Genomic DNA, 111,744 nt, shown 5'->3' with positions numbered 1-111,744 from the left:
CCCAGAATGTGGTGATGGCTACCAACTTGGAAGACTTTAAGAGGGGAGTGGACATGTTCATGGAGGAGAGGGCTATCCATGGCTACTAGTCAAAATGGCTACTAGTCAGGATGCATACCTATTATCTCCATGATCAGAGGAGCATGCCTATTATCTGAGGTGCTGTGGAACACAGGCAGGATGCTGCTGCTGCTGTCGTCTTGTTTGTGGGCTTCCTAGAGGCACCTGGTTGGCCACTGTGTCAACAGACTGTTGGACTTGATGGGCCTTGGTCTGATCGAGCATGGCTTATGTTCTTTAAAACTGTACAAAGTGTATAAGTCTTGGGTGTACCCTGAGTAGGCATTGCCTTTCAGGTTGCCCAAAAAGATTGCCCTTGTATAATATTGTATACAATTAATTACCATCATTCTGTAGTTCTTAGCTTTTTTGACCCACAATATGGCGAATGCAACACTTTGAAGTAAATAAAGTTAAAAGAAAGGGGAAAGGAAGAATGTTGCCTTTGGGAAGCCAGATCCTTTTTTTGCTGTATCATTTCTTTATGTTCTTAGGTTTTCTGAAGCAACTCATCTGAAAAGTACTACCAAGTTGACTTAATTGAGTCATCACATGAAACTATGGCTTATGCTAACTATAATTTAGAAACCAAACCAGGGTTTGAACTATGAAACAAGCAAACCTTAGCTTAGAGCTACTTGTCTGTTTTCATTTTTCAGTTGCTTCAGCCATCCTCTCTTGGGAACTGGAGTAAGTAATGGCTGTAACTGTGGTTAGTCAGTTGTAACTTAACGCTAAACCATAGTTAGCCCAAGCCATGGTTTGCAAACCCTTTCAAAACTGTAGTTTCTGGTTTTGGTTTGCTGCCCAGTTGCAAATTGGTATATCAGTTCAGACTCTGTAACCATATTTTGAAGTGAAGCTTATTCAGACATGATGTACAGAGCTTAACAAATTCACATATTCCTGCACAGCTAGATCTTAAGTCCTCCCATTGATGCGTTTCCAGTTGTCCTGCAGGGGTATAAGGTCTTCTTCAGTTCTTGGTTTTTCTAGAACAATGTAGTGTACTCATATGGTAGAGGCAGGAACCTTTTCTAATTAAAGCAACTGTATTTCCAGTGAGTCAGGTGTTTTCCCTTAATTTTACAATCTATAAGTGTACTTATTCTTACACTAATGCTTAGTTGCTTAGCAGATCTTTGGTGGCTCAGAATAGTGACTCTGGGATGAAAAGGGATAAAACTTGAAGATAAAGTACATCTGTACAAGAAAGTGTAGTTGATCTTTGAAAGCATATGTTAAAACAGAAGCTGGAGAGGCTGTAGCTGGTACCATAAGAGAGGAATTTGAAGTAAAATTAGTAGGCTGAAATATCTTGATGTCTGTTCTCAATTTCAGAGTGCATATTATGGCTGCAAGGCGAAAGAGTGATGCTCCTGTTTGAAATGTTCGTGCTTGTTTGCGGTTGTGACACCGGGGAAATTAATATTTCATTAAGTCTTAAATCTATTACCCTTTTTTCACTGTAATTAGTCAGTACATTACATCTCATAGTTAGCTTCTGAATTTTGAGAACTGTGAGCTGGGTGAGAGAGAATCGTAGAATCATAGAGTTGGAAGGGACCACCAGGGTCATCTAGTCCAAGCCCCTGCACAATGCAGGAACTCACAACTACCTCCCCCCCACACACCCCCAGTGACCCCTAGGCCATGCCCAGAAGATGCCCAAGATGCCCTACCTCTCATGATCTGCCTAAGGTCATAGAATCAGCATTGCTGACAGATGGCCATCTAACCTCTTATAAACCTCCAGGGAAGGAGCGCTCACCACCTCCCGAGGAAGCCTGTTCCACTCGTGCTAAATCTTGTGCTGAATTTTCTGTGGAACATGTCGTTCATAAGACCTGCTGCCATAACATTGCTAGTCAGCCTCTGAACATTTTCCATTGGTAGCTGTAACATCAATAGTTGGGAAAATCCAAGGCCTTTAAAAAAAATCATGATAAGGCTTAAAACATTTTATGTCCAACATATGCTAGCTTTTCTAATACAGCACTTAACATTGACATCTGAGAATCTGGGTGTAGCTGCCTCCTTTTCCTGTGGCTGAATTTCCTGTATTATTGACTTGGTCACAATGTATAGAAATACCAGCTAATTCTGATGGGTTCAGACTGATTTTCGTGTTTATTTACTAAAGCTTTCCCCCCTAGATGTGTCAAGTGTAGGACACAGTTGCTTAGTTTCTTCTGCTTGTTGCAGTTAATGATAATTACTGTGGAAATGTTGAGCTTTGGCCTTAATAAGTTGCTCTCCTGATAAAGTCATAATTCCAAAGGGATAGCTGTGTTTGTTGCAGTAAAAACAAACGAGTCTTGTGCAAAAATGAATATAATTTCAGCATAAACTGCAGATCCCACTTCAACAGATGCATAAAGTGTATAACCATCTTTCAGAAAACATAAAGATGGGCATGTAGTGGAACTAGGCAATGGCAGGATTCTCTGCTAGAACTCCCCCCACGCCTCTGTTTATAACTCCAGTTATAAAGGCGTCTGAAAAATGATTATACGCTTCATTTCTCTGAAATGGGGTCTGACTCATGAAAGCATATGCTGCAATAAAATCTAGTTAGTCTTCAAGGTTTCACAAGACTCCTGCTTCCCCCCCCCCCTTACCAGAGTGGTAGGGAAGGAAACCAATTCACATACCTGCTGTCTGTTGAAATGGTTGTTACAAGAAAAGCAGACTGAAGTTTAATGCATCGCGGCTTGACAGAAAATGCTATTGTGACATGGTTTTTAAAAGCATATGGAAGAGGCATGCGAATAGCATTCGCAGAGCAAAGAGGCGCCAGTGAATAGAATGAAGCAGATCTACCAGCATTATTAACCTTGTTGCTCTGATAAGGAAAGTAGGTCATTGGAAAAGGCCAGAAATTCAGAAAACACATTTTATCAGCATACCTGTCTCCTGCTTTGAATGCCGGCCTTGATTTTATTCCCCTGGCAGAATTACTGGGATGGGGTGTGTGTGTAAACTGGATTATCCCCCCCCCCCCGTGTGTCTCTTTGCCACGGCAGATGGGGTCACAGTTGTAGACCCGAGGCCTCTTCTGCTGCTCAGGCACTAGCGAGCAATTGAGTTCCTTGGGAACACGTCAGGAACACTTTCTCTTAAACGTCCTTTGCTTCTGAAAATCAGCCTCCTAGGCTTGAATGTGTTGAGCTGGTTGCATAAGGGGTTTCCTCCTTCATTCATTTTTCGAAAGGATTCAGAATCCTCTTGAGTTTTTGCCGTCCTTGGTAAAAATGTTTTTGCATCACAGCACATTCTTTCCGTCTACAAAGCGGCCAAACAAAGCCGTGCTGCTTCTCTTGAATACAATGAAGGTAAGATATGGTTAGTGATGTGGAATTTATTTACACTCTGCTCCTTGTATATCTTTATACTCTGCTGTTCTCCTCATTGGGTTCCAGAGTGGCTTGCATCATTCTCACCTCTTCTGTTTTATCATCACACTAATAACAACCCTATGGTAATTAGGCTTAGAGACCAGCTGGCCCACATGCACCCAGGAAGCTTCCCTGGCAGAATAAGGATTTGAACCTGGGTCTCCCAGATCCTAGTCCATGAGTCTCACCACTGTCCCATGCTAGCCTGAAAAATGAGAGGGAAATAACTTCCTCCCTCTCCTCCCCCCCCCATTTTTCCAGCGGGAAATTTTGGAGAGACTTATGAAAGACTGCTTTGGAATGAATTAAATGTTTTTTAGACCAGGGTTTAATCACTCAAAAGATGTAGCATAAAACAGTTTTATGCAAGGTGTTTACAGCATTAGATAATTATGTGTGTTTCATAATGCCCTATTAAAGAATTAAGTGTTATAAAGTTTAATTTTATATCCAAATATGCATGTAGTCCTATTCTGTCTGTATGAGTCTGTTTCTGTCCAAATAATATACTGTTTTTCACTATAAAATTTGTTCTCTGATTTTAACTTTCCCCCCCTACTTCTCAGTTGGCAAAAATTAATATACATGTGCTAAAGCAGCAGAGGATGCAGCAGTTTGATATCTTCATTCAGGCATTGGATACTTTCATAGATTTGGTTGCAGAAAACTAAGGCATTTATACTTTTAAATTCTGAGTCAAAAGTGGAACACTTTATGCTGTTAAAGTAGTAAACTAAGATTAGGTTTGGGAGGAAAGTAAATTGGGAGGAAAGTATATTTCAATTTCCCACCCAAATGTCTCTGTGTCGTCCCCCACCCCATGGATTCAGTGTTTCTAGAAATTTTACATCTCTAGATCTGTCATCTTCTGTTTACTTATTGCTTGCATAAGTTGTTTGTGTAGACTCTGGATTGCAAACCTTGTGGATTTCTGTTATTGTTGAGGAACTGAACTCCAAGTGTATTTTCCCACATTTGGGGCCAAAGACTTCTGAAGAAATATGGTAGCTATTTATAGTTATGCTTTTACTGTACCAATTAAACAATTTGTTTCTGAAGAGAGATTATTTTTCCTGGTTAATTGTTGTTGCCTTTGGGCAAACAAGAAAGTTGGTTTAAGCCAGGTGCCTTCTCTTCTCTTAGTAGTCAATGTAAAGCAATTGAATCATGATGAAATTATATCAAGCCCTATTTAGAGCATGTGGCTGATCCAAAATGCAGAAATGGGGGAGTCTGCCAAGAAAACAAAGTTCAATTGTAAATGTTGATTGGAAATTCTGCCTCACTGTTAAAGTGTAGGATGTTATCTAAGCCACTTTGCATGCATGTGTTGGAATTCAGTTTAATTTGCATTTCTGATCAGTGTAATCTTAGTAGAAAAGGGCAAGAGTCCAGTAGCACCTTAAAGACTAACAAAAATATTTAAGGTGCTACTGGACTCTTGCCCTTTTCTACTACTGCAGACAGACTAACACGGCTACCCACAGTGTAATCTTAGTAACTTCAATAACATCTTGTTTACATACGTTCAATATAAGACTTGTTCCAGACATTGATTGGGGGTTCAAGCTACCCTTTTAATAAAGTGATAAACTTTGAAGACTACACTCAACTTTGTTAATTCTTTCACTTTTAAGAATGGATCATGGAAGATTGAACACTAGGCAATATGAATGAGATCTCCCATGCCTAACAGATTTATGTTAGTAAATGTTGACGGTTGCATATATTCATTCTTAAGCTTGTTCAACGGCTCTTCATGTAAAATAAATTCAGAATTCAAAGTGCAAAGGCGTTCCTTGGTCTCTGGACTGTGATAACAAGGCATACCATCCCTGTTGAATGATCACATATGCTTGCAAGCTACAAGATTCAGCAAAACCGTTACATTCTTGTACTAAAATAGTAACTCGTCTGCACATTGGAGCTTGTGATACTTTTGCCAGTCTGGTTGGTGGCATTTGTGCTAGTTGGCCTTTGGATCTTGAATTTCAAGAGCAGTAGGAAGTAGCGTTTTATCCACAAACACAAGTTGGGGGTTGGATTTTGTTCTGTTGCACACTTATGTAATCTTTCCTCTGTGAGTCTGTGTTGCTCAATCCATAACTGGCTGCAGTGTGGCTTAATCTAGCAGTTTCCATCTTCCTACCTTCCTCAAGCCTTTTCCATACCAACTTGTTCACCAAAGAACCCCTGCATGCATGCCTAGGATTGCGAGGCATGTTCTCGGATGCTCACCCCCTTCATGTTCTGGGCAGGTTTTTACCTGCATCGGTTGGGAGTGCACCCTAGAACATACCTGACACTCCATGAGGTTGCACGTTGTGAAAGCAGTGTAGTGGTGAGGGGGCCAAACTAGAACTGGGGAGATCAGGCTTCAAACCCCACTCATTCGTAGAGTGCAGAAGGCCCCAGCTTCCGTCCTTGGTGTGTCAAGTAAAAAAAAAAAGATGGTAGGTGATGTGAAAGACCTCTGCCTGAGACCCTGGAGCACACTGCTAGTCCGAGTGGGCAATGCTGACCTTGATAGAAGATCTCATGAGATCATTTTTGAGCCATTTCAGCCTAAGCCACCTCACAGGATTGGTTGTGAACAGAGGAAGAGACCAGTGGTCCATCTAGCCCAGCATCCTATCTCACACAGTGGCCAGCCAGTTCCTCTGGAGGTCCAACGACAGGGCACAGAGGCTAAGCAGGGCCAGCCCCTGATGTTCCCTCCTGGCCGTGGCATTCAGATGTTTACTGCCTCTGAATGTGGGAGTTTTTTTTAGTCACCGTGGCTAGTAGCCACTGATAGACCTATCCATAGATTATCTGAAATTGTAATTATCTTTGCAGTTTTCTCCCTAGAACAGTAGCATGCAGGAAGGGAAGGCAACTATTCACACTGGCAGGATGTCAAGTGGGTTTGTGTAATTTGGACTGTGCAGAAAATTACTTGGCGCAAATGTAGTTTCTAAAGTATTTTGAAAGTTTGGTCCTCTGTCAGGATCTCACCTACATGAGCTACACAGGAGTCTTGCTCTTGCAGAAGCTTTTCCTGTGAGTGTTCCCTAGCAGGATGTGTTTAAACAATCCCTACAAACAGGAAAATGGGCCAACTCTGAATACTTTTTTAGTTGCACAAGGTAAAATAGCAGTTGAGACACTGACTGTACTTACTTAGACATTCTTGGGAGATTTTCAGTTCTGGATTTTCAAAGTTTGTTTTAAACATTGTTGCAAACAGTTGTGGTATAATCTGGTTCAGTGCAGGCTTTCCTCCCAGCCGTGCATAGGTAGCTAGTGCTAATCATAGTTTGTTTTCCATTTCAGAGGTTGTAACAAACTATGGTAACATCTGGAAATGACCGGGGAGGGAGTCCACGTGAGAGAGAGAAGTGAGTGCTTGAGTGTGTGGCACGTTCTCAGTCATCTGTGTGTGATGACTTAACCAGGCCTTTGCTTGCAAAGTTAAAACGATAGGTTGGCGGCAGTGGCCGGTTTTGACAGTTGGGAATGTTGTCACACATGAAACTTAAGAGGGCTGTTGCTTCACTCAGATTCTTTCCCGTGAATGCTAAGCCTACATTGCCCGGAAAGCTGATTGTCTTGGTATTTAATGCAGGCACTCTCAGAATAAAGAAAGGTGATGACGGACCCCAAAACTGAGTCCCAGGGATTGCATTCTCTGCCCCATGAGTGCATAGAGGGACCAGTTTCTAGCGTGAGTTCCTGTATCCTTCAGTATTCTTCAGCACTGTGGTGTTACTGATTTCCACCACAAGAGATGGTGTACAACATCAGTTTGGACCCAAGACAGTGTTTTCAATCATGATCTCCTACGTAGACTTTTTGGTGGTTTCCCCTTTTTCACCAGTGAAAAACTGGTTGGATTTAACCCATCCTCTATTATCAAAATAACAACATGGAACAACATGTGGGGCAGAAAAAATTATAAAATGGAAATGTTCCTGAGCTAGCATGGTGTAGTGGTTAAGAGTGGTGGACTCTAATCTGGAGAACTGGGTTTGATTCCCTACTCCTCCACATGAGTGGCGGACTCTAATCTGGTAAATCGGGTTGGTTTTCCCACTCTTACACACAAAGCCTGCTGGGTGACTTTGGGCTAGTCACAGTTCTCTGGACTCTCTCAGCCCCACTGACCTCACAGGGTGTCCTTTTGTGGGGAGAGGAAGGGGATTGTAAGCCGATTTGATTCTCCTTAAAAGGTAGAGGAAGTTGGCATATAAAAACCAACTCTTCTTATTTTTTTTCCTGTGTAAAATGGTTCTGTTTCTAAAAGTGCATTCATAAAACTAATAAGAATTGGTGGACGGAGGTCAACAACTAAAGGCACTAGGCTATCTCTGAAAGCAGACTGAAAAGGATCCCAGAGCATGTTAATTATCCAAAAAGACCTGGAGCTGGTCTGCTACTGCTCTCTCTGTCTCTTTTCCCAGGAAGGGCAGATTAGAGACTGGGCAATAATAGGCCACATCATGTGTGTGTAGGGACAGATAATTGCCTCTTTGAGTGGCCAAGAAAAGGTGCCTTGAGTTAGTGACTAAGCATGTTTGCCATGCTTCATCAGATCATGCTCTCTTTAGGGGATTGGAGAGCTTTTTGGAAATTTTTCCATTGCATATGTCCCCAGAAAATACACGTCATTGAGAAATACTCTGCAGGTCTGTGTTATCCCATGTGCAGAGGGCTGAGTCTGTTCCAGCAAGATCACAGCTTTCCTATCAAGTATCTGTTGGCCTTGCTAATTTTATGGTGTGTGCCCAGGACTTAGTGACTACACACTCTGACCTTCCTTTGTTTCATTTTGAGATGTTTAACAGTAACTGCACCCTGACCTGGATGGCCCAGGCTAGCCTGATCTCGTCAGATCTCAGAAGCTAATCAGGGTCAGCCCTGGTTAGTATTTGGATGGGAGACCACCAAGGAAGTCCAGGGTTGCTGCGCAGAGGAAGGCACTGGCAAACCACCTCTGTTAGTCTCTTGCCTTGAAAACCCCATAAGGGGTCGCCATAAGTCGGCTGCAACTTGACGGCACTTTATACACACAACAGTAACTGCAGGTCTGTTTGGAATCGCTTGTGAAGGTAGGTACGTGCCACTTGTGACTCAGCCCCCACAGAGTCCACCAGCCATACCTGGTGCCCTATCAGGAACTTGACAGTGGAAAAGGGCAAGAGTCCAGTAGCACCTTAAAGACTAACAGAAGATATCTGAAGAAGTGAGGTGTGACTCACGTAAGCTCATACCCTGCCAGAAATTTTGTTAGTCTTTAAGGATTTACTGGACTCTTGCTCTTCTCTACTGCTACAGACAAACACGGCTACCCATTAGAACTTGACAGTAGCCCCTGTTCGTGCCACTGCAGGAGGGTTAGTGAAGCCCTGGTGGACCATTAAATGTGGCTGGTGGGGCAGTGTCAGAGATGTGCAGACCTCATTCTTCTGCTTGAGGGATAATTTTGTATGCATTTCCAGTTGCTGCTTTCCACAGTATTTCATGAAATAATATACTAATGGGGACCTTCATATCTTTGGGACCACAGCTCCTGGTATACCCCTGAAGATCTTTACAATTATCTGACTATAATCTACTGGTGGTTCCCGGCCCTAAGAGTGTGTGGCTGTCCTCAACGAGAGCCAGGGCCTTCTTGGCCCTGGCACCGGCCTGGTGGAATGCTTTGTCTAGTGACATCAGGTCCCTGCAGGACCTTAAAGAGTTCTGCAGGGCCTGCAAGACAGAGCTATTCCGCCAGGCCTGTGGTTGAGGGCAGCCGTGAGTATCACCTTTGCTGGCCTCCTTATCCCCCCTCCTTTCCATCTTATTTTTACGTTAACCGAGGGGGCAACCTGCCGCTTGTCTCAGGCAACATGAGTGAACTTAAGCGCCATCTGGAGTTTCTGGTGTTTCTGAGGTTTTAATCGGGGTTTTACTGTTTAAAATTTAGAATGTATGATTAATTTTATTATTGATTACTTATGATGTTTTTTAAATTACCCTCTCTGAGCCTGGCTACAGCCGGGGAGGGGGGCTACAATTCAAATCAATCAATAAATAACTGTATGCTTTGGTAGAACAACTTAAAAATAGACTAGACGAAGTACAAACCGAGGGCACTTTAGCATTAACAAGCTGCAGCGAGACTTCAAGGAAGCTTGTTATTTGCAAAAATTCCAATATTACTTGGATATGTCAGAGTATTTTTTTGATCCCTGTTATCTCTGATGCAGCCATTCCCTTCGGTTTCCTTCTGTTCCAGCAGATTGCTTATCTTGATAACAGTGAGCAAAACTCAGTGAAAGAGCCTGTAGCGCTCAGGAGTCAGCTGCCCCTCTTTCATGATGGCGGGGATGTCATGCAGCATGAAAGCCTAATTAGGTTAGGAAATCGTCTTCAGAGCTTTAAAGGGAGGCAGCGCGACCTCCTCTTTCACTTTCAGGCACAAGGTAACCCTTGTTCAATTTTTCATATGATTGCTTTGTTGGACACATTTCAGGGGATCCATCATTCCTGCTTTTCATAACCAGAGCCTGCATGTTTCTTCTGTCTGCTTTCTACTTCTCCACACCTCTTTTGTTTTGAAGGGGAGCCAAATCAAAATGGCCGTGATCCAAGCCCAGGAATTGCTCCTTTGGTTATGGAAACGCAAACTTGGAGAGGGCGCTGTGTATGCATGTGGTCGCCTTTCACGGGTTCTGTTGAAACTGCCACATGACAAGGGAGCCTAGAAGGCATGAATAAAAAGCCAACGTAGGGCCTAACCACGCGTTAGAAAGTGGTTGCGGCCATCCTGGTTCTGGTGACCGGATGTGCCATTTCAGTTCACAGAAATGACAAGAGAAGGTTTAAGGTCCCTCTTCATGGTCCTGCATTTTGATTCAGCTGAGCTAGGGACTACAGGCAGGAGTGAGTTTAAACTTTGCCTTTCCTAAACTTTGCCTTTCTTAAAACGCTGGGAAGCCTAACTAAACTGAGAATTTAATTGAGGTTTGCTGGGAGAGGGTTGTGATTGTTGTGCCAGTGGGTGATTAAAGGTTGATTGCTGCCTGAAAGCTTGTTACCTTGTTAAGTGGGGTTGTTGTGATTGGAGCTTGTGTGTGAGAGGTGGGGACTGTGAGCATTTAAATTTCAAGGCTCCTGCTCGAAGGGCTCTTGCCCTGTGGCTCTTAGCCTGTGGATCGTGACTGGGGATCTGTAGGGTGAGCATAAAATCTTGTTATCTTGGCAGAGTAATTCTTTCCAACCAGTTGGAGTACTGAGCAACTTGAATATCTATGTGAATTAGCAGCAGATAGCTGCAGGGCAAGGAACTTCGGCACTCAGTTCTTATTTGGTACAGGAAGAGTGCAAGAGAATAAAGGGCAGGTTTACAACACCAAAGTATAATATAATAATTAATTAATTAATAAAATACCAGTTATGAAGGTAGAAAGCCAGCAGGGGTTGGGGGGCTATCCTGTGTGCTGCATGGAGTGTCACGTGTATGATTATCTGCCTGCTGGACAGAAGTCATGGGTGTGTGCTCGGTGCAGGGAGCTCCTGGCTCTCAGGAAGTGAGTTCACTTCCTTGAAGCCAAAATAGCTCAACTGGATGAGCTGAGGCAGGCAGAGAGAGAGGTGACTAAGGACTCCGGGGATGAAATAGTCACATCCAGTCCCAAGGTGACGGCAACCTGCCAGTCACGGATGATGGAGCCCTTGGGGAAGGAGGCCATCTCACTGAAGTGAGAGGATGTGGTACCTTAGAAGGGACCTCTTCCTTGGTGGATGAACAGATATCCTCTCGTACCGAGAATATGCCTCAGAGGGGAGAGGGGCTTCTTGTAGTGGGGGATTCAATCCTTAGGAATGTAGATAGCTGGGTTTCTGGCTGGCGCATGGACTGCATGGTGACTTGCCTGCCTGGTGCGAAGGTTGCGGACATTACCCGTCATATAGGTAGTCTGTTAGAGAGTGCTGGGGAGGAGCCAGTGGTTGTGATGCATGTTGGCACCAACGATATGGGGAAATGTAGTCCAGAGGTCTTGGAATCCAAATTTAGATTGCTATGCAGGAGACTAAAAGCCAGGTCCTCCAAGGTAGCTTTCTCAGAAATGCTACCTGTTCCACGTGCAGGACCAGCTAGGCAGGCACAGTTGGTGAGTCTCAATGCGTGATTGAGACGGTGGTGCAGGGAAGAGGGCTTTAGATTTGTAAGGAACTGGGCAACATTTTGGGACAAGCCGGGCCTATACAAAAGGGATGGGCTCCACTTGAACCAGGATGGAACCAGACTGCTGGCGCATAATATAAAAAAGGTGGCAGAGCAGCTTTTAAACTGAACCTGGGGGGAAAGCCGACAGGAGCTGAGAAGCATCCGGTTCGGGCAAACTCAGTGCACACTGTCAAAGGGAAAATTGCTTCAGATTGCCCACATAGGAATTACTTAGACATGAAAGGGAATGGAAAAAAAAGATGGATAGCCACTTAAAGAGGCCCAAAGGCACATGCCAGGCAAGTCGAAAGAGAGAAATAGTGTGGAGGTGTTTCTATGCTAATGCTAGAAGCCTCCAAGCAAAAATGGGGGAATTAGAGTGCATGGTTTTAAGAGAAAACAATGATATAGTGAGCATTACAGAAACCTGGTGGAGGGGAGAGAACCAGTGGGATACAGTCATCCCTGTTTACAAACTGTACAGAAATGACAGGGAAGGGCGTATTGGAGGGGGTGTTGCTATGTATATCAAGGAAGGCATAGTGTCTAATAAGCTAGAGACCATAAAAAGGGCAGACTCGTTCACAGAATCCTTATGGGTGACAATTCCGGGCTCCAAAGGAGATTTAGTACTGGGGACATTCTGTCGCCCCCCTGATCAAATGGCTCAGGGTGATCTTGAGATGGAGAATGAAATTAGGGAAGCATGTAAAGGTAATGAAGTAGTAATAATGGGAGACTTCAGCTTCCCTCATATTGATTGGATAAATGTATGCTCCAGTCAAGCCAAAGAGATAAAATTTTTAGACATCCTAAATGACTGCCCTCGAACAGTTGGTTGTAGACCCAACCAGAGGGGAGGCGATCCTGGATTTAATACTCTGTGGTGCTGCCAGTGACTTAGTGCGGGATGTGGATGTAGTTGAGCCAGTTGGCAATAGTGATCACAATGGCATCAAATATAATTTATATGTAAGTGGGAAAGTGACTGGGAAATCTCACACAATTACCTTTGACTTTAAAAGAGGGAACTTCTCTAAAATGAGAAAAAAGGTAAAGAGGAAGTAAGGAACAGTTAGGAGGGTTAAATCTCTTGAAAAGGCTTGGGGGTTACTCAAGTCCACATTACTAGAGGCTCAGCTAGCTTGTATACCACAGGTCAGGAAAGATAATAATGAGTCCAAGAGGTCACTATCATGGCTAACAGGTAAGGTGAAGGAAGCAATTAGAGAGAAAAAGTCTTCCTTCAGAGACTGGAAGGTTTGCCCAAACGAGGCGAACAGAAGCAAACACAAACTTGCACAAAGGGAATGCAAGCAGATAATTAGAGATGCAAAAAAAGATTTTGAGGGGCATATTGCGAAACACATAAAAACAAACAATAAGAAATTATTTAAGTATATTAGAAGTAGGAAACCAGCTAGGGAAGCGGTTGGACCATTGGATGACAATGGGAGTAAAGGAACTCTTAAGGGAGGATAAAGCGATGGCTGAAAAACTAAATGAATTCTTCTCATATGTCTTCACTGTTGAAGATACAGGGCAGATTTCTTCTCCTGAACAGAGATTTTGGAGAGGGGAAAATGAGGAACTGAGGCAAATAGTGGTAACAAGGCAGGAAGTCCTAGAACGTCTAGACAAACTGCAAACTAACAAGTCACAGGGACCAGACGGTATTCATCCTTCAATAGTTCTTCAATAATTCAAATGGGAAATTGCTGAACTTCTAACAAAAATATGTAATATGTCCCTTCGATCAGCCTCTGTACCAGAGGACTGGAGAATGGCCAATGTAACACCCATTTATAAAAAAGGTTCTAGGGGGGACCCAGGAAATTACAGGCCAGTTAACTTAACATCTGTACCCGGTAAATTGGTTGAAAGCATTATTAAAGATAGAATTGTCAAGCATATAGAAGGGCAAGGTCTGCTGGGAAAAACCCAACATGGCTTCTGTAAGGGTAGGTCCTGTCTCACTAACCTATTAGAGTTTTTTGAAAGCGTCAATAAGCATGTGGACAGGAATGAGCCTGTGGATATTGTGTATTTGGATTTCCAAAAAGCTTTTGACAAAGTCCCCCACCAAAGACTGCTAAGCAAACTTCATAGTCACAGGATAAGAGGACAAGTCCTCTTATGGATTGAGAGCTGGCTGAAAAATAGGAAGCAGAGAGTAGGAATCAATGGTCAGTTCTCACGATGGCAGGATGTGAGCAGTGGGGTGCCTCAGGGATCTGTGTTGGTGCTTTTCAACCTGTTCATCAATGACCTGGAATTGGGGTTAAACAGTGAAGTAGCCAAGTTTGCAGATGACACCAAATTATTTAGGGTGGTTAAAACAAAATCGGACTGTGAAGAGCTCCAGAAGGATATCTACATACTGGAAGAATGGGCATTAAAATGGCAAATGAGATTCAGTGTGAGTAAGTGTAGATGCATATTGGGGCAAAAAATCCCAACTTCACATATACTCTGATGGGATCTGTGCTGGCAGCTACAGACCAAGAAAGGGATCTTGGGGTGGTAGTGGATAGCTCAGTGAAGATGTCAACCCAGTGTGCGGCTGCTGTGAAAAAGGAAAAATCCATGCTGGCCATAATTAGACGAGGAATAGAGAATAAAACTGCTGATATCATACTGCCCTTGTACAAATCTATGGTGAGACCACACTTGGAATACTGTGTACAGTTCTGGTCACCACACCTAAAAAAGGATATTACAGAGCTTGAGAAGGTGCAGAAATGAGCAACCAAAATGATTAGGGGACTAGAGCAACTGTCCTATGGGGAGCGGTTAAGACGCTTAGGGCTGTTTAGCTTGGAAAGGTGGGTGAGGGGAGACTTGATAGAGGTCTATAAAATTACTCATGGTTTGGAGAGAGTGGACAGGGAGACGTTTTTCTCCCTCTCCCATAATACTAGAACACGGGGTCATCTGTTGAAGCTGGAGGGTGAGAGATTCAAAACAGATAAAAGGAAGTATTTTTTCACACAACACATAGTTAAATTGTGGAACTCCCTGCCCCAGAATGTGGTGATGGTTTCCAGCTTAGAGGGCTTTAAGAGGGGAGTGGACATATTCATGGAGGAAAGGGGTATTCATGGCTGTTAGTTAGAATGGATACTAGTCGTGCTGCATACTTATTCTCTCTAGTATCAGAGGAGCATGCCTATTATTTTGGGTGTGGTGGAACACAGGCAGGACAGTGCTGCTGCAGTCGTCTTGTTTGTGGCTTCCTAGAGGCACCTGGTTGGCCACTGTGTGAGCAGACTGCTGGACTTGATGGGCCTTGGTCTGATCCAGCAGGGCCTTTCTTATGTTCTTATGATTCAAATTGGGTGGATGTGCGTTGGATGTGATGACTTTGTAATGTGTAGTTGGGCCCTCTGGTTGGAACGTTACAAGTAATCTGTTTCAGGTGAGTAGCCGTTTTAGCTTGTACTAGTAGAACAGAATTCTACTCCAGTAGAACAAAACTTTCCAGGGTGTAAGCTATCGTGAGTCAAAGCTCCCTTTGTCAGATACCGCTGTTAATCTTTATGTTTACTAGTATGTTTCCAGGTCCAGTTCAAAGTACTGGCATTGACCTGTGCGTGCCTGAATGGCCTGGGTCTTGGATGGATCAGAGTCCATTTGTTCCAGTATGAAACCTCGTATTGTTTAAGTTCAGTTTGGGGGAGTCCTGTTTCTGGTAACAACTCATCCAGAGACCAGAAGTGACGAGAAGCAGGACCTTCTCAGTAGCTGCCCCACAGCTCTGGGATGGCCTTCCACTGGCTCCTAGCATGTCTCCATCTATGCAGGAGTTCTATAGAATGGTTGAAAGTGTGTTGTTTCAGGGGCTTTTGGAAATCAGCAGTTTTTAAAATCTATTATTGTTTGGTCTATTCTTCCCCATGTGTTCTAGATTTTAATGTATTTGATACTCTTAATGTTAAAAATCGTGATGTTATTATATGCTGGTTTGAAAAATTATCTTTGGAAAGCAGGATATAAATGTTATAAATAAATGAGACATTTCTTCTCTATAAGGAATTATACTTTTTTATAGCTGTCTTGCTGCAAAAAGCCTTTTCACTTTAGAAAATTCCTTGGAGAAATGTGGGGGCTTTTTGGGGGGGATCAAGGGATTATTTGAATTATTGAAAGTGTACACCTAAAAATGCAGTGTATGGACTCATGCAGGTATACTTGTCTGGGTTTGGTTAATATAATGTGTGAAAGTGTCCTGGAGAGGAGGTGATGCCTTCTAAGAAGATGACAGCTCTTAAACCTGTCGCTTGTTAAGGTATTAATAATCCGCACCAGGCAGTAAGAACATCAAGCCAAGAGTTTGTTCTCTCTTCATTGCTGAGACTTTTCCCTCTCTCTCCCCGTACCTTCTTTCCATAATTAATGTAGCTAAAGTTTCTAAGTGACGTTTAGAAGTTGCTAGCGTAGGACTTGATTGTGGACACGCTCATTGTCAAACATCAGATTTATATAGCTTTTGGCAAATATTGTGGGATGAAATCTTGCCAGTGGATGTTCTTGCAAAACAGTGATGAAAATCTACCAGTGCAAGTACAGGTCCTGCCTTGCCTTCGCTATCACAGTGACAAAACAAATATATAAGTGACTCACCTCAGACAAATGAGTTGGAAATAGAAGGGTGTTGCTGCAGAGAACAGTATCTGTCAAGTGGGTGTGTTATGGAGTGGGAGGTAGTTGAGGAAGTGCTTTACTGTGCAGGGCTGCAGGCGCGTAGAATAGTGCTGTTTTCATCAGTTTCTCACCTTCATCATCCCTTTATTTGGAGAGCATGGGCTTGCATTCCTATTTGGATGTATGTTGGCTTTAAGATGAGAAACATGTATTCCAAAATGTTTGTTAAATGTTGAAAAAGGCTTGGAGGAGAAGTAAGTGAAATGCTTTGTGAGGGACGCTATCTAGGAATATGTCTGTAAGAGAGTCCCAAGCAATTGCTTCTGGGTAAACTGAGGAGGCCTGAAAGCATGTGAGCCTCCATCCAAGACAATGGGACAGTTTCAGACAAGCAGAAGGGGGCACGAGGTATGTTCATGCATCACAATAAACTGCAGTTTGTTTAACTTGTACTTTGGACACCGGCATCTAATAGATACCAGTCTGTTAGATGTAAGGAGCAAATACTGGTCTGTGCATAAATCTGACTTGTTTGCCTCTTGCCTTCTCTTCCAAATCCTATTGGGATGACACCTTCCCTATGGTGTCAATTCTGTGACCGGGTGGTTGGGAAGGGCAGTGGAGTTTGATTGAACCACTATTTGTAAGCCAGTATTTTTTGTGACACCTGCAGGCAGATATAAAGCAGACATAAAGCTAGATTCCAGTCCAGTAGCACCTTAGAAAACAAGATTTTTTGGGGTAGAAACTTTCAAGAGTCAAAGCTCCCTTTGTCAGATTTCTGACAAAGGGAGCTTTGACTCTGAAAAGCTCCTACTCCAAACAATCTTGTTGGTCTCTAAGTGCTGCTGGTCTCAAATCTAGCTGCTCTACTGCAGGCCAAGGTAACTACCCTCTGAAACTATCTGGACATACATTATCTACTGATACTGGTTGGATATTGCTGCCACGCCTCCCTGGCGTCACCGTCACCCTCGGGGTCTCTGCCCTGGAGGAAGGTCTGACCGGAGGAGCCTCCTCGGCCTCAGACCAGTCCGAGGGGGAATCGGAGCTTGCCTCCCCCTCGGATGCAGCCAGGTTGTTATGAGTCAGCTCAACCTCTACAACCTAGTGCTGCCACTCCTCCCCGGCCGAGGCTCCTCTCTGGCCTTATATCCCCTCCAGGCCAGAGAGGTCCCTCCCCCAGGCCCGCCCCGGAAATCCCAAACAAGGGCAGAGGGCGTGTCACATGGATGCCTACGAGGCTGCCATCCGGCCCGCTCTCTCTTGCCCCACCCGCGCCCGCCCGAAGCTCAGCTGTTGAGCGGGGCAGAGTGCAGGGGCGCGCGCCGTCTCTGCCGTGGCCGGCGCTGCGGTTTGGCGATCGCCGGCATCGTCTCCTGGGGGTCCTGGGGAAGGAGAAAGGGATGAGACGCCGCCGCCATGTTTGTCCTCGGCGGGGCTGGCTACCCCGCAGCCGTCCTCCCCTCTTCCAGCGGTGAGTGGCGACCTCCCTTCAGGGTCCGGTGGGGGCTGGGTATGGCCCGGGCGACTCCGGGAGGGGCTCGTCCCGGGACAATTAGTTTAACTCTTATGACTTAGCCCAAAGAATTCAGGGGATCATGCTGAGAATTCTCTGTTAGAGATCCATGATCCCCCTGCTCAAAGAGCTACAGTTCCCAAGGTGAGAGGAATGGAAAATCAGTTTGGATGGGGTCTAGGTATGCACTTCTGCCCTAAGAAGGGATACCATATTCCTCAAGCATGCCCAGGAGATGCACTTTATTTTTGCCAAACTGCAAAATATTTCTGATGCAAAATGATAAATAAGCTTTGGGCTGGATCCACCCAGTTTTTTCACTCAATCTTGGTCAATTCCCCATCTTATTACAGCTCCTGTTCCACGTGGCTTATGTCCATGAGGGTCCTGTGTCCCAAACATAGACTTCTTTGATGGTCAAAGAAGACTCCTTCCTGGGTTTTTTCATACCAGTGGAAAAGCTGGTTAGATCCAACCTTTTGTACTTCCACAGAGAATTGCTATAGTGCAATAAAACCGTTGCTGCAAATGCCCCGGACTAGAGTCAGATAGCCTTATCGTGTCCATAGGACAGGGTTATAGCAGATTTTGGATGCTTTCGTCTGTTGACGAGATTTGGATCAAAGATATTAGATAAAGTACTGCTTTGGAGTCTGGCCTCTACAGAATTGGCCACTATATTTTTATTATACTACCAAGAACCTTGGGATTTTTCTGGAAGCTGGCAAAGCTATAAAGCATTTTATTTCTAAATTATAAATAGCAGGCACTGAAGATAATCTTTTTGTCATGCAGCATTTCATGTGTCTCTCATAATCCACTAATAAATGATTAGTTGATTGGCATTATTTTTTGTTTGATCTATACAGATGTAGAGGTTAATTTCTTAGCTGACAGACTACAAAGCAAAGTACCTGACAGATTACCTTGATTGTGTACCTGCTCAGGGATGCGGTGGAGGTTGAATGTGCTATCTGTCGGTCAAACGGTTTTCTCTAATACTTTTCTGGAGGCCAGTTTGTATATAATGCCACATCCCAAAGACTTGGGTGTGAGATGTCCTAGCATTTGATTTGTTTTGAGAATCATCATTTCTGCTCAAAGCGTTGTTCCAATCACCATGCTTAACAACACTTTTTTTGCTTTTGCTCAGAATTTCCTGAAATCCTAGTAGATAGTGGAAGGATGTCTAGTGGATAAGGCAGGGGTGTCAAACCTTTACTCTGCTCTGGTTAGACCTCACCTAGAGTATTGTGTTCAGTTTTGGGCACCACAATGTAAGAAAGATGTACACAAGCTGGAACATGTCCAGAGGAGGGCAACAAAGATGGTGAGGGGTCTGGAGACCAAGTCCTATGAGGAAAGGTTGAAGGAGCTGGGTATGATTAGCCTGAAGAGAAGACCGAGAGGGGATATGATAACCATCTTCAAGGACTTGAAGGACTGTCGTATAGAGGAGGGTGCCGAGTTGTTTTCTGTTGCCCCAGAAGGTCAGACCAGAACCAACGGGTTGAAATTAAATCCAAAGAGTTTCCGTCTAGACATTAGGAAGAATTTTCTAACAGAGCGGTTCCTCAGTGGAACATGCTTCCTTGGGAGGTGGTAAGTGCTCCTTCCCTGGAGGTTTTTAAGCATAGATGGCCATCTGTCAGCAATGCTGATTCTATGACCTTAGGCAGTTCATGAGAGGGAGGGCATCTTGGCCATCTTCTGGGCATGGAGTAGGGGTCACTGGGGTGTGTGGGGGAGGTAGTTGTGAATTTCCTGCATTGTGCAGGGGGTTGGACTAGATGACCCTGGTGGTCCCTTCCAATTCTATGATTCTATAAGGCCCATGCGCCAGATCTGGCCCCTTGAGAGCTCTTATCTGCCCCCCACCCCCCCGAGCCAACCGAGGCAGCCACCCCTCCCATTCATGGTCTGGGCTGGCGAGGCATGGCCCGGCCCTACCAAGTGACACTTATGTCATATCCAATCCTTGTAACAAATGAGTTTGACACCCCTGGGTTAAAATATTTATTGTTGGTGTTTAGCAGTGTTCCCGACTTCTAGCTTTTTGCCTTTTGCAGAAGTGGATTGGGTTCCCTTTTTTTGTGCACAGATATTACCGTAGTCATTTCCTTATTCTCATTTTGGGCACAGCGAGAAAATTTTAGCATTTCATGCTTCTACAGTACTAATCCAGATCTTGCAAGTTACCCAAGATGGAAAAGAGTCATGATTCTGTGATGTTATAAATGAATTGGTTTTTCAAATCCAGCCTGCAAGTAACAACCTGCTTATTCCAAAGGGCCTGCCTTGTTTCATTCTAAAAATTTACTCTGCTTGATTACACCAAATTTGGGCTCTCAAAGCAGATTTCGGTAAATAGTTCAAACAAAATGCTGTGTGTTATTAAAATGAATGCTACAGGCTTTTAAAACAAAACTAAAAGTTGGTAGTAAGTTTAGAGGAATGGATTGTGGGCTAAATTTGTTACCACCGTTGTTCCTATTGCGAAGGGCCCAGAATGAAACGTTTGGAAGCATATTGATTAAAACATCTTTCCTCCTGGCCAGGCTGCAAAGGAGGGATTTTCCAGGTTTTGTAAGTAGAAAAACAATAGTATGCTGTTTTTGAATTTCCTATCCTCTTCTTTCCACAGAAACAATGAGACGAGTGGTACGACAGAGCAAGTTTCGGCATGTGTTTGGGCAGGCGGTGAAAAACGACCAGTGTTACGATGACATTAGAGTTTCCCGTGTTACCTGGGATAGTTCTTTTTGTGCCGTTAATCCCAGATTTGTTGCGATAATAATAGAGGCTAGCGGCGGTGGTGCATTCCTGGTTCTGCCTTTGCACAAGGTAAGTGCATTTTTTAAAGTTGTCAGCTCTGTCCTGTACCTTTATCCTGCACAATTATTACAGTGTGGTTTATTTCCTTCAGAATTAAAACAAACAAAAAACTCAGCAAATAAAAGCCTGGGTTGTATTTGCTTAGCTGAATTGAATTCTGCTGCTGTTGGCATTACATTTATTAGATCGTCTATCTAATGTCATTATGGCTGCTGACGAGAGGAAAATAATAAGTCCCTGAAATCATAATATGTTTTCTAGGACAACATAAAGTAAAAGGCACTGACTTCTTCTAGATTTGAGTCCCTTCTTCAGATAGGGAGCTTTGACTCTTGAAAGCTTAATCTCCGAAAACGTTGTTGGTCTCTAAAGTGCTACTGGATTCCAATCTAGCTCTTCTGTTGCAGACCAACAGGGCTACCCTCTGAAATGGACTTCCTCTAGTTACTACAGTAGCTGAATGTAGTCAACTGTATTGGTTTTAAAAGTTCAGTACTCTTTTTCTGTCATTTTTATTCTTAGCGCCATAGATGCATTAGCTGTGCTTTGTCTTTGTTGGTGTGATATTCCATCCTGTGTTTTATTATTTGTACAATACAACAAGTGTACCCAGTATTTTAGAGAGTACAAAAATGGTCAGGCCCCTGCCCCCAAGGAAGTTAAAGTTTAAAATATCCAACAAACAAGCTATTAAATTTAGGGTGGATTTGTCTGCTTTGTTCTCTGATATCTGGCCCTCCTTTTTGAAAAAAGCAACAACTGGTAGGCGCTGTGGCATTGAACGTTTATTAATGTGTGAAGCTGCCGTATGAACACATGAACACATTTGAAGCTGCCTTCTACTGAATCAGACCCTTGGTCCATCAAAGTCAGTACTGTCTACTCAGACCAGCAGCAGCTCTCCAGGGTCTCAGGCAGAAGTCTTTCACACCACCTACCAGCCTAGTCCCTTTAACTGGAGATGCTGGGGATTGAACCTGGGACCTTCTGCATGCCAAGCACATGCTCTGCCACTGAGCTATGGCCCTGATTCATCTAGTTCAGTGTTGCCTTCTGTGAGTGGCAGCGGCTTTCTTGGGTCTCAGGCAGAGAAGCATCTTTCCCAATATTTGATATTCTTCAGTTACTTGAGGCACAGAGGATTTTACTGGGGACCTTTTGTGTGCAAAGCAGAAGCGAACCCTACCACAAAAACAGCAGCATGGCCAACAATGGCCCTTGTTAAGAAGCATATTGAGCGTGTGATAGAATGTTGGTGAGGATGGGGCTAGGGCAATTAATGATTCCAATATGAGGGCACCGCACAAGAATTTCAAAATTCCGAGCAACTGCTGTCATAATGAGGGTATGAAGCAATTTTGCAAACTCTCGTTTAGAGAGAACCTGGTTTGAATCTATGGAACTGTCTTATACTCGGACCTTTGGTTTATTATTATAATGACAATTTTTCTGTTGTCTCATTATTGATGGTGGTAGAAAGTACAGTCAAGTCTCAGTGACTTAAGGCTATCCTGTAGGGCTTTTAAGACAAGAGTTATTCAGAGATGGTTTGCATGACCTGTCTCTGCGTAGCAACCTTGGACTTCCTTGGAGGTCTCCAGTTCAAATACTAGGTAGGGTTAATCCTGCTTAGCTTCCGAGATTTGAAGAGATTGGGCCATCCAGGTCAGGGTAAACCAAATGGTGGCGGAAAGTGTGTCAAGTTGCAGCCAATTTACAGCAACCCCGTTTGGACTAGGATTTTCAAGTCAAGAGACGTTCAGAGGTGGTTTGCCATCGCGTGCCTCTGCATAGCAACCCTGGACTTGGAGGTCTCCCATCCATGTACTAACCAGGGCTGACCCTGCTGAGTTTCTGCGGTCTGATGAGATTGGGCTAGTGAGAGCCATCCAGATCAGGATCTTCTTGTGATTATGATGGTGTATTTTGTATTTAATTTACGTGACCATTTTTCTCATTGGCATTTTGAACGTCAGATAAGCAGACTGCAAACCTTTAAAATAAGTAAAATGTAAGAATTCTCAAAAGGTATCCCTCCAGGTGCCTTGTGTTAAATAAATGATGCTAGGACAGCGAGGCATTTTTTGCAACTGTGAGATAAAGAGTCTTACAAACCAGAAACGGTTTGTTCTTTTCGACAGCCCCACATGTCTCTGTAATGAGTCATAGAATAATCTTTCTTCCTTTATTGCAGCTATTCCCATCTCCTCTAATGCAAACTAACATGGAAGCTAGAGGAGAGTTCTTTATACAAATAAGTGTGGAAGGAGTAGGTGAGGCAATGCCTGAACGGCCATCTAATGCAGTGTGAGACCTCGTTGCTCACCTGTGATCAGCAGAGCAGACCAAAGAATTTCTACATAGCTCTAGATGTGCTGAGTTTGCCAGTTCAGACACCCCCTGCGTGGCTGGCTCATTTCCTTCCATGTGGGTGCTCTTAAATCGTAGTGTTTTATGTGGACGCCCAGCCGTCTTTGCCAGGACTCTCCTCTTGCTACAGTTGGCTGCTGCCACCCCCAGCAGATGCCCTGGATTTCAGGGGCTCTGCGTTGCAGTGAGCTGTCAAGGCCAAATAAGCAAACCAGATTTTAGGGAGCAGCGCTGCAGAGCACCTGTTCAGAAACCGGAGGACACTGTGAAGGCCGCCATAATGTCTTTCATGCTGAGCCAGAGGGGGTGGTGGTAACGGGCCAAGAGGCTTCAGGTGCCATAGCAACAGACTGCCAGTATCCTGCCCTTGTACCGCAAGCTGAACGGCTCATTCAGCGTTATCCCGCGCACACCCCCCCAGTGCTTTTATCATATCCTTGTGGGTGAAGCAGTAACAATGAGCACAGCCCTGGCAGAGAAGCCAACACAATATACCTGGATTGGGGTGGGGCTCTTTTGGATTATGTTTTGTGGTTTTGGTTGTGCTGGGACGATGCCCTGGCAAAGCATAGTCCGTTTCCTGTTCCCCACATCCTAATAAAAAAACACACACCCAAATAAATGGGCTGGTTATTCTTTGCATTTGTGTTTTTTTTTTTCTTCCCATCCTTCCCCCACCCCCCTGCCTCCCCGGCTGCTGCATTTCACTGTGTCTCACGGCAGCCGTTCCTGCAGGGCTCTGACAGTGGTTTTTACCATATATGGCCATCACAGCGCTTTGGGTCGGGGATACGTCCTGCATAATTTCCACCCTTTGCTTTGATTGGCCACTTTGAGCCTGGAGAACGGTGGGATAGGAGCTCCGCAGTAAAAAAAGAGAGAAGCCCCTCCGAGTCAAGTGGCAAGGATGATTAACTCTTAGCTGCCCGGATTTCCCCCCCCCCCCACGTCACGTGCCAGCTGAATTACCTGGCAGACTTGATTTGTGTCCGTGTGGGAGGTTTAAATAATGCTTACGTTATCTGTGGAGCCCTTCCATGTGAAACCCTTGGCAGCTGTGGCTGTAAAAGGCTATGTATGGAATTAAAAACAGTGGGGAAAAATCAGTGCCATTCAAGCATCTGTGCTTGATTCTTTGCTTCGTACCCTTAACAGGAAGGGAGGGTTGTGCAGAATGAATGCTGAGGATGACAGCAGGCAGAGCATGGGCTGTTGAACCCAGTAAATCGCTTGGTATTTTTGTTTTGTTGTATCCAGCACTGTCCAGAAGTCCCCAGCTTCAGCCCCTTTAAAGCGAAATGGGGATTTTGAGTAAATAAGCACTTGAAGGTAAAGTCCAGGATTGCAGAAGTGCTGAGCAGGTCAGCCAGGTTCCAGAGCCCACTGGAAACAATACCTTTGTGGAGTCCTGTGGTGGCGGTGGAAAGTGTGGTGAAGTCGCAGCTGACTTATGGTGACTCTGCAGGGTTTTCAAGAGCTGTTCAAGGGTGGTTTGCCATGGCCTGCATCTTCGTAGCAACCCCAGCCTTCCTTGGTGGTGTCCCATCCAAGTACTAATCAGGGCAGACCCTGCTTGGCTTCCAAGAGCTGACGAGATGAGGCTAGCCTGGGCCCTCCCTCCCATGCCTGCAATGTCAGTAAAAAAGTCACAGTAAAGGGGGCTGCAGGTGCCTGGAGTCTTCCCTACTTTCCTTATGCTCCACTTTTAGCCCAGCAGAGAGTGTGGTGGCCGTGCTGCTGACATCGGGCATGCGCTGGCAGGGACTGTGTTTTCCATAGAGTGGAGGTTCTTCAGATTGATGTACCTGAATGCTAACTAGGGTTGCCAGATCCCTCTTCACCACCAGCGGGAGGTTTTTTGGGCGGAGCCTGAGGAGGACGGGGTTTGGGGAGGGGAGGGAATTCAATGCCATAGAGTCCAATTGCCAAAGCGGCCATTTTCTCCAGGTGGTCTCTATCAGCTGGAGATCTCCAGCTACTACCTGGAGGTTGGCAACCCTAATGCTAACTGTAATCTGTTGTGGTCAAGATACAGGGGTCTTTGGGCAGGGTGGTGGTGGAAGAGGAGAAAGTTGCTGTGGAAGGTAACTGGGCATATTTTATTTACCTTATTCATTTACTTTATAGCCTGCCTTTGTCACGGAGACTCAGGATGGGTGACAAGGAGTAAAAATTATGTAATCAAACAGCGTGAGAGATCTAATAAGCAATGCAGTAGGAGTAGGATTGCAGAAATGAGAAACATCACAAAAATATCAGATATAATATGTCAAGTGATGCAGAAAATGGAATTACAAAAGTAGGAAAAAAGCAATAAGAGCAAAACAATATATATAACAGATAGATTTTACCCTTACTTTGCCACACAAAACATTTGAGAGGAAGAGAGATCCTTCACTGCCCAAATCCCCCCCCCCCATTCTTAAGGCAACGTTTGTCCTTTCAAAGGGATTTTTAAAAATTCTCTGGGTGAGTTTTCTTAAACGCTGGGTTTTAATTTATAACTTTTAAGGCTGTTTTTTAATTCTGTTATTTTGTAAGCCATCCCAGGTATTTTCCCTTGGAGAGGCGGCATAAAAATTCCCTCAATAAATAAATGCAGAGCATGCTTTGACTTTTACACTTTTGACTGGACACTTTCCCTGTGAAATTTATTAATAACTTTTTAGGCATGTTTACCCTGCCTTACCATACTTCAGGGATCTACAAGATCACATAAAAATTATAAAGCAACAAACAGCAGTATTATATTGAAGGAGACAGCAACAGCCAGACTGACAAAATGCAATATTATAAAAATGAACAACAGTGAAAATCATCAGTAGAAATCAACCTTCAGAGACTAAAATTAAAATAGTTTTTAACTGATGGGGAAACACAGGTAGGAAAAGAGGCAAGAAAGACTTTCCATCCTTCTGCTGTAACTCTTGCGGAGGTCTTACCTCTCTTGTAGAAGTGTGTGAAGGTTTTTAATAGCGTGTTAATTTTAACTATGTATGCCGCTTTACAATTTCCCTGTGTTCCACTTTGTAAGTCACCTTTAGCAGGTTCTCTGGAGAGGCAGCGAATATCTATTCTAAATAAATAAATAGAGGCACATCGAGGAAGGCCCTGATGTTACTGGGGACACCAGGCATTTAGGACTTTAAAGAGCAAAACCAGCATTTTTAGTTGCACCTTGAAACTACGGTAACTGGTAACCAATGAAGATGAAACAAGACAGGTTTTTGATCCCTACCAATTGCCAGGATAATGTTACTCCCATCAGTCACATTCTGGACCACTTGCAGTTTCTAAACGCTCTTCAGAGGGAGCCCAGTGTAAATTCCTTACGGTAGACAATTTTGGATACCCCTAAGGCATGTGTAACCGGGACCAGTTCCTTTCTGCCTTGGAGCTGGAGCACCAGCCAGAGGTGGCTTGGTTTCTCTTGCGCTGTGGTCTCTTGTGGGCCCATTCACAAAAAGGTCCAGCCAGCATTTTCTCCGGAAATGTGCACAAGCTATTATACGTGACAGAAACCAGAAGCCCTCAACCAGGAGCTCCTCTTTCCCACCTGTGAAGCGTGCTTTTTGCACAGTCTGTGACTTAGGCTGTAAAGTGATACGGTGCTATGACTTGCTGTTCTTCTATGAGAAGCCACCATACGTCGGGGAATTTCTCTGCGGCTGCATTTGTAGACAGTGTGAAACCTCAGCCCCTTTCCCCATCCATCTTCGCAGCACCTGATTCCTTCAGTCTGATCCTTTTTTTGAACTTTCTGCACACATGTGCCGTATCACAAGCTGTGACTACAATCCCTTGATGCTCTTCCAGTGGTTTAGGTGGTTGTGCTAACTGAAGTGCTTGACTAACTTTTCTGATGCCGAGGGACTGTCAACACTTCCACTGTAAACCTTGCCTATGAAAATGTTGGCTTTAGCTCGAAGGTTGGGAGTAAAAAAAAATCCTAATTTTGGGGAGGTGTACTGTTTGTTTTTCTGGGAAGAGTCCTGAATTTGAAACTGCTTCTTTCATTGGCTCTTTGCAGAGCCTCCACCAACTTCAGAAAATATCAGCCACATATGTTATGCTGCTATTGAGAGCAGTATGGAAGTAACTGGAAGTAGTGTGTTACTTCTGAATGTTAAAATCTGTAGGGAGTTAGTCCAGAGGAAGTGTTTCTGCCAGTTTACGTATACTGGCATGGAGGGAAGCTGACCCTTGAGCCAATAAATGGGCAAGTTACCGGCCTGCAGTTACTGCCAAAACATTACACTTCTTTGGTTCTCGTAGGTTATCCAGGCTGTGTAACCGTGGTCTTGGTACCAAGACCACGGTTACACAGCCCGGATAACCTACGAGAACCAATGAACTCTGACCGTGAAAGCCTTCAACAATATTACACTTCTTGTTTGTCTGTCTCTTTGTTCTTGAGGAATTTGGTGTGGTGAAACTCTGAAAATCTAGGCTTGACATTTGTGAGCTGATCAATTTTGTGATACTAAGTTTGTTGTACAGAAATGATTAGCCCCTGATACTTGTTCCTGACCTCTCCAAATTCACTACAGAGGCTAGATGGCCATCTGTCAGCAATGCTGATTCTATGACCGTAGGCAGATCATGAGAGGGAGGGCATCTTGGCCATCTTCTGGGCATGGGGTGGGGGGTCACTGAGGATGTGCGGGGGAGAGGTAGTTGTGAATTTCCTGCATTGTGCAGGGGGTTGGACTAGATGACCCTGGTGGTCCCTTCCAACTCTATGATTCTATGATTTCAGGCAGAAATGTTGCCTGAATTAGCATGTTGTTTAAAATATTTAAAATATTTTCTTGCATACGCACAGCTTATGTTAAGTCATGCAGTGAAGATCCTTGTGCAGTGGTGGCAGCTACTGCCAAAGAATATGCACAGTTAATCAATTTCCAGCAGTCAGTTAGAAATCCTGTGTGCAAAAGCCCTACCTGGCCCCACCCACTTTCTAAAAACAGTTGGTGGGTGCCAGGAAATGTGTTGGTAGGTGCCATGGCCCCAACAGGCACCATGTTGGAGACCCGTGGTGTGTACTGCGTACCATAGCACAAGGACTGCTAGAAACTGGTTTTCTAGTTACTCTCTGAACTTAGAAGATTTTTTAAAATTGAGGTAACTTTATTAGAAAAACATGTACATTCACCTGTTTTAAAACAACAAGCGAGGTGGTCCTCTGCATTTTGGAAAATTGTCGTTGTCCCCCCCCCCGATATAGTAGTCGCAATAAACTGCTTCCCTCCCGCTGAAATGCAGCAGCTGTGCCAAGTTCCAGATTTTGCTCTGGCAAGCAGTTGGCAGCTTGTTTTTGCTCTGTGTGAATCTGACTCTGACAGCTAATTTTGCGGTGGATTTCTGTGCATTACCATAGACTTTCCAGGGCTGATATTCCATGGAAACTGCTGTAGTCACAAAGCCTTTTGTGCTTGTACCCGGCACTTATCTCTGCTCAGCTTTAAGCCGACGGCGCTAAGCAATGAAGTCATCCAGATGCTTCATTTCTGGTCTCCCAGTGGGATGAGATTCAGCCCTCATTACTGCTCACGAGCGACTGTCCTGGGGACACTTCTCCAGCCTTCCAGAGATCTCTGAATCAGAATGTTAAATGACGTGAGGCCTGGTGAACAAAGCACTTGCTTGTACGTGGCAAGCCGGGGGTCCTGTCCTGTGCAAACCCTGCTGAAGTGCAAAAGCCCAGCCGTGGTGTCTTGCATTCCTCTTCTTTGTTCCAAGAGGGCTTGCGCAAAAGGTAGGGTTGCCAACTCTGACTAGAAAAATTCCTGGAGATTGGGGGGGGGTGCCTGAGGAGGTCTGGGCTTGGCTAGGGCAGAGAGCTCAGTGTGGTGGGCATGCCGTAGGGCCTTCCAGAGCTGCCATTTCCTCCAGGGGAACTGATCTCTGTAGTGCGGACATCAGTTATAATTCCAGGAGAACTCCGGGCTCCATCTTAAGGTTGGTTACTCCACAGAAGAGGCATTGGTATTGAGAAATGGGAATGAATGGCAACTGCGCATTTCATTCCCTTTTGCCAATTTTTCACTTTAGGCTCTATGACCTTTATGTTTTTAGGTGCGATGCTGCCTTTGAGAAATTACATTTCCTTGCAAAAACGTTCGCACAACTGCAGCCGATGCACTTGACAACACATGTGTACACACATGACATCGCCTACTGCTTGGTTCTTTTAACTGGAGATGCCAAGGATTGAACCTGGGACCTTCTGCATGCCAAGCAGAGGCTCTTCCACTGAGCCACAGCCGCTCCTTGAGGGTTGCTAAGTAGTTCTTAAGCAAAAATTGTTTGCCAAATAACCTCCTTTCCCAGCAGTCGTCTGGCTCCAGTGGTCCTTGGCACTGTGCAGAATGGAGTGACGTCCTGCTCCACAGAGGCTGTTTCTCCCCCCTGACTCCAGTGCTTCCCGCCCCCCATACGTTATCACAGGCACTCATATAAAGACACCCACTTTGCACTTGCACACAGCTGCCTTCCCCTCCCAAATTTCTCTCTCTTCTCCCCCCCCCACCATTTGCCCATGAGCATCCTTAGCCTGCCAAATTAATTTGCCTCTTGCTAATGCCTGTTCACATTCCAGCTCGTTGCTTCGATAAAACTTGAATACTCTGCTGCGTCTGACATTACCGATGCTTTGCTTTTGTGACTTCTTGGTAAAATACAATTTAAAACTAGATGTTTTAGATGTCTTTTAGTGACAGCAGTGTTACTATGATAAATTCCCATTTGGGGAATGGCCCTGTTTACTTATCTTAACAAGGGTTAGTCATGGAGAGCCTGGCTGACTTGCCGGATGACTAATGGCCATTTGTCATGGTCTGGATCGACAGTGCGCTCCTCACTTAAGCCCCAGCGCCTGGGGTATGAGCCATCTGGTGTTGGTAGATGTGGATGCGCTATAGATACAGCACTTCGTGTTAAGTGATAAGCAGTAGCTGGGTTTTGAAACTTGGGACTGGGGAACCATCAGGCCCTAGAGAAGAGACAGTGCCTGTCTGGAAGAGAAAAGCTTAGTTTGCATTTCAAACCCACTCTCTGTGATCCAGTTTCCTTCCTCAGCATATGCATAGCAAATGTGCCAGTTGATGCTACTTCCTTATTTTCAACAGTAAGGATACCCCCCCAAACCCCTCCCCACAGGAAACAGCTTTCTGCACTGAATTATCTAAATTATTTTCTGAGGTCAGCTGCCTCTTCCTAGTAGAGATGGTTATTTTTTTGACCTGGTTTTTTTCCAGCCTGTTTGGTCAGAACTGTTATGTACAATGTTTTGGTCTCTCTGATTTTATTAAGTGCCTTTATTTGGTAAATTTTATCTGCAATAACTTAAAAAAAAGACATTCACATTTAAAATTTACCTACCTGGGCTAAAGTTTTGTGAATGTACCATAAATCTCCACCCTATTGATTGTGGCTGCTTCTCATCTACAGATGGATTTTTAACAATGAAATTGTTTGCTGTCTCATGGCCACACCAAGTTCATTGGTATTTTTTATTGTAGATCATGTTGTGAAAAAAGGTCCCTGGATTTCGTCTAACCTTCAGAGTTTGAGCCATGCCTGTCTTTGCTAGGATAGTTAACCACAGGTTAATAGATCACAATGGGTAGCCGTGTCAGTCTGTCATTAGCAGTAGAAAAGAGTAGGAGTCCAGGAGCACCTTAATGACTAACAAAATTTCTGGCAGGATATGAGCTTTCGTGAGCCACAGCTCACACCAGAAATTTTGTTAGTCATTAAGGTGCTACTGGACTCCTACTCTTCAACCACAGATTAAGGCAGTGGTTCCCAGTGTCCTGCCCGAGGGAGCCGTGGATTCCTGGCACCCGCTTGCTTCTTCTTGGAAGTCTGTCTTCTCCAAAGCCAAAGAGCCAGACCAAGCTTTTCTCCCTCTCATTGGGGCAGGGGTTGCTTCAGAAAAGCCCAGCACAGTTGACTTTGGGCCTCCAGGGAGGACCTATCTGGAAACAGCCGACCCCGTTGCAGGGAGAGCTCTTGGCATGGAACCTTCTAACACTCTGTGATTACCCTCACCCTCCATGATGACCGTTTTGTTACGGTGATCACTCCCAGTTCTCAGAATTCCACCCCTGCCTGCAAGCTCACCAAGGTTGGGGGCTCCTGGGTTAAAGGTTGTGTTAAACACCGTGTTTGGTACATTTAGTAGAAGCTCTTGTGGCAGCGATCTCTGGGAAATTCCTGGAAATTTGAGGGGAGGGACCACAGCAGGTTATAATGCCAGAGTCCACCAAAGCACCCATTTCCTCCAGGAGAACTGATCTGGGGATCAGTTGTAATTCTGGGGGATCCCCAGGTCCCACAGGGAGGTTGGCAACCACAAGTTCTACAGATGTGCTTTGACTTAGATGTTTTATTGACATTCATATGAATTGCTGTAAGAAGCTTAATCTGCTTTTAGGCACAACATCATGTGTGGAATCTATTCTACATGTTAACATTTTGATGAGATGTGTATATTGCACTATGAGCTTGAACTTCCATTAGCCTGCTTTTGCCAAGACTGCAGTGACTAGCAGCAAAGCCAAGAGGAGACCGTGGAGTTCCTCATTTCCCCAGCCAGTATGACTTTGATTGTGTGTTTGGCCACCTGGTGTTGTCCTGCACTTGAAGCAAGAGGTCTGGCAGAAAGGAGTGGCTTGCGGTATTGGTTCGCATGGCCTCAAAAGCAGGTTGAACTGAGGGTGTGACTGTGCTTCATTGCATATTCGTTGTATGCATATTTATTTATTTATGCGATTTTTAGCCCTCCCTCCCTGGCCCGAAGCCAGGCGCAGAGTGGGTAACGTCATATAAAATAGATCAATATAGTCAATAGTAAAATTAACCCCAGAAGCCTAAATTTAGTGGTGTAGTGGTTAAGAGTGGTGGTTTGGTGCGGTAGACTCTAATCTGGAGAACCGGGTTTGATTCCCCACCCCTCCACATGAGCGACGGAGGCTAATCTGGCGAGCTAGGTTGGTTTCCCCACTCCTACACATGAAGCCAGCTGGGTGACCTTGGGCTAGTCACACACTCTCAGCCTCACCTACCTCACAGGGTGTCTGTGGGAGGGGAAGGGAAGGTGATTGTTAGCTAGTTTGATTCTTTCTTAAGTGGTAAAGAAAGTTGGTGTATAAAAGCCAACTCTTCTTCTAAAACCCCAATTAAAACTTAAAAACTACAGATGGCACCTAAATACCACTCATGTTGCCGGAGACAGGTGGCAGGTTACCCCTCAGTTAACATAAAATAATATAAAAGGAGGGGAATAGGGAGGCCAGCAAGATGACATTTGACATTTGTGGCCGTCCTCAACCATAGGCCTGGTGGAATAGCTCTGTCTTGCAGGGCCTGTGGAACTGTTTGAGGTCCCACAGGGCCCTGATGTCACCAGACAGAGCATTCCTCCAGGCTGGCACCAGGGCCTGGTATCGAGGACAGCCGCACACTCTTAGGGCCAGGGACCACCAGTAGATTATAATCAGATTTATTATTATCAGTTGTATTCCTGAACACCTGTAGCTGCCTTATCAGGCCATTGGTCCATCTGGCCTGGTATCATCTGCTCTGACTGGCAGCAGCTTTCCAATGTCTCATGCAGAGGCCTTTCCCAGCCTGCTGACTGGAGATGCTGTTGGCGATTAACCTTAGAAACTTCCTGCAAAGCATGCCCTGTTCCACCAGGCCAGCGTGGTATAGTGGTAGAGAAAGTCGGCATATAAAAACCAACTCTTCTTCCTCCTCTTCCTCCTATAAATTCATTACAGGATGACATTTTGCCTTTGTGAGGAGGGAGTGCTCAGTAGCTAACTCCTATCCCACGCTCTTACCACTCCTATCTTTCTGTCCTGATCAGGTTGTGCATGTTTTTATCTGAAGTCAGCGATCAAAGATAAGGGCTCGGGAAGAGGCACTGCCAGGCTGTGGATCGAGCAGGAAAAACTCCATTTTGTTCTTGATGGTATTTATGAAGCTTGTAGTAATGGAAATGGAGTGGGCTGTCTCCTGGGAGCACCCCAGACTGGCAGACAAATAAGTGCAGGGCCCTTTCGGTTACATTTGACTCTACCTCACTAGCCTTTTGTCAGTGTAGAAAGAAAGATAACTGAGAGGGGGATAATTGCAGGCTCATGTCTCAGCAAATGAATTGCCATTTTAGTGAAATAAAAACAGAACATTTCACTCAATTTGCACAATGCGCGGAGCTTGATTTAATACTCGGAGGTTTGTTTGCAAACTTGGTGACCGGCCTTTATCTTGATCCTACAGATGGGAGAAATTTGCCAGTTTAATATGTATGTACCAGCTAATTTTGTTCTCCTGATTGACACATCTTGATTCACCCAGTGTTGGTTCTCTGCATTCAGCTGTCCTATTTGGTTTCATCTGTTAGAGTATTTCTTTTAAGCTTTTCTTAAAACTAACCAGGTGTGTCCATTTATTTATTGGATTTTTTCATGACCACCTCATCCCATTCATCGGCAGCTCTTTAGATCTGAGCTTTAGATATGGTGATCTTATTTATTTTTCGCCTCAGATGTGCTTCCTTTTGGAGGATGCTTTCATTTTGAGTCTGGCTTTTGTAAATGCAGACTTTCCCCTCCTTGGTGAAGGTGTATTGCTCTCATATGCCAGTAATGGGCAAAATAATTGAAGCCCTGTTCCTCAAGGGCTGATCCACAGTATCCTCTCAGACCACTGTGCCTTTTCAGCCTGCCCCATGGATAGTATATACTCTGCCTTTCAATTAAAATATTCAAGGTAACTTTCCCAAAGTTGCTCGAGAACCAGAATACAAAAGAAAATCACACACAACAAAAAAGCAGCTGTTGTGTAAGAATAAAACAAAATTGATAATCGTAGCAGCTGGTCAAATTAAGGGAATCAAGATACCCTGACAGCTCTTTGGTTTGATGCACAGCAGAGATGGAGCTAGGCAGGCCTCCTGTGGATGGGATTTCTACAAGTTTGGGGCATCAGTGCTAAGCACTGAAGCCATCTGTCCCAAGTAGCTACCCAGGATGTTTCAGGTGATGGAAACACATGGAGCAGGTCCTTTGAAGAGAATCTTAACAGATGGGTAGATCCATATTAGTATGTTATATGGATACCTTCTGATACCTCTGATACCTTCATCTGCTCTTAAGGCAAAAGCTAGTACCATGGTTTGCAAAATATGTGATACTATAGTGAGGTAAAAGCAGTATGTTTGTTATCTTGACATTCAGGCAGTTGATTGTTTTTGGCACAGATTTATTTAGATCCTGAAGCCTGTAGGGGTTTAAGAGTGCCTGGATATTATGGTCTGTCAGCCCTTTGATCTTCTATAGTGAGAAGTCCTGGAGTTTAAAATGCCTCCATATACCCCATCCTGTCCCCAAAGCTTTGGGCCTACATGTGTACAGCTGAATATAAGTGTGTGTGTGCTGACAACCACATGGGTTAGCTCTCAGGAAAGAAAGGTCTAAGGTCAGTTGTCTGCAAGAACTAATAGCTATAGTTGTTTCTAAAACCTCTTGTGCAATGAACTTTGAATTGGAAAAAAGTAACCTAGGGATTGTTAGTGTGTGTGTAAAGTGCCGTCCCAGCAACCCCTTATAGGGTTTTCAAGGCAAGAGACTAACAGAGGTGGTTTGCCATTGCCTGCCTCTGCATAGCAACACTGGTATTCCTTAGTGATCCCCTATCCAAATCCTAACCAGGGCTGGCCCTACTTAGCAGCCAAGATCTGATGAGATCGGGTTAGCCCGGGCCATCCCAGTCATACAATGTGTAGTCATAGAATGTGTGATCAGTCCCAGGTTCAGGAAATATCAGGAGCAAATAGTGACTTTATAAATCAAGCCACGTAGTATGCCAGAAGAAGATGGCCATACAGCAAACGAGAAATCAAGACTGCCTTTGCCAGGTGGGGAGGAGGGATGAGTTAAAGATATTTCTAGCAGCACACCTGCATAGGCTTCTAAAAATTATGACACACAGAGTGAAAGGCTGTGCAAGGGAATTGGCTAAAGCCCAGAAGAGTTCCTTCCATTTATGGTTGCGAGTTACCAGCTGGATGAGCAAACGTTTCATAGTGATGTGAATTTGCCAAACATCTTTGCCTGTAAAAGCCTTTGCAGGAGAAAATCGCAGTTAAGATGATTTCTGATGTGAGATGTATAAATGTGACCCCTAAAGCTTTCATCTTGTGTGTGTAATATTTGAGTGCGTACCTTTCTTTGTCCTGTAGATTACAGTGCTCTCTTCTCTCTGTCCAGACAGGTAGAATTGACAAATCCTACCCCACAGTATGTGGCCACACGGGACCAGTGCTTGACATAGATTGGTGTCCTCACAATGACCAAGTCATTGCCAGTGGCTCGGAAGACTGCACTGTTATGGTAAGTTGATGAAATAAGAGTTACAGAAAGTTGGCTTCTTTTCATCTGTAGAAATAATTTTATGGGCATCTCGTGATTTTTTTAAACCTTGAAAATAACCGCACAGTGAATTAGCTACTGGGGTTTTATTTTTTTGGCAGAAAACAGAGAAAAGTGGCTCTAGAACGTTTCCCTCTTAGGACCTTGTCACCTGCGCAGGAGTAAAACATGTCCACAAAGTACAGCCACTTACCACTTTCATTTCACTTATCCTGGGGTGAAGGTACAGTGCTACATTCCTTTCCCTTGATGTTAGTTGAGCTGAAGAGTAGCCTTGGAATCAATCCGCTCTTGAGAGTGGAAATCTAGCATGTGGGGGTTGCTTCACCCTTTCCCTTTCTGCTATTGGCTCACAGGTACCCTCCCTGAGCTGCCTTGGATGAGTTAAAGCAGGGGAGGGTCAGCAGCCCATCCTCCCCACCACTCTGGATCGCCTCCTCTCTTGATGGGGTGGGACCCAGGCGGCTGCATGCGGCATCATTTGCCTACTCCATATTCCTCCATTTGCTGAGGGGACCCTGAGCAGAGCATTGTGGGGGTGGGGATGCCTACCTCAGTGAGGTCATGTGTTTAGGGAGTGCTTTTAAAATATGTCCCTGGCAGCACTGCTTTTTGTAGGAGATTTCCCTCTCTCGTTCTACACATTTTTTGTCTCGCTCTTACATGAGGCTCACCGTCAAAGCTTTTCCAACCAGGTCTCACCAACTTAGTGTTAGCAGCACAGTAGCCATCAGACCCTCCATTCACTAGGTTTTGCTGCTTGGGGGTGATTATTTCTTTGGCTCGCCAGCAGTTTTAAATAATTAATTTTAGCTAGATTTTTTTTTTTTTGCCATGACCTGGATGGCCCAGGCTGGCCTGTTCTCGTCAGATCTCAGTTGCTAATCAAAGACGGCCCTCCTTAATATTTGGATGGGAGACCACCAAGGAAGTCCAGGGGCGCTACGCAGAGGAAGGCAATTGCAAACCACCTCTGAACATCTCTTGCCTTGAAAACCCTGCAGGGTCACCATAAGTTGGCTGTGACTTGACGGCACTTTACGCACAGTGATTTTTATTATTTTTATTGTGTTTTGTTATTATTTATATTGTAAACTGCTTTGAGTTTCCTTGAGAAAGGTTGCTAATAAATGTTTTAAATAAATTCTAAACAAACAAACAATATACTTTTAAGTAGAGGAGACTTGAAAGGTCTATTTAAAAAGAAAGAAAGAAATACACATTGATTTTTTTGGGGGGCGGGGAGGCTAAGGTGAGCAATAGTCCTACCCTGTTGGCTTTTTCTCGCTTAACTTCCAGAGAGGTTTGCAGTAAAATATTGCTCTGCAGCTGCATGATGTTTCCTCATAGTCTGATGCTCACTTTGAAGAGTGATTTTTCTCATGCCAAACAATACGGAACTGCTTAGATGTGGATTCTTCAGAAACCTTTGAATGACAGTAATGGTCTGCAGGTTTTCTACTCGGCTGGAGAATGCTGGATCATATAATGGTTTTGTGGAGGGTGCCATCTGGGTCTTCTCACATGGGGAGAATCAGTTGCAGCTGGAGCCAGCCTCCCTTTTCAAGAAGGTGAAGTGCCACCTTGCGTGGACATCCAGGGTCTGCAAAGTTGGCATTGGCAGACATTTCAGGGAAAACTTTGGGCTAGTTGGCTGCTAAACAAGCCTGTGAGATTACCAGACACATTGTGCTGATAAGCTGTTGTTGGTACGAATTAGTAAAGCCAACCACAAGCTTCATCTTGGTGCACGGATGTTGTGGCTGTTGCTGGGTCTGGTATCTAAGACCCAGTAGGAATGGAAAATGGAACCTCCCCCCCAACACTCCACTTCTTGAGACAGGAAGCTTTTCCATTATGACCAAGTGCCAGTAACGTGGTGTATCCCCAAGCCGGTTAACTCATTGGAAGGCCTGGAACAAAATATAGCTCACTGTTTGAAATAATGCGAAATCCAGGAAAAGAGTTGAAGGAAGCAGAGGCAGCCGAGGGGAAAAACTTATCCATGGCTGAATACAAGGCAGGATCCAGCCAGGCTCAGCCTCCATTCCGTGCAGTACTGAGCATGTTTCCCTCGTCAGTGAGTTGGCCACAACCTGTTCCAGTACAACTGGAATTGAGAGCCGGCCTTCCAGACCAGAGGATGTGTCTTCACTTTGGCCGTAGAACTTTGCAGAAATTACCAGAAAGAATGTTCCTTTCCATTTGACTGTCTTTGCCAATACAAACTCTTCGCTTGCTGGCTGTCCCTCCATATGCTGCTTCATCCCCTTCCTTGCAGACACTGATGAAACATTCATGCTGATTTAATGCATATCTAGACAAAGACCAGAGCTCTGCTGCCTTGGAGTTATTTTTCTCTGTTATCTTGCTATGTGTCCTGTACGTAAGGAAGCATTTAACAGGCCAACGCACACAGCTACGTCCTGTGCTCCACAGCTCACTTCCTGTCTGATTTCATCCCCTGCACACACAAAAAGTGGTGCACCACCCTGTTCAGGAATGAATGGGCCAGTTCAGTGAGGAGCAAGCTGACCTTTTTTTTCTGTTTTGCTCTGCTAATGAGATTAGCGCTTCTGTTTCAGCTGCAAAGGATTACGCTGAGCGGGCATCACTCCGAAATGATGCCCTTCCCCACCTCCTAAAAGTGCTGCTACCTCTGTTCAGCCCGTGGTTCTCTCTCTGCAGACTGGCTTTCTCTACTGGCTTCAGATGTTGGGTCATGCGTCTGTTATCTCGGGGGCAGGCCTTCGCCCCGGAGCCTCATGACACATTCTTCACTCAGTGTGGGAATAAGTAGTTGCTTGAATTTCAGTTGCTTGAATTTCAGTTGTTTCCACTTGAAGAGGAAACGTTCTTGGAAATGTTCACCAAATACAAGTGGATTCTACCCTTGTACTTCCTGGCTTGCCATAGCTGGCTGGGGTAAAAGCTTTCAGGGGTCAAAGCTTTAGTATCTAACAAAGGGGGCTTTTACTCTGGAAAGCTTAGACCCCAACATCTTGTTGGTCTCTAAGGTGCTCCTGGACTCCAATCTAGCTCCCCACTATCCTTGGTTGAATAGCTGGATTAGCAGCTGGAAGCACCACACAACAGCGTTTCTGCTTCTCCCTGTTGGGTAGATCCCAGTAGGGGAGTGGGGAGGCCATGGCTCAGTGGTAGAGCATCTACTTGGCATGCAGAAGGTCCCAGGTTCAATCCCCGGCATCTCCAGTTAAAGAGACCAGGTAGCAGGTGATGTGGAGAACCTCCCTCTGAGACCCTAGAGAGCCACTGCCAGTCTCAGTAGACAATGGACGAATTGTCTGATCCAGTATAAGGCAGCTTCATATGTTTATATGTTCACACTAACTGGCCTGTACTATTGTTTTTCTCTTCTTTTGTGCCATGGTGTTCCTCAGCTCTTCTAGGTTGGAATTTTTAAATTGGTCTGGTAAGATTTATTGATGGCTGTGCTTGATTAAAACATTTAAAACCTGTCTTGAGGGTCTGTTGGGGCTATGCGATAGGGTATATTTGTTTTTAAAATGAACAATATTGGTGTTAAAACCTCAAAGGCCATTAGGAATGTCTGTTGCATTATGAGACGTGTGAGTTAGTACATGGATAAGGTTCATAGCACACATACTGGGAGCAAAAGTATGCACAGATCTTCACACGTCTTGCAGTGTTTGTTCTTTTTGGTCTTCAACTCACTAGTCATCAGAACGCCAAGTCCGTTCCTGAAACGCCTCTGATTTCCCCCCTTCTAATATACAAATCCAATGCCTCTGTGACTGACATAATGCCTTTTTTACTAAGCGATAGGGACCCCAAGGCTACATTGTCAGTGGCAAGATTTGTTTCAATCCTTATATCCCTCCAACACTAGATATATGCTGCTCAAGATCAATTGATCAAGGAGCTTCTAAGGGATAAAAAAAAGGAAAGGAAACGCCTCTGAATTCCCCACGCCACGGCCTTCCAGAATGTATCCACTAGAGCCGTTGGTACTGGTGATGGGTGGTCTGTGTCACCATGCAGCCTGTGGATGTGGGGGGTGTGCAAGTACGAGTGGGGAAAGCTGGTCTGCCTGGCCGTCTTTTCAGACACCAAAGATGGACGGTTTTGAATTGAAGCCTGTGGCCCTGTTCCCTGCTACTCATGGCCTGGAGCAAACGAGCATACCCTGGGATAGGGCAGCTGCCGGGTCCCAGGACTTCTGCTGCTGACCCCCATCCCCATATACCTCCCCTGCCACCTGCCTGTACCAGTGCTCCCAACTGCCCAGAGTCACTGAGGAAGGGCATGTGGGTGGTGCGCGGCAACGGCACTCCTTGTGGCAATGGCAGCAGCAGCACTCCCAGGGGCATGCACTGGCCAATGCAGTCAGGAAAAGGGTATGCAGGTGTTGCAGGGAACTAAGCATGGGCAGTAGGAGGCTTGGAAGCAGGAGAGGATGTGTGGGCAAGTGGGGGTGGCATGTGGGGGGCAGAAAGGGAGTGAGGGTTCCTTGTGGTAGCAGATGGGGGCCTCTGGGCACCGTCTGCCCAAGGACCCCCAAAACCTGGAATCGACCCTGGACCAAGACTTTCCAAGGGAATAAAGATGGATCATACTCTCGAGCAGAGGATTTGCAGTGTCTCTCGTCCTGACCCCTGGAGACCCCCATGCTGTCTTCTCTTTGACTCAGTATGAAAAGATTATCAGCGCTGTTGTGCTGTCTGATCTCTGGTCCCTCATGACCCTGCCGCCTTGCATTGAAATGTATACGACCCTGTGTGTAACCTCCTTCCCCTATTACCTGGGGAAAACGCTTCCTGTGAAGCATGTGCATGCGCTCCCCCCCTCCCCCCTTTCTAATCCACTTAAATGTCTCTACTCCTGTGTTAAATCCTTGGACTTTCTCTCTCCCCTTCTGTTGTATTTAAATGAAAGGCTATTCAGGATAGCTAGTCTAATGTACAAGATAACTTGGTTTAAATCTGAAGGGTCTCCTGGCTCTAAACCTTTGTGGGTGCCTGCATTTCAGTAGCTGGCTTCTTTTCTTTTTACATTGTCCTGACCTTCAGAAGCAAGAAAAAAGGGGGGGGGGTCTGCACCAAAACAAAATGAAGGAAAAAAAAACAATTGGTGCAATAGACTGATATTTTAATAAATTCTGTAACACCGATACGTTTCACACAAACTTCCTCAGGGGGAACTTTTCCCACTTGAGAGTCCCATGTGAGCAATCGAGTGCGAAGGGGTTACAGAATGTATTGAAAGATAATTCCCTTGCACCAATAACTGTTTTTTTCTGGCCTCCAGAAGGCCAGAGACAGGGCCGCACACAGCCGGGGGGTGGTGGGGCTATGGCCCATTGGGAGAGCACCTGCTGTGCATGCAGGAGGTCCGACAGCTTCAGTCCCAGGCAGCAAAAGAGCTGCGGAGAGACCTCGGATGCCAGTCAGCGTAGACAGTCCTGACCTCAGTGGCTTGTAAATATTACCATTTCACTTTGCCCAGGGAATTATGCTGTGACATTAGAGAATGGGTTGGACATATGAAGCTCCCTTGTACCGAATCAGGCCGTTGGGTTCATCAAGGTTAGTATTGTCTGCTCAGACTGGCATCGGCTCTCCAGGCTCTCAGATGGAGGTCTTTCCTATCCCCTTCAACCTGACCCTTTAATTGGAGGTGCCAGGGATTGAACTTGGGATCTCCAGCATGCCAAGCTGATGCTCTGCCTTTTCTGTTGCATGGAATCGTAGAATCATGGAGTTGGAGGGGACCACCAGGGTCATCTAGTCCAACCCCCTGCACAATGCAGGAAATTCACCACTACCTCCCCACCACACACACCCCGTGACCCATAAGATGGCCAAGATGCCCTCCCTCTCATGATCTGCCTAAAGTCATAGAATCAGCATTGCTGACAGATGGCCATCTAGCCTCTGCTTAAAATCCTCCAGGGAAGGAGAGCTCACCACCTCCCAAGGAAGCCTGTTCCACTGAGGAACCGCTCTAACTGTTAGAAAGTTTTTCCTAATGTCTAGACGGAAACTCCATGTACCTCAGTAGGCTTGCTGGCTTCTAGAAAACAGCCAGGGCGTTCCGCTACCTTCCAGGGTCTGCCTAGTGAGAAACGGTGCTTGCTGCCCACCAAACTGAGAACCAGTCCTATTCTGGGGCTCTTCTGGCTTTCACAAAGCAGGGCTGGTTTCCAGAATCCTTTCTGGTTGATCCTTGATGCGGTGGCATCTGTGTGAATGACTCGACACTGAACTTGGCAGTTCAACATTTCTCTCAATCATATTTTGCTACGTTGCTCTTATGTCCATTCTTTTGTTTGAAATTTCACTTTGGAAGCACTGAAGCAATCGCATAGATGGCTCATCATATGTTGTTAATAATAAAAGTATGGCGTAAAAAAAATACGGATACCATGGACTCCCAAAAAAACAAATCAGTGGGTTATAGATCAAATCAAGCCTGAACTGACCCTAGAAGTTAAAATGACTAAACTGAGGCTATCTTATTTTGGTCATGTCATGAGACGACAAGAGTCACTAGAAAAGACAGTCATGCTAGGAAAATTTGAGGGCAGCAGGAAAGGAGGAAGACCCAACAAGAGATGGATTGACTCAATCAAGGAAGCCACAGCCCCCAATATGCAAGATGAGTAAGGCTGTCAAAGATAGGACATTTTGGAGGACATTGATTAATAGGGTGGCCATGAGTCGGAAGCTACTTGACAGCACTTAACACACACGCAAACAAAATAGATCTTCGATGCTGCCTCTTAGACCAGTTGTAGCGTGTAGTGAGCACTTTAAGGTTCCCTTAGAAGCAGAGTAAGGAGAAACGTTTTTTTGTGGCCATGCTTACTGTGGAATGGATACGTGGTGGGTTTCCTAGACCGTGGCAGCCTCTTGAGCTCTGACAATCAGTTAGGAGTTGTTCTGAAATCCCCTGCTTTGCTTTCAGTGTAGATACCTCAAATTGGATCCTGCAGATCTGTTTCTCTGGTGGTGGATGTTGTCTCCCCAGCAAAAGGAGACTTCCTCTTTTGCAACGGGCTCCTCTCACTGAGGAAAGCGCCACCATTCATGGGGCAGATCCGCAGGAGGATCCAAGCCAGTGGCCCCAACTTTGATGCAAGGGTCAGGTCTTTATCAGAGGTCGACGTCGGTTACCTCCAATTGCCTTAGATAGTCTGGTTGTGCCTTCTTGTGTTTCTGTGTGCGGCTGGGGGTAAGCAGACAATGGGACAGTGAGAAGCAGCTGGTGGTGATGCTGCCTCCTGCTGGCAGATAATTGAGCTTCCTCAGCATTTGACTTTCTCGCCTCTATGTTGGCCGGCTTCTTTCCAAGAGGCACAGCTGGCCAGTAATGCAGCAGAGGAAGATTCCCAACAGATGCCTCTTCATTAACCTGCCCATTCTTGAAAACACCGTTGGCCTCTTGCTCATCTTCTGTTTGTTATGATTGCCTTTTTGGATTTTGATATTTTTTGTTTAAGTTTTTGCCATTTTAATATTTAGAAGTGGTTTGTATTGCATACAGGTTTATGCTTATTATTTTATTATGCTTATTTTTTTGGTTTATCTCCCACTTTTCTTCCTAATCGGGACCCAAAGAGACTTATCACACTGTTCTCCCTTCCTCCACCCTATCCCCACAACAACCTTACGAGGTAAGCCATGTGCACCACCCTGCGCACCTGCCTTTTTGAAACTGGCAGCCTTTCGCACAATAATTCTTTTCTTCCTGTTTATAGGTGTGGCAGATCCCAGAGAATGGACTCACGCTGTCACTGACGGACCCTGTGGTCGTCTTAGAAGGTCATTCCAAAAGAGTGGGCATCGTCGCCTGGCACCCGACAGCACGCAACGTACTCCTCAGCGCAGGTAAGTCGTGAGGCCCTGAGTGATGAATAGATCTTGCCTGGCTCCCTTTCAGTGGAACTGGTGGCTGGAGCACAGCGTAGTGGGAGTATGTTCCAGATCTGTGGATATTCAGGCATAATTCTTTTAATAGCAATACTTAATGTTTATGCAACACTTTTGAGTGTTCGTAGCATTCCTCATGTGCGGTCTCTTACAACCAACCTGTAAGACAGATCAGTATTATTACCTCTGTGCCTTTGGTGTGGGTTGGTGGAAGAGGAAACTCTGGCGGAGAGCGTGGCTTGCCTGAGATCTGATGAGGTCATGGCTGAGCATTTTCATTCTTTTAGCACCAAGCTTTCCCCCTCCACAGCTACACCATACTGGCATTGAGAAGTTGCTTTATTCTCCTAAAATCATAGAATCAAAGAGTTGGAAGGGACCACCAGGGTCATCTAGTCCAACCCCCTGCACAATTCAGGAAATTCACAACTACCTTCCCCCCACACCCCCAGTGACCCCTACTCCATGCCTAGAAGATGGCCAAGGTGCTCTCCTTGATAGAATCCGCATTGCTGACAGATGTCCATCTAGCCTCTGCTTAAAAACCTCCAGGGAAGGAGAGCTCCCCACCTCCCGAGGAAGCCTGTTCCACTGAGGAACCGTTCTAACTGTTAGAAAATTCTTCCTAATGGCTAGAAGGAAACACTTTGGATTTAATTTCAACCCGTTGGTTCTGGTCCGACCTTCTGGGGCAACAGAAAACAACTCGGCATCATCCTCTATATGGCAGCCCTTCAAGTAATTGAAGATGGTTATCATATCCCCTCTCAGTCTTTCCTCTTCAGTCTTCTCCTCTCTTCTGTGTACTTGAAAACAGGCATGACCTGGACCAGCAGCCCCCTAGTCGGTGATTCTCTTGCAGTGTCTTCCACAAGGCTTTCTAGGCCTGGACAAGCTAACCAGGGTGTTGCTTGTTGCTTATTTTGCGCTCAGAGGAAAGTTTGCATTGCTGGTTCTTTTGGGGAGAAGTCTTAGCTGTGCAAGACTCAGTGGCTAAGCAAATACATATTCAGGAGGAGGGTGGGTTGCTGACAGTGGAGGTTCCCTTTAATCACCGAGGCACATCACCAATGAGGGACCTCTCCTCCATGAGTCTGTCTGACCCCCCCCCCTTTTAAAGCCATCTATGTTTGTGGATATCACTGTGTCCACCGGCAATTGCATCCACAATTTAGTTACTTGTTGAGTAAATAAGTCTGTCCTGAATGTATTTCCCAACAACTTCAGTAGGTGCCCCCCCCCCAATTCTAGTATAGTGGCAGAGGGAGAAAAAGATGAGATTCAGCAACCAGAACGGTACACAGTATTCCAAATGAAGCCACACCATACAGGGGCACACTGTTTACTTCATTTGTCATTCCACCTTCTCGCTAGCACTCGAGGCAGATTACAGCTGAAAACAATGTAGGAAATCTATGGTGAGACCACACTTGGAATACTGTGTACAGTTCTGGTCACCACACCTAAAAAAGGATATTACAGAGCTTGAGAAGGTACAGAAAAGAGCAACCAAAATGATTAGGGGACTACAGCAACTGTCCTATGGGGAGCTGTTAAGACGCTTAGGGCTGTTTAGCTTGGAAAGAAGGCGGCTGAGGGAGACATGAGGGAGGTCTATAAAATTATGCATGGTTTGGAGAGAGTGGACAAAGAGAAGTTTTCCCCCTCTCCCATAATACTAGAACACGGGGTCTGCTAAAGCTGGAGGGTGAGAGATTCAAAACAGATAAAAGGAAGTATTTTTTCACACAACGCATAGTGAAATTGTGGAACTCTCTGCCCCAGGATGTGGTGATGGCTGCCAGCTTGGAGGGCTTTAAGAGGGGAGTGGACATATGGAGGAGAGGGGTATTCATGGCTGTTAGTTAGAATGGATACTAGTCATGCTGCATACCTATTCTCTCTAGTATCAGAGGAGCGTGCCTATTATTTTGGGTGCGGTGGAACACAGGCAGGATGGTGCTGCTGCACTCGTCTTGTTAGTGGCTTCCTAGAGGCACCTGGTTGGCCACTGTGTGAGCAGACTGCTGGACTTGATGGGCCTTGGTCTGATCCAGCAGGGCCTTTCTTATGTTCTTATGTAGGAAGGGACCGTACAATACGAAGCACCCACTATACAAAGGCATCTTTACAAAATTGGAGGACAAGGCAGCGAAGCATTGCATGCAACCCACAGAGTGATCAGGTTAGATTACACAGTTAGAGGGCAACATTAAAAATGAGAGACCACATAATATGCACAATGAAGACAACCTCAACTACATTAGTCTCTTTACACAGATAATTGCCAGCGTGGAGTTTGTCCTTTTCGTTGCTGAAACAAGCTGCGTCAGCACTTTCATCGCATTTTCTGCTACAACTACAAGACCTCTTTTCCCTCTGAGTCTCGGACAGTTCAGACCCCAGCAGTGTATATTTAAATTTAGGTTGTTTGTTCCTACGTGAATCACCTTACACATTGGACCTCGTTAGCCACATTGTTGCCCACTCACCCAATTTAGAAAGCTCTTTCTCGAGCTCTTCACGGTCTGTCTCACTGTTCCCCATCCTGAATAACTTGGTATCATTTGCAGATGGGGCTGCTGTACTGCTCACCCCCAATTCATTATCATTCATGATCAGCAGCACCAGACGCTTCCCATTTCCCTTCATTGCAAGAACTGCCCGTGTGTTCCTACTTCCTGTTGTTCAGCCAATCTTGAATCTGTAAGAGGGGCCCTCCTGTTATCCCATGAGTGAGGAGTCTTTGGTACCTTGTCAGAAGCCTCTGCCGGATTGCCTTATCCACATGCTTCTTAACCTTCTCAGAGAACTCCAAAGGGTTGCTGAGGCAGGACTTCGCTTTGCAGAAGCCATGCTGATTTTCCCTCATATGGGCTTTGTTCCTTGGTGCGTTTAATAACAGTTTCTACTAATTTACCTGGGAAAGATGTTAGGCTAACTGGCCTGTGATTCCCTGGATCTCCTCTAGACCCCTTTTTAAAAATCAGTGTCCCTGTTCAGGTTGTGACAGTGCCATAATCATCTGGAATGTGGGGACTGGCGAGCCTCTGATAAACCTGGACGACATGCATCAGGACATGATTTATAACGTGAGTTGGAATCGGAACGGCAGCCTGATCTGCACCGCTTCCAAAGACAAGAAAGTCCGAGTAATTGACCCCCGGAAACAAGAAATTGTTGCTGTGAGTATATGTTTTGCCACAAACAGGCAGGTGATATTCCGTGGAAGTTTTTGCCTAGGAGAGTCAGATTTTGCTGAAAACTAAGTTTGTTGCTCATCAGAAAGCTAAGCTAGATTGCTTCACATCCCCTGTGGTTTCATCTCTGGGGAGGGGCCATGGTTCAGTGGAAGAGCCTCTGCTTTGAATGCAGAAGGTCCCAGCTTCAATCCCTGGCACCTCCAATTAAAAGGATCAGGTAGTAGGTGATGCAAAAGGCCTCTGCCTGAGACCCTGGAGAGCTGCTGCCAGTCTGAGTAGACAATACTGACCTTGATGGACCAAGGGTCTGACTCAGTAGAAGGCAGCTTCATGTGTGAGCAGGTTGTGATCATTGTGATCTGGATGTGGGGATTAGATCAGTTATCAAATGCATGCTAGAACCTGGAAGGAATGAGATGGGGCAGTCTTCAAATGACAGTGTGACTTATTTTACACATCTCCATGGGAAAGCTGGGAGAAAGGCATATAATGTGAATGATTATCCTTTTTGTTGAATTCCTTGTATTAACAATTTATTTACAACGTTTTCCCCCCAGGAGAAAGAGAAGGCGCATGAAGGAGCACGGCCCATGAGAGCCATCTTCCTCTCTGATGGGAATGTCTTCACCACTGGGTTTAGTCGCATGAGTGAAAGGCAGCTTGCGCTCTGGAACCCAGTAAGGCCTCATCTTGCCATTGTGTGTGTGTGTGTGTTTGTGTGTATTCCACTCGTGGACAAACATGCTTGCATTGATGTCCTTCTGGGTTGTGTGCACTTGTTCATTGGTGATGTAAAACGATAAAAACAAATAAGCAATAAAAACAATAAAACTAAAACAATAAAAGATATTAAAAATAAAAAGTACCAGCCCAGCATAAAAACAGAGATAATAAAAGCCATAGACAGCTTAAAATTTCCAGAAATGAATTAACAGTTTCACAAGCAGTTATGTTTCCAGCCTTAGAGTCCGCCATCCCTCTTTCCTCATGATCCCGAATGATCATGGACAGAGACACATCGGGAGCAATTCTTATCATGTTCTCTGTACTCCTTTTCACTGAGGGTTGGCCAGAGTCATAGCCGAAGCTTGTTTCGTTAGTAGAAAAATATGGTGCTGTTGAGGCAGACATTTCACAACTGGCATGAAGGGGTTATTCGGCATATCGTTACCTTTTTGCTAATAATGTGCTGGTGGCTGCACTTTTATTTCTCTGCGGTGCTATTGATTCAAGCAAAAAAGCACAGCTGTTGCTAGCCTGAATCTTGCGTTTTGACTGCATGAGTTCTTTAGCTTTTGGAAGAATGTTTGGTCTATCTGTAAAGCTTTCAGCAGTCTTGCTTGAGGAGGTCAAAAGCTGAGCCGACTTCAAGTTCAAGAGAAGGATTTTGCTTTTGTTTTGCTGAAGCAAGTGGGGATTTTAGATATGTTAAGTCAGACTGTACACTGGGGGAAAAAATAAGATTCCCTTCTTTTCTTTGCAGAAAAGTATGGACGAACCCATCGCCCTCCATGAAATGGACACCAGCAACGGGGTGTTGCTGCCTTTCTATGACCCAGACACCAGCATCATTTATTTATGTGGAAAGGTAGGAGGTGACTGCGGTGCTGGTTGGAATGTACCTGAGAAAAGGGGATCATAGAATCATAGAGTTGGAAGGGACCACCAGGGTCATCTAGTCCAACCCCCTGCACGATGCAGGAAATTCACAACTACCTCCCCACCACACCCCCAGTGACCCCCTACTCCATGCTCAGAAGATGGCCAAGATGCCCTCCCTTTCATTATCGGCCTAAGGTCATAGAATCAGCATGGCTGACAGATGTTCATCTAGCCTCTGATTAAAAACCTCCAGGGAAGGAGAGCTCACCACCTTCTGAGGAAGCCTGTTCCACTGAGGAACCGCTCTGACTGTCAGAAAGTTCTTCCTAATGTCTAGACCGGGGCCAGATGGCCTGCAAAAGCTGCTTCTGCATGAAGGAAATTCTCTGGGCAGCTTTTGTGAATGCAGAGGTGTTCACAGTGGTGACAGAACAGCCCCAAAGCAGTTTCCCCCACACTGCCTTGTGTTAGCCTCCTGCTGCCACCATTTCCTCCACTGAAGGAACAAAAAAAAGTCTGTTGGTCTCTTTATTCTGGAGTTTATAAATGGTGCTTCCTGCATTTTCATAGAATCATAGGGACCACCAGGGTCATCTAGTCCAACCCCTTGCACAATGCAGGAAATCCACAACTACCTCCCCCCCACACCCCCAGTGACCCCCTACTCCATGCTCAGAAGATGGCCAAGATGCCCTATCTCTCGTGATCTGCTGAAGGTCATAGAATCAGCATTGCTGACAGATGGCCATCTAGCCTCTGCTTAAAAACCTCCAGGGAAGGAGAGCTTACCACCTCCTGAGGAAGCCTGTTCCACTGAGGAACCACTCTTAGAAAATTCTTTCCTAATGTCTAGACGGAAACTCTTGATTTAATTTCAACCCATTGGTTCTGGTCCTTTTTTTATATATAAATTTTTATTGGTTTTTCAAAAAATAATACAATCCAACTTATTCGGCATTTCATAAAGCTTATCGTTCCATATATCAGTAAAAAACAATATTTGCTCAATGTATGCCTTCATTAAATACAGTTCTGGTCCGACCTTCTGGGCCAACAGAAAACAATTCGACACCATCCTCGGCATCATACTGAGCTTTTCCTATTTAACAACGGCAGAACAAAAAAGGGCTAGATACATTTTTTAAAAATGAAAGCAAGGAACTAGTATATTGTTGCAATAGAATGTTATGACAGTATCGTTATCTAGCAAGTCTTGATTTTTTTAGAAAATGGCTGTGAACACATGAAGCTGCCTTCTACTGAATCAGACCCTTGGTCCATCAAAGTCGGTATTATCCACTCAGACCAGCAGCGGGTCTCCAGGGTCTCAGGCAGAGGTCTTTCTCATCACCTGCTTGCCTAGTCCCTTTAACTGGAGATGCTGGGGATTGAACCTGGGACCTTCTGCATGCCAAGCAGATGCTCTACCACTGAGCCATGGCTCCATCTCTGTGGTGTGGATGGACCTGCAAAGATGCACACCTTGCCATCCAAACAGTGTCAAAAACCACCATTTATTTGCAAGATCCCCAATTTCCTCTGCTATTGGGTATAAAATCGCCATAGCATGTTAATAATTCTAAAAGCCTTTCGGGCGACCAGGGTCTGAGCTGGTAGAGGAGAGCTTAGTTGATTCAGGGGACTTTCTGAACAGGGCGGCACAAGGGAGCAGAGATTCTCCAGAGGTGTTGGCTTTGCAAAACTGCAAGTTCTCCATCCTCCTGACAATGGGCTGTGTTTACTTGAGAAGGAATATGAAAGTTGTAGTTTAATATGAAACCTATTAAAGATAAAAGAACTAGCGTTTACCACTTTTTTTTTAAACCCCCCCTTTGAACTCATTTTGCTCTCTCCATCTTAGACTTCTGGAAATCATACCCAACGTAGTGCAGTATCTTCAGATTCTGTTTTTTAAAAATAATAATATTTTGAATATCATTGTCTTGCTCCAGATGGGCAGAATAGGCAACTCAGGCTGAGCCGGGACCTCCCTGTTTCATGGCCAGTCCTGGGTTGTATCCGTCTCTTTCGCTAACAGCAGCATAAGAACAGTTCCGTCTGGTCCAGCATCCAAATAGTTGCCCTGGTGTTCCTAGTGGAGGTTCCCTTCAGTCTCCGTGGCCATTAGCCATTGAGGGAGGCACTTTCCCCTGGCTTAAGGAGCCGTCCTGCGATACAGGTCACTCCGGAGAGATCCGCTGTCCCCGATGTGCTTTTGTGCATCTTCCTCTCGTTCTGTGTGGCTTGCACGGGGCAAGTGTGTGGTGGATTCGTACTGCTTGTTCATATACCAAATTGTGTCCTGCCTTTCTTCTTTTGCAAGGGTCACCAAGGTGGCTAACGATTTAAAACATCTGTTGGCGGAAGACGGCAACAGAAGGGGACAGACTCATCTCCCTGGGGGGAGAGAGTTCCAGAATTTTGGTGCCATGACTGAGAAGGCCCTCTCCCAGGCTGCCGTCTGCATAGTCTTGAAAGGCGGGGGCACTTGAAGCAGGGCCTCAAAGATGTGTAGTGCTGGTTAGGTTCGTAAGGGAGTAGGTGGTCCTTCAGGTTTCAGACTGGCCTGCGTGTCTGCCTGAAGGAAGTCCACCTACCTCATAATTTTGTCTGCCTCATTTCCTCCAGGGTGACAGCAGCATCCGCTACTTTGAGATCACAGACGAGTCACCATACGTACACTACCTCAACACGTTCAGCAGCAAAGAGCCGCAGCGAGGGATGGGATTCATGCCCAAGCGGGGCCTGGATGTCAACAAGTGTGAGATAGCCAGGTAATGAGAGAAGCCAGAGATGGCCAAGCATGCTGTCGCCGCCGAGGCTGGCCTTCCTTGCTTGCCCTTCCTCAGCCCTGTGGTCAGAGAAGACGTAGCTTGGCAGCCTACCTCCTGAGTCAGGCATGTCTTCCTGTGGCTGCTAGGCTTCACCCTCCTTAGCAAATGGTTTCAAAGGGTGTAAGGGCAGAAGATTTTGGGACATGGTATATTGAGTGTAATGCAAGAGGCTTTTCTGGCTCAGAAGAATGAGTTGGTTGTGGCTTATCAACTGAGGGTGCTTGCTCTCTTCCTTTTTCCAAACAGAAGCTTCAAGTGGAGATTACAACAGGAGTTCGCTGAACTTGAGTTCATTCACAAGTTCAGAATACAGTTTCAGAGGGTAGCAGTAGAACAGTTAGATTCAAGTCCAGCAGCACCTTAGAGACCAACAAGAATTTTACGGTATACGTTTACGACAGTCAAAACTCCCTTTGTAACAATGGGTGTCCCCCGTCCCCCCGGCTGAACAGGGACAACAGAGTCCTATCTCACTACAGACACTGGTTTTCTGTCCCCTTGCATTTCCCTTCTGGCTAATTCATGTGCGCTTGGTACCTCTGCATCCTGAGTTCTGCTCCCCTCCAACCTTCTTACTGGGATAAAAGGACTCGGGGATTTCCATTCCAACTTTCCTGGCGAAGGGAGCTTTGGCTCTCGAAAGCTCATGTCCTGAAAATCTTGTTGGTCTCTAAGGTGCTCCTGGACTTGTATATAGATCTGCCAACTTGTCCTTTAAACTGGAAAAAGCCACCGAAGGGGGGCTCTCTGGGATTTAATTCCCCCATAGCTGTCTTTTTCACCCCTCGTTGAGTATAATAGAAGTTTGTGGAAAGGACAGGCACAGTTTCTCTTGCAGAGGAAAAAGGTACAATTTGGGAGATGTCAGTCTCTTGCCCTTGTCTCAGTCCGGATCCCGACAGGGCCCTCCCTGACCGTTTCATTTTGACCTTAAAGTCAGGAGATCTGAACATGAATGCGCTGCATATGTGTGGCTTTGTTCTTAGGCGTACATTCTACCATTCCTAGTGCCTGTGTGTGTGTGTTAAATGCCATCAAGTTGCTTCTGACTCATGGCAACCCTATGAATCAGTGGTCCTCCAAATGTCCTATCCTTAAAAACCTTGCTAAGATCTTGCAAATTGAGGGCCGTGGCTTCCTTTATAGAGTCAATCCATGTCATGTTTGGTCTTCCTCTTTTCCTGCTGCCTTCAACTTTTCCTAGCATGATTGTCTTTTTCAGTGACTCTTGTCTTCTCATAATATAACCAAAGTATGATAGCCTCAGTTTAGTCATTTTAACTTCTAGGGTCAGTTCAGGCTTGATTTGATCTAAAACCCACTGATATTTTTTTTGGCAGTCCACGGTATCCATAACACTCTCCTCGAACACCACATTTCAAAGTGCCTAAATAGCCATTTTAAAAAGCATACCATGCAAGGTATGGTTTTCTTCTCCTTTCTGGAGGCTGTAGCCTCTCTCTGTGGGTCTTGGCAACAAGCAGGAAGTTTTTAGGGAGAAAAGTTATAAGCTGAGCATGCTGAGATCTTGTTTTTTCTTTCCTTTTGAAGATTCTTCAAGCTTCACGAGCGAAAATGCGAGCCCATTATCATGACTGTCCCTCGGAAGGTAAGTGCTGCCGCCGGTTCAAGCCTGTGGACGTTGTACTGTGCTTTTCGGGGCTCACGGGTTTTATCAGCTGGGTTCTGATCTCTCCTCCTCCTCCCTTTCAGTCTGACTTATTCCAAGATGACCTTTATCCGGATACGGCTGGACCGGAGGCTGCTTTGGAAGCTGAGGAGTGGTTTGAGGGCAAGAATGCTGACCCCATTCTCATCTCCTTGAAGCACGGATACATTCCAGGCAAGAACAGGGATCTCAAGGTGGTGAAGAAGAACATATTGGACAACAAGCCAGCAGCGAACAAGAAGAGCGATATCATCAGTGCCCCAAAGAAAGCAGTGGACACCTCAAACACTGTGAGTAAACCCCAGTCCCCGGCCCTCGATGCCTGTGGTCTGGAATCTTCTCACTTCCCTCTTAGGAATTTTATTTATTCATAAGAACATAAGAAAGGCCATGCTGGATCAGACCAAGGTCCATAAAGTCCACCAGTCTGTTCACACAGTGGCCAACCACGTGTCCCTAGGAAGCCCACAAACAAGATGGCTGCAGCAGTATTGCCCTGCCTGTGTTCCACAGCACCTCATATAATAGGCATGCTCCTCTGATCCTGGAGAGAATAGGTATGCATCATTAAGAACACAAGAAAGGTCCTGCTGGATCAGGCCAAGGCCCATCAAGTCCAGAAGTCTGTTCACACAGTGGCCAACCAGGTGCCTCTAGGAAGCCCACACACAAGATGACTGCAGCAGCATTATCCTGCCTGTGTTCCACAGCACCTAATATAATAGGCATGCTCCTCTGATTCTAGAGAGAATAGGTATGCATCATGACTAGTATCCATTTTGACTAGTAGCCATGAATACCCCTCTCCTCCACGAACATGTCCACTCCCCTCTTAAAGCCTTCCAAGTTGACTGCCATCAGCACATCCTGGAGTAGGGTGTTCCACAATTTAACTATGCATTGTATGAAAAAATACTTCGTTTTATCTGTTCTGAATCTCTTACCCTCCAGCTTCAGCAGATGACCCCACATTCAAGTATTATGAGAGAAGGAGAAAAGCTTCTCCCTGTTCACACTCTCCAAACCATGCATAATTTTATAGACCTCTATTGTGTCTCCCTTAACTGTCTTCTTTTCCAAGCTATACAGCCCTAAGCGTTTTAACCGCTCCTCATAGGGCAGTTTCTCAGTTCAGTTCACGTGTTAGGGGATTTTTAACATTAAGTTAACATCCTCCAAAATGTTTCACATATCTCAACAGCAGTCTAAGCTAGTGAGGATGTAAAAGTTCTAATGTCCTGTACTGAATGGCTGGCATGACCTGCCCTTGAAAAGCGGCAAGAGGGGAAGGAAGGCGCACCCAGCACCGGGCCCCTGGAAGCTGCTTCCCCAGAGGCTGCCTCTAGGCCCCACCCACTGTGCCTCTGAGATGGCCTTGTGGGGGGTGCTTTTTTGGCAGGGCTGAAAGAGCAGGAGAGCTCCTATGGGAGTGCCTGCTCCTGGAAAGGCTCTGGAGAAGTCTTGAGAAGAGGAGGTTAAGGGGGGACATGACTGGTCTCTTTAAGTATTTGAAAAGCTGTCACTTAGAGGAGGGTAGGGAGCTGTTCCTGTTGGCAGTAGAAGATAGGACACGCAATAATGGGTTTAAATTGCAGGAGGAAAGGTACTGGCTGGATATTAGGAAAAAGTTTACACAGAGTTGTTCGACAGTGGACTCAGCTACCTAGGGAGGTGGAGAGCTCCCCCTCACTGGCAGTCTTTAAGCAGAGGCTGGTCAAGCACTGGTCAAAGATGCTCTAAGTGGGTCCTGCATTAAGCAGGTGGTTGGACTAGATGGCCTGTATGGCCCCTTCCAACTCTATGATTCTATGGGCAGAGGGGGTGTCTAGGTAGCCCCATTCAGAGCGCATGGCAGCAGTCTGATGTAGAAGTCTTGGAGGCGTAGATGACAGTAGCAGCATCTCTTTGTTCCAGGAGGGGGCACAGCTGGTGAATCTGCCAGAGTTGATAATAAGGCATTTCTGGCTACAGCCATGTCTGACCGGGCCACAGCCCCACCACAACCATTCATGCTCAGATTGGGGGCTCATATCTCTAGGCCAGCATGGCTTGCTTCTTGACCTGCCCCGGCCAATGCATGTCTTAAGGTGGCAGGATTCACGTAAGTGATGCTTTTCATGTAAGTAACGCCCTGCCCTCCTGTCCAAACCACACCACTACTTTTGGCAAGGTTCGATAAATCCCCCAGCAACCCAGCCAGCTTAGTGGGAATGAACGGTTTTGTTTTGCCGCACGGGACTCTTTCCTCCCGTTATTTTGATACTTATTTTCTCTCTTTCTGTTCTAGCAAAACGAAGCCAAATTGGATGAAATTTTGAAAGAGCTGAAATCTCTAAAAGACACAATCGCCCATCAAGACGAACGCATTTCCAAGTTAGAACAGCAGATGGCGAAGATTGCAGTCTGAGAGCTGGGAAGGGGGGAGGGGAAGAAGCAGGACTGTGATGAGCCAGGTGTGGGACCATGGGGGGGAGGGAGAGGCGAGGTGGGGGGAGACACTGCCGCTTGGGAAGACATTCCATCTCCCGGCACTACTGCTTCCAGGGGCATTCCAGTCAGAACTTAGTTCTCCTAAATTCACGAGCACCAGTGGAAACTGGCGATCCAAAGCCAAGTTTTTTAGTGAAAGAGTATCATTTTGTTCTTGACAGTTGTCATGTGGCTGTTGCCCAAAAGTGCTGCTTTTACAGTCTGCTTCCACATATTAATTGATTTGAACGACAGTCCTTCTGCCTTTCCAAACTTGCCAACCTCCTAGGATTCGGGACCAATTGCCATGTTGTTTTTAAAGTACTTTTTTAAACCTTAAAGTTGCCAAAATCCCAAAGTAGCTTTTTTATTTTTATTTTTTTTAACCATTTTGCAGTATTTGATTTTTTTAATCTACAGAAACGTGACTCTGTGTTTATTTGTGCCATTCAGAGAACAAAGAGGGTTTTTTGTCAGAAATCTTTTACCTTCGGACATTTGGAGGGAGGGTCCCAACGCAGCAGGGAGGCGGCGGCCCAGAAGGGGGTCTGTGCCTGAGACTGCTTGTGCTTTTGCTGACTTTCTCTAGCTGCATCCCAACCCCCTCGCCACCGTGGGCTCGTGACCTCGGCTTCCCCTCTGCAGCAGAGGGCTTTTCCAGACCTGCCTGTTGAAGTCATGTTTTCCCTTTAGCTGGGCATGTTGTGCTTTGGGTTAATCTCCATAGCATCCCAGATTGGCATATTGTGGTGGTTGCTGGTGTTTGGCTCTGCGTGTCTCTGCAGATGTTCTGTTTATCATCCAGATTTAAGGTTTTTAAGAATATGATATTGGAGCATCAAGGACAAATTTTACAAGCTCTTCAGTGACTTGTTGGGATTTCCCCCCCTCCTTCCTTCCTTCCCTGGGTTTATAGCTTGTGCAGCCGTGCCTCTCTCGGAGCCTGGGTTTTCCTCATGTGGGTCACTAAGGGTTATTTAAATTAGTGAGAGTTTCTCTCTTAAAAAATTCTCATGTTCCTAGAGAAACCGGAGCCAGAGCTTGGCTGTCTCTGCCGCGGCAGAGGGGCGTCCATCTGCTCGTGGTTGATGGTGCCTTGGACTGTCCGGGCTGGTTGCCTGGAGCCAGGCAGGTGCGTCAGCAGGGAGCCCGCCTCGGAGCAGTTCCATGAGGCCCCAGGGCCAGGTGGGAGGTGGCTGTTGGTCCCATGGGTCACCTGATCCCTTGCTGGCTTGGAGGCAGTGGCGGCAACATTCTCCAGCTCTCTTAGTAGGTGGTGCTGTAGCCGGGCAGAGACCAGACGCACAATGCCCTTGGTTCGCGTGCTGCCAGGTTGGCATAGGAAGTGCCTGAGCACTGTTGGTGGAGCCCCCCCCCAATAGCTCCAGCACCTGACACTGAATGACAGTTTGTACCCCAAGTTTGAGTCTCAGCTTGCACACACAGGTTGTACTCCTCTTTTGTTTTTAAAGTGGTGCTTGCTTCCAGGCTTTCAAGAGCTGCGGGGTTATTACCTACCCCTCAAAGAAGAGTCTTAGTAGTCACACATGGCTGGGGGAAAAAAAACTGGCTCCTGGATCCTTGGTGCTCATCCAGAGGAAATGCAGACAGCCGACCGGTCCTGTGCTGCAGCAGGGGGCGGTTCCTTCACATTCTGGATGGAGTTCTCTCCTCTTTTGTTTTCCTCTGCTGCATTCTTCTGTGGTGGCCACTGAACCAGAGGCGGCTTCATGCCAGGAAGGGTGTGCTCTGGGCCCAGAGTCAATGCAGGATGTTCTGCCTAGCCGTGTTCATCTTGCAGGACTGTCAGGCTGCACCAGGTGGTTGTGCATTCTGGATGCTGGTAGCTCCGTGTGAAGAGGGGCGAGACCCAGAAGGAGGGTCCACAGCCATTCTCAGTTTGTGCTGGCCCAGTATGCCAGTCTAACCAGCACCGACCAGTGCAGTCGCTCCCCTCCCCTCTCTTGGTGTCTTGCAAATGTCGGGTGCGTTGAGTCGCCAAGACACCCAGAATTCTCTTGTGGCTGGACCATAACCGGGGGCTCCTTGGTCACCTAGAAGCTTCTTGGGATAAGAGGTTTTTAATAGTGGACATTGTGCTTCTCTCTCTCTCTCTTTTTTTTTTTACACACACAAACACATGCACACACCTGGAAACAAACATTGAATTGGGACATGGTGAGCCCTCATTCCATCACCTGCAGTAAAAATGTGTTGTGAGCTTTTTCTCCAGTAGTTAGGATTTCTAAAGTTGTCAGTTATTTAAAAAAAAAAAAAATTGCATGTTCAAGACTTAACAGTAAGTGCTCTGGGAGGGTTGGATCCTGTCCTGAGCTCCATTCCACTAACCAAGCTCCCCACCCCCACCCCCCGGTGTGAGGAGCCTGTGGCTGTCAGAAGGGGCTCGAGGCCTCCTTGAACCAGGACGGAAGCAGCCCCCACTAGTGGAATATGGATTCAGATGCTCTGGCTCATGGTGTGCTTGTTTGGGAAGCTGAACCACAGGGACAGAGGACAAAGTTGTCGCTGGGGTGTATTGGGTGGGGGATTGTGCGCGCGCTGCATGGTGAAGATTTAGAAAATGGGAACTTTTGTAAATTGGGAATGGGAAAACACCAGAAGAGTTGCGGTTGATACTGATCAGTGCATTTTAAAAAGGGGGAGTAGAGCGGAGAGGAGCAGGAGCCGCAGTGAATCTGTAGCCAAGGCGTTTTGGAGGAACTGTGAAGTTTGGTGTTTTGGTTGACGAAGTGGTAAGTGACTTGTGGAGTTAATGGAAGAGAGGTAAAAAAAGAGAGAGATGAACTCCCCCCCTTCCCCAAGTTGTTATCTTGTCAATCCCTACATGTTGCTTCAGTGTGATGTTCTTGGAGACCTTTTGAATTTTTAATCACTGGGGAGGGGGAGACTTTTTTCACCCAAGTGTCCAGTTCAGCCATTCCCCAGGGCCCTCCTTCCGTTGCTCCCAAAAGCACTGGCTTTCAACAAGAGTGACTTTCTTGAAGGGGAGGAGGGATCGGGAAAGGCCTCCTTGAAGGTTTTGTTTGCATTTTATTTAAGAGAACTGGTGATGCCAAACTAGGCTCAGAAGGAGTCGGTGCCGGCAGCTTTTTGCTAGTGGTGACTCCCCCCGCGAGATCCAGCAAAAGTGTTTTGAAAGACGCCCTCTTATAGAGCGGCCGTAGCGTTCTGTCCAGATATTTGCTGCCAATTTCAGAGATTAAAAAAACATTGATTACATCCATTGCTTTCTGTGGTTGTCTTTATTTTCCTATTCAAGCACACCCACTGGGGCAAGTTCTTTTTTACAAGTCATGTTGAAATGGACGGGGGCAGCAGATGAGCACAGGTGTGCCTTTAAATCCGGCAACAAGAGGCAGCAAGAAGACCTCACAGAGCCTGTCTGGCTGCTGCCAAAATTGGCAGCCCTGCGACATCACCTCCTCTCTCCCTCGCAGCGTCTCGTTAAGCGCCGCACCCCTTTCCCTCCTGCAAGCTTCAGGGGTTGGAGTGGACCAAAGGGCCAAAAAGTGAGCAACAGGGCACAGGTCACCTGTTTTGCTTTACTGGACCTTATACACGATGGAAGAAAGGCAGAGCTCAGCAGCAGCCATTTGCTTGCTGTAATTGGTGTCCTTCCTCCAAGAAAGGTGGTCCATAAATGTCTGTCTAAAAAATAAATGCTATGCGGCAGTCTGGTCCCAGTTGTCTGGATCGTTCTAGCTGGGCCTCCCGGAATGATGCTGGTGGAGTCCTGAATCAGATGACGGCCCTTCCCTGGACCTTTGGTCCATGTCTTTGGCTCTTGCAGCCTTGCTAGGAGTTCTGATGTGTGTCACTGTGGAGGATTATCAATTCCTCGCTAGTAGAGGGAGCCCTCCCAAAATCACTGAAAGAGGCTGCTGTCAGGTCATTGTTGACAAAGCCTCTCTAAATATTTTAGTAATACCCCCAGCTGCATTTAGTAATACCCCCAGCTGCAGCTGCATTCTCTAGTTGTTGAAGCTTCCAGATCACAATCTAGGGCAGTCCTGCATAGTAAAGTAGTCCAGTCTGGAAGTTATAGAGGCATGGACCGACACTGCCAGCCTAACAGGGTCTACACAGGGAGCCATTTTCCACACCAAACGTAGCAGAAAGAATGCTCTTCTTGCAATTGCAGGAATGTGTCCTTCTGGCAATAAAGTGAGGCTGAATAACATCCCCAAGCGCTTCACTGGATTTTCCTGCTTAAACACCATCCCATCTCATCTCTGTCTTGCCTGGATTCAGCCTTAGCTTGTTATTCTTCAACAACTTGACCACACCTTCCAGGCACTGGCGTACAACAGAGACAGGTGCTTGTGGTGGCTTATGCAAAGAAATATAGAGCAGACACCCAATCCCGTGTGTGTAAAGTGCCATCAAGTTGCAGCCGACATATGGTGACCCCTTTTGGGGGTTTTCATGGCAAGAGACTAACTGAGGTGGTTTGCCAGTGCCTTCCTCTGTATCGCAACCCTGGACTTCCTTGGTGAACTCCCATCCAAATACTAACCAGGGCTGACCCTGCTTAGCTTCTGAGATCTGATGAGATCAGGCTAGCCTGGGCCATCTAGGTCAGGGCCCCAATCCTATAGCTGTAGATAATCTTATTTAAATTCTGACATACAGATTTAACGATATTGGTGAGGGAATTGACTGTTGTGGAATTCCACGGTAAAATTCCAACACCAAGGGGCTGGCCAATTCTCCCCCCCCCTTTTTGCCGTCAAGTCATAGCTGACTTACAGCAACCCCATGGGGTTTTCAAGGCAAGAGATGTTCAGAGGTGGTTTGCCACTGCCTGCCCCTCTTGTGTCACAACCCTAGACATCCTTGGTGGTCTCCCATCAAAATACTAATCAGGGCTGACCCTGCTTAGCTTTCTATGTCCGATGAGATCAGGCTAGCCTGAGCTTGACCAATTGTAACCAGTTTCTAATTTACCTTTAACATTTAAAAACCTTCCAAAAAACACTTAACCTAAGTGAAGTATTTTCACTGCCCCAGGATGTACACATGAACATATGAAGCTGCCTTCTACTGAGTCAGATCCTTGGTCCATCAAAATCAGTACTGTCTACTGAGACTGGCAGTGGCTCTCCAGGGTCTCAGGCAGAGGTCTTTCACATCACCTTGCCTAGTCCCTTGAACTGGAGATGCCAGGGTTTGAACCTGGGACCTTCTGCATGCCAAGCAGAGGCTCTACCACTGAGCTACAGCCCCTCCCCTGCAGCCACAGGTTTTAAAAAGGGATTAGACAGATTAATGGAAGGCAGGTCTACCAGAAGCTACTAGTCGTGGTGACTAAAGGTAGCCTTCACATTCAGAGGCTGCAAACCTGACTACTAGCGCCAGGAGGCAACAGGGGAAGGCCTTGATCTTTATGCCCTGTTGTTGGCCCTCCAGGGCAACTAACTGGTTGGCCACTGTGTGAAACAGGATGCTGGACTAGATGGACCCTCACTGGTCTGATCCAGGGGGGCTCTTGTTATGTTCTCAGCCATGGTGCATCACACCATTTCTCTCTTCTGCACCCTGAAACAAAACTTCTCTATCCCTGAGACAGAGATCCTCCAGCATCACCATTTCATTGAAGCGCAAGATGCTAGTTGGATCCACACAGTTACATTTCTACAATGGTTGCATTATTTTGCATAGGGCACAGGAACTTGCAATCCAGCGTATGCATTCAAATCCTGTCGTTTGTGTGGTCAACCTGCACTGGGATGTATTTAGGAGCTTTAATGAGACCAGTATCCTTCATGATTCTTTAGCCAGGGTGTAGTTAGTAACTGGCTACATGATTTATCATGTGAATGGTTTTTTAATAACACCAGGAGGCAGCAAGTCACAAACTGCAGGCAGGTATCCTGATGAGTCACGGCTTGGTTCACAAATCTGTCAGAATGCAGATAGTCCTTCATCCTGGGGTAGTGTGACAGAGCACCAAACCAGGATCTCAGGCTAGGATTTGTAGCCGGTAGTTAACCGCAGAAGCAGTGGCTTCTGACGTTGCAAAACAGAAAACAACCTTTATTGGCATTTAATGTTGCAAAACACTGTTTTCATAGTGCTATTCCAGGAAAAATGTCCTCTGCTGAGAAGTGGAGAGGAAGCAAAAAGCAGCTCAAATCAGGGGCTTGTTTGCTTAAATCTGGTAGACTAATCAGAGTTTATTGCACAAACCATGGTTTATGGTGTCATCTGAATGCAATCTGCAAGAATGACTTGCCTGAGGTCTCACAATAAGGTTACTCGTTGAGTAGAGATCTGCACCAAGATTTCCATATCCAAGGGCGGCACTTGTCCCTTCCAGTCAGCCAATACAAATCCACACTCAGTCTGGTACTCTCACAGTGGTGAGTTTTTGTCCAGTAGACAATGTGGCTTTAGCGTTGGTGGTTTGCCTTTTCCCCCTAACAAATATCCCCCCGGATGCTCTTTACTTCCTCTCATCTTCCCAGACCTTACTAGTGTTTGAAGCCATGGCTCTTATGGCCTATGGGATTTAAGTGTTGCAGCAATGTATTTCACAACGGTCTTCCCTGACGCTTCTTTTCCCAACACCCCCAGCTCTCTCTTGCTTGCGCAAATGGGTAGTGAGACACGGGCTGTTCTCTTCCTCCTCTGAAGGCCAAACTTTCTCAAAGGCCAGTTAAGGCAAAAATCTTTCTTCTAAATGTGTGCATTCACACTGTCACTAATCCTAGTCCTATCCAAACACACCCTTTGTGTTAACCTTTGTGTTTTACATATGTTTTATGATATTTATTTGATGAAAATGACTATATAACTTTAGGATTGTTAGCCACCCAGGGTCTCAGGCTGAGGTCTTTCATACCAACTACCTGCCTAGTCCCTTTAACTGGAGATGCCGGGGATTGAAGCTGGGACCTTCTGCATGCCAAGCAGATGCTCTACCACTGAGCCACAGCCCCTCTCAGACAAACGGGTGTGTGTGGTGAAAATAGGGGGCATTGAAGAAAAAATTACATCCACTCTTTCCCCATCATCCCTGACAATGGGGGATGTTGCCAAGCAGAGCAGAACATGCCTGGGCTCCTAAAATCTTGAGTCTGGCTCTTGGGGACTTGAACTGTTTACCTACCCTGCGTTGGGGGGGGGGGCTACTTAGGAGGAGTCATTTATAACGGAGTTGAACTGGACTTTGACAGGCAGCTGCAGAGGATTTGAGGGAGGTTAGGTACTATTGCCTTGGCTATAAGTGAAGCAACTGCCTAGCCAAGGCAAGGAAGGAAATGGGATGGAGCACTCAGCAGCTTTTGGCCTTCAGGCGCCAGATGTCAGTGTGGCAATCCTGGTGGGGTCTTCCGTGGTGACCCTGCCTTGGCCCTGAGGCCTTGGCCAACATCCTCTTTGAGAAGGACATTGATAAAGTGATGCTCCCTTAGTGGGCCTGGAGGTGGAACCAGATTATCTCTTCCTGTTTTAGGAAGCAATGTGACTTTGCCAGTAGCCCATGATTGAGGAAATGCTTTGGGCCAACGTATTCCGTTTTCAGCCCTTTGTAAGGGGTGAGATAAGATTTCAGAGAATGCGTTATAGTTTCTTGAAGTTGTACATACTTAAGTGAATTTATTTAGAAAATGTATATGCTGCCTCTCCAGAGATCTACTCAAGGAGGCTTACGACTAATAAACGAAACTATTAAAACACAAAGCAATTAAAACACAGGCATCAAAACAGCAGTTCAATGCCATTAAAACAAGCCTAGGTATTAGGGTTGCCAACCTCCAGATACTAGCTGGAGATCTCCCGCTATTACAACTGACCTCCAGCTGATAGAGATCAGTTCACCTGGAGAAAATGGCCGCTTTGGCCATTGGACTCTATGGCATTGAAGTCCCTCCCCTCCCCAAACCCCGCCCTCCTCAGGCTCTGCCCAAAAAACCTCCCGCTGGTGGCAAAGAGGGACCTGGCAACCCTACCAGGTATAACAGTAGCATAAAATATGCATTGAGCAGCCTGGAATGATATAGATAAAATAACCCTCAGGCTAGAAGCAGACAACTGATTGAAAGATAAAACTCCTTGCTGAAAAATGAAGATAAATGAGCTCTGAGAAGTTCTTCTGACTTCTCCTCCTCCTTCCTTCTGTGGAAGTGATGTCATGTTCAGAGCTCAGAACATCGATTGTGCATGTGTGCAAGACTTCTGCAGAACAATCTTTGCACTCTGGAGCCACTACTTGATGGCATTTATGCATAATTTTTCTCTCCCCGCTCCTTGCAAGAGGAAGCTGCGTCACGTGTATTCTCCAAAACCACAACTTCTCTTCTGACTCTGCCTGTGTGCCTTATGCTGCCCAGCTGTAGATTTCCGGTCTTGTCCTGTAGCAGGTAAGACGAACTCTGAAGGTGGGGGTGGGGGTGGGGGGATGGGCTCTCCATCAGGGTTTGCACCTCTTGTCCAAGGGGCGTTTGCTAAGGCAGCAGCACCTTTCCCAGCTGTCTGGCATCTGATGAAGGGAGCTTTGACTCTCAAAAGTTGATACCAGTGCAGTGTAGCAGTTAAAGTGTCAGACGAGGATCTGGGAGATCCAGGTTCGAATCCCCACTCGTGCCACGGAAGCTTGCTGGGTGACCTTGGGCTACTCATGCATAACCTTACCTCACAGGCTTGTTGTGAGGATAAAATGGAGGCGAGGAGAAGGATGTAAGCCGCTTTGGGTCCTCAGTGGGGAGAAATGCTGGGTATAAATGAAGTAAATGTAGGGGAAGGGGCTGTGGTTCAGTGGCAGAGCATCTACTTGGCATGTAGAAGGTCCCAGGTTCAATCCCTGGCATCTCCAGTTAAAGGGACTAAGCAAGTAGGTTATGTGAAAGACCCCGAGACCCTGGAGAGCTGCTGCCAGTCTGAGTAGACAATACTGACTTTGATGGACCTTGATGGTCTGATTCAGTATAAGGCAGCTTCAGGTATGTTAAATAAATACCCTGGAAATCTTTTTGCTCTTTAAGGAGCTACTGGACTCAAATCTTCAATGCCCGTATTTTATCTGGGTATGTCACATGAAGTGGAAAAGAATCTGTGCAAGTCCAGATGGGCTTAAGGGTTCTGGCACATACAAACTGCCTTTGGTTTAGAAAAGTGGTTTTCAAAAAGCAGCCCAGAGAAAAACCTTCATCTGAGAAGAAGTCCAATCTGTGTTGAGGCACAACGCAAGAGCAGGTGGTTGCTTGGCTTGAAATGGAAACCGGCTGGTTTCCTGTTGTCGGTGTTCTAACGTCTGCAGGGGTGGTGCTGGGTCTTCAGGTACTGTAAAGACACTCTTGGTGGCAGGATCCTTCACATTGTCTGAAAAGTGGAGCTTCAACAGGAGCAGTCTGTCTTGGCAAGGTGGGGGAGACGCTGCTGGATTTCTGCCTGTCATGCAGCTATTTAGGGCACGAGGATGGGGGGGAGAAGAGTGGTCTCTTACCTCCAGGCTCATTTATGAGTGCCAGGCACTGAGGCCGTTGCTTTCCTGTCCTGCGTGTGAGCATCCAGGGGCATCTAGTTGGCTATCACTGCGGACAGAGCTGGGTGGCTCAGGTTGAGCTGGTAACACAATTCCTACATCCTTGTATGCATTAGATGAATTCCAGGAGAGCCAGCATGGTGTAATGGTTAAGAGCAGTGGTGGTGGACTTTAATCTGGAGAACTGGGTTTGATTCCCCACTCTTCCACATGAAGCCAGCTGGGTGACCTTGGGCTAGTCACAGTTCTCTCCAAACACTCTCAGCCCCACCTACCTCACAGGGTGTCTTTTGTGGGGAGGGGAAGGTAAGCTGGTTTGATTCTTAATCACTGGCAGGAGGTTTTTGGGGCAGAGCCTGAGGAGGGCAGGGTTTGGGGAGGGGAGGGGAGGGACTTCAGTGCCATAGAGTCCAATTACCAAAGTGGCCATTTTCTTCAGGTGAACTGCCTGGAGGTTGGCAACCCTAGCCGCAACACATTGACATAGCTGCTGCCCCCCTGGAAGGTAGAGCTGCATTTGACTGGTTGGCTTCTCAATTTATGGGACACCAAAGGATCAATCTGTCTTGAGTAGGGTTACCAACCTCCAGGTGGTAGCTGGAGATCTCCAGCTATTACAACTGATCTCCAGGCGACAGAGATCAGTTCCCCTGGAGAAAATGGCCACTTTTTTGGGTGGCTTGGCCAAAGGACTAGTTCTGCTCTGATAAAAAAAGCTCTTCCGTGGCAGCCATTTTGAGTGGAGAGTGACTGTTGTGTTAGGTTGCCAACATCCAGGTAGTAGCTGGAGAGCTCCTGCTATTACACCTGATCTCCAGCCGATAGAGATCTGCTCACCTGGGGAAAATGGCCACTTTGGCAATTGAACTCTATGTAGGATTGCCAACCTCCAGGTACTAGCTGGAGACCTCCTGCTATTACACCTGATCTCCAGCCGATAGAGATTTGCTCACCTGGGGAAAATGGCCACTTTGGCAATTGGACTCTATGGCATTGAAGTCCCTCCCCTCCCCAAACCTGCCCTCCTCAGGCTCCGCCCCAAAAATATCCACATATTTCTCCACCCGGAGCTGGCAACTGGTGTAGGAACCAATGTTAATGTACCTATTTGCCTGTCTCCCCCACCTGCTTCAGGTTCGATGGCGTCCATCGAACACTCCCTGGTGATGGTTCTTTCGAGCCTCCTCGTCGCCGGCGGTTACAGTTTCCCCGGCCTCCCTGCCGATTCTCTGCTTGTTGCTGCAGGACAGTGGGAGTGGAAGACGGCGGGAGAGGCAGGCCATGAATCTCCTCCACTGGCCCGTCGAAAGAGGGAAATTGGGCTTCCCATAGAAAGCTCTAACAAGTCTACCCTGGCGGCAACAATTCCCCTGATACTGGAAGAGGAAACCACAGAACCTTTCACGGTGCCCACAACTCAGTCGCTGGAGGAAGATGAAACCACTCCACCAGGGCTGGCTGGAAAAGGCTCTTCCGCTGAGACCACGGCAATGTCGAGCCCCCCCAGAGACCCTTCCACAGAAGCTCCTGTTGCCCCCCTCACCACCGTGGTGAACACAGCACCGCTTCGCGGCCAAATGACCCCTGCCGGCCTCAGCGAAGGCTTCACCGAGACTGAAGATACCCAAGATGGCAGCCGTCCTTCTCACACCATGGATACCGCACAACGTAACTCCACGGCAACCCCTCAGACTTCGGCGGGCTCCTCGGCTCCTTCCGTAGTGACCTTGGGGCCTGTTTCAAAGTCCGGTGCAAAAACAAGAGGAAGCACCGGCTCTTCTCTCTCGCCACCCATGGCCAAGTCCAGGCCAATCCCCACCGTCCAGACGGGACCTCCCTCCAAAGAGGCCCCCCAAGGCCCTGACAAGATGCTCGGGCAGTGTTTGCTGGCCATTTCCCTCCTGGCCCTGGCCGCCGGCGTCTTCATCATCGCCACCTTCGTTCTCGCCACCCTGCTCTTGCGCCAGAAACGGGCCTACAAGCTCCGAAAGCAGCACAGCCACACGGAGATGGTGTGCATCTCGTCCCTGCTGGCTGCCGAAGAGGCGGAAGCTTCTGGAGGAAGGCTCTCCCGGGTCAGAAGGGCTCCCCTGGGCCAGAACGGATCCGAGACAGATCTGGACAATTTAACTCTGAACAGTTTCCTGCCCGACCATTAACCCGCTCTCCTGGGCTTCAGAGTTCCCCGGCCCACTCCGGTTTTCTCTTTGCAGAACCTTCTGTGCCTTGAACGAAAGGTCCTCTGGGCTGGTTTTTCCAGCTCAAGGCGCCTCTGGGTCGCATCTGTTCAATCCCGGGCTGCGGAAACTCTCAGTCGGCTGATGAAGGTTTTGCTCCCTTTCTAGGGATTGCCTATTTGCATACTTTCTGTTTACATAATTTATTCTGGTTTTTCCAGTTAAGGGGAGGGGCCAGGAGCACCAGGCACCCTCCTCTAGGGTTGCCAGCCTCCAGGCACTAGCTGGAGATCTCCTGCTATTACAACTGATCTCCAGCCAATAGAGATCAGTTCACCTGGAAAAAATGGCCACTTTGGAAATTGGACTCTGAAGTCCCTTCTCCCCAAGCCACGCCCTCCTCAGGCTCCGCCCCAAAAACCTCCTGCAGGTGGCAAAGAAGGACCTGGCAACCCTACCCCCCTTCGTTCAGTGCTGGAAATCTTCTGCAGCCCACCCCCTGGCTTCTGAAATTTCTGCACTGACTGTATGCACATTTACCTTGGAAGTAAGACCAAGGCTGCCAACCTCCAGGTGGGGCCTGGAGATCTCTGATCCCCAGATGATAGAGATCAGTTCCTCTGGAGGAAACGGCTGCTTTGGAGGGGGGACTCGATGGCATTTTACTCAGCTAAGGTCCCTCCTCGCCCTCCTCAGGCTCTAACCCCAAACCTCCAGGAATTTGCTAACCTAAAGTTAGCAACCCTAAGTAAGTCTCAGTGATTCCCCTGAGACTTGTTTCTGTGTAAGCCTCCCTCGGACTGGCCTGTTCAGCAGTGAGTTCCAAGCATGGTCATTATGAAACCATAAGAGGTAAAGAAACTTTCTTTAACAGAAGGAAAACAAGCTGAACTTCCCAGAAAGCGGCTTTCTGAACTGTGGGTGTTTGAACTGGCTGGATGTATCTTTTAGTATGTGTGTGGGTGGTGGTGGTGGGCTTTCTGAACTTAGGGCAGTTGGCCGATGGGTGGTGGTCCTGAAAGTCATTGATATTTAAAATATTAAATTCAGTGAACTATGGAACTGGCTGCACATTCATTCTTAAGATGTCTTTGGGGTCCCCCCTGGGCATTATTAATTTTATATGTTCTTCATATTTCTGAAATACATGCAAGGTCTGAGATCAGGAAATACCAAATAGCCAGTGTGGTGTAGTGGTGAAGAGCAGTGGTTTGGAGCTATGGACTCTGATCTGGAGAACCGGGTTTGATTCCCCACTCCTCCACATGAGTGGCAGAGGCTATTCTGGTGAACTGGATTTGTTTCCCCACTCTTACACACGAAGCCAGCTGGGTGACCTTGGGCTAGTCACAGTTCTCTCCAAGCTCTCTCAGCCCCACCTACCTCACAGGGTGTCTGTTGTGGAGAGAGGAAGGGACGATGATTGTAAGCCGGTTTGATTCTTCCCTAAGTTGTAGAGAAAGTTGGCATATAAAAACCAACTCTTCTTCTTCTTCTCCTCCTCCTCCTCCTCCTCCTCCTTCTTCTAACTGTTGTGTCCTCCCCCGCCCCCACACCATGGTGCTGCTGAGCCTGGTAGGGGGACAGGGGTTGGATCCCATTGGGTGCATGCTGCTGGTGCTTTGCCCTGGTGCAGCCTATTTTTTCCCTTAGCATGTGTCACGACTGGCCGCCCTCTCCAGAGCTCCAGTTGTGTGTAACGTAACCGAGTCAGGTCAAATAACCCAAACCACCTTTTAAATGAAAAGGTTTATTTAAGAGTTTAAAAAAAAATAATTAAAATGCGAGTACAGTAATCTTAAAGACACACTGGCAAAGAAAATAACAAAGTCTTGCTGGTTATACTTACAACTCTACTACATAGCTGAAGTTCCTTACTCTTAAGCTAAGCTGGTTCAGGCCTTAGTTTCTTGCATTGCGGCATTGCTGTATCTGAGCAGAGTGATGTGCCAAAGCAGTTCAGGTGATAATGATAGATAATAGTTAGTATAGCATAAGCATGGCTAAACTTATGGCAATCTGAATCCCAGTCAGATGACCCCTGACTTCCAATCAGGAACAGTAATTCTCAGAAACCTCTAGATGGTTCTGGCCGGTTCAAGCTGGATTGGGTTCAGGAGTGAAGAGTGAAGTCATTCCCCCCTCCCAATTTCTCACAGATGAAAACCATCTCCCAATTAGGCTGGTATGCTGGTTCGGCCTTGCACAGCCTTATCTGCTTGGCAACATCTTGCAGGTGCACCTTGTTTCTCATGGGCTCTACTTGGCCTCTACAATTATAACAACGGTTTTCTAAGCATTCAAAATGGAAAATAGTGATGCTAAGCAAAAGTTGACACTAAATGGCTTTTCCTGCCTTCACACACCCCCCTTTAAGAGTTAGGCTCATTAACCAATGTTAATGTGACAACTCCACAAAACAACATCATTGATACATTGCCATCATGTAAAGCTACTACTGCAACTAGCAATCATACATGCTTGAGGTAGATACTGATAGCAGCACTTTGAAACAAATTAATAAGCAATGCAATAATACACAGAAAAAGCATCAGAAACTGGAGAACTGAAAATTTACTCTCCACAACGACTTAGAGCATCTGCCACCACATTATTCTTCCCCTTAATGTGTGAGATGTCAAACTGAAAATCTTGTAGGCTTAAAGCCCATCTCAGGATTCTAGCATTGTTACCTTTCATCTTATTCAAAAAAGCAAGCGGATTATGATCTGTTTGAATGAAAAATTTGTTACCCATTAAGTATGGACGCAACTTATTGACTGCCCACACCACTGCAAGAGCTTCTTTTTCAGGAACTGAATAAGCCCGTTCCCGCTCTAGAAGTTTTCTGCTCAAATAGGCCACTGGGTGTAACTCATGGTTTTCATCCATTTGCGCCAAAATTGCACCCAAGCCTCTGTCACACGCATCTGTCTGAAGATAAAATGATTGACTATAATCTGGTGCTCTGAGCACAGGAGCTTGCACCAGCTTCTGCTTGATTTGATCAAAAGCTAACTGACACTCAGGTGTCCATTGAACCTTAATAGGCGCTTTCTTTTTACACAGGTCAGTGAGAGGTGCAGCGAGTTCAGAGAACCCCTGGACAAATTTTCTGTAAAAATTAACCATGCCTAAGAACCTTTGAGCACCCTTCTTAGTAATGGGCACAGGCCATTCTGCAATACTGGCCACCTTAGCCTCCAAAGGTTTGATTTTATTTTCTCCCACACTATGCCCGAGAAAAGTAACCTCATTTTTTCCAAACTGACATTTTTCTGCTCTAACTGTTAGACCTGCATCATGCATTCTTTGCAAAACCTCCCTCAAATGCTGAAGGTGCTCTTCCCAAGTGGAAGACATGATAGAAATGTCATCTTGGTATGCACAGGCCCTCCAGGACTCGATCCATCAGTCTCTGGAAAGTCTTACTGGCTCCATTTAATCCAAACGGCATGCGTGTAAACTGGAAATGTCCTGCATGACAAACAAATGCGGTTTTCTCTGAAGCTTCAGGTGTCAAGGGAACTTGATAATAGCCACGCAAACAATCAAGGGTAGAGATGTACTTTGAATTGGCCAAACGTTGCACTAATTCATCAACTCTTGGAGTAGGATAAGGATCCAATTCAGTAATGTCACTGAGCTTTCTATAATCAATGCACAGTCTATATTCAGGTGGATCATCCTCTGCCAATTTTTTCTTTTGCACAAGCACAATAGGAGCTCCCCATCTACTGGTAGATTTCTTTATAATTCCCCATTCTAACATTTGTTGAACTTCAGTCTCTACGACTTCTTTCATGGCTCCATTGACAGAATAAGGTCTGGTTTGAATTGGCTTACTATTGCCGGTGTCAATATGATGAGAAATGACATGAGTCTTGCCTGGTACTTCAGAAAACAAAGGCTGAAAACACTCCAAAACTTCCTGCAACTCTTGCTGCTGTTTAACTGTCAGGTTTTCAGAAAATTGCACTTCCTGCAAGCTGTTTTGACCTTCTGGAGCAGTCTCAGGAATTTCACAATTCTCTTCTTGAACTGCTGTAAGGGGGAACACCACACTAGTTCTTTCTTTGTACAATTTCAAACGGTTTGCATGAAACACAGTAGGTTTTTTATCAGAGTCCACTTCTTTGATAAGATAATTATCATGAGACATCACTTGTAAAACTTCAAAAGGACCTGACCAAGCCACTGCCAGCTTAGTAACATGCTCTGGGTTCAAAACAAGAACTTTATCTCCGACCACAAAAGATCTATGTCTAGCATGCTCATCATGATACACCTTTTGCTTTCTCTGAGCCTCCTCCAAGTTCAGACTAGCAGCTTCTCTGACTCTGTCCAAAGTGCTCCTTAAGTTGCTCAAGTACTCCACAACATTCTTTGGACACTTTTCAGACAGCACTCCTTCCCAATCTGCCTTGAGGATCTCCAAAGGCCCTCTGATATTTTTACCGAACAGGAGTTCATTTGGGCTGTATTGTAAAGACTCTTGGGGAACATCTCTGTATGCACACATCAAATAAGGAACAGCCACGTCCCAATCTTTGTGCTCCTGAGCAAAACATTTTAGCATCTTGCCCAAAGTCTGGATCATTCTTTCAGTTAGTCCATTAGCTGACTGATGGTAAGCTATCACAGGGACATGCTTTATATCTGCCATTTCACACACTTTTGCCATTAGCTTAGACATCAGGTTAGAACCACGGTCTGTAATTATAGTCTTAGGAAAACCAAATACTGAAGCAAAGTCCAGAATGCTTTTAGCCACTGACTGCGCAGTGATATTACTGAGTGGGTATGCGACAGGAAACCTTGTTGCATGATCTACAATGACAACAATATATTGTTTACCTGACCTTGACTTTGGAAGTGGTCCCAGCAAATCCAATCCGACAGTATGGAAAGCTTCTTTGATGACTGGGTAAGGATGTAACTCAGCCTTGGTCTTGTCTTGAGGAAAACCCACACGTTGACAAGTATCACAAGTGCTCACATAGTCCTTCACTGATTTTGTAAGTCCATGCCAGTAGAAATTACGCTGAACCTTGGCTGTAGTCCTTTTGATTCCCAAGTGCCCTGCAAGTGAAATATCGTGTGCCACTCTCAGGATTTCTTCTCTGTACTTTCTGGGCACGACTAGAAGTTTCTCGGTGTCCCAGTCTTGAGAGCATCCTTTTGGAATTGTTTCTTTGTATAACAGTCCATTAAGCCACACAAAACGACTTGGGTTGTCAACTGACAAAGGTTGAGAAGTGTTAGCTTGCTCTCTGCAACTCTGCAAAGTTTCACAGACCAATTGGGCCTCTCTAAAATCAGAAGCTGAACTTGAGAGAATAACTTCCTCTTCATTAAACTCAGCAGAAGGAAAAGTTTCAGGCTTTGTAGCTGCAGGTTGCTGCTCAGGCTGTTCTAGCCCCCCCTCTGATGGCGAGAGAGAGAGTGCACTCCCCTTGCTACTCTCATCCTCCCCGTCTCCAGGGCTGGAGATTGCATCTGCAGTTTCACTCTCCTGGATCCCCTCTAGCTGTTTCTTTTGCTTCCTGGTCTGCACAGCGTTCATTTGGGCACATTGATAGAGCAAGTCAGACCCAATTATAAATGGTTGGTCTCCCTTACTATGGACAAGGCATAACTTTTCTCCAGACCAGCCTCCAAACTGTAAGTGAACTTTCACTAGAGGCATTTGCTTTACAGCACTCTCAAAAGCTTCAACCTTCAAAATACCACATGGAATAGAATCACAGTCATTGAGTAACTTACAATGCACGCTGGAGACATCAGCGCCCGTGTCCCGTGTTCCTTTTACTACATGGCGGTGATTTATGATGATCTCCTCTTCTCTCATCTGTTTAACCCAGGCTCGCTGATGAGGTGAAATTAACTCCTTAGAGTCCAGAATCCTCAGCTTCCCCACAGTAGCTGTGAAGCCCATCTTAGCTGCTGTGTGTTCACCTTCTTGAGTGTTAGCTGGTTGCTTTTGGGTTTCTTTTCGATTAGCCACAGCCCCTCTCGGCCAATCTTGTGGAACAGGGTGCCTTCGAACGATCTGCTCTGGATTTATTTCCGGAACATACTCAGCCTCCCAGTTCTCTGTAGTCTGTGGTTGTGCTTCAGCATTAGAGACTTCTCCTCCAATACATTGGACTTTAGCTGAAGAAGCTTGCTTGTTCTTCCAAATAACACAGTCCTTTTTAATATGTCCTTGTTTTCCACAATGAAAGCATCCAGATGTAGCTGCTGGTGTAGAAGTGGCTTTGGGCTTGTCTATCCGCTGGGCAGGATCTTTGACTGGGGTGGCCCGGTTGCCAGAACTCGACTCCCGGTTCACCTCTGGTCTTCTTGTCCCTGCTTCTTTCCCACGGAATGGTGTAGCCCCGTGCCTCTCATGTCCAAGCCGAAGGAGAGATTTATGAGCCTCCTTCCGCCCCGCAAGTATCTGGTCAGCAAAAGCAGCCATCTCCACAACATTTTTAGGATTCCTTGCTTGAATCAAAGCATGCAGCTCTTCAGTTATAGACTGCCCAAATTGCTCTCTTACCAAAAGGGCGATAACATCATCCACAGAACGAATATCAGCTGCAACAAACCACTGCTCAATATTCTGGAACAGCCGGTATACTAAGTCAGTAAGAGTCTCTTTACCTTTGGGTGCTGCCTTCCTCAGCCGCACTCGAAGTTGCTCTGCTGTCAGGGAGAAACGCTGGATTGCCCTTTCTTTAAAGAGTTCATAGTCTTGAACTTCATCAGGACTTAACTGGGTGAGTAACTTTGCCAACTCTCCCGAGGTGTTAGTCCACAAAACTTGCATATAACATTCCTTTGGCACTTTGAGACTTGCACAGGCTCTCTCAAACAGCGTTAAATAAGTCACAACACAGTCATTTTCCTTGTAGCTCGGTAAATCCTTACACGACCACTTAGGTGCCTGCTGCTGGACCCTTTGAGAACTTGCACTCTGCGCTTGTAAATATCCAAACATGTTTTTCTGGTAATCCATAAAGCCTTTGATGAATTCAGAGAAACCTGCGGGCTGACCTTTAGGCTCTTCACCTTTGCTGTTAGGCTTGTCACCTCCGTTGTCCCCTGGGCTGCCTCCTTTGCCGTCTCTGTCCCAATTCCTGGAACTCGGCCCTCCGGCTGCTCCTTGGACATCTGGTAACGACCCCTGCAATGGCCTCTGGTCATCGTCATCCGCATAGTCCCTATCCGTTCCAGCATCGGAACTGCTAGAGGTATCTCTGCAACATTGCTCTGTAGTTGCCCGGTGCCTTGAGCGAAGCTTTCCTCCGACCCGAGGGTTCACGCCGCCCATAAATCCTTCCTCAAACTGCAGGAGATTAGGCTCTGTATCTCCAAGCACAGTCACTTCAATTTCTGCCTGCTGCCTCCGCGGTACGGCTCCAGCTGATTTGTGCCACGGCTTGGTGCCTAACTCAAAACTCGCAGTACTCCTGAACGACATCCTGACTGCACAAAATAACAAACTGCCAGTGTTTCAAGAATTACTTTTGAGTAACTGGACCTGATCCCTTAAAAGCTGCCACCATGTCACGACTGGCCGCCCTCTCCAGAGCTCCAGTTGTGTGTAACGTAACCGAGTCAGGTCAAATAACCCAAACCACCTTTTAAATGAAAAGGTTTATTTAAGAGTTTAAAAAAAATAATTAAAATGCGAGTACAGTAATCTTAAAGACACACTGGCAAAGAAAATAACAAAGTCTTGCTGGTTATACTTACAACTCTACTACATAGCTGAAGTTCCTTACTCTTAAGCTAAGCTGGTTCAGGCCTTAGTTTCTTGCATTGCGGCATTGCTGTATCTGAGCAGAGTGATGTGCCAAAGCAGTTCAGGTGATAATGATAGATAATAGTTAGTATAGCATAAGCATGGCTAAACTTATGGCAATCTGAATCCCAGTCAGATGACCCCTGACTTCCAATCAGGAACAGTAATTCTCAGAAACCTCTAGATGGTTCTGGCCGGTTCAAGCTGGATTGGGTTCAGGAGTGAAGAGTGAAGTCATTCCCCCCTCCCAATTTCTCACAGATGAAAACCATCTCCCAATTAGGCTGGTATGCTGGTTCGGCCTTGCACAGCCTTATCTGCTTGGCAACATCTTGCAGGTGCACCTTGTTTCTCATGGGCTCTACTTGGCCTCTACAATTATAACAACGGTTTTCTAAGCATTCAAAATGGAAAATAGTGATGCTAAGCAAAAGTTGACACTAAATGGCTTTTCCTGCCTTCACAGCATGGGCCATAACAGCTCATGCAGAGAGGTGCCAGGAGATTGGCATGGGGTAAAATATCACCCCCCTTCCCACCACCATGGCTACCATTCAAATGGGGCTTCTGTGCCATCGCTTTTCAAAGTTAAAATTTTCCTGAGATCCTTGATCTCCCACAAAATGTGGGCCTTGAGCCTTAGAAGGACTAGGCAGGAAGGCTAAATTGAGCTTCTGCATTCAGAGGTGGTGTACCCCCGAATCCCAGCAGCCATGGGCAAACCACGGGGAGGGCTGTTGCTTCGGAGCCCCTCTTGCGGGCTTCCGGGGAGCGCCTTGATGCCTGCTGTTGGAGGCAGCATCCTGGGCTAGACGGACCTTTGCTCTGGTCCAGCAGGGCAAATCCTGTGTCTTTGGAGACCCTCTTCCTGCAGTCCAAGGTGAACGGCCAAGCCCTCCAAGTGGGGAGGGGGCCTCTGAGCAGGCCCACATCTCCAATGTGGACCTTCTGTTCTCTCTCCAAGGGCTGCAAAAGGAACCACGACCTGCAGGGGAATCTGGCTGCAGAAATGAAAGCACACAGGGGCTTCCTCAGCCCAGGAGCAGAAGTGGAGGTGGGTGAAGATGCCCTCTTCTGTTTTCCTTCCTTGGTTGTTGTCTTCCCTTTCTGGTTTTGTTCCTCCTCTTTTCTCTCCTCTCCATCTCGGCTGTCTTCTCCCCTTGTCTTTCTTTTGTCTGCCTCCTTTGGACTTCCTTCTTCTGTTCTCCTGCTTTGGGGCTTCCATGAATGGACTCAGAGCTTGCTGTTCTTGGATGGTGAACCCATCAGTGTCTCCCGGACATAATGGCTAAATAGATCCTCCCCGTTCAGAGGCAGTGTACCTTGGAGTGCCAGCTGCTGGAGGGGGGGTCAATGACAGGGGAAGACTTCAGCTTCCGTGGGCATCTGGTTGGGAAAGGGCTGTTCTTCTCTCCTTCTGTGGTGCTGGGTTCTGCCTGCAGGACCCCTTCAGGGATTCTGTTACCCTAAGCAAGGATCCGCACTGGGGCCTGTGTTACTGCCAACCATGTCCAAGCCAAGCCCTGTCCCTTCCCAAGGCTGGCACCAGCATACCCTGAAGTGGGGCAGCTGCCGGGGGCCAGGGCTTCTGGCAGGGCCCACCTGGTCCCTTCCCCTGCCACCTGCCCATGTGCCTTTCCCTGCCTATTTGCTTGCAAGCACTCTGCCGCCCATGTGTCCAGCTCCCCGGCGTGGATGGGGAAGCGCATGCAGGTGGTGTACTGAGGCGGCAGCTGCACGCACCAGCTGGTGCTGTTGGAGAAAGGGCACAGACGTGCACGTGGTCATGAGTGCTGGTAGTGGGAGGACTTGTGAGGAGAAGGATTCACAGTCAGGTGGGAACACACAAAGGTGGACAGTGGGAAAGGGAGGCGTGAGCAGGGTCTGGGGGCAGGCGACTCTCTGCCCAGAGCCTGCCAATACGTGGGTGTGGCACTGTGCCCTCCTGTGCCCCTTTGATGGCTGGGAGTGAGCAGAGCCCCTGTGGAGCATCGGCGCCTTCCTCCTGGTTCTGCCCAAGCTGTAGGCCAAGTTGCTTGACCAAGAGGGGTCCCAGTATGACCAAGAGGGGTCCCAGGCACCAGTATGGAGACCTCTTTATTTCCCTCCTCAGAGCTCCCACTTCTTTGCAAAGGGATCTCTTGGACATGGGGCCCAGCACAGAAAATAAGACACATGTGTGTGGGTGGGAGGGAAGCATTATGCGCGTACCTTTGCAAACATTTCCCGGTGTCGCACAAACCCAGTGGCTGCTCAGGAGTGGTGATCTTTATGAAAACCAATCTGCATGGCCAAGGTGGGAGTTAACTTGAAACGGAGGGTTCTGCTTTTCAGTTTGTGCTGTCAGTTGACACTCAGCTGGCCGAGGCCTTTCCGCAGCTGAGATGAGTCACAGGGCCCGGTATCTGATCAGAAGCTAGAGAGGAAACCGTTTCTTCAACAAAGAAGCCTGTGGTTGGGCAAAGGCTGTGCCCCTGCCCCTAACCCCTCCCTCTCTTGCAGGCCCTCCGTTTTCTCAGAACTACCCGCTGCGTGTACCAAGCACTGTCCTTCCAAGGGGGTTCAGGTTCTTCCCTTTGCAATAAGAATGAATCATAATCTTGCAAGAGCATCTTGTACATACGGAGTCACTGTATTCAGTAACAGTACCAGGAACTGGTAGAAAGACAGCGACCACAGGAAAGCCATTCTTGTTCTTCAGATCTTTTTTTGGGGGGAGGGAGGGTGTCTTGTTTGGATTAGTCTGGCCTGCTGATATCTCAGTACTGTAGGATTGCCATCTTTTTTTGGGGGGAGGGAGGGTGTCTTGTTTGGATTAGTCTGGCCTGCTGATATCTCAGTACTGTAGGATTGCCATCCTCCAAGTAGGGCCTAGAGATTCCCCCGGAATTGCAATTTATCTCCAGACTACAGAGATCAGTTCCCCTAGAGAAAATGGCAGGTTTGTAGGGAGGACTGTACAGCATTATACCCTGCTGAGATCCTTCTGTAAACTACCCTCTCGGTCTCAACTCCCAAATCTCCAGGAATTTCCCAACCTGGAGTTGGCAACCCTGCAGTATGGCCTGAGGGGCGGGGGAGTCAGAAGCCAGAAGAGGTCTGGGGACAGGAAGATGTAGTGGTTTCCAGCCTGGCTCGAAAAGCTACCAGTTTTCACAGTTATGTATGAATTAAGAGTTTGGGAGAAGTCTACCTTGGTTTTTGCTTGCAACTGGTGGGAAATCAAAACGCAAAACCCCAACAGCAAACAAGACCCACCTCCAAATCTCAGGCCCCAGCCAGCCTGTTTTCTCTCTCCTCCGCTGCCCTGATTAGACAACACCCTTCCTTAGACGGGCATAACCTTTTAATTCCAAGTCCACATTAAAAAATAAAAACACTTTCCCCCCTTGTCTTTAAATTGCCACAAGAGGGCGCTCACAAACCAGCACATTTTAAGTCCCCGGGACAGCTGTAAAAGGACCCACCGAGCAGCAGCAGGGTTGCCAATCCTGGGGACCCACCGAGCAGCAGCAGCGAATTCAAGTTTTGCACATCTGCAGAATTAGGGTGCAGCCTTCCAGCCTCCCTTGGTGGATCCTCAAAATCTAAGATGCTGGGGTTTCTGTCTCTCATGTTTAGTGTGTGTTACTGCCTGGCCATCAGAAATCTCTGTTCCGCCTTCTAGCGTGGTGTGGAAGCTGCATCAAACGGTGTCTGCCTATTGCTGGCAGCATGTGATCAACACAGAGGGGGCAAGAGGGGGATGCTTTGGCCTCCGTGCCCTGCCCATGGCCTTTCTGGGGACATCTGCCTGACCGCTGGGGGGAACTGGGATGCTGGATTAGATGGGCTCTTGGCCTGACGCACCAGTGCTCTTCTAATGTTCTTCGGCCCAGCTGTGGTGGATAAACAGTGCTCTGTGCATAAATTATTGAAAATTGCACCTTATGCTTTGCATATGGAGAGACTCCCTGTTTGATTGCCCACAGCTGCCATGTTTGTTGCCTGTATGGCCCAGAGTCAGCATGCTTTCTGACCCCTCTTGCCCTGTCCTGGCGCTGGCCAAAGTTTTGGGGGGTCCTTTTGTTTTAAAGCTCCAGAAGAGCCCTTCTCTGCTGGCCGCCGGCTGTGCCCTTGGCTCCCATGGCGACAGTTTGGTTCACGTGCATCCGCAGACAGTCTGTAGACCCTCTTGAGAATCCACCGGCTGAGTCCTGAACAGAGTGACTGGCGAGCGGTCTCTGTCTGCCCGATCTGTGGGGATGGCTGCAGATCTCTGTCTGCTCACGATTGTCCTCAGCTCTTCTGGGCCTGTCAAGGATATCATTCTTTGCCCCTTCCATTAGTGTGAGATGCGTTGGTTGCTGCACGTGCAAATAGGCTTTAGGTGAGGGCAGGGATTGGTGTAATACTGTGGATATGGCAAAGGCACGAATGGCTCCCCAAAGCAGGGGAGTGCAGTGGTATTCCCCTAGAAGGGAAGGGTCACTATGTGGGTAGAGGGCTCGTTCTCCCCTGAAAGGCTGCAGGCTCCCCAAATTCAACCTTTGACTCCACACCCCCTCTGCTTTCCAGTGGTATCTCTCCTGACTAAAAACCAAGTGGGTCAGGAAGAGCCAGTGAAGAAATTCAAAGACAAGTGGGCCATTATAAAAGAGAACACAGTGCTTCTGAGGAAGTGCAAAGTATTGCAACGTGTCTGTTAAGTAACCACAGGGAGCTTAATGGCCAGGAAGTAACATCGGAGGACCAAGCTGTTCCTACCAGGCGGGTTTGTTTTTGGAAGCCAGCAATAGGGCAAGAGACCCGTGGACTCCAGCATCTGGGCGGGAATGCCACATGCCCACTAACTGTGCCCATTAACTGTGTACCTACTAACCATCACTACCTGTAAACACACACAACACCCTTTCGCTTTCACTCCTGTCGGGGGTGCGCCCAGGAAGCAGGGCTGTGGAGCTCTGCAGGTTGCTTTGGAGGTTTGGGTGATGGGGGTCTTGACTCTGAGGCAAAGCGGAAATTTTTGAGCGCTCTGCAGCTCAGAAGATGCAGAACTGGTCTCTCCAAAAAGATGCAGCCCCGTTTCCTAATATCTGAGTGTTATGTCTCCAGTGTCTGAATGTGGAGCCGCTTATCGAAAGAGAGTTCGTTTGCTGCATATCCTGTGTGCTAACTTGGCCTTCGGTGGGGAGCTTTAGATCTTACATTTTGGGGGCGGTTGATTTATTCCAGTGTTACGATTCAAACCAGATGTTCTTAGTTTTACAAGGAGCTCAAATTAAGCCTCCATTAAAGCAGCAGAGCTAAGTTTTCAAAAAAGACAACAGAAGACGCTTGGGAGTCCCGTTCTCTCTGTCCTGGGAGGAAGGCGGCTGCAGGAAAGGAGTTTAGCATCTTTTGCACAAACTCGAGAGAAAAAAGAGGGAGAGAACCTTTGAAATGGACAGAACAAAAGGACAGAAGGGTGTAGAACAGAGATGAGAAGAACTATGCAGTAAACCCCCCCTTGAGCGCACTGATTGAAAATAAATATATATATCAAAGTCAAATGTACAATACACAATAACAAGGTCAATTATATTATTTATGTAATGTGAAAGTAGTAAGAGGGTGCATAAAAGAAGCATACAAAGATGAATAAAAGAACAACAGAAAAGTGATTAAAATACAGTTCCCCCAACCGGTGGCCGGCAAAATTCCATTGTGTGCTGTGGCAACTCGGTTTTGAATATTCTTCACACAACTGTTTCCTTTTAAAATGGCATAAAATACAGAACAGAATCCGTGATATGGTTGCCAGCTTCCAGGTACTAGCTGGAGATCTACTATTACAACGGATCTCCAGCCAGTAGAGATCAGTTCCCCTGGAGAAAATGGCCATTTTGGCCATTGGACTCTATGGCATTGAAGTCCCTCCCCTCCCCAAACCCCGCCCTCCTCAGGCTCTGCCCCAAAAAACCTCCCACCGGTGGCGAAGAGGGACCCGGCAACCTTCATCCATGAGCATGTGTTGTCGATTCACGTCACAGTCCACACAGGCTGTGTTTGGGGTCCTCATTCTGTCTTTGAGTCAGATGTGAGTCTCGCGTTCCCCTCAATTCCCACATGTGCAGCGCCAGGCTGGGTCAGGACGGTGCCATGCAGGAGGCAGGGGCTTCAGCCTTCTCCACTGGGCCATATTCTGGACCTGAAACAGCCCCAGGGGGTGCGGTTTGCTCCATTGGGGAAACTTGTATGTACGTTTTCTAACAGAGCGGTTCCTCAGTGGAACAGGCTTCCTCGGGAGGTGGAGGGCTCTCTTTCCCTGGAGGCTTTTAAGCAGAGGCGAGATGGCCATCTGTCAGCAATGTGGATTCTATGACCTTAGGCAGATCATGAGAGGAAGGGCATCTTGGCCATCTTCTGGGCATGGAGTAGGGGCACTGGGTGTGTGTGTGTGGGGTAGTTGTGAATTTCCTGCTTTGTGCTGGGGGTTGGACTAGATGACCCTGGTGGTCCCTTCCAACTCTATCATTCTATGACTAGCACACACACACCCCCCGGGTCATTTCTGGTAAGGAAAAGGGGAAAGGTGCAAGGGGAAAGGTTGAAGCCTATTCTCCCCCCCACTTTGTGCCAGGCTCCTGATCTGAATTAGGCACCCTGCACATGGGGATTGACAGGAACCCACTGCTCCTGTCTGCAGACCAAGGCGGTGGGGAGCCCAGACACAACCTATACAGAATGGAATGTGTGAACTGAAGGTTCTAGGATTGGGCTGGTGACCTCCTTCATACAAATTTTGTCTCGCCCTGCAAACCAGCCTCATTATATTTGTTCGGGAAGCCATGTAATACTATCCCTAGCCAGGGTTTTCCCCTCCTGTGATCTCTGCCCCCCTTTTTGGGGAGGGGGTGGGGAAAAGAGAGAGATTCAGCATTGCTTCAATGTCAGGTTGTAGCACTCAAACCTACAAATGCCCACCCTAGGACCTGTTGAAAGTCCGGGTGCGCACAGACGTTGCCATGCCACAGGGAAGCACGGCTCTGAGATCCACAGGGTTGCCAAGTCCCTCTTCACCACCAGTGGGAGGTTTTTGGGGCGGAGCCTGAAGAGGGCGGGCTTTGGGGAGGGGAGGGATTTCAATGCCATAGAGACCAGTTGCCAAAGTGGCCATTTTCTCCAGGTGAACTGATCTCTATCGGCTGGAGATCAGTTGTAATAGCAGGAGATCTCCAGCTAGTACCTGGAGGTTGGCAACCCTATCTGTCGTGCCAATCTCAAAATGTCCTGAGCCATTTCAGGGGAGGGGAGCAGGCAGCATTGGGGGCCCTCACAGAGGCACTTGAGACATTTCTGCCCTCGATGACTGGAGCACCGGAGCACGTCTTTCCCAAGGCACAAACAGCCTGGCTTTGGCTGTGGCCTTTGCATTCTTCCTGTGTTTTGAATATTTTCCGTCTGAGGTTAATAAAGCTCTCAGAGGATGTAAATGTTAAGCACTGAAATGAATCGGCATCTGCAGAGCGTTTGCAGCCAAAGGCAATGGAGACATTTGCTGGTGCTCCGGGTCGCGGCGACTACAATCATCTTCCAAGGGCAGGATCTTGCCTTTTTTGCAAAAGGAAAATCAAAGGCGAGCCTATCCAGATGTTGGCCTTCTTGGCAGTGGTGTGTTTTTTGTGTGTGGCAACTTTGCTTAATTGGCACATAATTTGAAAGCTGGGATCTAAACTTCAAAGGCAGAGGTCTGGTTTCCACATGTGGGGGGAGGGGGGAGAGTAGCCTTCGTAGCTCAAGGGTCCTGATCCGGCCAAGCTGAATGCACGCTAATAGTCTTCTCTTGCTTTGATTTCTCTCAGTTTCTGGAGGTTATTTGGGCTGTGCCGGACTCCTGATTGGAGAGGTGCCGGGGCTGAATCCTGCCAAGAAACAGCGGGCTTAGCCTCCTCTCAGAGATGTGGCGAGTAAGTTGTGATTAATTAATGACAAGAGCATTTTCTATATGCTCTGAGAACGTCCTCATTGCTTCACCCGGTTATTTCTAGAAGTGGATGGCTGGGAAGTTGGTCTTCAGGAAGGAGAGACCGGATTCCAATTGGAGGGCAACCTGAACGGGTCAACTTATCTCAGAGCCTTCATGTCTGTCCAGCGATGGGACGAGAGCATTCAAATAGTGAGACATGAGTTCTAACGTGCACTTAAGAAGCTGCCTTACAGCAGGTCATGCCAGCCGTCTGCTTCCTCCAGCTCAGCTTGGGCAGAGAGGGGTGTTCAGCCACACTTGCAGACTTAGATACTTTAACTGGAGAAGCTAGAAGTCGAACCTTGGCCCTTCAGAAGTCTGTCTGTCCTGCACTCTTGCCTTATGCCTTTCAATAAAACGGATAAAAAATTGGACTCCTAGTAAGAACCAGCAGTGTAAAAATCACTAAAGCGAGGGGCTGTGGCTCAGTGGCAGAGAATCTGCTTGGCAAACAGAAGGTTCTAGGTTCAATCCCCAGCATCTCCAGTTAAAAGACCTGGCAGGTGGTGTTGTGAAAGACTTCTGCCAGAGACCCTGGAGAGCTGCTGCCAGTCTGAGTAGACAACACTGACTTTGATGGACCAGTGGTTTGATTCAGTAGAAGGCAGCTTCATGTATTCATGTGAAGAGAAATAAGTTTTGGCTTAAATGAAAAGTCAGCAGGCTCAGTGCTAGGAAATTTCACCTTGGTGCCACAATAGAAAAGGCCCTGCCTGCAGTGCCCCCCTTTCTTGAGATACACACAGCAGGTCTGCTCTGAACTGGCAGGCAAGTTCACCCAGGTAAAGCGTCTGGCTACCTCTGCCCATACCTGGAGACGGTCCCTCAGAGCCTTTGCACACGGCATCTGTCCGCTCGCCCACTCAACCCCTGAGCCTCGTCGGGCAGCCTCAGGCAAGTCACACTCTTGTATTTCTCCTACCTCACAGGATGGTTGTAAAATGGCTGAGCCCCATGATGCAGCCCTCACAATTTTTTCCTTTAAAAGACCCCCTACTCCATCTCCCTCCCCCCCAGCATGCACATCTTTATCTTTCCTCTCCACATGAAAGTTTTGTGGCTCCGTAATGACAAGGCCGGCTGGCGACGGCTGTTCTGAGGAGCAGAACCCACCCTCCAGCAGGAATGGCTTTTATAGCGCTGAGATGCCATAATTAAAGCCTCCTCCGCCAATGCACACACATCAGAGGCTGCTCTGGAGGCCCTGGGATGTGCCTGGCCGCTGCTCCTTTTAGCCTCTGTCAAAGGAGCAGATGCTATAATTTCTCCAACGGGCTGCGGCTCCCGAAAACCCCTTTCCAAAGATAGCTGAGAAGGAGCAGGCAGGCGGAGGCTCTGTACACACGTTGGGGTTTTTCTGGTCCTTTGCATGAATTTTTTTGCCGGAGAGTGGCTTGGGGGATGGGGAGGCAGTGGGAGGAACCGCCGTGCTTACCAAGCAAAGCTACCCAACTTTGAGGATTTCCCCCCCTGAGGCCAAGAGTTGTGCCTACTTGCCCTTTAAAAAGAATAGTTCGGTGTCCAAGGAGCTGGAAAAGATTAAGTGTAAGGATGTGTTGCTGGCACCCAAGATCAAGATAACTCATGCCATAGTCTTCCCCATTATGTAAGGGTGAGAAAGTTGGACAATGAAAAAGCTGACAGGGATAAAATTGATTAGTTTGTGGTATTGGAGGAGAGTTTTACGGATTCTGTGGACCGCCAATAAGACAAGTCAGTCGGTTCTAGATCAAATCAAGCCTGAACTCTCCCTAAAGCTAAAACGACTAAACTGAGGCTATTGTACTTTGGTCACATTATGAGAAGACAAAGAGTCACTGGAAAAGACAATAATGGTAGGAAAAGTCGAAGGCAGCAGAAAAAGAGGAAGACCCAGCCTGAATTTGAAAGACCTGAGTGAGACTGTTAATGAGAGGACGTTTTGGAAGTCATTAATTCATAGGGTCACCATTTGTCAGAAGTGACTTGAGGACAACATACACACACGAGAACTTTTGCACATCTTTATGGGAGGCGTAGCTCCCCTCTCATGTCATTTAATTGAGAGTCAGCATGGTGAGGTGGTTAAGAGCGGTGGTTTGGAGTGGCGGACTCTGATTCCCCGCTCCTTCACATGAACGGCGGAGGCTAATCCGGTGAACTGGATTTGTTTCCCCACTCCTCCACATGAAGCCAATCTTGGGCTAGTCACACTGCCTCAGCCTCACCTACCTCACAGGGTGTCTGTTGTGGGGAGGGGAAGGGAAGGTGATTGTAGGCTGGTTTGATTTTTCCTTAAGTGATAGAGAAAGTCAGCATATAAAAACCAACTCTTCTTCTTCTTCTTCCTGTTGTGTCCCCCCCACCCACCAACGAAGCTGCTGAGCCTGGTAGGACAGGGGTTTGGATCTTGTTCTTCTCCTTCTTCACCTCACCCATCTCTCCATGACTTGGAGGGAGTGAATCAGTTTCACCTCCTGAGTACCAAGTTCTCAGCACCCCTATAAGGGACCGCACCAGATTAAAAGCACCGAATTTCTTCCCACCGGCGCCTTTCTCCATTGCCTTTTGTTTTGCTCCTCCAAAGAAGCCCTGACCGCCAGCTCTGTATTTGTCTCAGATTTGCACATTAATAAAACAGATGTGAGCACCCGCCAGGCAGAAACTTCTTGGAATTAAAAAAATATACATGTCAGTCTGAACCACTTCCTTCCTCACATGGGCAAATGTTTGGCTTCTTAAAAATAAACCCTCCCTCTTATATGAACAGTACCGGAGGGGGAGCTGCTGATTATGCCCAAAGGCCATGCATAAACCCTGCTTCATAGCCTGCCAGATCGATTGCCCACGCTGCATGCACGGATGTTTCACTGCCCAGTAACACGCATGGAGGTTGCTGGTCATGTGACCCCGGGCAGCACACGCAAGTCTGTGAGCAGCCAGCAAATTATGCTCCCGGCCACATGATTCAAGCCCAGATGTGCACAAACGTGTGGGTGGCGCTCTTTCTTGCGGCCAGCCTCAGCAGTCGGTACGGCTGGGCAGGTGGCGAGGTCCAGGTCTGACCAACAGACAGCGTCGCCTTCTTTGCTCTCACTTGATAGGGGGCCCAATCAGGTGTGTGTGTGGGGTGGGGGGAGGGCTGAACATGCAGCCTGACCTTGTGTGAAGGGAAAGTATGGCCCAGCATCCTTTCTGGAGTTGCCAGGGGCTCTAAGATGTGCTTCATGGGAGGGAGCGGGGCAAATCCGAGCAGGAATGAGACCCTGGGGTTGCTAATTCAAGCCCCCCCCCCCGTTTCACATTGCTTTTCCCTTCTGAGAAACAAACCCAGGAGTCTTTAATTTTTGCACAGTTTTCTGTTTTCCTTAGCCAAACCATTCCCATTAAAATGGCGCTTTGATGTTATTTCCCCCATCTTTGAGTGGGGGAAATAACAGTAAAGTCTTATGAGGAAAGGTCGAAGGAACTGGGTATGTTTAGCCTGGACAGGAGAAGACTGAGAGGGGATTTGATAACCATCTTCAAGGACTTGAAGGGCTGTCATATACAGGAGGGTGCCGAGTTGTTTTCTGTTGCCCCAGAAGGTCGGACCAGAACCAACGGGCTGAAATTAAATCAAAAGAGTTTCCGTCTAGACATTAGGAAGGATTTTCTAACCGTTAGAGCTGTTCCTCAGTGGAACAGGCTTCCTCGGGAGGTGGTGAGCGCTCCTTCCCTGGAGGTTTTTAAGCAGAAGCTAGATGGCCATCTGTCAGCAGTGCTGATTCTATGACCTTAGGGAGATCATGAGAGGGAGGGCATCTTGGCCATCTTCTGGGCATGGAGTAGGGGTCACTGCGTGTGTGTGTGTGGGGGGGGGGAGGTATTTGTGAATTTCCTGCATTGTGCAGGGGGTTGGACTAGATGCTCCTGGTGGTCCCTTCCAACTCTTATGATTCTATGGTGTGCAAGCAGTCGAAAAGAAAGAAAAGTTCCTGGGGAGAGTTGCTCTTAGTTGGTGTTGAGTGTGGCATGGCTTTTCTGGTTTGAATGAGTTTGTGCCCTCCATGTTTGGTGCATGTGGGGTTGCTTTCCTTTTTCTTGTTTGTAAGTCACTTTGAGCCCCCTTGAATGCAGATGAAAGCCAGGCAATAGAGCAGCGACAACCTCTGGAGTCAAAGAGGAGCAAAACAGGCCACCGCCCTAGAGTGGAAGTGGACAGCGCAGGGCACTGTGCCAACCGAGAGGGTACCCATGAGAACTTCAAGGGGGGGTGTCTTGTGATGTGAATACCCCACCCCCCTTTGCCCCTCTCTGGCCCCAGATCTGTTCTCTGGGCCTTGCTGGAAGGGTCCAAGAGAAAACTATCAGAATGAGGATATAGGTCCGAGTCCCCCAACTCTTCCTCTTTGGAAAGAGTTATTCCTAACTCTCCTCCTCTGGAGCTCTTTCATGGGCTCCCTTCACTTGCACCTCTGGGAACAAATCTGTTGTCTCTCCCCCCCCCCCAGAACATGACCTTCACTTTGCTACATCAGCCCACCTAGTTCATGAACAGCAGCCAGACAGATGTTTTTAGGATACGCACAAGCACGGCACAAGGGCTTTCTGTGTTTTGCTGCAAACATCTGGCAGTTGGAGGTATACTGCCTCTGATCCTGGAGGATTTGTTTGCAGCTCATGTGGCTTACAACGATTGCCAACTCTCTCCTCCATACTGCTGTCCATTCTTTTAAAAATCTCCCTGAAGCAGTGGAGTTGGTCTTCAAGCCGGATATTCTATAAGTTAGTTATGTGTTTTGTGCAAAAAAAGAGGGGGAAAATCTGAATCTACAGCCAAGCCGTATTGTTGGGATGTGTTCTAGTATCAGGACAGAGGGAGGAAAATCCCCTGCTGTCCATTTTATTCACTACTATGAGGTTCCTGCCTTTTTTTGGGGGGGGGGGAGCAAACTACTCCAAAGCCTCCAGCTGCCCTCAGCCTTCCCTCGTAGGAAGGGTGCCCTGACCCCTTGATCACGCTGGCTGTCCTCTGGATGGGCCCAGGGGTCTCTGCTGGTTACAGCAACGTTTATGCTGACTTCTAAACAACCTTTCCATCTGCAGCAGCTGTCTTGCTTCTCCGGCACAGAGTGCCGGGGGAGGGGGGCTGGAGGCAGCGACCGGGGGTGGGGGCAGCCTCTTCTCGGCAACTGTTGAGCCGGTAGAGCTATTTGCAGGATGGGTGCAGGCAAGGAAATCCCCAGTGAGGGTTGGAACTGGCGCAAGCTCAGGCTGCCAGCCCTGCAGAGTGGGTGAACACAGGATGGGGCCGGGCGGGGCTTCCCTGCTTCCCAGCTGCTGGATTATCCTGCAACTACGTGGGATGGATTATAGGCCAGTGGTGGCATAAGGTTTCATCCCGGTTCGGGCCCTGCTGAGAGGGATCTACGAATGCCCCCCCCCCATCTTGTTTTGGCCCGTGGTGCTAAATTATCAGTGGCTTTTGCTGCCCCGCCGTGGATTCCCAGCTAGAAATGCCTGGAATTCCTTCCCGGAGGTCAAAGCAAATCAAGGCTACTCTGCAGACCCAACATTGTCTCCCCTTCGTTGGTGGCATCTGGGTGCCTTTGGGCAGTCAATACTTTGCAGTTAGGGTTGCCAACCTCCAGGTAGTAGCTGGAGATCTCCTGCTACTACAACTGACCTCCAGTCGATAGAGATCAGTTCCCTTGGAGAAAATGGCTGCTTTAGCAATTGGACTCTATGGCATTGAAGTCCCTCCCCTCCCCCAAACCCCACCTTCCTCAGGCTCCACCCCAGAAATCTCCAGGTATTTCCCAACCCGGAGCTGCCAGCTCCGGGTTGGGAAATACCTGGAGATTTTTGGGGCGAAGCCTGAAGAGGGCAGGGCTTTGGTTGCCAACCTCCAGGTACTAGCTGGAGATCTCCTGCTATTACAACTGATCTCCAGCCGATAGAGATCAGTTTCCCTGGAGAAAACGGCTGCATGGCATCAAAGTCCCTCCCCTCCCCAAGCCCTGCCCTCCTTCGGCTTTGCCCAAAAAACCTCCTGCCAGTGGCAAAGAGGGACTGGCAACTATACATGGCAACTATAGAAGACCAGATGTGTAGATTTAAGAAGCCTGTGAAGGCCCTCAAAATCATTCAGGAACTAGGAAATGTGAATAAGGAACTGGGAATAGGGAACGAACTGGGAATAAGGAACCAACTTCAGCCTCCTCCCACTTCCCTTCAAGCTAGCAGAGGGGGCTCCCCTTGCCTTCTGGGGGCTCCTCAAACTTGGGCACCCTGGGCGATCACCAAGGTTTGCCTGGCGGTCGGGCCGGCCCTGCCCTTCCTCAGTCCTGCAGTTTCACAGCTGGCCTTTGGCAAGTCTCTTGCAAACCTGCTGGAAAAGATGGGATAACCCTTCATAGATCCCCCCCCCCCAAAGCTGCCTGGAAGGAGAGCAGGACGTGAACACCAAAGAGAGGCACAACTTGGCTGGTCTCTCTCTTTGTGGCTCTCTCTGATCTCTCTCTCTTTCTGAGTGCCAGAGTGCTGTAGTGGTTAAGAGTGATGGTTTGGAGTGGTGGACTCTGATCTGGAGGACTGGGTTCGATTCCCCACTCTTCCTCATGAGCTGCGGACTCTAATCTGATGAACTGGATTTGTTTCCCCACTCCTCCACATGAAGCCAGCTGGGTGACCTTGGGCTAGTCACAGCTCTCTAAGCCTCACCTATCTCACTGGGTGTCTGTTGTGGGGAGGGGAAGGGAAGGCGTTTGTAAGCCAGTTTGATTCTTCCTTAAGTGGTAGAGAAAGTCGGCATATAAAATCATGTTCTCCTCCTCCTCAAAATCCTTGCATTTCAGTGCTTGGAGTGGCAGATTCCTTTGTTGCATCTTTAAAACCTAAACCAAACAGACTTCTGCTTTCCTGGCAGTCAGCAGCATCTGTAGGAATAACCGGCACTTTCTTCCAACGTCTGTGGTGTGTGTTTTGTTGCTGTTGGCTGGGACGGAATATGTGCTAAGGAACATATTTCCCCAATTTATTTTTTGAGCTCCGCCAGTCTTGCTGGCCAAGCCAGCTGCAGCCTCGTCACGGTGAACAACTGGCATCACCCCCATGTGGTGGAGCCCTTGGCAGCGGCCCACTAATGGGATGCCCAGCTTGGCCGCTGCTACCAAAAACACTCCACCATCGTGTGAACGCCCTATGGGGCCTGGACCCCCAAGTTAGGCTTCTAGGAGCACCCCACATTGGTAGCCTCCAGATCTTCCCCACCTCTGGGGCTTCATGCTCTCTTTGGCTCTGCACATGGGAGGGTTGAGACAGTACAATAGCCCAACTATGAGCCCAGCTGAGCAGCATTGTTAGTGCTGGCACCATTGGACACAGCAGTGGGCATTGACTCGGCTTGTTTGTGGCAAGCCCTATGAGAAGCGGTTAAAATGCTTAGGGCTGTTTAGCTTGGAAAGAAGGTGGTTAAGGGGAGACACGATAGAGATCTATAAAATGATGCATGGTATGGAGAGAGTGGACAGGGAGAAGCTTTTCTCCCTCTCTCATAATACTAGCGGGGTCATCTGCTGAAGCTGGAGGGTGACAGATTCAAAACTGATAAAAGGAAGTATTTCTTCACACAACACATAGTTAAATTGTGGAACTCCCTGCCCCAGGATGTGGTGATGGCTGCCAACTTGGAAGACTTTAAGAGGGGAGTGGACATGTTCATGGAGGAGAGGGGTATTCATGGCTACTACTCAAAATGGATACCAGTCATGATGCATACATACCTATTCTCTCCGGGATCAGAGGAGCATGCCTATAATATTAGGTTCTGTGGAACGTGGGCAGGATAATGCTGCTGCAGTCGTCTTGTTTGTGGGCTTCCTGGAGGCACCTGGTTGGCCACTGTGGGAACAGACTGCTAGACTTGATGGGCCTTGGACTGATCCAGCAGGGCCTTTCTTATGTTCTTAAGCAGTCCTCCAGGGCAGTAGTCCACACGAGGTTTTCCTGGTATACAAAAGGACCGAGCTGTCCCGGCTCCTGAGTTTCTTGTGCCCCAGGAGTTTCCACCTGTTAAAACTCCCAGTCCTTCCCATCTCTTGGCCTTGCATGAGTTTTCTTGCAGTTCAAGCTTCACTTATCCCTGATGGCAGAATCCAGCCTCCTGAGACTTTTTCTTCTTTGTTTCAAGAATGGTTTGTAGCCCCAATGGTGGCAAAGATTTGCTTGAAAGAGGAGCCTGAATTTAGAAGCTGGGGAAATGGATGAACAAGATTTCCAGCAAAGGCTCCATGTGTGTGTTTGTGTGTGTGTCTCCAGTCCACAGCACAACAAACTCCCGCTGTGAGCAAAACCAGGACAGAGCAAGGAAAGCTGGAGGTGGATTCATGTGAAATGAGAGAGTTTCCACAGCCCAGCCCGCTCCCTCCACAGCCCGGGACGCGGCACAGACCTTCGGCTGGTGCAGAGTCTGGACCCAGCGTTTCGATGTGTTCAGCAGCATGGCGCACACATGGCCCGGGCTGTGGAGGGAGCGGCATTTTTGGATGGCCAGGCGCCCTCCCCTGCACACGCCAAGACACTCTCCATAAATCTCTGCACTGAGGAAGGAGTTGGCTGCCTCTCCTCTTGCAGTGCAACTGCTGAGCCAGCAAAACCCGCTGGCCAGGAAAACCCAAATTACAAGCAGGGCCAGGCCAAAGTTTGTCAAATTGCATGGTAGAGTTGCGCTGGAGAGCCTTGCAGCGTAGCAGGCCGCTGCCCACTCTCGGGTGCCACTAAATTAGAAAGCAGGCGTTGAGGAGGGAGGCCAGGGTTGGTGTTGGCAGCCCTGCCGGCAGGAGAGAGTGTCACTCAAGTTCTTTGCCAGGGAGATGGAGTCTGGGTTGTTTCCAAGTCAATTTGCATGCTGGGCAGGTGGCAAAATGCTTGGAGGCACCCCCTTATACTTTTAAAATACCACCTTTATTCCAGAATTCATGATTGATGGGCTGTTTTCAATGGCAGAACAAGCCACACCATCAGCTCTGGAACTCACAGCCATAGCTTCAATGCAGGCATTTAGTAGAACCTCCATGTTCAGAGGCAGTGTACCGTTATATACTCGTTGCTCTGGGTCACCAGCAAGGGAAGACTTGTGCCTCTATCCTTTGCTTCTGCAAATCCACACACCAATTGAATGGCAGCATTTGCTTCCTTGCAAGTGCTCCGTCTCCTCCATTCTCCACCGAACTACATTTTCCAGTGATCATCGTTGGGTGGAGTTGCTGTTCCTTTTCTTCAAAAAGTTGCTGATTAGGATGGAATCTGGGTCTCCCCTCCTTGCCCTCCCTCCCCCTGGCCATCTTGCAAGAGTGATGAGGTGCTTTCATGATGGGGCCAGGCCCCACCTCCCACAAGCAGAATCCAGATCTGACTCGGTTCCTGCTTGTGCCGAGAGCATCTCTTGGGACCTTTAATGGCTTTCTGTTCACGTTGGGCCTATAATAATAAGAGGCCCCGGCCCGTGAGGATTTAATTTTTTCTACTTTGGTTCAAGAGCTCATTTGTGAAATTAACACTAGGCAAGAGGTGGGAGGGAGGCTGAGAGGTGGTTGTTTTCCATTATTGGAGGAATTCATTTACTTCCCTTTTCCCCAATGGGAAAAGCAGCGCTCATTGGTCTTTTATGCATGGCCATCTCCGTTGTGGTCTCCCCTCCGACGACTTTGGGTCTTTGTTTGGATTATGAATGCCGTTTCTGATGGTCCGAGGTCGCTTCGCTCTCCCCCTGCATTTCCCCGTGTTTTGCCTGCGTTTTCAGGGACCTGTTTTATCTCGAATTTGAAAACGTGGGGAAACACGGGGAGAGCGAGGTGACCTCTGACAGTCGGAAACAGCATTCATAACCCAAACAAAGACCCAAAGACCCAAATTCATCGGAAGGGTGACTGCAAGGGAAATGGCCATGCATAAAAGGCAACTTTCCCACACAGGTTATCTGCCCCAGGTTCAATGCTGGGGGAAAGTTGTTTCTCCCCCCCCTCCCCGCTTCCCCACAGCATGGGGGTGCATTTGTACACCTCCCAGGATTTCTCTGGCTTCTCTGATCTTTCCCAAACCTGCTTTGTAGTGAAGTTTTGGCAAAGACTGCAGCATAACCTGACTTGGCTGCTAAGCAGGTGAGAAAGTTTGGATTTTCCTGGTCCCAGCCTCATGAGAGCTGGTTTCCCTGTGTTTTTGTTTTCAGTTGTAACTGAATATCATTATGATGTCATAACAATCATGTTCTTTGAATTCCCAGGTTTTTTTTAAAGGCAAGTCTCTAGCCCTTTCTGTTGCAGATGCATGCCTTTCCTCTTATAACTCTGCAATGAAAGGGGCACTTAAAATACAGCCTGGCAATTCAGAGAACTTGAAACACAGATTATTACAATGTCATAACACTATAAGCTATAACAATATTCAACTGCCAGTTTAAAAAAATTGAAAAGACCCAGTGGTATGTGGGCGGGGGGGGGGGAGCTGTTCTGGGGGACTAGGGTAGGGTAATGGGGCAGCTGCCCTGTGGAAGCCCCACTGCCATTGTGCTGTACCCACAAGTCTGTCCTGGTGTGAAAAATGGTGGAGACTCCCTCAAGGCCTATGAGGTTGGGGCAGACCTTGGCTGTGGGGCGTTCTTGGGGGTCTCTTCTCTGCCTGGCAGCAGCTTTCTCAGGTGTCAGGCAGAGGGAGGCCTTTCGCAGCCCCTGAAGTCCTTGAACAGGAGGTGCTGGGGTTGGGCCCTTCTGCATGCCAGGCAGCTGCCCTGGCCCTGTGGTTTCCTCCTCCCTCTCCACACCTGGATGTCTTGCGGCTGTGCCAGGAGCCTCCTGAGCCCCTGAGAGGGGCACTTCCCCCAGACCCCCTCTTTTCCCTGAAGCTGGTGCAGGTCCACCCCCCACCCCCCCCAGTGGGGTCCCCTGGTCAGAAGTGGCTGGGAGGGGCTGTGGCTCAGTGGGAGAACATCTGCTTGACATGCAGAAGGTCCCCGGTTCAATCCCCAGCCTCTCCAGTTAAAGGGACCAGGCAGGTAGGTGATGCGAAAGACCCCTGCCTGAGACTCTGGAGAGCTGCTGCTAGTCTGAGTAGACTTTGATGGACCAGTGGCACTTTCACACATGCCAAATAATGCACTTTCAATCCACTTCCAATGCACTTTGAAGCTGGATTTTACTGCGTGAAAGGGCAAAACCCCCTTGCAAACGATCATTAAAGTGAATTGAAAGTGGATTCTTTGGCATGTGTGGAAGCTCCAGAAGGGTCTGCTTCAGTCTGAGGCCACTTCGCCTGTTCATGGGGGAGCAGCGTGGGGGGTGTGTGTGTGGGGGTCTTCTCCCTCCCCGTTTCCCCCCCGTTTGGAAAAGGCGGCCAACTTCGGCCAAACTTTGCCCGCCCTGCGAGTGCTGCCCCTCCGAGGAAACGGCGATTCTTTTCGAGAGGCCGAGGGGGCGCGGGAGGGGTGGGGAGGGGGGGGATGCAGCCCCCTCCCCCTGGCCCGCCGCCGGCCTCCCTCCCTCCCCCCCTCGAGTGTCGGGTTTCCTGGGGGGCTTCCGCGGGGGGGCGGCGACGCCCAACTCCCCAGCCCAGCTGAACAGCCCCGACTTCGACTCCGGCGCTCGTTTGCCCGAAGCGCTCGCGGGCTCCCTTCGCGGGTCTTCCTTCCCGTCTTGCGCCGCCTACCTCGCAGGGTCGGCGTACGGATTCGAGGGAGGAGCGGAGGAGCCGCCCCCGCCCCCGGCTCCAGAGAGGGGAGGCGAAGGCGCCGCTCGGGGCCGCTGGGGCTCCCCGGGAAGGGGGCTGGGGCGCGGGACGGTCCCCCTCCCCCTGGCCCCGCCCCTCCCCTGCTCTCCCCCCGAGGCGGGCGGGCGGGCGGCCCCGGGGTCTCCTCCCCTCCCCTCCCCTCCCCTCCCCGCTTGAAACCCGCTGCCCGTCCCGCCCGCCGGCCAGAGGCGCTGCAGAGGAGCGGCCGGGGAGCCAGCCCGGGAGGGAGCCCGCCGCTGCCCGGTGAGTCCCTGCCCACCCGCGCCAGGGCTCGGTCCCCCGCCCCGCATCGCATCGCATCGCCTCGGCAGCGCCCGGAGGCGCGCGCCTGCCCGCCCGGGGAAGCCCCGACGCCCCTTGCCAAGCCCGGCGCCGCGCCGCGCCCCTCCTGCGCGCCCTCCCGGGCCAAGAACCGGCGGCCCCATGTCCCCGTTGGGAGCCCTCGGGAAGCCCCCCTCCTGGGGGCCCTGCCCTTCAATCCCCAGGCGCGGGGGAGGAACCAAGGGCACTCTGCGGATGCTCCGAGGCATGGTGGCGCTGAAAGCAGGCTTGGGGCTGGCGGGCAGGGCAAGCCGGGGTCTGGGGCCCGGGGCCCCGCCACCCAGGCCAAGGTTCCCGCACCCACCTGGGGGGCGTCAGAGCAGAGTGCGTGGCCAGGCCGCCCCGTGGCCCGCCAGCTGCCTGCAAGCCGGGCAGAGCCGGGCTGGGCATCGGCTGCCGCAGGTCTTTTCCCCCGCAACGGAACGGGCAGTGCGGGGCAAACAGAGAACTGACCGGGCTGGAGGGCAGGCTGGCTTTGCATGCCTGCTGCGGGATGCCCCCCCCCCACAACCACCCAGGCGACTCTCCTGGGAGCTTGGCTTGCAGAGAAGGAGGGGTGCCAGAGACAGCCCCACGCAGGCCTGGCCTTCTATCGCCTGTTGGGCAGCTGCCACCTGTGGCTGGGAAGCCAGTCAGCCTGGCCCCCGGTCCTTCTGTCTGTGCCTCGCTAGCTGGCATTGGTTGCTCTGAGTTCAAGGGGTGCTTTCACACATACTAAATAATGCACTTTCAATCCACTTTCAGTGCACTTTAAGGATGGTTTGCAAGTGGGCTTTGCCATTTCATACAGTAAAATCCAGCTGCAAAGTGCATTATTCAGTATGTGTGAAAGTGTAGCAAGTCTCTCGTCCTGCACCGAGGAGCACCCTGAGGTTTCCCGGCCTCTTTGGAACCCAGGGCCTGTTTGCCTCCCTCTGACTCTGGGCCAGGGCTGTGATGTGGCGGGTGAAGGGCCGCCTGTGGCCCCCCCAGGCACCACAGCTCTGGCAGTGGTAAGCACAAAAGGGTGCACAGCTTGAAGGAGGTGTGCATCCTTTGTGGTGATGCCAGAGATCCTGCTTTGCATGTGTTTCTGTGGGGAGGGCTTCTTTTGGAGTCGTGCTGTACATCTGCTTGGACATAAACGTGTCTGTGACAGACTCGTCAGGTTGGATCCTGCAGATCCGTTCCTGGGCCGGTGGTGCTTTCCCTTGGTGAAAGAAACCCTGCTTGCATCAGAAGAAGAAGACTTCTCCTTGTGCCAGGGGAAAGCTCCATCATGTGCAGGATCCAACCCAAGGCCCTTCTGGGGCACTCCCCTGTCCAACTGGAACCTTCCTGCCCAGGATTGGGGGATTCCTCCGGTCCCTTCAGCTGCTCCCAATGATGCCATTGGGTCACGAGGCCCCGGAGCCCAGATTGTGAACACACGAAGCTGCTTGATACTGAATCAGGCCCTCGGTCTATCAAGTCAGTATTGTCTACTCAGACCGGCAGCGGCTCTCCGGGGTCTCAGGCAGAGGTTTTTCACATCACCTACTAGTCTAGTCCCTTTGACTGGAGATGGTGGGGATTGAACCTGGGACCTTCTGCATGCCAAGCAGATGCTCTACCACTGAGCCATGTCCCTCAGATGGGCAAATGTTGGCTGCAGCCAGTCCAGGGTGAACACAAGGCTCTCTGCACATGGCCAGAAGTGCTCTCTGTGATGTCCTTATTTATTTTGAGGCTGAACCTTTGTGCTAAAGATGGAGTCAAACTTCTGGGGCGGCCCCAGTGAACTTTATTTGTCCTTTTGCTCTGGCGGGCTCTAAAGTCGCAGGTTTTTAGAAGGTTTTTTAAATGGTCGTCAACTACTTTGAAAGCTTTTCAGGAAGCGGCTTGTGCAATTGGGGAATGCTGGCGGTGGGACTCCCAGTTTGGTTGAAGCTCTGGTTTTGTTTAATCTCCTGGTTAGAATCCTGTCTCTGCTTTAGGGAGCACAAACACAGGCAAATCAGAGCCGGAGGGGGATGAAATCTCTGGTCTGCCTCTGGTTCTGTGGGGAGGTGTTTCCGAGCAGACCACGGTCTGAGCTGTGGATTTAATTGCCCTTTGATTTGTTCCTGGCCCAGCGGAGAGGGAGACTTCTCCGGTTACAGGACTTTTAAAACAAGAGCAGATTTTAGGGAATATGCTCTGCATCGAGGGAGGAGGGAGAGGTAGAGGGAGTATTTGCATTTCTGAGCTCGAAGTATTTGGCGCGCACAAAGTGGCCGGGCTGGGGAGAGGTTGCAGGGGCTGCACGTATTTAAATGGGCTCTTTGGTCAGATCCAGGGGCCCGTGGAGGGCCAGGGTCAAGCAGCAGACGGCTCCTGGGGCGCATACAGACACGGCGAAGCCAGAACACCATTCATCCCAGCAGAAAAACGCCGCAACATCTGGCTGCTTGGAAGGTTTTGAGCCCCGCCCCCGCATCCGGCAAGGCTGGGGCTCAGCCCGACTTCTGAGGGTAGAGATGGCTTTCAAACAGCCTTGGCAGACTGCCCCTGAACATGGAGGTTCCACCGTTTACTGTCCCAGAGTATCTGAGAGGGAAGGGCTGTTACCCCCAGGAGCTGCTTGTGATGGGGAACTGGATGCCAGCTTACATGACCTGGGGCTGACTTCAGGAGATCCATCAGCTGGGAGCTGGGAAAGGCCTCCTTTCCTGGCCTCCACGTCTTGATTTATGGGATGCAGTGAGATTGCGGAAGGAATGTGGGGTGGGATAGAATGGGCTCCCAGAAGCTGACATCATTCCATTTGGGGTTTCCAGATCCCCTCTCTGGAGTTGGAGCAAGTCAGCCTGACGCTGCGGCCTTAGGTAAACTTGCCAGTCCATTGTGGCTTGATTAGATTAATGGGGTGGGGTTGGGGGAGGCCAGTTTTTGAAGGGTGGGGCTGTTTCAGCTGGCTGTGCTGTCTTTCCAACCTCCCCAGGTTTCCCTGGGCGGGAGCCCAGCCCTGCCTGCCAGAATGTGGATTGGGGTGTCTCTCTCAAAAAGCTACCAGGAGTGAAATCCCAGAGGAAGAAAGAGAAAGGGAGAGAGAGAGAATTAAAGGGGGGGGGGGGAAGAAAGTCCTGCGGTGCCTTAAAGATGAATGTCATTGTTATTCAAGCATAAAACTGGTGTTCGTCTTTACGGTGCCACAAACTCCCTTTTAGTTTTTGCTGCGAAAGACTGACGCGGCCTGCCTGCTTGGGACCGTAAAAGAGGAATGAATTCTCTCCAGTGAATATCTGCTAAGGTGATCGGTGGAATGTTTGGGCAGCCGGCACAGCCTGGTCCGGGGCTTCTCCCATTAAGGAAACATGTCCATATATAGACTGGGCATTCTCCTTTTAATGTTCTTGAACGCAAGCTAAACTGAGCCACGGAGAACTAAATGGATCCTCCATGTTCAGGGGCAGTATAGTGTATATGTGCATTGCTCGTGCATGTGTGCAAAGCATGTCACATGTATTATCTTGGCCACAACCCTGTAAGGTAGGCCTGGTACAATTCACTCTCCCTATTTGCCAGTGTGAAGTTGAGAGAGACTAATTGGCATTAAGGTCAGGCTGAGGATTCGCGGCAGAGTCAGGATTTGGACAGGGGACATAAAGATGGATAGCCTGTCAGCTGTACCGAGATGCTCTGAATGCTAGTGGCTGGGGGGGGGGGAAGGGGAGGAGAATGGGGGGGGGAGCTGTTGAGAACGAGAGGGGTGCAGTGCCCATGAGGGGCAAGATCCCTGCTTTACGTCTCCCCTCACCACTCAGTCATTTGTGGCAAGTATTCTGGGGGGGGGAAGGGGGCTATGGCTCAACTGTAGGCTTGCCAACCTCCAGGTGGGGCCTGGAGATCTGGATTTACAGCTGATTCTCCAGACTATAGAGATCAGTTCCCTTGGAGGAAACTGCTGCTTTGCTGAGTGGACTCTCTGGCATTATGCCCCTCTGAGGTCCCTCCCCTCCCCAAATTCCACCCTCCCCAAGGCTTGACCACCTCAATCAATAGGAATTTCTCAACCAGGAGTTGGCAACCCTAATCAACTGGTAGGGCAAACTCTTTGCATGTAGAAGTCCCCCCTCCCGCAGAAGTCCTGGGTTCAATGTCCTTGCAACTCCATAGAGGGCCGGGCTGTGGCTCAGTAGTAGAGCCTCTGCTCAGCACGCAGAAGGTCCCAGGTTCAACCCCCGGCATCTCCAGTTAAAGGGACTAGGCAAGTAGGTGATGTGAAAGACCCTCTGCCTGAGACCCTGAAGAGCCGCTGCTGGTCTTAGACAATACTGACTTTGATGGACCTTGTTGGACTGATTCAGTATAAGGCAGCTTCATGTGTTCAGTAATGTTGGGGAGGGGCTGTGGCTCAGTGGTAGAGCCTCTGCTCAGCATGCAGAAGGTCCCAGGTTCACTCCCAGGCATCTCCAGTTAAAGGGACCAGGCATGTAGGTGATGTGAAAGTCCCCTGCCTGAGAACCGCGGAGAGCCGCTGCCGGTCTGAGTAGACAATACTGACTTTGATGGACCTTGATGGTCTGATTCAGTATAAAGGCAGCTTTATGTGTTCAGAGCTAATCTAATCAATAGCTCCTTCTGCTACTCAGAGGAGACTTACCGGGGGACTGGTGGTCTGACTCGGAGGCTGTTGCCATGGTGTGTGGTTTGTGGGCCTCCTGGGAGTATCTGGCCAGCAACTGGTTGGAAACAGGATCGGTTCTTGGTGGGATCGATCAGGGCTGCTCTCATCTGATCATTGTTTTCATCCAGACACCTGTCGCTGTTCCAGCCGCAGAGAATTCCAGAGTGTTCAGCCACACCCCAAGTTTGAGTTAAGAGTTGTGGGGAAAGTCTTACAACTTGCCAAGAGGTCGGGACGTTTTACACCCGAGTGGAGAAACACCCCTTTGTTTCAGAGAGAGCCCACTGAAGAGAGCCTCAAGGTTGAGGGTTCATAGAGAGGGGAGGAACACCTTAGCCTCTGAGCATGTGCAGAGTGACTTTCACACTCACCACTGGGCAGGGTTTTGAGGGCCACATGTACTGCTTCTGGGAATGCTTCCGCCCTGGAGCCTCTCGCTTTTTCCAAATTAAGGGAGCTGGGCGCATCTTGTAAACCACATTAAACCTCTTGCAGATGCATCTGGCGCTGCAGTCGGTGAGCTCTGTGCGTCAGATCAGCGGTACTGCGTGCTTGATCCTGCGTCCTCTGGGCTGGGTAACAGTTTCCGTTGCAGACCTCAAAACTCAGGAATTTTTTGTCTCTCGTGGCCTGAGCCAGCCCAGGGTTTGGCCAGGTCCCAATCTTGGAGCAGAAGCATTTATGGGCTTCACTGCTGTGCTCAGCAGTTGATTACCAACTTGAAGCTGGTAATTCTAGGAAACGTACTTAATTCCAATATTAAAGGCTTCTTTATTAATTGAAAATAATTAAAGACTCCTCCTTGCAAATAGCAAACCCGCCCATCTGCAGCAGCGGCTTCTTATAATGGGCCAGACCGCGCCAGCCGGTCTCTTCACACGGTGCTGATCCTTCAGTTGCTCCCAATGCACAGACAACAGAATCGATTTGCACCTTTCTGTCTCTTCATGAAACGCTGCTTCTTCCAGATCAGTGACTCAGAGAAGCAAAGGGTGGACTCCTCTAAGGACAGGTCTTTCAAGCACCTGGAAAGGTTTACTTCTAAAGTTACTTCTAAAGTTGGCTGTGGTGTTAATTCACATCAAAAGGAACCCTCTGTTGCTCTAAGTCAGCTATATGGGGGCAACTCACTTGCTTTTAGATCACGGAAACTTGAATGCCAAAGCTTTTGTAAAATAATCACAGCTGATTTTCCTGGAGAAGCAAATTTACAATCCTCTGCCAATCATGAGTGGAGACTGACTTTTAAATTGGCTTTGGGGCATTTGGAGGTGGCAGCCCCAACCCAGTTCTTCTTCATGAATTGGGGCGGGGTGGGGGAGGAATGGAAGCTTTGCCCATGGCTGTGAGAATTAATTTCCATGGGGTTTCATTGGCTCCAGATGTTGGCTACCTTCTGCCTATGGGCAGCTGTCAGTTTGAAATGGGAAGTTGCGGGGGCTGAGTTCTGAAAAACAAGAGGATGTCTGAGCTTGTGCCCTTCTCTCCATGCTAATCATAGCCAACCCCCAATCCAGGGCTGTTTCCAGGTTTTGGGGGGCCCCAGACAGAGAGTGACCGCCTCCATCTACCTACAACCGGGACCCTTGATCGCACCTCCCTTTCCACCCCATCTGTCTGTGCATTCTTCCCCTACTCACGAGTCTTCCTGCAGCCCACACTCACAGCTGCCCACAGTGCCCGCATTCCCTTTGCCTGACCATGCCAGGAGCATGGCTAGTGGAGCACTTGTGAGTAGGTGGGGGGAGGATGGGCAGCGGGAAAGGCATGTGGGTGGGGGAGTTGGTGGCAGAAGGCCCCATCCGAAGTTCTGGGCCCCAGCAGCTGCCCCACCTCAGGTTATGCTGACACTGGCCCTGCCCCAAACACCTGGGTATGAGAACAGTTGTTCCAGGACAAAGAATGTTAACTTTTGTTATTAGAAGTGATAAAAAGCGACGATAACTAATCCGGTTCCCTTTGTTTGTTTTGCAGAGAACCACACAAGGCCAACCGCTATCATGTCTGCCTCAAGAAGCATCTGCCTCCTTGTTTTGCTGATGGTTCCCTTCTGCTCCTCCCGATCCAGTCACCTACCAGCGGCAGCTGCGCTGGAAGACAATGGTGGGAGTGGAGAGGGGGAGGGGGCTTCCTCCATCCCACCCCCTGCAAGCGTGACATTGGGTGTGAACCCCACCTTGGGTGACATCCTGGTGACCTCAGTGAACGAGACGTCGGCCACCCTCAACCTCCTGGATGGGATCGTGGATTTCTTCCGCGAGTACATGCTGTTAATAATCGTGGTGGGTTCTTTGGTCTTCATCTTCTTGTTCATCGTCTGCGCTGCCGTCATCGTCCGGCAGAAGCACAAGGCCTCGGCCTATTACCCATCCTCTTTCCCGAAGAAGAAGTATGTGGACCAGAACGACAAGTCGGGAGGTGCCAAAGCTTTCAGCGAAGTGCCGGAGAAGGTTGGTGATTCCTGCCAGGAAGAGCCGGTGGATTCCACCAAACAACTGCAGGCAGACATTTTGGCAGCAGCTCAAAACCTTAAATCCCCGACCAAGGCTGTCACAGCAAATGGAGAGAGTGCCAAAATAGAGGAGAAACCCATCAAGGAAAGGGAGGAAGGAGCTCAGGCGCCAGAGAGTGACAGAAAGGAAGAGGAAGGAGCTACCAAAGCCCAGGATTGTCCACAAGAGGAGGCTGAGCTTCCTACAGAGACTTCAACTACCCACAACCTGGCAGATGCTGAAGTCGATGGAGGAGAAGCGCCACCCACTGTGGGTAGCCAGCAGGTGGAGGAAACCATGCCACCTTCTCCAGAGGAACCCCAGGAATTGGCCGGGACTGATAATTCCATCACACAAACCTTGGAAAGCGAGAATCAGGAGTCTTCTGACCAAAAAACTTGTGATGAGAGCACCTCAGGAGACTAAAAACTGGGGGAGTTAGGGTCCTAACATTATTTGCCATCATCTGGCTTTAGTGTTGGAAATGTATAGTATTAGATCAGCGATGGACTTACTTTCTACACTGTGGGCAACGGAAGGTCCTTTCTTCATTGTAGGAAACCTCTCGCTCACCTTCAGTATCAAAGTATCTCATTAGAAGTTGCGCGCTGCGTTTGTTGCCTTCATGGACTGCTCCGGAAATGCATAGCCAGGCTCATCTTAACAGAAGGGCCAGATCTGGGGCTGGATCCTATGGCTCCGTTGTGCAGGGTGGTGCTTTTCCTTGGTTCAAGAGCAGGCAGAAGTCCCCTGATTCCAGGGAAAGCACCATTGTTAGCAGAATGGATCCAAGAGATCCAACCCATTATTTGTTAGGTCATGGTGGACATGAAGAAGATGCAACATCCAGGTATTGTCCGAGAGAGGAGTGGCAACCCCCATGTAGAACTGGCTCTAGTGCTGGATCTAAGCACCCTTCCAACAGTTTCCTTCAAATACATGTGCCACAATCTGTCACTTGGGCCCAGTTCACTGTCAAAACCTTTATTGGCATAAACAACATCTGCCAAGAATGTAATTGTACAGTTTCACTCAACAAAGTTTGCCTGTTCCTTTTTACAATAGCATTCATGAATCCTCATTGATTGCTGCAAAAACTTGGCTACATAGTCAGTTGTGGACACATCCTGGGTAGACATGAGAAAGGCTACCTTACACTCATCCGGTTGTCACTCCCTACTAGCGAACAGTGGATTAATAAACCTAAGGCAGATTATCTGATAAAGGGGACAGCACAAAAAAAAGGGCAACCAATTCTGTTTAGTTCGTTCCACAAGGGCATAACTTTGCTGCGAGTGGTACTTTTTGAAACCTCCCCTGTAATATTGCTGATGGTAACACGTTAAATCTTGCTAGCATGTACGCCCTCCTTTGTTTCGGATCCGTCAGGTGGAAAAATAGATCGCCACTGATTGTTCACGTTTTACCATCCGCTTGGGCCCAGTTTTGGATGAATCCCTTTGGATGTTCCAATCCTCATGAACCGTAGCGGCACGGGCCCCGAGCCCCGTCACCCCATCCCTTGTGAATGCCTAGCTGAACAACCTTCGTTAAATGTCCCGATCAAATGATCTCATTGTCCTTCTGCACTTGGGACCATTTGTTGGCACTCTCAACGCTCTTGGGGTTGGATTCCGTCCTCTCTTCACTGGCTTCTAGCCCCTTCTTTTAGCTGGCTGATGTTATATACAGGGCTGCATCCATATAGGTGTTTTCCCCCCACATGGGAAGCAGCAAGCCCTCAGAGCAGGGTTGCCCAGTGTGGGGCGTGTGGGCTCCATGGCACCCATCAGGACTTCTCTTGGCACCCACTGAGCTTTTCAGAAAGTGGGTGGGGCCATTGTAAGGCAGGGCTTGTTATTGGCCACCCTCATTCAAATTAAAGGGTTTTCCACTGGAGGATCAGGAGGGCTGGTGAGCACCTGGGATTTCCTTAACATAACATAAGAACATAAGAAAGGCCCTGCTGGATCAGACCCAGGCCCATCAAGTCCAGCAGTCTGTTCACACAGCGGCCAACCTGGTGCCTCTAGGAAGCCCAATATCAAGATGACTGCAGTAGCACCATCCTGCCTGTGTTCCACCACACCCAAAATAATAGGCATGCTCCTCTGATACTAGAGAGAACAGGTATGCAGCATGACTAGTATCCATTTTGACTAGTAGCCTTGAATAGCCCTCTCCTCCATGAACATGTCCACTTCCCTCTTAAAGCCTTCCAAGTTGGCAGCCGCCACCACATCTTGGGGCAGGGAGTTCCACAATTTCACCATGCGTTGTGTGAAGAAATACTTCCTTTTATCTGTTTTGAATCTCTCCCCCTCCAGCTTCAGCAGATGACCCCACGTTCGGGTATTATGAGAGAGGGAGAAAAGCTTCTCCCTGTCTACTCTCTCCATACCATGCATAATTTTATAGACCTCTTATCATGTCTCTCTTAATTGCCTTCTTTCCAAGCTTAATCGGTGTGTGGTTCCATTTCCCCTTCAGGGTTTCCTTCTTCCCAGGATGTGTGTGTGTGGGGAGGAGGGATTCCATTTGGCTCCGCCTGCTGTGGCAGCCATTTGGGGTTTGGCCCCATCTCCTGTGGCAGCCATTTTGGAGTGGTGTTTGCCACACCCTGTCAAAATTTCAAATGTGCCCACAGGTTCAAAAAGGTTGGGGACCCCTGCCCCCGAGTATTATGCTACATCCAGATGATGTTGTGCTCCAAGTGAGCCTGACTCTCCTGCCACCTGCAGCGAGGACTGGTGTGTGTGGACTCCATGCCTGCGCCTTTCCACCCTGCTTGTTGCTGCTGTCATGGTGGAGGGGAATTTTGTGCCTTTGTGTGGAAACAGCCTTATTTCTTCAGGGATAGGTCAAATGAGTCTTGAAGTTCTTGCTGGTGACCATGGGGAATGTAACAGGGCTCTCCTCTTCTTTTGGCTGGATCTTTCTTCTTCAACTCTTGTTCCCGGTCAGTCCCCTCCTGATCTGCAGTCAACCTCTTTCAGTTATATGCCCAAATCTCTCCCCCATGACTCAGAAAAGTCTCATAATCTCCCATGGGACGCCATTATGGATCCCGCTGCTGACACCAGTCAGCCAGACTCCTGGAAGACAAATATCCACCTGTTTGCTTGGTGAATAACAGATGCCAACGGTGAATCCTCAGATGACTCAACAGCCCTGAGACAATGTTGAATCATTTCAGCATTCAGAGACAATCCCATGGAAGATCCACACCTAGGGAGAAGAGGCAGTCAAGCGTGGAGATGTTTTTGAGTGACTGGCATTCTTTAAGACCCCCTAACACTTGGTCATGTGCATGATAAGGGAGCTTGTGGGGAGATCTCAAGGGAAAGTCACATTTGAAACAAGCATATCTGCAAATTGTGTGGCTTGAATATTGAAGCATTTTTAACCAGCAAAGAATCTTCATTCATATAGACAATTCTGGATTTCTAGTCCACATGAAGAACAATTTCGGGATAGATATATACATCAAGACCAACATAAACAGAGTCACTTTGAGCATTGGAAAGAACTTTCTGGACTTTGTCAGTTTTTACTCTGTTGCAGGGGAGGAGTAACTTTTTCTGACTCTTTATGGGTGGGGGGAGGTTTGGGGGCGGAGGATTTCTCCGTGGGCTTCATGTTTCCAGGGTGGGTGGATGTCCGGGATATTCCTTCTTCGGGCTGTTTGGGAAAGAGGGGGACATGTCAGCTGGACCTAGTAGCATTATCTTGCATATGACAAGCCTTGAAGAAGGAAAGGAGGGGGGAAATTCTCTGGTACCTTTCCTGATTTTGCAAAGGTTCTGCTAATATTTATGATGCCAAGTGTTCTGTATCACTTGGTTCTATGGGGTACCAGACACCAGAGGAAAGGGAATGCTCCCTGTCACCTTAACCAGCTAGAACAGATTTGAATCTCATCTTTTTGAACTAAGATCTGTTTGGCTAAAGAGGTCCTCTCTGACTGGCGCTAATTCCTGCAGTGGGCCTATGTGGGTAGTTACATGGCACTAGGTTGTGGGGGTATTCAACCTGCAGGGGGCTTTGTGGGTGACCCTGTGCCAACATCTGGATAGTTCATCTTGCCTGGTGCATCAGAAACCTGAATTGATCCCAGAGCCCATTTGCGCTGCAGCCGTACCATGAAACTCATTGCGTGGCCACCGGCTACGAGGGAGTCACCAGAGCAAGGGTGAGGACCATGGGAGGTAAGGGATCCTTACCGCGAATGGTGGAAAGCAGAGATGAGATTGGGAGCCCTGCGACCCTTATCCACTGAAAGCACATCTGTTTGTAAAAATTAGCCGAAAGAACAAAAAATTGCAGACTGGAATTTTTTCCCTCTGTTCCACGATGCCTTTAACCTTTTTGCTATTAATAAAAAAAAATGTTCCTATGCAGAAATTTTCCGTGTCATTAAAAAAACTTTCTTCTATGTGCGGCTGGGCAGGTGGTGTGGGAGGGACGTACCATGGGTTTTGTTTTTGTGCCTTCAAGTCTGATCCCTTAGGGTTTTCAATGCAAGAGACGTTCCGAGGTTGTTTGCCATTGCCTGCCTCTGCATCACAACCCTGGTATTCCTTGGTGGTTGCCCATCCAAATACTAACTAGGGCCAACCCTGCTTCTGAGATTTGATGAGATCAGGCTAGCCTGGGCCTATTCAGGAAGCAAAATACCTTGAACTAGCCTTTAGGGTCTCTGTGTCTTTTTGTCTGCTCTCCCAAGAAAAAAAAGTCAAGAACTCCTCATGTGCAAGTTTTTGGGCTCACCCAAAACAGCTCTTTGGTTATCCATCCTTGTTTAGAAGGTGGTGAATGCACATCTATTTAGGTACGTGAAGCAGTATCCCAATGAGAATAAAATCCTTAAAAATATAGGAATGTAGTTATTACTGGATGTACTCCGTTGCATCGTGAGCATTCATGGTGGGCAGTACTTATTCTTACCCAACCCTCCTTGTCCCTGACCCAAAGCCATGTGAATAAGAATGTCCTGCTCTGCTTCCAGGAGATTTTTTGGTGTGTCTCCAAGCTTAGAGTTCCAAAGCTGAGAGGCAGCCACTGGGAATGCTTCTCTGCAGGCCTTTGAGGACTTAATGCAGTAGACATTGTAGGCATTCCTGGGCGATCTTAATCCTGGGACCAAGAGGTAGAGCTGGATTCTCACGTATGTTGAGGATGCCTTTGTGGATCGGCCCAAAGCCCGACAGTACGCTGCTTCCACCAGTGACCAAGGAGATGATTCTGGGAAGCTCGCAAGCCGAAAGTGAAGCTCAATGATGTCTCCTGTGTCTGATGTATGGTATTTGAAGCCATTCTTCCTCAAAATGTGATGGTTCCATTTTTAGCTAACAGCTGTTGATAGACTGGACCTCTGTGAATTTGTCATAAGAACATAAGAAAGGCCCTGCTGGATCAGACCAAGGCCCATCAAGTCCAGCAGTCTGTTCACACAGTGGCCAACCAGGTGCCTCCAGGAAGCCCCCAAGCAAGACGAGTGCAGCAGCACCATCCTGCCCGTGTTCCACAACACCCAAGATAACAGGCATGCTCCTCTGATACTAGAGAGAATAGGTATGTAGCATGACTAGTATCCATTCTAACTAATAGCCATGAATACCCCTAACGTTTGTGTGTGTTTGTTCATAATTTTTACAAAGATAAATGCTGGGCCATGTCATTTCTGGAAGTCCCCCCCCCTCCAATCCCAGATGCATGAGAACTGGGCTGGGGCTACTTGGGGCTACTTGGGAGTGGCTCTGAATGGGACGTTGCACATGCTCAGGGGCACTGTGCTCTATTGTTACATGATAGGTCTCCAAGCCGGAAGCTGAGACCCTGTCTTAAATAAAGTCCAGTTTCTCGGTCTCTGGGGTGGGCAATCTGGGTTGCCAACTCTAGTTTGGAAAATTCCTGGAAGTTTGAGGGCAGAGCCTGGGAAGAGAGGTTTGGGGAGGGGAGGGACCTCAGCAGGCACTGATATCTGAAGCCTGGAGATCAGTTGTAATTCCAGAATACCTCTAGGTCCCACCTGGAGGCTGGCAACCCTAGGCCAACCCCACATCACAAAATAAACCCCTTGCCATCGGCTCAGTGAATAGCCATGGAGACCTCTATTGATTGAGGTAGTGTCTGTTTGGGTTTGGTTTCCTTATTCACCGTCTTGGCCCATCTGTGGCTAGACAGTGATTACTACCCCCCCTTGCAGTTATCCATCACAGAAAGATTTCGTGGGTCAACTCGGTGGCATCTCAGCCAGCGGTGAAGTCAAGGCAGTGTTTGGATAGCACAACCCACTGTTCCTGCGGCTTGGGCTTTTGTTCTGCCCATGTAAAATATGTCCTTCCAGGCATGTGGGTGGGGGCAGAGGGTGTGGCACACCTGACTGAAAGCTGGCTGGAGAGGACGGAGGGGGTCAAGGTGGACTTGGTGGCCACGGGTCGCCGGGAGTAGAGCTGGATACAGCTTTTGGGGTGCCCTTGGGCAATGGGCTAGGGGGCCCTTCTAACTATCTGGGGATGGAAGGGAGTGGGACGGGTGGGTGGAGGAACTGCCCCAGGGATCTTTGTGTTTTCGGCTAAGCATTAGGAAGAACTTCCTGACAGAGCAGTTCCTCAGAGGAACAGGCTTCCTCAGGAGGAGGTGGGCTCTCCTTCTTTGGAGGCTTTTAAGCAGAGTCTAGATGGCCCTCTGACAGCAAGGCTGATTCTGTGAACTTAGGCAGATCATGAGAGGGAGGGCAGAAAGGGTTGTGTCAGTGCTTGACTCTCATGGCCCTTTCTTACATGTCCAGGGTAATGCTGATCACCACATTGGGGTCAGGAAGCAATTTTCCTCCAGGCCAGATTGGCCAGGGATCCTAGAGGTTATTTACCTTCCTTTGGGCATAGAGTAGGGGTCACTGTGGGTCTGGGGGGAGGTAGTTGTGAATTCCTTGCGTTGTGTAGGGGTCTGGACTAGATGGCCCTAGAGGTCCCTTTCCTGCTCTGTTTTTCTATCAGAGAGGTCACCCTCACTCTCCCTCGGTCCAGGACTGGCTGGGTGTCAGGTGCAATACCTCTGATCAGGTTCCACCCAATGCCAAGAGAACCAAATATCAATCCTGGTGGGCTGCTTGATGGATTGGGGGGCCCTCAAGTGTCCAGCTGCGCTGACCCCCCGATGCCAAATGTGACCAATGCATCTGCTCTGAGATTGGGAGGGAAAGTGCTTCATACGGGACTGAGCCGGAATCCAACTGGGGTAAGGGGATGTTGGTGATAAAGGGTGGAAAGTTGGTGCTTCCTCAGGTGGCTGAACCTCAGAAGCACCCGGCACCTAAGCAGCAGTTGCTTCTTCAAGCAGGTTTGCAAACGAAGTCTCCAGGTTACTAGTCCACGTTGCTTACGGAATAACCTGCCTGTTTCCACATCCGTTGTGGCACCTCGGTGGCATCCACAGACTCAGCTTCTGAAATGCTTCCCTGATGGAATGGAAACCATTCACGCTTGCCGCGGGTGACCTGGTAAGTGAGAGCCAGCGTGGTGTGGTGGTTAAAAGCGGTGGTTTGGAGTGGTGGACTCTGATCTGGAGAATCGGGTTTGATTCCTCACTCCTCCACATGAGCAGTGGACGCTAATCTGGTGAACCGGATTGGTTTCCTCACTCCTACACATAAAGCCAGCTGGGTGACCTTGGGCAAATCACAGCTCTCTCAGCCCCACCTCCCTCACAGGGTGTCTGTTGTGGGGAAGGGAAGGGGATTGTAAACCAGTTCAGTTCTTCCTTAAGAGGTAGAGAAAGTCAGCATATAAAAACCAACACTTTTTCTGCTTAGAGGAGGTCTGAATGCCAAAATTCAAGGTGGATTTTTTATGTTTAGAACCAACGTTAGGCCACTGGGCTAGGGTTGCCAGGTCCCCCCGGCCACTGGTGGGGGATGGGGGGCATAGGGTTACCAGCTCCATGTTGGAAAACTGGAGATTTGGGGTTGGAGCCTGGGGAGGACAGGGACCTCTGTGGGGTACAATGCTATGGAGTCTACTCTCCAAAGCATCCATCTCTGTAGTCTGGAGATGAGCTGTAATTCTGGGGGATCCCCAGGTCCCACCTGGAGGCTGCTGGCATCCCTCTCCTCTTCCTTCATTCAGAAAGGAGGTGTTTGCATTCCAAAGGCAGCCCAGCTGAAGCCTGGAATTGCCCTCTGCGTCTAACGGCTCTCTCCGGCGGCTGCTGGATTGGCCGCAGCCCAGCCGCCAGATTGGCGATCCCTCTATCCCTGGCTCCATCCAGGATCCTAAATAGCAATAGGAGGGTGGGGAGGGGGTCTCACCCCCCCTTCCAGCGTGTCTTCTTCTGCGCTGGTGTGTCTCAGTGCCATGTCCTTCAGGGTGTGTGTGTGTGTGAACTGTGCTGAAATCTATTTCTCTCTGGGGATTAACAGAGGAAATAGCCCACATACTTTGGCCACACGGCAAAAGCCGAGAGGCCCCAAATGCTGAATTTCCTGGCTTTTCCAGTCTGTGCTTCAAGCTCTCCTCAGGCTAATGGTATCAGAAGGGGAGTCGAATGGGTTTCTTTGGGGGGGGGTGTCTTTGTGAAGTGGAGAAAGAGAAGATTTTTTGGGGTGGGGAAGAAGCAGGCAGACAGGTGTTTCCCTTCTGCCACATGATTTTTTTTGCCAAGGAAGTCTGCGCATGGACCGTGAAATCCCTTGCATCATGGCTGAGGATTCTGGGAGTGTGTGATCTGGCATGGGCTCTCAATTCTCCGGGGGCACCAGTCATGGTTGTGGGGGCAAACAGAATATTCTGGAACATGTTCAATACTCCTCATGGAAGGAAGGATTGAAGTGGGAAGGCGGAATGAGGAAACCAAATGACACAGGAGGGATGGACAGATGGAAGCCACATGCAGGGACTGGAAGGTCTGGGAGCTGTGGAGAGGAACGGTAGGGTTGCCAACCTCCAGGTGAGGACTGAAGAGCTCCCCAAATTACACCTGATCTCCAGACTATGGGTATCCGTTCCCCTGGAGAAAATGGCTGCTTTGGAGAGTGGACTGTATGGCCTGATACCCTCCCCAGGCTCCATCCCCCAATCTCTGTGAGTTTCCCAACCGGGATCTGGCAACCCTATGCCCCCCCATCGGCTGCTAGTGGCCAGGGGGGACCTGGGGCCTGAGGACCGGATGGGCTGGGCGTTATTGGAGGACAGGACAAGCTGATCTCCACACACACAATTGCAGAATGACTTGCTCTGACCCTTAGCTCTCTGGGCTCCCCGGCTCTTCCTGTGCCTGGAGACTGTTTAGAAAATGTGGCTGCCTGTTTTGAGCCAAAGGAACAGGGCATGCTGCTTATCTGGAAGCCTTGAGAGCCAGCGTGGTGTAGTGGTGAAGAGCGGTGGACTCTGATCTGGAGAACCGGGTTTGATTCCCCACCCCTCCACATGAGCGGCAGAGGCTAATCTGGTGAACTGGGTTGGTTTCACCACTCCTCCACACGAAGCCAGCTGGGTGACCTTGGGCTAGTCACAGCTCTCTCAGCCCCACCTCCATCACAGGGCGTCTGTTGGGGGGAGGGAAGGGTATTGTAAGCCAGTTTGATTCTCCCTTAAGTGGTAGAGAAAGTCGGCATATAAAAACCACCTCCTCCTCTTCTTCTCCTTGACCCAGTGTCTTCCCTGCTCACGAGCTCATTGTTCTTTGAATCTAGGGCTCCATTTCCCCTCCTTCTCCGGAGGCTTTTAAAATAGCTTTGCCAAGGGCAGAAGCCCTCTTTTTGCAAGAAGCACGGCCCTCCTCTGTTCTGTGATTGAACAGGGAGAGCAGAAGGGCCAGGGGCATGTGTGTGTGTGTGCCCCTCTCCCTTTTGTTCAGGAGCACCTGGGACGAGCCAAAGTGGTCTGTAGCGGGAGTGTTTGTCTTCTGGGTTTGCTTTGTCTGGCGCCCAAAGGCAAGGTCGCT

The 111,744-nt window shown here is 48.1% G+C and overlaps 3 protein-coding genes across 3 annotated transcripts; all 3 read left to right on the top strand.

Moving 5' to 3' along the window:
- Positions 1-20,462: 20,462 nt before the first annotated feature.
- CORO1C (coronin 1C) lies at positions 20,463-55,119 on the top strand. The gene is made up of 10 exons (XM_056859181.1): positions 20,463-20,662; positions 35,305-35,427; positions 43,208-43,337; positions 46,383-46,564; positions 47,140-47,259; positions 48,066-48,170; positions 50,813-50,958; positions 52,570-52,627; positions 52,732-52,977; positions 54,975-55,119. The coding sequence occupies exons 1-10, from the start codon at positions 20,468-20,470 to the stop codon at positions 55,092-55,094; spliced, it is 1,425 nt and encodes a 474-aa protein (XP_056715159.1). The 5' UTR covers positions 20,463-20,467; the 3' UTR covers positions 55,095-55,119.
- Positions 55,120-65,800: 10,681 nt separating this feature from the next.
- On the top strand, positions 65,801-66,820 carry LOC130485971 (uncharacterized). Its single transcript, XM_056859111.1, has one exon. It carries the CDS (start codon positions 65,801-65,803, stop codon positions 66,818-66,820), a length of 1,020 nt encoding a protein of 339 aa, XP_056715089.1.
- A 34,487-nt stretch (positions 66,821-101,307) lies between these two features.
- Positions 101,308-102,225, top strand: TMEM119 (transmembrane protein 119). The gene has a single exon (XM_056859693.1). The coding sequence runs from the start codon at positions 101,308-101,310 to the stop codon at positions 102,223-102,225; it is 918 nt and encodes a 305-aa protein (XP_056715671.1).
- Positions 102,226-111,744: the final 9,519 nt, after the last annotated feature.

The sequence above is a fragment of the Euleptes europaea genome, chromosome 13 (assembly GCF_029931775.1).
Source record: "Euleptes europaea isolate rEulEur1 chromosome 13, rEulEur1.hap1, whole genome shotgun sequence".
Classification (NCBI taxonomy): Eukaryota; Metazoa; Chordata; class Lepidosauria; order Squamata; family Sphaerodactylidae; genus Euleptes; species Euleptes europaea.
Note: the sequence above shows the minus strand (reverse complement) of the source record. Positions and strands in the feature narration are given on the sequence as shown.

Bases quoted from the DNA above. Each gene is read 5' to 3' on its own strand.
- CORO1C (XM_056859181.1), top strand. From the start codon at position 20,468: ATGAGACGAGTGGTACGACAGAGCAAGTTTCGGCATGTGTTTGGGCAG. The intron at 20,663-35,304 runs GTAAGTGCATTT...CTCTCTGTCCAG, and splicing joins TGGTTCTGCCTTTGCACAAG to ACAGGTAGAATTGACAAATC. The intron at 35,428-43,207 runs GTAAGTTGATGA...TCCTGTTTATAG, and splicing joins CGGAAGACTGCACTGTTATG to GTGTGGCAGATCCCAGAGAA.
- LOC130485971 (XM_056859111.1), top strand. From the start codon at position 65,801: ATGGCGTCCATCGAACACTCCCTGGTGATGGTTCTTTCGAGCCTCCTC.
- TMEM119 (XM_056859693.1), top strand. From the start codon at position 101,308: ATGTCTGCCTCAAGAAGCATCTGCCTCCTTGTTTTGCTGATGGTTCCC.